At 38.4% G+C, this 144,179-nt stretch overlaps 7 protein-coding genes across 16 annotated transcripts in view; 5 read left to right on the forward strand and 2 right to left on the reverse strand.

Annotated features, from left to right (window-relative positions):
- pkd2 (polycystic kidney disease 2) overlaps nucleotides 1–4,442 on the forward strand; it is a 17,539-nt gene extending 13,097 nt beyond the window's left edge. The window contains 4 exon segments of the mRNA XM_036574972.1: nucleotides 1,472–1,635; nucleotides 1,909–2,056; nucleotides 3,191–3,391; nucleotides 3,393–4,442. Coding sequence (XP_036430865.1) covers nucleotides 1,472–1,635; nucleotides 1,909–2,056; nucleotides 3,191–3,391; nucleotides 3,393–3,419 — 540 coding nt within the window. The 3' untranslated portion in view covers nucleotides 3,420–4,442.
- Nucleotides 4,443–9,647: 5,205 nt separating this feature from the next.
- Nucleotides 9,648–37,084, reverse strand: abcg2d (ATP-binding cassette, sub-family G (WHITE), member 2d). Its single transcript, XM_036573505.1, has 16 exons — nucleotides 36,984–37,084; nucleotides 33,854–34,088; nucleotides 29,892–29,951; nucleotides 29,046–29,160; nucleotides 28,557–28,709; nucleotides 27,339–27,496; nucleotides 26,568–26,719; nucleotides 26,212–26,313; nucleotides 24,790–25,040; nucleotides 18,133–18,215; nucleotides 15,800–15,889; nucleotides 14,664–14,788; nucleotides 14,360–14,514; nucleotides 12,683–12,772; nucleotides 11,055–11,137; nucleotides 9,648–10,053 (listed from the first exon to the last, which is right to left on the reverse strand). The coding sequence occupies exons 2-16, from the start codon at nucleotides 34,063–34,065 to the stop codon at nucleotides 9,906–9,908; spliced, it is 1,977 nt and encodes a 658-aa protein (XP_036429398.1). The 5' UTR covers nucleotides 34,066–34,088; nucleotides 36,984–37,084; the 3' UTR covers nucleotides 9,648–9,905.
- Nucleotides 37,085–41,027: 3,943 nt separating this feature from the next.
- On the reverse strand, nucleotides 41,028–52,545 carry ppm1k (protein phosphatase, Mg2+/Mn2+ dependent, 1K). The gene is made up of 7 exons (XM_036574973.1): nucleotides 52,464–52,545; nucleotides 49,746–50,313; nucleotides 49,000–49,100; nucleotides 45,014–45,179; nucleotides 43,815–43,959; nucleotides 43,591–43,725; nucleotides 41,028–42,802 (listed from the first exon to the last, which is right to left on the reverse strand). Exons 2-7 carry the CDS (start codon nucleotides 50,183–50,185, stop codon nucleotides 42,671–42,673), a joined length of 1,119 nt encoding a protein of 372 aa, XP_036430866.1. The 5' UTR covers nucleotides 50,186–50,313; nucleotides 52,464–52,545; the 3' UTR covers nucleotides 41,028–42,670.
- Nucleotides 52,546–54,213: 1,668 nt separating this feature from the next.
- LOC118811086 (probable E3 ubiquitin-protein ligase HERC4) lies at nucleotides 54,214–98,126 on the forward strand. The gene is made up of 47 exons (XM_036575295.1): nucleotides 54,214–54,514; nucleotides 56,020–56,170; nucleotides 57,571–57,653; nucleotides 58,756–58,983; nucleotides 60,441–60,532; nucleotides 61,969–62,096; nucleotides 62,778–62,929; nucleotides 63,117–63,172; nucleotides 63,915–64,015; nucleotides 64,102–64,161; nucleotides 64,243–64,351; nucleotides 65,507–65,687; nucleotides 67,023–67,174; nucleotides 68,610–68,741; nucleotides 68,980–69,078; nucleotides 69,336–69,506; nucleotides 72,313–72,453; nucleotides 72,564–72,730; nucleotides 72,916–72,982; nucleotides 73,105–73,175; nucleotides 73,964–74,147; nucleotides 74,250–74,352; nucleotides 76,564–76,770; nucleotides 79,168–79,446; nucleotides 79,911–80,022; nucleotides 80,739–80,815; nucleotides 81,573–81,794; nucleotides 83,080–83,171; nucleotides 83,307–83,437; nucleotides 84,258–84,385; nucleotides 86,516–86,589; nucleotides 86,675–86,799; nucleotides 87,455–87,514; nucleotides 87,634–87,739; nucleotides 88,411–88,603; nucleotides 89,469–89,632; nucleotides 89,749–89,823; nucleotides 90,062–90,133; nucleotides 90,216–90,299; nucleotides 90,393–90,491; nucleotides 91,672–91,812; nucleotides 92,655–92,821; nucleotides 92,938–93,001; nucleotides 93,102–93,172; nucleotides 94,686–94,869; nucleotides 96,417–96,519; nucleotides 97,265–98,126. Exons 1-47 carry the CDS (start codon nucleotides 54,286–54,288, stop codon nucleotides 97,474–97,476), a joined length of 6,099 nt encoding a protein of 2,032 aa, XP_036431188.1. The 5' UTR covers nucleotides 54,214–54,285; the 3' UTR covers nucleotides 97,477–98,126.
- A 4,591-nt stretch (nucleotides 98,127–102,717) lies between these two features.
- Nucleotides 102,718–119,261, forward strand: herc5.1 (HECT and RLD domain containing E3 ubiquitin protein ligase 5.1). The gene is made up of 24 exons (XM_036575296.1): nucleotides 102,718–103,003; nucleotides 103,496–103,607; nucleotides 104,128–104,162; nucleotides 104,548–104,769; nucleotides 105,605–105,696; nucleotides 105,865–105,995; nucleotides 107,192–107,319; nucleotides 107,633–107,706; nucleotides 107,792–107,916; nucleotides 108,156–108,215; nucleotides 108,329–108,434; nucleotides 110,345–110,537; nucleotides 110,631–110,794; nucleotides 112,135–112,209; nucleotides 112,373–112,447; nucleotides 112,530–112,613; nucleotides 112,711–112,809; nucleotides 113,887–114,027; nucleotides 114,437–114,603; nucleotides 114,761–114,824; nucleotides 114,925–114,995; nucleotides 115,256–115,439; nucleotides 117,659–117,761; nucleotides 118,093–119,261. Exons 1-24 carry the CDS (start codon nucleotides 102,787–102,789, stop codon nucleotides 118,302–118,304), a joined length of 2,934 nt encoding a protein of 977 aa, XP_036431189.1. The 5' UTR covers nucleotides 102,718–102,786; the 3' UTR covers nucleotides 118,305–119,261.
- A 2,019-nt stretch (nucleotides 119,262–121,280) lies between these two features.
- On the forward strand, nucleotides 121,281–143,455 carry LOC118810873 (probable E3 ubiquitin-protein ligase HERC4). 5 transcript variants are annotated; one of them, XM_036574988.1, is made up of 24 exons: nucleotides 121,281–121,714; nucleotides 124,259–124,376; nucleotides 124,473–124,549; nucleotides 125,718–125,939; nucleotides 126,717–126,808; nucleotides 127,962–128,092; nucleotides 128,292–128,419; nucleotides 129,141–129,208; nucleotides 129,311–129,423; nucleotides 130,512–130,571; nucleotides 130,665–130,767; nucleotides 133,401–133,593; nucleotides 134,028–134,185; nucleotides 135,207–135,281; nucleotides 135,966–136,019; nucleotides 136,105–136,173; nucleotides 136,290–136,427; nucleotides 136,809–136,949; nucleotides 137,033–137,199; nucleotides 137,952–138,015; nucleotides 138,089–138,147; nucleotides 140,058–140,241; nucleotides 140,340–140,439; nucleotides 141,278–143,455. In XM_036574988.1, the coding sequence occupies exons 1-24, from the start codon at nucleotides 121,474–121,476 to the stop codon at nucleotides 141,490–141,492; spliced, it is 2,970 nt and encodes a 989-aa protein (XP_036430881.1). In that variant the 5' UTR covers nucleotides 121,281–121,473; the 3' UTR covers nucleotides 141,493–143,455. The 5 variants fall into 5 exon arrangements, with proteins under 5 accessions (XP_036430881.1, XP_036430882.1, XP_036430883.1 ...); XM_036574991.1 differs by lacking the exons at nucleotides 121,281–121,714; nucleotides 124,259–124,376 and adding exons at nucleotides 124,936–125,024; nucleotides 125,117–125,226; XM_036574989.1 differs by lacking the exon at nucleotides 130,512–130,571 and having other exon boundaries at nucleotides 130,692–130,767.
- Nucleotides 143,456–144,089: 634 nt separating this feature from the next.
- herc3 (HECT and RLD domain containing E3 ubiquitin protein ligase 3) overlaps nucleotides 144,090–144,179 on the forward strand; it is a 43,365-nt gene continuing 43,275 nt past the window's right edge. For all 6 annotated transcript variants that reach the window (XR_005007448.1, XM_036574984.1, XM_036574983.1 and 3 more), the window contains exon 1: nucleotides 144,090–144,179. This exon is cut by the window's right edge and continues 15 nt beyond it. The gene's annotated coding sequence lies outside the window, so the exon portion shown is untranslated.

Consider the following 144,179-nt stretch of genomic DNA (forward strand, 5'->3'; position numbering starts at 1 on the left):
TTCTGATCAAACAAATCAGTAATAAGCACATACTGATCTGAATTGCACATTGAATGAGCTCACGTCCTCGCTCAGAAAAACACAGTGCATCCAACAATAAAGGAAGCCCTGTGCATCTTTGATACGGTGATGGAAAAACAGTAGCATGCAGAAAGTGCCAGTTCTACATGCTGATATGTTTCACTCTTGCCAATGTGGACATGCTGCCATATTGAGTTATACATGAGTTAAATGGGATAACGCAAAATTCTCAGAATGGTTCTCCAGTGAGACTGTATCTGCTTTAGAATGTTTAGCCCAGTTGCCAGTACATTGACTACAAGCCACTTGCCTCCCACCTCATAGTGCAGACCCACTGATATACAGCCCAGCTCTCACTGTCGTATAAACAAACACAGCCTACAGAATTGCCATTGGCTACATAACGTTTTTAGGATGGTAAATGGCTCACATTGATATGTAGATGCCCCTTCTAATTAGTGAATTCAGCTACTTTAACCCCATAAAATCCCAGGCGTAATAAATACTAAGGCTTAATATTCAATAGCTACAGTCTTCAGTGCAAACTGACTGAGTTATTCTTAGGTTATAGGAGTGTGTAATAAAACTTTGGGCCTGCTGGTGGGCCCTGAGCTTTTAAGCATTTAAAGTGCACCCATTGTTGACACAGTTGTTCTGTTATGCACACAAAGCTTGTATAATCCCCATAGAAAAGCATTGCCAACAGAATTGGATGCTCTGGAGCAGCCACACATGAGCCTAAGGTCACTATGCCCAATGCCAGTCGTTGGCTAGAGGGGTTTAAAGCCCCCCCAGCATTGGGCTGGGGAGCAGAACTGCATTCTCTGGAGATGGCGCTCCATCCATACCTTTGGGATGAGTTGAAGTAGAGTTTGTGATCCATATCTAATCATCCAACATCAGTACCTGACCTCACTAATGCTCTTGTGGCTCAGGTAAGTAGAGGCTGTTATTGCAGCAAAGCAGGTCAAACTCCCCAATTCCCCTGATTTCAGAAGAAACATTAGATTAGCAAGTGTCTACAAACTTTTGGACATACCGTGTTCTGTTATCCAGCAGTGGCTCTAGTCGGGAAGACAACACTGCAGAGTTAGTCTGATTGAATGTGCTTGATGCAGCCTGTGAGCTAATTAGAAAGTCATTCATGAGTTGAATGAGGTATATTAGAGCAGGGAAAACTTTAATATCTGCAATGTTTGACACCCCTGTCCTAATCCACTTTGCATGGTTGCTGCCCTTTGGGTTCCATACTGTACTGTGGGAGGAACCATACTGTCAATAGTCTGGTACCTATGTGTAAAATAGCTATTTAACATTTAATCTGAGGATAAGGATGTAGCAATTTATAGTTGTATTGCCCTCAGCACTGAGTTAGATGAACATATACATGCATACACACACACACACACACAGCTGTACAGATGCTCAGTGTCTCTCACACACATGCCAGGAGGACTTGGATCTGGAGCGCAGTTCGCTGCCCAGGCCCCTGAGCGGGCGGAGCTTCTCTCGTAGCCAGGACGACTCGGAAGAGGATGACGACGAGGACAGTGGACACAGCTCCCGTCGCCGTGGCAGCAGTTCTGGGGGCGTGTCTTATGAGGAGTTCCAAGTGTAAGCTTCTCTATATGTCACTTTTAAGCCATGGCAACTAAAAACATTTTACTTTTCCATGAAATGTAACATCTCGTAAAAATATTAAAGAACAATGACAAAATTATTTTAATTAATCTATAATTATTTCCTACAGCTTCAAGTTAACCTCATCACTTACCATTTAGTAATCGTAGCTGGAATGAGCCAAATCTTGTTGAAGAGTTCAACATTTGAATTCTTCCCACAGACAGCTGTGTAACGAACAGTGCTATTTTTTGACTGTGTTGCCAGATTGGTGCGGAGGGTGGATCGTATGGAGCACTCGATTGGTAGTATTGTGTCTAAGATCGACGCAGTCATTGTGAAGCTTGAGGCCATGGAGAGAGCCAAGCTGAAGAGGAGAGAAGTGCTCGGCCGATTGCTGGATGGTGTGATGGAGGTAAGCCTTTAACTATAAAGGTGCTGCCAACCATGTAGATACGAGTGTCATGTCTTCTGCCAGCACTCTAAGAAAAAAGTTACTAGTGTCACTGGGGTGGTACCCTCAAGGGTATGGCTTCAGTACCTTTAGTTAGGGAGCATAAGTGAACCATATTCTGTTGCATTCGTTTTTAAGTTGCATTGACTTGATACACCCTGTCTTTGTATTTTTTTGTTTATTTCAAAACATTAAGTTATGAAAAGGTGAAAATATGACCATTTCCCTTGGAAAAGTGAGTTTAGAACTTTAAGGTACACAGTTGGACCTCAAGACATATCACACTACTTATAGATGTTTTTAGGATACACGATACATATCACAATATTCTAACAGACACGATGCCCTAGCAGTGCCACATTTAAAACTGCCATAGAAAACTCTGAGTACAGTCACTTTTATTTTCATCTTTCACATTCTGCACTGCTCTAAATCCAACTAAACAGGACTAAGTATTCTAATTATCTATTTTAATCAAACAAAGACTTGTTCAGTGTTCTTGATATGCTCTGCACAAGATGCTCAGAAAAGCATATCATATTTCACAATAACCAAATTAATTACAATAACGATAAAATATCAGCATATTGTCCAACTCTTATTAAGGCCATTGTTGTACTTTTGACAGTACATTTTTATTGTTTGTGCCTTGATGAACATAAAGGCACCTCTACAGTGTATTTGTCAGAGTGACAATGTGTTTGTCGGAGAGTCTGGTGCGTTCCTTGATCAACATTAGGGAAGCACCATCTACTTTAGCAGGAAGGGGCTGTTTGACTATGCAAAGTAACCAACTGCAGACCATTGTTTTTGTGTGACGTAGGTGCAGGTGAAATTTTAAAACAGGGCTACAGATAAAACACAAAAACAAGTGTTACGCACTGGCAAAATTAGCAAGAATTCCTTGCTTAGCTTCTAGCCTCTAAATGCTTTATTTACTACGTTGTGGTCATATTCTCTGTTTAGTATTTCTTTACTGACCCCTTTCACTACTTGCTCTCTTTCTCTCCACCTCTTTGACTGTTCTCTCTCCACTCTCTTACTTCCTTTTTTGCCTGCTCTCTTCTTACCTCTCTTTCTCTCTCTCACGGTTAGGATGAGAGGATGGGGAGGGATACGGAGGTGCACAGGGAGCAGATGGAGAAGCTGGTACGAGAGGAGCTCGAGCGCTGGGAGTCAGATGACGCCATCTCTCAGGTCAGCCATCAGCAGGCCACTCCAGTTGGCCCTGGAGCTCAGGCCCGTCCTCGCAGCGCCCGCCCCTCCTCCTCACTGTCCACTGAGGGCCAAGATGCTGGGGGCCAATGGGAGTGGACACTTGTAAGACCACTCCTGCTCATCCCACTGCCATAAGAAGTATTACTAAAGTTCATAATCACATCAGTATTATAGTTTGTATGCTGCAGTTTATTCACATTGTGCACTTCCAGGTTAGGCAGTATCAAAAAAAAAAGGTATGCCAGGATTGTATTTCCAGGATTTGTGCAGGTACAGTTACCTGTTTAACATCGAACTGCAGACGTCTATCTGCAAAATGGACATTGCAGATGTATTATCAAATGAATGAGACTAAGGATTGTATTGAGGATTAGGCAGCACCGGAGCAAATGTGTTTAGGTTTTTTGGTTTTAGGTGCATTACTATGTGGGTCCTCTCTCAAGATACAGCCCCCCCCCCAAAACGTGTTTGGACACTTTAATCATGTAACCGTTGGTAAACTTCTTTAAACTTTAATGACAGTCTTTAGGTTACTTCATAAAATGTTGAACAAAATAATATTTGTTTCAGAAAAACAACATCACAACATCAATATGATGGTTTACTCTGTGTGGAGAAGAATTCTGACCAGACTGCCCTAAGGGTTCTGTAAAGCACAGAGGTGGAAACGTCAAAGTCCAGCACAGTTGGTCATTTAGTTGCTCAAGCACACCTGATTATACTCCTCTGTTGCCAGGTTTAGTGGGTGTCTGTGAGCAGGGGAGCCACCAAACTGCACCAGATACTGACCCTCCAGGACCGGACTTGTGCATTCCTATGTAATGAGATTTTGTTCATTGATGGGGTGATGAGTTCAGGAGAGTACAAAGGCATTTTGGATGCAAACCTACACACTTAAAGAAGACAGTTCTTCAAGAGTTCTTTAATAAAGTCTTTAATAAAATGGTTCTATATAGAACAGTGAACACTCAGAGAACCCTGTGCATGATCAAACAGTTCTTTACATCATGAAATCATTCTTCATATTGATGAAGGTTGTGCTGTCTAAGGTTCTATACAGAACCTTTTTGAAAAGGTTTTCTATATAGCACCAAAAAGGGTTCTTCTATGGTTACAAGCTTAACATTATAACAGTAGCAGAGCCCTTTTTGGTGCTATATAGAACCCTATAAAAAAATTCTATATAAAACCATTTGCAGCACATTCTCTATTAATCTGAAGAACCCTTTCGTTATGCAGAGAACCCTTTAATCATGCAAGATGTTCATGGTTCTGTATAGAAAAATGTTCTTTACTAAAGTTTTACTAAACATTTGATGAACCATCTTTTTTAAGAGTGTACAGAGCAGAATCTGCAAAGAAGTTGCTCAAACAATAATGATCTGTAACACTTTAGCTGCATTTTAAAAGAACACTTTGCCAGAAAGCAAATTACAGTCTTGGAATGGTCTGTTTAAAATAAATGCCATTTTGTGTGGCATTTAGTGTCCCAGCGCAGCAGACTTAATATAGTTTTAATTTTTTTATGGTACAAATGTCCAAATACTTTTTGGGGCCACTTTATGTATAAAGGTTTTTGATGATGCAAAATTCAAGGCCTGAGATAAAGGTGTAATATTTCTTTTAATACACATATATCAGCTATTTTTTAAATGAAGTCATCAAGCAATGAAAGCATCATACAATTTCATGTGGGTGAAATTATTAGATTATTCTCTGTTACTGTGTAGGAGGAGCTGTTACTCCAGACCTGAGCTTAACTTTCCAAACTTACATTTTGAAGAACTGCATGTGATTTTTTTTTTCCAGTGCGGGTCAGGATGGGTGCAGTAAATGAAGATGAGTTATTTTTTTAATCTAGGTTGAACAGAGCCAAGTGGCAGGTGGCAGGTAGCAGGTGGCCAGCCTACAGTGAAGCATAAATGTGCTGTAGGTGTGTGTTAATATGACCAGACAACAAATTACACAACAACAAGCCGAACCCCATGCCATAGTTACGCTTCAGCAAAATCTTGTCAGCAGCCATATTTTTCATTATTTACCTTCAAGACTACAAACGTCTCTCCTTTATTCAATAGTTTAAAAGCGTTTCCACCATTCACTGTCATTATGTATGATTTATGTACGCAAGCCTAAACTCATAGCTTGATATCTTGGATTATTTTCTTTCTTTTTTTTCCTCTGAAAAACAGCCAGCTTCAGAATATTAGCATTTCTGCAGCTTATTACATGTTATTACAAAATGAGAGGAGTGGTAGATATTTATAGCGCTGGATTTGGAAAATAGTATTACAATCGTATTACAATAGTATTACCATCCAGGGCAATTTCTCAAAAACGATGAATAACAGATTTCTTAGTTTTTTTTGCAAAAACTTTTGAGGTCTTATAAGATAAAATGTGCTTACATATAAAGTGTCCTCCACAAATATTGGCACCCCTGATAGACATTGTTTATTGTTTATCATTTTGATCTTTCTTTCAAAATAACAAAATTCTAGCCTTTAAGTACAATAGTAAAAAGAAGAAAACTAAATCTTATGAAATATTTTTCTTAAATCCATGTGCGCCACAATTGCACCCTTCATTTCATATTTTCATTTAATATTTCATCCCAAACAACTTGTAGTTATGTAGGTGGCATGTGATTGTAGTTTGGGAGACGTTTTGACCCCAAGACTTGACTAATGCATGCAGTTCCCTATCTGTGATCCTTGGAGATTCTTTGGCCGCTCTATCCAGCCTCCTCACTGTGCGTGGGGTCAGTATAGACATACGTCCTCTTTCGGGCAGACTCTTAACATCTCCAGTTGCTTTAAACTTCTTAATTATTGCCCCAATAGTAGAAATGGCCATTTTCATCTGTTTAGCTATTTTTCTGTAGCCATTTCCTGATTTGTACAACCATTTGTTGCACATCGCTATTGCATTCTGGTCTTTCTCATAGAGATAAATGATTAAGCTGCATACAAAACCACACAATACTATACTACACATACCACACTAGTAAATGGACTTTTATTGGTGGTGTTCTATTTAGTTTTTACTATTTACTTTGGTAGTTTGCAGTTTTGGATGCAGCCAAAGAGAGTTTGGCCAGTGTGTCACCTCATATTTATATCCCAGTGAAACAGAAAGTCATGGTTGACCATTTTAAGTGTTACTTAAAACTTAAAGACATAAAATAGTGGAAATATACTTCAGTTAGATTTCACTCATAAAAATTTGTAGGGGTGCCACACAGATTTGAGAAAAAATATTTCATGAAAAGATTTCATTTTTTGTCGCTTGATCATTGTGCTTCAAATAAATCTTTGATTTTTGTTAACATTTTTAATAAAAGATCAGAAGGATAAGCAATAAAGAATGATTTTACAACCTGTTTTGCTCATGCTTACTACGGGTGCCAGTATATGTGGAGGGCACTGTACATCATTTTAACTCATTCATATTACTGAAGGCATTTTAAATGGAGCTTTGATGCTGGTACTTTCAATTATTTTACAAGGAGATTTGGCACAGCTTTATGATTTTTAATATATGTAAAGCACAAGTATCTCCTCAGTAGGAAGCTTTCGCTCATATTTCAACTAGAAATGATCTTCTGTTGTAAGTTTGGGTTCGACATCTTTTACTATAGTTGAACGAGTGGCCTGTTCTGTCATGTATGTCTGCACTAGGTGATGTATAACTTGTTTAAATGTATTTTCTTATTTTATACATATTGTAACTTGAAACAAACTTCGATTTGGAGTGCATCTGCTTTCATAGGAAGCTCATGTGAGTTTGACTCGTATAGCTGAATTTGCAAAGCTTTTCTCTGATGTCGGTTTTGCCTCGAAATATGGTACAATGACTTAATTTCTTGACAGTTTTGGGGTATTTCTTTTTCCTTTCATGCTGCTGATGTTCAGTATGCAGTTTTGATACGACATGTTATTATTTGATATTTTGTAGCACCGGCAGTTTATTACATATTTTAAAAAGTGGACAGAACTTGTATCAGCAAACAGCTCTGTAAATTTGGCTCTGTACTGTGCTTTATGGTACTTTGTAGTCCTCTGTATGTTTTAATCAGTATTACTGTTTTAATAAAATTGTTTAAAATGTAATGTATGCAGACTTTCACAGTTTGTGGCATTGCAACATCAAATGGAAGATCCACTAGTCCTTCAAAAATGTTTGTATAGTTTGGTCTTCATGATGTTAAAGTCATTCAGAGTGGTTTGGTGTGAAATACTCTGTTCTAGAGAAACTTAATGACTCATGGTGATAGGAACCAGACGTCCACCTCTAAAAGCTCTCTCTCAGAAAGTTAGTGACATTAAATGGTTATGAATACACTGCTTGATGTCTGGGACATTGTTTTATGACAGTTTTAAGATTACATTTTGGCCAAAACCATATTTTTTTACGAAATCCATTCCTGGCGGATGGGTATGGGCAATGTGTTATTTGGCAAAATAGTCCCAAAAAAAACATAGTTCAGATTTACCACTATTTTATCATTATCAGCATTACATATCGCTGTTGTTGGAAGAAAACCTTGTATCTCCAAAATGGTAAATTTATAGGAGAAGGAAAAAACATACTTTACTTTTAATGTAAGTTAATGGAACCAGAATTTTTTTCCAAGTCGTGTTGGTCCATTTCTTTTGGTCCATTCTTCACGAAATTCACACACAATGTAAAAGGCAGCAGGTATTTTCAAATTATGTCAAAAACTGAAATATGGAGGTACGTGGTTTTCTTCCGACAGCAGCGATATAAAAACATGGTTTAACATAGCAAATATAGACATTGCAACACCTAGTTCCTATCACCACCACTGTAAAGAAATCCGAGTCTGTAAGTTTCTTTAGAATGGAGCATTTCGCATCAAACTACTCTGAATGACTTCGTTTACATCTTTACCATTTAATTCTGAAAAAGTGTAAAAATGTGTGGAAATCCTCTTTAACCAGTTTTATGCACTCATAGTTAATGGATTATGTCTTTCCATGGCATTAGATTGATCTCTGTTAATTCTACGATTGATGTTTGTTGACAGGAGATTAGGCCAGATTAAAACAGATTAGTCAGCTTTAAAGCACAAGATTGAATGGCATCACAAGTTTGGGCTAGATTTTGAGATCCGTGTGGTACTAATCTAATGTTTTATAAAAGACGTCTCGAAGATCTACTTTAAAAAAAACATTGCTGTGATATTCTGAATGTTAACTTTAAGCTACAAATAGCAGAGTGAAAAATTCAAAGTAGATTTTTATAACTTCATCTGATCAGCCATGACAGAAAATGGACAAACAGACTGGTTCCACATTGGTAAAGCAGTTAGACAAGGCTGCATATTATTACCCTACATGTTCAACCTATAAGCTGAACATATAATGACAGAGGACTGGAGGAAGATGATCAAGGATTCAAGATTGGTGGAAGAAACATTAATAACCTTCGATATGCGGATGATACAACACTCATAGCAGAACATCTGGAAGACCTGAAGGCCCTTATAAGGAAGGTTAAAGAACAGAGCGAAAGGACAGGGACTTCAGCTCTTCTCAGTATGAAGAAAAGGCCGGAGCGGGCTGCTAACTTAAACGTAAACTGGAGAAACACTATTCATATGGTTGCCAGCAATCGGAACTGACTTGATGACACTTAATATCTGATTAGCACTGTATGCTCATTGTATCTTCAGGACCTGGTTGTTCATGACTGCACTCGTAAAGTAATTTGCTTTGGATCTGATTAAATGTGACAGTTTACTGCTTAGATTTCACAGATAAAGTTAGATTCAGCAGAGTGTAACATAAACAGTAAATAAATTTCTGAAGTTAAATTGTGGAACTGCAAACATTTGATATGCATGTGATATTTTATTTGACAAGTGTTCGTAAAATACAGTAGTGAATATGATCAAATGTATAAAAAATGAAAAGTATAAACTTACTTATAAATTTAACTATGTACAGTTTTGTTGATTAGACTACAAACAAAAAGCATCACTTAGAATCTACTTTTTGGCACTTTTTCAGGGACTCAGCTGTCCAAAACAGGCACCTCATCAATATACCTGCACAAACATTTAGGACATAAGAAACATAAGTTATAATCAAAGCTTTAGAATTATATTCCAGAAAATATGTTCAATATCTGATGAAAGAAGATAGCTGACCTTAGATTCACAGAAATCGTAACTATTATGGGAACTATTTTCACATTAACATTTGTCCAACTATGAATGCAGTGGACGATGGACGATAGTATCCCTACAAGTACTTGGGTTTGACCAAATGTCAGATAAAACCTCTTTTTTGTTATTAGAATAATAATTATTGTTACAGATTGAAAGTAGGTTGAAACTCTTATACAGAAGCATCTCATTTAATTCATTTTTCGAGGGAAAGAATAACACTGATGATTTTTGCACTCTGGATTGCTTTTGCATCAAGATGTGCAAATATTCTGGAGGAGCTCAGTGCATTTTTTTAGTCCACCCCCAACAAGCTCACCTAACTGGTCCAGCCTAGATCACATGCATAGGGCAATGACTGTCCAGGAGGTCACATTAAAGACACACCAAGCGGAACACTCATGAGAACTTGCGGATGAATCTGAGCTTGATGTAGGCGATGATGAGGAAAAGGATGGTCATAATGATCAGGGCCACGTGGTTCTGCCATAAACCCCAGGTGGAGTAATCGATTCCCTGGGATGTCAGATGCTGTTCGCCTGTACACCTGCACCAAAGAATTATGGATAAGGGTGGGTGATACGGCAGACGTAATATCATGATACTTGAAGACATTTTCACGATGCATTTGTTGTAAAATACATTCAGCGCAAATCGAAATCTGTTTCTTATGATACATAAAATACAGTAGTGAATATGATCTTATATAAAGTTGTTCAGTGTTCTAGAAGTACTGACATCCTCATACAAGTGTACTGTAATGTAATTCATAACCATAATGATAATATATTGTTATATTGCACACCCCTAATTTTCACAGCTACACTACTAAGTCCAAAAGTTTGTAGATATCTACTCAGCCAATGTTTCTTCTGAAATCAGGGGTATTAACAGAGAGATTTTCCTCCTTTGCTGCAGTAACAGCATCTACTCTTCTGGGAAGGCTTTATACTAAAGGTTGGAACATTGCTGTGAGGATTAGATTGCATTAGTGAGGTCAGGTACTGATGTTGGATGATCAGTTCTGGATAACAAACACCACTCCAGCTCATCCCAAAGGTATTGGATGGAGCACCATTACTCCAGAAAACAGTTGCACTGCTCCACAGCCCATTGCTGGGGGGGGGGCTTTACACCCCTCTAGCTGACATCTGGCATTGGGCAGGATGACATTAGGTTCATATGTGACTTCTCCAAAGCAATGCTTTTCTATGCCTGTATCAGCAAGCACTGCATGGCGGTAGTCACTGATTAGAAACGGTGTCCAGATACTTTCTGACACAGTGTACGTGGTCATTAACTGACATAATACAACACCAGATTTAAGCCATGTTCTTCTCTATATACTTCCTAATCAAGACAAAGAAAATATATAAATTATTTTCCATGTGTGGAAAAGGATGACACCAGTAGGTGGCACTAGATCCACATTTTATGTGCAGTGTCAGCAACAGGCAAACTAAACTGACTCTACTGTATTTTAACAGAAGCACCAAACCACCACAGCACACTTTAATCACTGTGCATGTGTGTGTGTGGTCTACGTACGTGATCCCCTGTGTGTAGTTGGCTAGTTCAGCTGTGAGGTTTTTGCAGAAGTTCAGTCCCACAAATTCATTTATCTCCAAAGCCTGTACAAAGAGAACAGACATATCACTCTGCATGCCATAATTGTGACAATCAGAGAACCCTGTCCTGAACTGGCTTCACCCTGTCTCCTCCAATGGCCTGCCTTGTTGTCACATGTATCTATGGCCCCTGTGTTTCTCTGTGTCTGTGTGTTTTCCTGAGCCTTGTCCTGTGTGTTGATGTTCTTTTGTTTAGCCTGGATTCGTAGTCTGGTTTTCCTAGTTCTAATGTTTGGTTTTCTCTGGTTGGCTTGCATGGCATTGTTTGTTAATCCCAATAAAGCATAACACTCACACTTCCTCGCCACTCTATAGACACTCATTGTGCAGCTTGTTGGTAAACCTTGTAGATTTTAGGGACTATAGCTCTTTTCAGCACAATTTGTATAAGCCATCCTCTTGCCTTTTATCAGTGGACTGCTATTACCTGGATTTTATGTTTGTCGAACTAACAGACTGGCTACAGTCAGTAACTGTACACCTACAAAGTGCATCTACAATACTGTCCAAAAGTCAGAGACTACCCTTTATTTCCAGTCAAGAAAAAAAGTTTATTTTTCAGCGTTTGAAATAAAAGCAGCAGCCTCGGCAACTAAATCTAAATCTAAAAACATCTATTTTTTTTACATTTTTTATTACAGATTCCATTCTTTTCAGGAGATTTGCTTTCAGTTTTTCAAAGAAATCTGCAGGGATATTTTCCCACACCGCCAAAGTTCAGTCTTAGCATTTTCTGCTTCTCAAAATCCAAGTGATCCCAAAAACATTCAGTGACGTTGAGGTCTGGACTCTGTGGTCGGTCCACTACTGTGAAAACACCAGCAGCTTCTTTGTTATTCTTTTTTGTCATTTTCTTTTCTCATTAACAGCTTCTTGTCAGCGACACATCCTTTCAGACCCATAGCGCTGAGTTGTCTTCTCACAGTGGAAGGATGGACAGAAACACCTGTGGATTTTTTCAGTTCTGACGCAAGAGAGGAGCTTGATTTTCTCCTATTGCCCAAAAATGAAAGCTTGAGTGCTGTTTATCTGATGGTGACAGTTTTGGATGTTTGCCAGGTTTTGCATGGTTGTTAGGAGCCCCATTTTCTTTGTATTTTTTAAAATAATGCTGTGGAAAGTCCTTTTGTATCATGTATTTTCCTTTAAGTTTCCGCCTTCTTTATGCATGTGGGTTAGCTTATATCTATTCTTCTCAGAAATATCTCCTGAGAAATGAATAACTTGTATTTAGTGGCTGTTTTGACTGGAAATAAAAGAACACAAAATGTTAACTAACTCTCTGTATGTTGCTGAGCTGAGTTTATTTACATACATAAATGGAATTTCACTCATATTTGCATTATATGTGACTGATTAGGTCTTGAGAAGAATATTTTTCAACCTCTGTGGAGCTTCCAAGGCAAAAAAACTCATATCCTAGTTTTGATCCGAAGCAGGCAATCGTATGGCTTTTATCAGGAAATAATTTCAGCTCCTTGGCAGATATGAAAATATGAAGTTGGAAGTGACATTTTCCTTTACATTACAACTAAGAGTGATTCTTACTGTAAGTCCATAGCGTGGGATACTGAAGTACTTGAGCCAGTTGAGCCAGGCCACCACAGTCTCCAGATTCACCAGCAGACCAGAGAAAATCTACAATCGTCAGTTTCTTACAGTTAGACAAACAGTACATCCTCTATAATTGCCTTAATGAAGGACAAATAACAACCTCCATAAGCATGTGGGGTAAAAGAATGCACTATGGTTGTGGTTATGTTTATTGATCTCTAGAATATTCAACATTAATGTGATAATAATAAATATTAAGTGAATTTAAAAACCAGACAGTTATAAAGCTACAAGTTGAGCTACTTTCAAAGCCATTGTAAAATACTCAATATATAATGTGGCAAGTTATTACAAACCATTGTGCTGTTAATGGAATAATCTTGATGCTTATGCTGGTTGGCATAGAACATATCATATCCACCTTTTTCCTAAGCCTCATGATGCTTTGAGTGGCTTATGGACAGAACTACCTACAAAGTGTATATTTATTAAACCCTAACAACATTCTAACATGATAAAAACATGAAGAAAAATGAAAATGTACACAGTCTTTACTACTGTAATGCTTAAGGGTGCAGTGTGCAAGATTTAGAGGGATCTATTAGCAGAAATGGAATATAGTTTACAAAACCATGTTTCAGCACGTGTAACTACAAATTGTTGTGTTTCGTTAGCTTAGAATGAGCCCTTTTATATCTACATAGGGAGCGGGTATTCTTCCAACAAAGGCCGCCATGTTGCGCCACCATGTTTCTACAGTAGCCCAAAATGGACAAATCAAACACTGGCACTAGAGAGCACCGAGGCATAAAACCATAAAGCAATCCAAGTACATAGCAATGCAAAAGTCTGTTAATTCCCTTTTTAAAAAACAAAAAAAAAACTAGTGCTAAGATAATGCTCCTCAAACAGTATGTTAGCTCCAAGCTAGCAGGGTTAGCTCAGCATTATGTTGGATTTTGATATCAACTCTACTTTAAATAGAGACATTTTACGCTTGTAACAGACATGTAAGTAATGTTCTTTACTTTGTATGTCTCCGTTTGTAAGTAAGTCTTTCTCCGGCTGCTTCCACACAAAGTTTGTCTTTTATTATCTGAGCGTTAGCCCGATAGCCTTCTGTTGAGCTGCTCTGCCTACTCTAGTAAAGGCAGAATACTTTCAGTTACAGGCAATATAAAGCGTAAACCACTCTGGGTCTGAAGAGAGTCTGTTAGTATCAACCAGTGATGTTCGACCAGTAATTATTCTGGTTAATCTGGTTGAATTCTGTGCGCACAGATTTCAACAGTAACGACTGGGCTTTTTCCAGCAGTGATTATGAAACTGTGTTCACATGTCCTTTGAAGCTCTGCTTATTAAATTTAATGGGACATAAAATGTAAACAAATAAGCATTTTCTGTGTGCTACACAGAAATAAACACAATTCCCCAACTGCATATTTCGTCCATAATCTTGAAATATAGCGATCATGTGAAAAATAAGGTGGATTAAAAAAAAAAGCAATAAGCAAACGAGACTGTGAAAGAAACAGGGAACAAATTTACACAACAACACTCCTTAATTGTGGTAAAACAACTGTTGCAGCCTCCTTTCCTAGCAGTCATTTTAAATAACAAAAACTAGATCAAAAGTAAGTCTAGTTACACATCTTAACATTTCTAACTTACCATCATAAAGACGAAGGTGATGGTCATGAAGATGTTCGCCACGGCCACCACAGACTGGTCAGCGGAGATGGCCATGGTCATAGCTGTGGCTGTGCATGCCACCAGGGTCACTGTAAACATGAAGATGAAGAATGCTGCTGCCGTCTGCTTAAATCCTACACACACACACACACACACACACACACACACACACAGTGTAAATACATGCAGTAATACTTTAATAAGTAACACGTTTTTGCTTTAGCACTTAAGACTGGCTGGCAGGGTCCAAAAATAAAAGATGTACATCGGCTCCATCGCTTACCAATCATAAAATAGGAGATGCAGGTGAAGAGTACAGCAGGAATTGTGCGCATGGTGATGATGTCAGAGAGGATCTTAGTCAGAAAGTAGACAGAGACTCTGTAGTAGCCGCTGGTGTACTCATGTCTGTATAGAGAGATTTCACACTACTGAGCCTTTCTTAAATCAACAGAAATGAGAATGGCAGCATCCTCTCCTGAACATATAAATGAGGTTCCATCAAAAATCCAAACCAGGAGAAAGAACTAAAACATTAATAAGAATGTTCTCAAATGCAGCTCTCAATTTTAAAACATTGTTCATGTCCATATATAATGAAGTATTATTTTTTCTTAAGTAGGCTATTTGCAGGTTATCCTATGGAGTACATCACCTGTTCTTTACACGTTTGTGAGATAAAAGGTGAGAAAGAAAACGTAAACATTCTTCGTTTTTTGAAGAATAACAATTTTGTTTTTGAAGGGGAACTCAACCAAAATTTCTACATAATTAAATGGGTAAGATGTCAACAATGTCAGAGTGGTTTAGTATGAAATGCTCTGTTCTAGAGAAATTATTCACAGTGGTGGTGACAGGAACCAGACGTCTGCCTCTAAAAGCTCCCTCCCAGAAAGTTATTATATGAAATGGTTATGAATTCACTGCCTGATGTCTGAGACATTGCTTTGCCTGAGTTTGTTTTGTGATGCTTTAGTCCAAATGTATTCATTGATTTGTGGTGGAGGGATACATGAAGGGTGTTCTAAGGCAAAATATTCCCCAAAGAAAACTTTGTACCATCATCAAAATTACATATAAACACTCAGAGGACATGTGTAGGTTCACTGGTGGTTTTGGATAGTAAACAAAATGGCCACATTTGCATTGTAGACATCCTGACTCCTGGTTCCTATCACAACCACTGTAAAGAAATATAAGTTTCTCAACAAACCATTTCACACAAAAAAACAATCCGAATGACTTGTGACTTATGACTGAATGATTTACATATCGACCACTGAATTATGCAGAAATTGAGAAAAATCAGCGGAATCCTCTTTTAAGTCTGAAGTTAAGAACATATTATCATGAATCCAGCCCCGAAGGCCTTTTGCTATTAGCCAACTGACGAATAAAAATAAACTGAGAGATACATACATGAAGAGTTTCCTCTCTGTGATGAAGAGCTCTGCGGCTGAGATAGTGTTGAAACACTGATTGGTTGTGATGAAGAACAGAGCACCAAACCTGCCAGGAGAAAGATATTAGACATGCCTGTCTATCAGTGGTTATGCAGATGTACAACATACCGTACATGCAAAGGACTTTGACTTAACATAATTAGAAAAGCCACCATCGAGTTAAGCAAGTCTTCAGAACCTTTAACCAGGAGCGTGAGAGAACCAAATTAACCGTACCTGAGAACAGAGGCATTATAACGAGACGGTTCACTGCTTCAATATAAATAGGAACTCTCAACATGGCAGCCGTGTTATTAAAAGTCCAGGCTTCAGTAACAAAAGCCAATAAACTTACTGGTCAACTCAAAGCTCAGTAAAAGCATTTAAACTCTGATGAGAGACTGATGAGAATAAACATGTAGCTATTGCCTAGCTATCTTAATAGGCTAACTGCTTGCTTCTTGGTGTCCATGTATGCAAGACATTCATCTAGGTGTTGGAAATGCTGAGAGAACTTGCCCTGAACATGAACACAATACTTATTGTCATAGAATCCCAGGCTTATTACATACTAAAGCTTACTATTCAGTTACTCTAGGGGGATCAATGCAACCTGAGCCATTCTCAGGTTATAGAAGTGGATAATTTTACTTTGGGCCCACCGGTGGGCCCAGGCCATTTAAGGGGGTTAATCACTGCCAAATGCATTTGTGATGTGGTATCACAAATAATGTAATTTACTCTGTTACAGATATTAACTCAAACACAGTTAAACTATTTTAATGTTCAGAGTTCCTACACCCCTGCCTTCTACAACTAACGATAAAGTTATGAAAACTATTATTAATTAATATCATCTTAAAATAATTATTATTCAGGTATTAATCTGTGTCCACATTTTCCCTGCGATTTATGCACTTTGATGTAACAGTGACCCACTTAAACAGGTTTAACATTTATACTGACCTAAATCCATTATTACATTATTAGTGAGTAACAACTATAAATTATTCAGTAACTACTAAAAAATCAATATGTAGGTTACATAGTTATGAGAGTGAGCATTTCAAGTGTAGACCAGCCAACGGGTCCTTAAAACGAAAGGCTACATGGGTTTTTCTCACTTCAGCTCACACATAAGGTCACTCGTTACAGCCTAATGCCATGAAATCCGTCTGCTCAAAGCTGTTCATGCATGACACATAAGAACAGAGCTGGGGAGAATGTCTGAGATGTGCGTTAAACGTACGGTCCAGTGCGCAGGGTGCTGACCCGTAAGAGGCTATGTAAAATAATGTACATAATGTGATGAGGCTTAGGCCAGGCCAGCCACCAAGCACTGTCCACGTGTTATTCTGATTAGAACACCTCAAACAGAGGAGTCCATTCATCTTGGTGCCCTTAGTACTGTGCTGCACTACACAGCTGCTTTCAGCCAGATGCTTGTTAATATTAGGCCAAAGAATAGCATGCAGCGAATATTGTGTTTAAAGCACTATACAAGGGTAGAAATGCTGAATATTGTATATCACTACTGTTGGAACAAAACCTTGCATCTCCATTTTTGTTTTGTTTTTCAGTTTCTGACATAATTTGAAAGTACCTGTTGTCCTTTACATTGTGTGTAAATTTCATGACGAATGGTCCAAAAGAAATGGCCCAAAAATACTTGGGAAAAACTCTGGTTCCATTGACTTACATTAAAAGTAAAGTATGTTTTTCCTTCTCCTGTAAAGTTACCATTTTGGAGATAGAAGGTTTTGTTCAGACAACAGCGATATGCAGAGTTATGATGAAAAATGAACTGAATATGAAGATGTCTGTATAATTCAAGTGCTTTTTCCTAATGGCAGTCTGTTTTATACAGCAAGTTCCCAATCCAGTCACGGAAGTTCAGTCAGGCCTTTTAGTGCATATTTGTGTTTCCCCCCAGTCAAACACATCCTCTACAGAGAACTCACTAAATTTTACTACACACTTTCTATTTATTTACTGCTTAACATACTGGAAAAAATCAAATGCAAAACATAAAATGCTCCATAACTTTTGCATGGGCCAGATATTATGTTTTATTTATTTTATTTTATTTTTTTCATTCCTAATGTGTTATGTATGTTAAAATATGTAAAATAAACAGTAACTGTGCATTAAAATGAAGCGTGTTAGGATGTGTTCACTTTTTTCCACTTAGAACATCAACAAACCTAATTTGACCAGGGGCGCCCACACTTTTGCATCTGACTGCACCTCAATTATGCAGTAACTGTAGGGGATAAAGGTCATTGCTGGTGTGACAGTGACCAAACTCACCTGTTCTGTATTCCACTCTGGTTGTCCTTCACTTTAAAGAAGATGGCACCAACAATGAGGGCCAGGAAGACAGTGACTCCAAGCTGTAAGATGGGTAGAAGGTCAGTGTAAAGGTTTATAATGGAAAGAACTCCTTAATAGAAAACAATTTAGTCAGTTAAACTGATAATTAGCAGTTATTTTGCAACATGATAAAGGTTCCTAAATGGTTCTTGGTTATTCACCTGGTATACGTAATGTAGGTTCTTTAAAGAGGAGTTCCACACATTTTGCAAAATGTCTGCACAATTGAATCAAGATATAAACAGTAAATCATAAAGATTTGATGTGTTTCTCTCCATTCTAGGGAAACTTACAGAGGCAGGACTGTTCACAATGGTGGTGATAGGAACCAGAAGTCTGAAGAATTCAATGCATCTGTCAAAGTTATCTGACAGAAATAGTATGAAATGGCTATGAATGTACTCCTTAATGCCTAAAAATTGTTTTAGAATTGTTTTAAGATAAAATATTGGCTAAAAATGTACAACCCCATTTCCAAAAAAAGTTGGGACGCTGTGCAAAATGTAAATAAAAACATATTGCAATGTTGTGCAAATCATTTAAACCCTATATTTATTGAAATTACTACAAAGACAACATATCAAACTTATATATTTTTTTTAAAAATATCTGCCTATTTTGAATTTGATGCCAACAACATGTTCCAAAAAATTTGGGACGGGGGCAACAAAAGGCTGGTAAAGTTTGTATATGTTTGTGTAATGCTAAAAAAAACACCTGGTGGTTGATTGACAGGGTATAACAAAGCATCCCAGAGAGGCTGAGTCTTTCAGAAGTAAAGACTGGCGGGGGGCTGGTTCACCACTGTGAAAGCCTGCATGGGCAAATAGTGCAACAATTCAAGAATAACAAGACATGATTGTGTAGTGGAAATCACTGCATGGGCTCAAAAACACTTCTGAAAACCACTATCTGTGAATACAGTTCATCGCTGCATCCACAAATGCTAATTAAAACTCAAAGAAAAAACGCAAAGAAGATACCAAATATAAACAGGATCCAGAAATGCTGCCACCTTCTCTGGGCCCGAGCTTATTTAAAATGGACTCAGGGAGAGTGGAAAAGTGTCCTGTGGTCCGACAGTTCAAAAGCTAGTGTTCATGATTGTATAGAGGTGCATTAGTGCACATGGCATGGGTGATGTGCACATCTGTGAAGGCACCATTAATGCAGAACAATATATACACGTTTTGGCAACATATGCTGCCATTCAGAAGACGTCTTTTTCAGGGAAGGCCTTGACTATTTCAGCAAGACAATGCCAAACCACATTCTGCATGTATTACAACAGCATTGCTCTGTATTAAAAGAGTCCGGGCGCTAAACTTACCTGCCTGCAGTCCAGACCTGTCACCACTGAAAACATTTGGCACATTATGAAATGAAAAATATGACAAAGGAGACCCCAAAATGTTGAGCAGCTGAAGTCCTGCATCAAACAAGAACGTGAAAACATTTCACTTTCAAAACTACAGCAATTGGTCCTCCTCGGTTCCCAAATGCTTACAGGGTGTTGTTAAAAGCAGAGTTGATGAAACACAGTGGTAAACGTGCCCCCGTCCCAACTTTTTTGGAATGTGTTGTTGGTATCAAATTCAAAATGGGCATTTTCAAAATCAAAAAAAAACAATAAAATTTCTCAGTTTCAACATTTGAATGTTATCTTTGTAGTATTTTCCTTTAAATATGGTTTACTCAATTTGCATATCATTGCATATTTTTATTTACATTTTGCACAGCGTCCCAACTTTTTCGGAAATGGGGTTGATCAATGTGAGGCATTCTAAGACAAAATAGCCCCAAAGAAAACATTTTTTCAGATTTACCACTATTTTACCATTATTGACACATAAAAACACAGAAGACAAGTGTAGGTTTAATGGTCATTTTGGATAGTTAACACATTTTTTGTGTTGTAGACATCATGACCTCTGGTTCCTATCACCACCACTGTAAAGAAATCTGCTCTTCTATCACTAGCCTTTAGTGAACCATTAGCATTTTTCTTTTCAAACTATCTGGAATGTCCATGTTTTACAAATGTGTGTAACCATAGCAAGCTATCGTCATATTTTATGGGACCTACAGTGTGAGAATTCAGACCAGCAGGTTCCAGTTGAAGTGTGCGAGTATGAGAATGAGGGGGAGAGACAGGGTGAGTTTGGGGCAGTAACCTTCTGAGGACTCATGGATGTTGACAGGTGTCTGCCTGGCATAAAATCCGTTCCCAGGGTGAAAGGCTAAGAAAACATAGCCAATCGGGGCTGAGGAGCCACTCTTCCCTCAATCCCTTTCGCCCTTCCTGTAAAAGCGGCACTCTGGGGCTAAGCCATGCGGTCAGGTGATGGCCTGGCCGGCACTGCCAAACTCCTTCCAGCTTTATCCACCACCACCCCACCCACCTTTTCCCTCCCATTGGCACCTATGATATCAATGCAGTTACTGACCAAAGGAGACGAGAGTAAGGCCACAACAGTCGCTAAATCCGCTTAGCATAGCTGGCCCTCGAGGGATTAGCTTAAATTATTTGGGGCCAATTAGCTGTTAATAATTCTTAAAGTGAGGTTTCTCTGATGGCATTTGGTGGCTAATGAGCATGTAAAGTCTCTGTGAGGAAGACGAGGGAATGTGGATTGGAGGAGGAAACGAGAGCGGACTTAAGATGTGAGGAAAGTCCTCTCATAAGGTCTTTGGCTAGCCACACTATCCCACAGATATATTTCCTTTTTTCCTCTGCTTTTGGAGAAGGATGAAAGAGGTACAACATGTCTCCGTGTTTGGACCCAAACAGAGTAATCCATTCCTCAGAAAAGCTAGGATGGCGACAGCAGGTACTGAAGGCAGCAGGCGGGGTTCCAATAAGTGCGGCCTAAGATGTTGCTCTATGAAAGACCCCATCAGGATGTTTTTCTGCTGCTGAATTACTACTGACACTTAAATGGTAGAGTGGGCATCACACTCAACACTTTCTATACAAGTTAAGATGATATTAACATTAAGATACTTTAGTAAAACTGGGCCCAGATCAACATCGAAAAAGAAGCTCCAGCTACAAACAACAGCCATCCTACAATCTATTGATAAAGACAAAAAAATCAAGATATCACTGATTTTTCTACCAATCCAATATGACAAATGCAAAACATAGTAACTTCAAAAACACTCAAAAATTAGCACTCAGTTTATCTTGACTGGGGTTCAAAACTGTCTAATTTTACTTCAAATATCTTACGTTTTACTTCACTACATTATACGAAATCTGTCGTTCCTTTTGGTTTATGTGTGTAACAGGTCAAAACGAAAGAAGCGCGAAACAGCACACCAATCAGGGTACAGCGCGCACTTTGTTTTGAGCTTGTTTAGACCTGTTGTACATACCTACCCAGTGCAAGCAGACGGTTCAACGTCAGGGCAGCAGTGTAAAATTTTGGGAGTGCCTATTCAACATAAATGATGGAAGAAACACCTGACTCTAACCTAACTTTGTGTAAATAAACCACAATATAGAAATATGTACACATATACAGTTGTGACTGACGTGTCTTCTTTTCTGAATTTATACATACACTATTTCATTTTATAGTAAATTTGTTTTTGCTAGTTTATGTTTATGAACAGAGACCTACAGATGCAATATAATAAAGGAAAACTCATTTGTGAAACTGTGTTTAAACTTTTTATTAAACTTAAACTTGTAACTAAGTTGCAAATAAATCTTAAACTGAAACTTTGCTTGTTTGCAAAAACATATTTCATGGCCACTTGGCTCTACCTAATGGAAATTGTTTGTCTTCAGTGTTTTGTGCTTATGATCATTTTAATAGACATTATTTACAGACTAATTAATGACATTCTATTAAAAAAAGGATTGGTTTACCAAGAGTGACACTGAAGTATTTTCACCTAAAATGAGTTAATGAAGCAAGAGTCATCTTACAAAAATGGTAATAGGACATTAAAGTCATAATTAATCTTTTAGTACTTTTACTTTCGATACTTAAGCACATTTGAAGGCAAATACTTTTGTACTTTTACTCAAGTGGAGGCCTAAAGAGAGGACTTCTACTTTTACTGGAGTAATATTTTACCTTGGGTATCTCTACTTTAACTCAAGTACATGGTTTGTGTACTTCGTCCACCACTGTAATTTAGCATTAAAAGGTGTAACAGTTTCAATGCATTATCAGAATGAAACAGTCCATCAAAACGTAAAACTATAAACCAGGAAGGGTTGTACATGGGGTAAGTCATAACCCTCTTTTTCACCAATGAGAAAGGTGCACTGCCAACAACCTCCTGACCTGCAGTTTTAAAACAGTGAGTGACGGTCAAATGTTCTGTTATGGTCTGGAACATTATTTAAAAAGATGGTTTTTCAAGGGTTCTTTAGTAAAGAAAACAATTCTGTAAAGAACCATGAACACTCCAAAAAAACCTTTGCATGATTAAAGGGTTCTTTGCATCATGAAAGAGTTTCTCAGATTGATGAAGAACGTGCTGTAGTGGTTCTATATAGAAGCTGTTTGAAAAAATTTCTATATCGCACCCAAAAGGGTTCTTCTATTGCTAGAAGCTTAACATTGTAACAATAGGAGAACCCTTTTGGTTGCTATAAGGAATCCTTTTCAAAAAGGTTCTATACAGAACCATCTACAGCATGTTCTGAAGAAGTCTTTCATGATGTAAAGAACCCTTTAATCATGCAAAGGGTTCTTTGAGTGTTCATGGCTCTTTACAGAATAGTTTTCTTTACTAAAGAACCCTTGAAGACCATTTTAAGAGTGAATAATCTAAAACAGGGGTTTCTCTAGTTTAAACACACCTGTAGAAAAAATCTAGCAAGGTCGCGACTGACCAGGATGGGACAGATTGTACTACACAACACAATGTAGGGGATACTGACCTAAGAATACTAGGCCCACTGACATTTCTTACATGTACCCCTACATGTAGGTTAACTTTAAAACTTTAACTGTCAACACGAATGTGACTTTATCTTACATCATCTGAAAGTGTTACACAGTGTCATGTGTTTAGGTTATTAGTATTAGGTGTAGCATAAGTGTTTTTTTTCAGGTGCTGCTCCAAATTTGAGAAAAATAAATGACCAAAATTTTTTTTTTAATCCTTTACAAAAGTACCTTAATAAATTCTTGCATACTCCACTCACTGTTATAACGTATCCCCATAGTTGTTTTGTGAGTAAGGAGTAGATTTCTGCACTATTGCCACTTGTAATAGTCAAATATGGACATCGTGTGTAAAAGGTGTAAAATAGGGTGTAATGATTCTGAAACCAAGACCGAAACCATGATGTAAACGTCTATGGTCTATGTTGTTGGGTTGGAAGATGGAACCGTGAAACTCCCCTAACCCCCAACTTACTGTCACTGCAGCCTTTTGAGCTCTCATTACATTATTAAGGTAACAAAACTCACTTTTTATTTCACAATTAACACCACAACACATCCATCCATCCATCATCTAAACCGCTTATCCTTCTGGGTCGCGGTGGGGTGCTGGAGCCTATCCCAGCTGTCATTGGGCGGAAGGCAGGATACACCCTGGACAGGTCGCCAGTCCATCGCAGGGCAGACAGAAAGACAGACATACACATTCACACCTAGGGGCAATGCAATTTAGTACGTCCAATCGGCCTGACTGCATGTTTTGGGACTGTGGGAGGAAACCGGAGTACCCGGAGGAAACCCACGCAGACACGGGGAGAACAGGCAAACTCCACACAGAAACGACCCTGGTCACCCGGCCGGGAATCGAACCCAGGCCCTTCTTGCTGCGAGGCGACAGCGCTACCCACTGCGCCACCGTGCCACCACCACAGAGTTCAGCCAAGCTGTATACCATTTAGTGCAATACCTGCTCTCATGTAAATACAGCAATCTGTCTTATATATTATGTAAATATGCTAATAGATATACTTCTATTCCTATTTTCTCATATTTTACTCTAATTTATGTTTTTTTTCCATCCATCCATCCATAGAACCAAAAGTGCTATGAGGAGTTTTAGAAGCTAAGACAAACCAAAGCCCTCCCTGTTCTCCAATACGAGGTTTGAAATGAGATTTTTTTGTATTGTTTATAGTGTAGTTGCCTTACTTGCACATGAATACATCACACTGCAGTTTTCTCTTTTGAAATAAAATTTACATTTTCCTCACCCAAGCTAATCTGTGTAGCGTACAATTAGAGCTCTGTAGAAGACAGTAACACATATGATATTGAAAAACAAATTAAAACCTAGAATCAAAAATCACATTGAATCTGAAAATGTATATCAGCTCATCCCCATCGGGTATATTAAGCAATTAAGCTCATCGTTGCTGTCCAAAAAAGTAACTTTACAGGAAAAGGTAAAAAATAGTCCCAACTTTTAATGCAAGTTAATATAAAAAAGATGTATTCCTAGTCATTTTGGAGCATTTCTATTGCTCCAGTCATCAAGACATTTTAAGGATAGCTGGCTGGTTCAAATGGTGTAGAAAATTCAAATTCAAATTCACTTTTTTTTTTTTTGGGACAGCGACAATATGCCAAGCACAATATATGTCAAAGCTCCTAAAGTGTACTTTACCTGTGCAACAGAAGACTGAGGGTTCAGCATCAGGTTGCGGAAAGTTCTTTTCAAAACCCATTTAAACTGATGGCAGAAGCCACTGTTGTAGGTGATGGTGCGAGACTTGGGCCTGACGCTGTACTCTTTGCCCTGGATGATGCGCTGTAGTTCAGCCTTGGTGTCTTGAGCATAGCTGCTGTTCCTGTACTGCTCCACTAGACGCTCTTCAATGCTCTGCCTCGCGTCTCCAGACTCCTCAAACTCTATATCTGAAAATAACAATACCCCACACTTAGTCCTCTACGCCAACTCAATAATCACGTCTACCATAAATATAAACTCTCTGCTGATCTAGGATCAGTTGAAAAAGAGAACCATCTTTTCAAACAAGTCTACAAGATGACTAAAAATCAGAAAACGTCATAAGTACGGTAACTTCAAAAGCTCAAAAAAGAATTGCCACTTCATTACGATTGGGTTTTTAACGGTCATATCTAAGTCAAGATGTAATAAGTTGATAAGTATGGGCTGCCGTTCAGGATTCTGTAGCCATGTTCTTCTGTAGCAGGTATGTTTTGTATGTTTCAAGTTTAGACATCCCTGATCAGATGAAATATTTAGTTGATTCTCAGTGAAAATAAGTTAACACATCCTCTACGAAGAACACATTAAATATAACATTTTTCTGCAAATTTTAGTTCACAATTTCTATTTGTTTGCTAAGTTTAACATACTGGAAAAACTAAAATATAAAATGTGCCATAACTTTTGCACAGGCCACATTTTATGTTTTTTTTTTCCCCCTATATGTTAAATACAGCAAATAAATAGTAATTTAGCATTAAATTGTGCAGAAGCGTATTCTCTGTAGAGTCCATGTGTCAAACACAAGGCCTGTCACACAATCCTATCTGGCCTGCAAAATTATTTTCATTTTCTATTAATATTGGCCCATTTCAACATGCATTGCACTACAATGCCAGGCATGCACTTCAATGCAAGGTGTGCTCCGGCCCTCCTCCCCCAACAACAATCTATGGGGGAGCGGCTACACCACGAAAAGAAAAGACGCCAGGTAGCTAGGTCAAGCAAATAGGCAGGTTTAAAAGATGTGTTTCCAGGGGACATTTAAAGAGGTTTGACGGTTATCTGTAGCTAATGTAGTCTATTGTTTTATATAAAACAATTTGTTTTTATTTGAAATTATTTTTGAATGGTTCAGTGCCTATTTTGCTGTTGCAGTTTTGGCATGTTTTGAATAAACAATGTCCAGTTCAGGTTGTGGCAAAATGAAATAAAAACGTAGCTGGCCCACAGATTTGTTGACATTATTTTAACATGGCCCTTAAATCCTTGTGCCAGCATGGTGTTCTTTTTTAGGAATCATTAAGAGAGGGCAAATTGCTTTGAGCTAATTGTTAGGTAACTGTAAACAAATACCTTCGGCATTCTGCAACTTGGCCATAGTAACAGCCACAGAGTCTCCATTAATCACATCCAGGAAGAAATCCGCTGGGTTATTATGGGCTTCACAGGCATAACCTGGGACATCATATCAAAATCAAACATTATAAACTTGGGAGAGGCTTGGAAGTCAACTGTTTGCAAATGGTTCACTTTCACCTCAGAGATACTCAAGTGACATTTGTTGTCTAGTGTTACTTAAAACTCACTCATATAAAAATGAAGGCAAGCAATATCAAAATATGAAAAAAAATGTAATTCTGAATAATTTAATGTTTCTCATGAGCTATCGTTGTGGTGTGTTTGTGCTTCTGTGTACATGTACTAAGTACCGATGTTGGCAAAGTAGTCCAGAGCCTTCCGGGCCGGCCCATGGTAAACCTGTTTGCCGCTGACCAGCAGTGTGAGGCTGTCAAAGAGCCGGTAGATGGAGTAGCGTGGCTGGTGGATGGACATGATAATAGTACGCCCATTATTGCCCATTCTAAAGAGAAGGAAAAGGAAAAGAAACCAGTAACTACTTAGCTAACCAAATCTCTATACCATGTGCAATCAAATGGATAAGATTATGTGCTTTTTTACAACTGAGAGCCAAATTCTTGTCTGCACAATTATAGTTTACAGTGGAAATATGCAGTACAGGGGGTCACCATTGTAACTGGGAAATAAAACTGAGGGAGAAAAGTGGTCAAATTAAATTTTTTTTTATTGAAAATAAGTGAAAAAGTTAACACATTTTCTGCTAATTTTAGTGCATAATTTCGGATTCTCAGTTGCCGAGCTTAACTCATATTATATAAATGTACGTTTTGTGCCTTATGTGACAATCCGTTTAGAATATACTAGCTCCTTTTATGAATAGTTCAGTAGGTTGCTTGCCTGTCCAGACTGGTTGGGGCAGTTGTGTCAAACTGGGTTCCTTCTGGGACACAGCTCCACAGAGATAAACAATGTCATTATTTAAATACTATAATTCAACTCCAGAAGGCCTTAACATTTGCTGATGAGCGTGTTTAATTAGGCTGAAAGACAAAGTCTGCAGAGCTGTGGGCTGGAGGGAACCCAGTTTAACCCTACTGGGTTAGAAGAAGCAGTTTGCTGACCGTTTAAGTAGATGCAGCACAGAGTTGGCTGTGCTTGCATCCAGGCCGGTGGTTGGCTCATCCAAGAACAGCACAGACGGGTCAATGATCAGCTCCATACCGATGTTTGTTCTCTTCCGCTCTCCTCCAGAGACTCCCCGAATCAGCTGAGTTCCCACCTGAACAACCAAAAGATATCACCATGTGAGGATGTGTAATAATAAAACATTTCTTTACTAATATTATTTAATGGTATTTTTGTTTCTGATTGCTGTTGAATATTCAAGGCAGTAGTTAATAGTTTGATATTACATAAGTACATTCTGCAGGGTATTCTACATATTCAGCCTTCATAACTCTAGTAATGTAAGTTCCAGCACCCTGGTTGTAAACAGCAGGTAGCAGAGAGCTTTTGTACATTGATGGAATTCAATATCATTACTAGCACAGTTTTTTGTGAGAAGTTTCCAAAACTGGAGTTCAAAAAAATTAATAGAAGAGAAAATGACATTCACCAACCACCTGTAACACTTTCAGATCTCAAAATAAAAACAAAACACAAAAGTTGTTTCTGTCCATCCTTCCACTGTGAGAAGACAACTCAACACTATGGGTCTGAAAGGATGTGTAGCTGTCAAGAAGCTGTTACTGAGAAAACAAAGAAGTTGCTGGTGTTCTCCGAACAATGAACTGACCACAACAGACCTAAGCATCAATGAATGTATTTGGGATTACTTGGATGGTGAGAAGCAGAAAATGTAACAAACGTCTAAGACTGAAATTTGGAGGTGTGGAAAAATATTTCCCTGCAGATTTCTCTCAAAAAGAATGGGAGCTGTAATAAAGGCAAAGGTTGGACACAATATATACTGAAAAAATGTTATTATATTTAGTCATTCAGGCTTCTGTTAAATGTATGTTTTAGTGCTGAAAAAATTAATAACAATGAATAACACTAAGATCATTTTCACTAAAAAATTGAATAAATGAAAGACTGTCTCTGACCACTTTCACAGAACTGTAGATGTACATACTGGCGCTACACATTGATATGACTTTGTGAAGTGGCACACCCTCTTATGTTCTGCCTATTTTGAGTCATGACCACACATTTTCACTCTTTTCAGTAGTGTCATGGTGCACAGCCAGATAAACATGTCACTAATAAGGTACCTAAATTCGACACGTCCTCATACACCTTCCTAAACCGCAGTTTAATCCTTATGTGCGTGTGCGTACCCGTGCATCGGCCACTTTGCTGAGGCCCAGCTCAGCGATGAGGTGGTTAACTCTGGCCTCCTTCTCCTTCTGGCTCACGGAGGAGGAGAGACGCAGCGCAGCTGAGAAACACAGATTCTCCCTTACTGTCAGAGTACCCATCACCACATCATCCTGAACACACACACAAACATACATTGCACTCAATACAATACAATGCAACGGACACTTTAGGAGACACCCTCTTATGCAGGAAACTATGCTGGACTGTGGCCATTCATGATCAGTGCTGCCCATCCCTGGGGTAGATGGTGGCTGACAAACTGTGCAGGGCTACAGACTGTAATTATACACCTGTATAGTGGATCTAAAGTATGTGGAGCTCATAAAGTAGCCAGTGAGTGGAAGCACCAAGTAAGAAGTAAAGTAAAAGTGGATTGTGAGATGTTCAGCCTATTTAACCTATTAAACTAGGACAAAGTCATAGAAAAGTGTTGTGCATCACTGTACCTGTACAACGTAGCCAGAAAGACATTTGAAATTGGGTGGTTGTGAAGCACCATCGATCAGGACTTCACCAGACAGACCTGAGGGGTCCTTCCTGGCTGCAAGCACGTCCAGAAACCTGACAAAGACACATCAACAATAACAACTATACAGTGGAATGATATTTTCCAGTGGTTTCTAAAGGGGCTTTTTATTGGGGGTGGGGGTTCCAATTTCCTCCCCAGTTTAGTCACAACCAATTGCACCCACTAGTTAGGACTCCCCCAATCACATACCACCAGTGCTAGGAGGGCGAAGGTAAACACCAGCTTCCTTCGAGTCATGTGACGCCAGCCACCAAACTGCCACTAACAGCTGAACGCACTTGGAAGAGAGCGCTAACCGCCAGTTCTGTTGCGTCAGCTAACATAAAGGGTCTTTTTATAAACATAGCAAGAGGATAATAAACTCCAGGACAAATTTGTCCAAATCTAGATCGTCTATTTAGCTACAATATTAAAACCCAAGGCTATTCAATTCAATTCGAATTTGATCAGACAGTAGAAAGCAAAAACTCCAAAAGTATGAGGAAGAAACCTGGAGAGGAACCAAGACTCCTCTCAAGGCTTCAACCTCATCCGTCCTCCTTGGTCAGCACCGCATAGCAAAACAACAACACAGCAATAAGAGTTATAAGAATTATGAACAAATATACAAAGTGAATCCGGCAATAAAAAGAAGGAAATTAACCAATGAGAAATGAGAAGTCTATAGGGGTTATCCAAAAAGACCAGAATGTGAATTACATCTGTTGGACTTGAGGTAAATATACCTCAAGTCAAAAAAGCAGAGGTTTGAAAATGTACTCACGAAGACTTGCCGCTTCCTGTAGGGCCTAAAATAGCATTTAGCCCAGGTCTCATGATTCCACTGTGAAAAGAGGGGACAAAAACAGACCATTGTTGTTTCTCTCATTCTGAGAGGAATCTCTCAAATTGTGTTCCATCAAAAACACTTCAAATGCTGACAACCTGCATTATTATTTTCTGGTTGCTTCAACAGAGTAGAGGGCATTCCTGAGACCACTGAGTAAGGGACAACTGAATTTTATCAGCTGGCGGGGCACATAAGCCCAAATAAAAGTTACAAAATCAAAACATCTTAGAGGTGGAAGAAGTTAAATGCTGAGAATGACACCTTGGCTTGACTTGATTTTAAATTGGCAAAAAAAAAAAAAAATCCCTCAAAAGTAGCCAATCAGGTGCCTGAAGTTTGTTCATTTAGTTTGTCCCACTGATGGTTTTGGACAGTATGAAATGAACTGTTTCACATCAAACCACTTTGAATGACTTTGTTTACATCTTAACTGAAATTTTTAAAATTCCCCTTAAAGTAATCACAAATAGATGTACTTATGTGGTTTCTGGCACTGTGTATGAAATATATGTCTATAAGTCTATAATACTAGGAAAAAGTTTATAAATTTGCATTTAATTTTGATTGTAACTGGATGAATCTAGAGTAAACCAAAACAGGTCCTCTAGCCCTTCAGCACAGCCACACACATTTAGATAAAATCACCTCATACAGTTTTGTTTTGTTCCACATTCCACAGTGTAAACACATTATCCAACAGCTGCACCAGGCCAGAGCAGTCATGGCTCTTCACCTACTTGTTTTAGGTGTGTAAAGACTGTATGGAATCTGTCCTGGTGAGTCAGGATGCCAAGTCACGCACAGCTCTCAGAGTAAAGGAGAGCCAATGAGAGAATTCACTGAGCCCTGCTGCATTCCATTGGTTCCTGCATATTAGTCTATTTTGAGTGTTATTACATGCAACACGCCTCATTCAACCCATTAGCTGCAGTAATAAGGCAAATGATGTGTTGGGTGAGGTTTGCTGTGCACAAGAGCCCATATTTATCATATTCTCATAGTAAGAATGCTGATCCTGGATCAGTTTATGATCTTTTACATCACACTCTATAGGACTACATTCACTGTTGAGACACTGGGGCAGATTTACTAAGGCAGGCGCTGGTTGCCAACAATCTGCAGACAAGTTGTACTGATAGGGGTGCAAACACATGAGCAGCATGATGTAATCACCTGTTTGGCTTACATGCTTTTGTTTTTTAAAAAAAGCCTGTTTCCACCAGATAAGAGAAGAACATTCTGTTCATCCATCTGTTTCAGGTTGACTTGTTAGGTTGAAAATATGTATGAATAACTCATTTTCTCAAGATCTTGACTTAGTAGGACAAAATAATGATAAATGATGAAACTCGCTGAGAAAGTAAGTGATTATTTGAACATCAAATTGAGAAATTAAAACAGAATTTTGACAGAATACGGCTGGAATTTGAGGAAGCAAGCAATTATTTTTTACTTTCTGGGCGGATGAGCTGAACAAGGATTGCAGTGCTTTTAATTAGGGATGCACTGATAACACTTTTTCCCTTTCGATACTGATACATGCTCGTTAGGTATTGGCTGATACCGATACTACTCTAACTAGCTTATTAGTCCTGATATCACTCATGATTTCCCCCGTCTTTAAATCCTCCTGGTCTTTCTGACCATTTTCACTTAAAGGCTTTACTTTTCAAATCAGAATTTTAATGTAATTTATTTGGTTGTGATCTGCTAACAGTAACTATACAGATAACATAAACATCTGGCTTCAAAAAGGTATGATCAAACTTTTGACTTGCACTCTATATAAATCCTATACTTCAGTCTGAATGAAAATGAGAGCTGAACCCTGAATCCTATAAGAAAGATGAACTGTGGCATGGAACTGCATTTAATTGTATCCTGGCAGCCTATGCTGTCCTGTATCAGGAGAGATTATATGCAGGAAACCATGCCTAATATCAAATAATTAACACTACTGACGGAAGGTCCAAAAACGTGTGTGAAATTGCACATTCGCCCCTGGGAAATGTCAAGTGTGTTTAACGCTATTTCAGAAAATAATAGGGATTTGCAAAAGTCTTGCGTCACAATTTCTTAACTTTGCTAAGTTTTTATCATTTTTGAACTGAATATGTTCTTTTAATCCTCAGTGCCTTTTTAAAGATTTATAAGCTTTATGAAAGTATATGTTAAAGGGGAATTCCACTAATGTTTCAAAATTTCAGCATAATTCAATCGCTGAGATGTAAACAAAATCTTTCAGTGAGGTTTCATCCGAAATGGTTAATTGCAGAGAAACTAACTCTGACAGGAACCAGGAACAGTGTCTACAACACAAATATTTTATTTACTATTTTACTCAACCAGTGAACCTTTACATGTCTTCTGAGTTTGTATATGTAATGCTGATTATGGTAAAATAGTGGTAAATCTGAAAAAATACATTTCTACTGGGGACTATTTTGCCTTAGAACGCCCTTCATGTACCTCTCCACCAGGCATGGATTTTAAAAAGTTGCACTAGAACAGAGCACTTCACATCAAACTGCTCTTAACTGTTCAATTATTCAAGAGTAATTATGCATTAAAATCAGTAAGAGTTTGGTTATAAGCAAAATTGATGGATATTACAAACATAAATCTTCATGCACATGGGTAATAAAGCAATAAGCATTATAAGTTACAATGGTTTTAACATGGTGAAAGGGGTGTTATTAGGCAAGGTGGAGTAAAAATGCAGCTATAATCAATAAACCATTTTATTTATTATTAAAACATCCAATAAACAAGCATAACGAATGAAAAATATAATGATAATGACGCCTAAGAGCTCTTTCCATAGAAAACAGGGATATGTTAATAACACATCTCTTACACACTTTATATATCACAAAGCATGAAAATACAAATATTCAATATATTTGAACACAACCTTTAAAGTGTCTAAGCCACAGTGACCCTATTTGGAAACAATGCTCCCTTTGTACAAAATGTTTTTTTTTTGTTTGTTTTTTGTTTTTTTCTTGAAGAAATTAAGCTAACAATGACGTTATAATAGAGACTAGAGTCTGAGACCTCTAGTGAAAATACTCCTACTTCAATTTTTTTCAAATTTAATGCATGTTTTTCACCACAATTTACATAACATTGCAAAACAATTTGAATGAAATGTAGAATCTTTAAAATTTTCATGAATGTCAGAATTCCTTTTTTTGGAAATTCCCGTTTTTGGTGGTATGTCCCTCTTTTTCTTTAATAACAGCATACACTCGAGCTAGCAAAAAAAAAAAAATCATACCTTTTTGTACAGAGGCCTTTAATATGAATAGTGATCTAGAAAGAGTGAATCTTGAAATTCATAACTTTTCATAACTGTCATAACTTTTACAATTTTAAAACTTAAAGTTTTAAAATCTGTTGTCTCAGACTTGTGGAGCCCACTGTATGTTAAACTGGTCTATGTAAAGGATTGCTATTAACAAAGAGTGTGAAGGCTTTAAAATACCATGAGCAAGAGAACAGCACTGCACACCAATGGAACATTTGGGGAAAAAACTTTCTACATTTCAGTAAATACGCTGTGTTGGATTAGCTGCTGCCAAACTGACTTAACTTGATCAACAACTAAATTCAGAATGCTACAGATTTTGAAAGTGATGAGTGTAGTTATAATTCGGACGAACATCTAACAGATAACATAACTTTGATACAAACATTAAATTTGGGGTTTCTATTATTTTGTTACAAAAATCAATAACTACTAATAGAATTTGAAAAATGTCTTCTTAGGTATGGATATTAATAAATTAACTATAAAACATTTTTGAAACTTCCACACTTTTTTCACACATTTATAAACAACTTTTGACATAAACAAGCATCAGGTCTGGATTAAGTGACAAGCAGAAACTCACTTGAGGTCCTGCAGGATGTCTTTTGTGAGGACCTTCCTCTTACAGACCGGCCCGCTCTTCATCTTCACGCTGTACTGGATGTTGTGGAAGCTGACGGTGGCTCCATGTTTCTGTTTGGTGGTCTCCGTTGTGATGACCACTGACCCTACTGTCCCGTTTTGGCCCATCTCTTCCATCATTTCAATGTTGCCATGATTCACTCGGCCTTCCATCTTCTGAGGATGAGGCTTTGACCCTGTGTGCATGAAGACTAATGGGTACGATACACAACCACTCAGACTAGACCAATACGTCAGTACATAATAACCATATTACACGAGGAAAAGCACTGACAGCAACCGTGACTGAATTATTTATCTCTATATTTTTGTCAACAACAAAACACTGGGTACATTCATGAATCACAATGCTGAACTAGCTACTGCACAACAGACATAAAAGCTGATGTTGGTCATTTGAAGTGGAGCCATCAGAGAGATGCTTTGTTTGTGTGCCTAGGATGTATTTCTTTGATGACTCAAGGCAAAATATGAACCCACTGAACTTCATCCTATTACAGTGGAGCTGCTTTGTGCCCTTCAATTGCAAATATAGGCAGAGGCATGCTTTCCATTCTGGACTTCTGCTAGATCAAAAATTTGGAGCGAGCTCCAGTCGCAATGGCCTATTCAATTAGGGGAATTCAAAAAAGGAGCATCATGAGATGTCCCACACTAGGACAGAGGCTGAGAGTGTGTGATGAAATGCCAAAATTACATTCAGTACAAAGTGTATAACGTTAAGATAAAAAATCACATAGACAAGCCATAGAAGTTTAATTTAGGCTGAACTACCTACAGCAGTGGTCTCCAACCCTGGTCCTGGAGATCTACCTTCCTGCAGAGTCTAGTTCTAACCACAATTTGCCACACCTGCTCCAGCTACTCAACCTCTTCCCAAGTCCCTGATTGGTTGGTTCAGATGTATTAGAATAAGTAAGGGGCGGGGCTTATCGGAGACAGGTTAAAACTAATCTCTGCAGGAAGGTAGCTCTGCAGGACCAGGGTTGGAGACAACTGCTCCACAGGTTATACGTGAGTCATTGGTAATGATCAGAAAGCAGATAGCACTGTATAAAGGAATGTGATGAGGGAAAAGGCTGACCTTGCTTTAGCACAAACATATTCCACGGATGGAATCTGGCCTATAGCACATGCATGTATTCAGCTGTAAAAAGTGATGTAAATGGTAGCATGATGAACAATTATAGCCATTGCATAGCCTACTTCATAATGTGGCTCACAGAGCAGCACCCAGCATGCACTCACTCACCTGTTTGCTCTGCAAAATTAGCCTATGACAGCAAGATATGTTAATAGTTAAATTCAGATTCATCAGACTCTTAAAACTAATTGGTAGAATAACTTTGTCTAATAACTGCTTTATTGATGATGGCTGATATTCTCACTTTCCATAACTGAGGTGGCCAGAAGGATGGCTATGCTTACTGTTGACCCTGGATGACCCTGGCCACCCCAGCCAGCCCTTCGCTATGCCTCTGGACACAGCCGAGCTGCCCACCACCATGATGTTGTTTTAACTACACTGTAAAAAATGGCTCGTCAGATCAACCTAAAAAAGTACTTCATGTGGTAACAAGTAAATTAACTAGTTTTATTAAACATAAATAAATACTTTGAATGAACGACTTTCAGTATATTTTTTTTAGTGGAATACAACTAGTTCAATCACTTGTTACTACATGAAGTCATTTTTTTAGGCTCATCTGATGAGCCATTTTTTACAGTGTATGTTATTTAGAGATAAAACATAACCTGTTATACACTCCATTTAATCAATGACCCAAAACCACAGCCGCACAGCTCCACAAGAAAAGCAGCTATTTTATTTGTTGTTTTTTTCACGGTTCGACTTCCAATGTAGAAATGTTGAAGGCTTTGCGACTCAATGTGATATTACATTTCAACACCTGCTTGCTGTTCGGACATGGTTTGAGGTAGTTGTTAGCTAGTTAAAGCAGCTTAATGTGAGACTTTGTAAGGCTTTTTTTGTTAAATGTAAAAGAAGTAGCATTATTGCATCAGGAGAAAAAAAACATGCTAAAACATGATAAGCATGCGCTGCTGCGAGCCTGTAAATCCTGAAATGGTAATTTAAGTGTCGGGTCAGATTTGGTAAGAGTTTTTCAGACCACGTCATACATCATTACATATTATCATCACATGCACAGGCTCAAAAAGAAGGTCCGGCTCGACGTTTAGGTCTCAAATGCCAATCATTACACTGATGAAGATATGATGACAACAGTAGATCATTCACTCACATCCTTCATGTCCTTCATGAGGTTTTGACTGAGTTCTCTTTCAATACTTTCTCAAAGTGCTCACAGTCATCAGATTCATCCACTCACTGAGATCCAAAACAAAACGTTCTTTTGTGCATTGTGTTAAATTAGCCATTTCCAGCAGAGAGGTCTCAAAATCCCCAAATCTTGCATAGTGCAGCTTTAATTCAGCAGTGCATTTACATTGTCCACTTTCACTTATTTGAGTACACAGAAATTGTCCTGCCTAATCGATTAAAGTGGACAGTAAGCATTTAATTTTTTTTTACAGATAAGAGTACTGTGCAACAGCTCCATGAGGCCCTGTTTATTCTGGGCTCTCACACCAGCTAAAATTAAAAATCTTATAAGAATTAAGAGTGGGTTTTCTCCACAGATAGAGGTTCTCTGGTGGCACATATATTGTGCAGCTTATTAAAAAGCACCTAATCATTTGATTTATTTTCACTTTTTAATTATTACACCCCAAAAAAAACTTCAATGAAAAACATAACCAAGTATGCACTGCATTTCAATGTATTCTACACATTGTACTGGATTTCATTTGAAATCATAACACTTCACAGAGAGCAAAACCATGCAAAGATGCTGAAAGGTGATAAAAGCATGTTTGAATTAAAAAGGTGGAACCATGGATGTTGCATTAAAATGTTACGTCAAAATGGAAAAGTAAAAGAAAATGCCCAAGTTATTAATGGCTCCTAAAATATTTGGCCTATGCCTGCCTACTACAACTAACTAACCATGTGTATAGTACCAAAAATTGTAAAGACAGTGAAGACTCACCTTTCCCCTTATTATGATTTTTGACCGCTGCTTTGAGGCCACTTCCTCTTTCCTCCAGGGTTTTGAAGTTAACACAGACTCCTCCAGCACTGATGCTTTTATAGAGGAATCAGCACTGGATAACATGCAGTGGGAGGGCAGAGTGCACATGCAAATAGCATCCAAGATTACACAAGGTAGTGAACCGGCTATGCAACATCTGTTAGATCGCTTAAAGCATCTAAATGACAGAAATACCACCACTCCACAAAGTCTACAATGGTGAACTGAACTGTCCTCAGAAAAAGCAACTGCTTTGAATGATGTGGGTCTGATGCCACTATTTATAGCCATGTCTTAATGGTGCGGGAGGATTCTGGTGAATTTATAAGTAATGGGAAGAGGCATACTGTCATATATTTCTTGTGAATACAACGCCATCTACAGAATCCATTTCTTCCATCCACTATAATAGTGCACCTTTTTAGTGTTGACTGCCATGATATATTAGTTAATGTCAATTTCAATGTCAGATATCATTTAATGTCAATTTCTTTGGCACAATTCTGTTCATTCTTTCATATCACATATATTGACCAGCAGATGACCCAGGATGTCTGGAAGTCACAGCCACATTTTAAAACTTACGTTGAGAGATTAGTGACAAAAGAAACCAGTGTATAAATTCTTGAATTGATAATTCTTGGATTTTTTCACCTAAAAATCAATTAGCTGTCTTACACGGCAGCACCAATCAAGAAGACAAAAGATCAACATCTGTACTCTCAGTATCTAATTCACTTAGTAATGACCATGCCCTTATTGCTTTGCGTGTGTGAGAGTCCATTGGCGTGGTTGACTCTCTGCCTACTGTAAATAAAGGCAGGTTAGACGGGAGGTAGAGCAAGTGTAAATAAAGGTCATGAGGAAGTATGATCATATGATTCATTCATTTTCAAAACACCAGGACAGGTGGTTATGAAACAGATATTCATTGAACCCTTTTATAACTGATTTTTCCCAAATATAAACCTAATTTAAAACAAGGTGTTGCTCTGTAAAATGACACAGCAGATTATTCAACATTTTGAGCATGTGCTGATTTAAAACACAGTGTTTGAGAGTCACAGCTGGAGGCTCTGGTCAGCTTATGGTATAAATGAAAATCCAGCTGCATATAAACCTTAAACATGGTATGTGCTCCTTTACGATTGAGGCCCGAACCTCCTCGGTGATCATCAGTTACATTCTGCAGCAGCCCCCCCTGCTGGACTCAAACAGTAATGCACAATATTGTTGTATCTAACGTCAAAGAACTGACACCGGCTGCAGCAGCTGTACTAAGTTTAAACATAGGCTAGTTAATGTGGGTGTTTACTATGTTCAGGTTTACACATAACTAAATCAAACTGGGTTGTGCCACACAAACTTGTCTTTATGTTGAGCTTAGTAAAATATGCACCTGCACCTAAGCAGATGTAAGCGGTAATGAAACCAACCAGAAACACAAAGGACAAAGATCAAAACTATGAAAGAACAAACGTCTTCAAATGAAATAAAATAAAAGCAAAAACATATACATTAATAAATAAATGGGAGATAAACACATAATACATCTATGCATTTATGTATTTCTACATTTATACAGGGTGTCCCAAAAAAAATGACATCATTTCGTAGTCTAATAACAGCCAATTCTCCATCAAATGATCTCAAATTGTAACAAAATGTGTAAAAACTAACCAAGTTTTTTTTTTCAGGTTGAAGAATGGCGTCCACTAGAAATGAAAAGGCATTTTGTGTGTTAGAATATGCTCGAACACAGTCAAACAAGAGTGTGCAGTGTGCACTTTCGAGAAAATTCAATAAACTGCACCAACTGGAAAGCAGATTTGGACATGGCACAAAAACTTCAAAGAGGAAGGCTGTCTGTGCAGGGCAAAGGGATCTGGACGACCACCAGTATTGGAAGATATTACATTTGTGAAGCTGCGAAATCGGTTATAAAATCGACATCCCTCTGAATTTCTTGTTTGAATTTTGATAAATAAATCTTGTATTGTTCAACATGAAGGCTATTTAATTTCGTTTGCCAGGACATGTAGTTACTCAGATACTCACATCTCAAATGATGTCCATTTTTTTTGGGACACCCTGTATATTGTGCACTTCATCCTTCAGTGCGCTAATGAGGTAGATTACCTACACCCTGCGGGCAGTGGATTCGATTACTCCTGCCTTATTTTCCTGAAACACGTGAAACAGCTCATTGGCTGTTCGTGCTCACTGACGTCATGAACGTACATGAGGCGCCATTTTAAACTCCTGTAACTGGAGTTCGAAAGCTCTTCAAAATACAGCAGTGCTGAAATGTTTTATGCTCTTCTGTGTTCAGGAAATAATTGTATTATTTATAAAAATTATTTATTAATTTTTATATGAAAAATGTTTAAGCTATGATTTTGCTCAAATGCTCCCTATCAACCCATTCATTTTGGGTTAGGGAGGGAGCGCCCTCTAGTGTTTGAGAAACCCGGAAGACATTAGAGTGGTAATCCTCCTCTCTAAAGGTTCTCTGTTAATATGGCTGAGCAAATTCATAGTTTTTAAGTGCTTAAACAATTTTATATAGAAGAACTGATTCAATTCCTGAACACAGAACAGCATAACACAGCACTCAGTAGCAGTAATGCTAGTGTTCTGCTGCCCAAAACCTGTTTGCTGTAGAAAAAAGGAAAAATACAGTTGAGTTTTCTTTGCTTTTTTTGTGAAATACATCCATCTACGTTCTAAAATCAAAGGAAAGTTCTGGGCGAGTGATAAGAGCCTATTTTAACTTTTTGTTTTTAGCCGTTGACCTTCATTTACTCCATATATTAAGAACTCGCTTGCGGGCGCCCCCTGACATTTTGGTGTCCTGTTTTTGATTTAATGGGGGAAATAAGAAGAGGCCAGGCTCCTCATAAACCGACTCTGGCTAGGCTTTGGCACAAAACAACCCCCCCTATAAAAATGTTTAATTTAGAATCCAGGACTGAATAACTCGTAATCTGTAATTGTAACCAGTATAGAATATAAATTACTGAATTATTCTTCTTTTTGCTATGTTAAAGCTTAACTCAGTAGTACAATATGGAAGTAGCTAAAGTCAGCTAGCCTTCATGCAGAGAAATCAAATATACAATATTTCCCCCGTAATTGTTGTCCCTGAGGCATGACATCCCTGCTGATGGTTTTGTTAATGGGAATTGGCTGAAAGATACCATTAGAGACCGCTAGTTTCCTGTAGGACAACTTTAGATCCCTTCAGGAAACCATCAAATGCAACTATAATCAGTCCCAGAACACCTGTTAACCCATTAAAATCCTTTAGACTGTGATATCAACCCATCAGGAAAACACAAATACCATTACTGACTACTGGACACCACCAACTTCTAATGGTTTCTGTGATTTTTTTTTCCAGCAGGGATGTCTGGAGTCTGAAATTTGCATTTGCCATCGACTATGTTTAGGATCTTTCAGTGAAACCTTAATTTAAACTAATGAAAATGGTAAAAGCACAAAGCAATAAGAAAAATGATTCTACAAACCTGTTTCTGCTCAAGCTTTATTTCACAAAAACACATTTCTGTAGTATAATGACTTCAGGTGAAGGAAATATATCACAGTCAACAAAAGAAAACAAATCATGCATCAGTGGAGAAGCAGAAGTATTCCATTTACATTCTTCATAAAATGTTCACATTGATTTCAGAGCTAGCATGAGGCCCAGAATCATACACAGTTTCACATATTTCTTGGTTTGAGACACTCAAGCTCATAAAAGGGCTTGACCATTATCAAAACATAAAAGGGAATAAATTAGAGCAGGACAAACACAAACTGTACAAAAAGGACTCTCCAGCTTCGGCACATCTCATTTCACCAGATACCAGACTTTGGGTTTCAAGAGGAAAAAAAGAAAAGAGCAGGAAAGGAAAACAAATGTCTGAAATAACACAAAACGCTGCTCAGCAGTCCTTATTAACAGCAATTTCTAAAAAAAAAATTCCAGAAACACGTAAAAAAGACTCATCTTTGAATACACCTCGAGTTGAGATGCTCACATTCCAAGGTCACATATTTCTGGCTCCTAAAGCTGACTACAGTACAGAAAAGGTATTATGGAAGCGTTTTAGATCCAAAATCTGCTATCATGTTCACACGAGAGGGTCCCAATCTGGAAGAAATGCCTCCTTTTTAAAGTCTCATACACTTTAATAAAGGCTGATACACTTCTACAACTATACAACAGTGTGTATATACATATATATATAACAGGTATTTCTCTGGTACATCAAAATATATAAATATGATTATTTACAAAACATGTAATACAAAACCATACCTGTTCCAAATGCACTTGAGGGGACCATTGCATACAAGCCCAACAAAGCTTAACATCTGTGTATTACTAATGAGCGAGCTCAAGTCATAGCGTCTTGTTCCTAGAAGTCCACGGTAATGTCCCGAACCATAATCACTGTGCTTGCGTAACAAAAGGAGACCATTAAGACAAAAGGCACTAGATGAGCAGATCAGTTCACTAAACATAACAGTGGTCCACAGGAAATAAAGAGGTTCAGACTGGTTTTCCAAAAGCATTGCAGCAGAAAGGTCCTGGTAGGATGGCACAGGGAGAATTGCTTTGAACAGTCAGGATGACCTCAGTGCTATCATGCATTGGACAAGCCAAGTTATCATCAGCTGCCCCCAGGTAAGTGCAATACTAGAGTGTTTGTTCATATTTAAGGAGTAAGTTAAGGATGGATGCAAGTAAAATACCACAATCAAACTAAATACAGTGCACACATATTTGATGCTTGTTGTACCTACAGAAGTCAAAAGACAATTTGCTGAACTGTCAAGCAAAGAAAGCCAACCAAAATTCATGTACATTTGGCCAGAGATGGGAAAATGTATCCAAGTACAGTGCAGGACTAAACCATCCCTCAACACATCATTAAAGCATTATTATCAGAGAAACATCCTCATCAGTTTTATGTAGGAGCAATAGTCTGGGATGTTTCAGATGTTAAATTAAGTGAGCAGTGTTTGAAGTCATTGAAATACTAGACATCCAAAGAAATGGGTGTCTAAAGTGGACCATCAGTATTAAAAGTGCTATCATTTTTATCCATTTTATAACAGAAACCTCAATTTGACCCACTGAATGTGCTTGAAATTGCTGAAAGAAACAACAACTTATCTACAACTGTGTTCAAGTCACAATTCTAAAATACATAGAATTAAAAAGTGTTCTGAGGTAAAACTGAGGCAACCATTTATACAGCAAAGTACAATGAACCGCCTGTTTGCCAAAAAACATGGCCTTGTTCAACCATGGCTGCAGCAGTACCGGCTAGTGTGCAGGTTTTAGGAAGTGCTGTTTTCCCTCACGAAAGCAGTTCATTTGTGCCCCAATGCACATTAACAGAATGTATATAATGCCAATGAGACCTGATGCAGTACAACAGCAAGTCATTTTGCTGTTTCTCAACAGACCTATGTCTCCAAATGATTGGTTTTGGGGATGAATGCTGGATGCGTTTCTTTTTCCTGTTCCCTTAACACCATGGACTGAAAGTATTGCACATTAGTCGGATCCGACTAGGATCGCCCTCCCACCTGGCCCACTCATTTGTCTTTTTCTTCCTATTCGGCCCCTACGCCCAGCGGCCACTGGACACGAAGCTGCGGCTGAAGGAGAATCTGACATCAGAGCTTTTCTCTTTGCCCCACGCACCAAATGGCACCACAATGATCGTGCTGTTGTCCTCAGCTCCATACTGCAGGGCCTGAGAGAGACAGAGAATCTGTTAGATGTTGAAGAATAGAGCTTTCTATACAAATGGTGTGGGGAAATTCAATGTGTGTGAATAAAACATCACATCTTCTTAGTGCTTTCCAAATTACAAAAAAATACTGTTGATAATCTATTTGTATAAGAGAGTACTACATGTAACTGGCTCAGAGGTCAATCCATGTAATACTGCAAAGGTGCATAATTTTAGGCTTGCAGATGCTTTAAAAGTGTGCATGGTCTTGATTTTTGCCTTAAAATTAGTGGTATGGAAAAATGCATTTGGTAAGTCATTACATTTGAACTACTGATGCTCTCTACAACATTTCAGGGATTATTCCTTGATTAAGGTCTGCTAACACAGAGAATACAGTGATGAATGTTCGATAAAATAAAAAAATAACCACATTATAGCAGCAGCTTTGGCCCTCCACAAATACATAAGGCATTTATTTTTCCTATCACAATACTAATACTGAGTATTAGTCTTAATAAAGGTGTAATTGAAAACTTACATAATGCCTACATTTCATGTGCATATCTCCATTCTTGGCAAAGTCTACCATAAAATAATTTATACAAATGAAAAGAGCATGTCAACATATACATATATTCATATACATATTAACATATATTCAATGTCACACATATACACAGCTATGAATAACACATAACTGTGAATAATAGAGCTATTTTTAATGCTTCCTCCCCACACTGACATCAACCTACAATACATGATATTAACCAGAGCTTAAATGGGTCGACCCCCCTAAACCACTGCACCTGTTCAGAGAGCCGCTGTGCTGCCTCTTTGGGGTCGTGGCACTGGTTGATGACATCACAGATCTCCTGGCTGTTCATGATGAAGTTGATGCCATCCGTGGTCAGGGCGAGAAAGGAGTCATGGACGTGATGCAGCTGGACAGAGCAGCATAAACTGGCGTAACTGATGAACATCACTAAAGCCTAGTACAGCTGTATAAAACAAGCACAGAGAGGCTACTCACTGTCATGCGTTTGGTCTCCGGCTCTGCGATGACCCCTGCATTTTTGAGGTCGAAATCTCCGATGCTCCGTGTCATGGCCAATCTGCCGTTGACGTGAGGCTGACCCAGGCTGTTCCAGGTCACATAGCCCCCACTTTTACGAATCCTGTAAAACATGGATAAGCAGGGAGAAGTTATACAAAGAAGTTCTACAAGTCTGGACAGAAAGTTTGTGGCCTGCACTTCACAGATCATAAGTTTCATCCACTGAATTAAAGCTGCCCAACAGCATTTATGTCCTCAGCGGAGAAAACGCAGCAAAGAACATTTGAATGTAAAATAACATATAGTAAAATAGCAAAGGCCAGGAAAAAGACAACTGTCTCAGCAGCTCAGGGCTATCTATAACTGTGTAGACACTACAGCATTCTGCTTTAACCCTCTATTGCATAAATTATTACTTACACATGATAAAAATGCTTTAACGTATTTTGGTTATTTAAAATTGCTTAAATAATGGAAATATTTGAAAAATAAAGATTTATTTCTAAAAATTAAGTGGGGTATTTGGTAAATTGTTGCCATATGGCAAATCGTACCAAAGCACCATAAAATCTAATTATTCTCTAAAAACATCCTTTTATTGAAAACAAGAACAAACAAACTCACCGTATACTTAGTGAAATGTATGACCCAGTATTTACAAATATTGGAAACACAATTTCAATTGGTATTTTGAATGTATTGTAATAACTATCATAATACGAATTCCTGGTCATATGAAGTCATGAAGTGTTTGTCCTTTCAAAGTAAAATATCCTTTTTTCACAATTAAATAGGAAAACAGATTTTATATTACTGCTTTTTATAACATTGAGATGAAGTAATTGTTGCCGTATGGCAACATCATGCATCCTGGAGTGCACAGTAGTGTCTTCCTTCTCCAACACACCCATGTCAACTTGGGAAGGGCTTTTAATTAGCTGTTTAGTTGGATCAGGTGTGGTAGAACAACTTGTTGGAAAACAACAAAATACACAGAGACCAGAACAGCTCAGTATTTTCCAGCCTTATTCCATAGTCCACCTGCACTGCAGAGTTTCATACTGTGTATTATGAAAATGTAATCATGTATCCTGATGTTACATTTCTGCCACACCCCCACCCTTAGCTGTAATAGACTCCGAATGTGCTTTGTGGAGCCACTAGCCACCCCTCACCTCTCTTTCTCGTCCTTTCTCTCTGGAGTGTGGTCCACTGTGAGCTTTACAGCTTTGCCCTTCCGGCAGAGCATGGCCCGGCTGTCCCCCACACTGGCCACCACCAGCTCAAAGCCGTCTCTCAGCAAAGCCACTGTAGCAGTGGTGCCCGAACTTAGCACCGAGGCTGCAAAGCACCAGAGAGAAGGCCAATGCGTTACAGCAGTCAAGGATAATACAAATCACACTGTGCTGAGGGGGATTCATAATGTATATTTTGCCATGCATAAACTATTGCAGTGCACACATACACACCAACACAACATACAAAGAATATCACACATCAGTGTTTCTAGACAAAGCAGTAATTATTTCAAGAACACAGACTGTATTTACACTCTTTATGGGATACTTTCTCTCACACATACAGACACACAGCTTCGCTGTACTCCAAAGAATGATGAAGAAGGAGAGGTGGTGTTGATTCTTTGGGAAATTTCCAAAAGAGAGGATGATCAAGAATAGTCGAGAAAAACATGCAGGGAAAAACAGTATTTTGGGGGCCTAGTGATGAGAGAGTGAATGAAGAAAAAGAGTATGAACAAAAATACAAGCATGCCAAACCGCAAATGAACAGGAAAAGGGCCTGGGGGAAAATGCCAGCTGCCCAAGGAGTCAGAACTAGCAGAAATGGAAAAATTACCACACAGCAAGGAAACAGTTTAAGCATTAAACAGGTAAAAAGCCACTGCTTTTACAGCCTCAAAGAACCTTCAGAAAGGTTTTTCCATACTTGCATTATTTTTCTAACAAATTTGGCAGTAGTTTACACTGCATATTTTGTCAGCTGAGCAAAATGATAGCAAGAAACCACTTCATATTGTGTTCTTTATTTACTTTTGGGGACAGTGCCGTTGCATCAATAGTAAAGTACTGAGGTGCAGAAAGACCATTTATTGAGGCTTAGTAATGACATTTACCTCAACAAAGAAACAAGAAAACTCATAAAAATTAAAAATAAGAAAGCTACCTTGTCGAGCATTCTCAGTACCATCTCCGTACCATCCAGATATAAAAGTAATTCTCTAAATTAATTTTGTTGCTGTGGCACATGGACAGGAAAACTTGTTCACAACTTTTGTCGACATGAGTGATCTAACCGTTTAGTAAGCATGTGTGAAGGAACAGGAGGTAGCTAGAGAGAGGAGAGAGAGATTTAGAAAGAAAGGGTGAGAAAGTTAAGGAACCTTCCAGAAGTCCACGCAGGGACCCGCTGGACAGATCTAGCCCCTCTCCTTCCAAAAAGGTAGCGCAGAGCTGCCGCATTTATCGGTTCTTAGCTGGGTCCGCAGCTGTCATAGATAACACGCACACACACACAGGGCAAGATTGTACATTGAACGCACCAGGACCCATGAATGGGCCACACAGTAAAAGAGTGACATGGCTGGTGTCAAATTTATCTAAGCTTTGTTTGGAACTACAGAGCTTCTAATTCTGTAGGTCTACAAGTTTCAGTTTTTTGCTCAAAGCTTGGTCTTTCACTGTGGATATACACTATTTATTAATCACTGCACTGGTAAATAAAGGGTTACAGCCAGGGAAAATTATGTGAACCCAAATACAGAACTAAGACAATCTCGGCTTAGGCATGACCATGCAGATTTAAAGATACAGTACTGTGCAAAAGTCTACTTTTCAGCAGTAAATGTGTTCTTGCCTGTAAAACACACTAGCACAGCTGATTCTAGCACTTGCAAACCTGATTTAAAAGGACAGCCTCATTCTGACAATGTATCAAGAATGCAGGAGGAGCTAATGAAAGGCATGTTTACAGGGAAGCACTGAGTAATGTTTGCTTATTTGAGCCCAAGCTGTGTCTGTTGTTATCTGGCAGCTACTAAGTATCAACAGCAGGGAACAAGATAGCTAAGATAGCTGTGTAAAATGTAAATAAAAACAGAATGCAATGATTTGCAAATTTCATAGACCCATATTTTATTCACAATAGAACACAGAACACAAATCAGATGTTGAAAGTGAGACATTTTGCCATTTCATGAAAAACATTAACTCATTTAGAACTTGATGGCAGCAACGCATCTCAAAAAAGCTGGGACAGGGCCGTGTCTACAATTGTGTAGCATCCCCTCTTCTTTTAACATCAGTCTGTAAATGTCTGGGAAATGAGGAGACCAATTGCTGGAGTTTTGGGAGAGGAATGTTTTCCCATTCTTTTCTGATGTAGGATTCTAGCTGCTCAACAGTTCTGGGTCTTCTTTGCCAGATTTTTCATTTCATGATGCATCAAATGTTCTCTATTAGTGAAAGGTCTGGACTGCAGGCAGACCAGTTCAGCACCCAGACTCTTCTTCTGCGAAGCCATGCTGTTGTGATGGATGCAGTATGCGGTTTAGCATTGTCTTGCTGAAATATGCAAGGCCTTCCCTGAAAGAGACGCTGTCTGGATGGGAGCATATGTTGTTCTAAAACCTCTATATACTGTTCAGCATTGATAGTGCCTTTCCAGATGTGTAAGCTGCCCACGCCATAGGCACTAATGCAACCCCATACCATTAGACATGCAGGCTTTTGAACTGTGCACTGATAACAAGCTGGATGGTCCCTCACCTTTTGAGTCCGCAGGACACGGCATCCGTGGTTTCCAAAAAGAAATTCAAATTTTGATTCATCCGACCACAGAACAGTTTTCCATTTTGCCTCAGTCCATTTAAATGAGCTTTGGCCCAGAGAAGACGGCGGCGTTCCTGGATCGGGTTGACATATGGCTTCTTCTTTGCACAGCAAACTGTGTTCACAGACAATGATTTCTGGAAGTGTTCCTGAGCCCATGCAGTGATTTCCAGTACAGGATCATGCCTGTTTTCAGTGCAGTGCTGCCTAAGGGCCCGAAGATCAGGAGCATCCAATATTTACCATTGGCCTTGTCCCTTGTGTACAGGGATTTCTCCAGAATCTCTGAATCTTTTGATGATATTATGTACTCTAGATAGTGGGACATCTAAAGTTTTCGCAATTTTACATTTTTCTGAAATTCTTCCACAATTTTTAGACAGTTTTTTGCTGATTGGTGAACCTTTGCCCATCTTTGCTTCTGAGAGACTCTGCCTCTCTAAAATGCTCCTCCAGCTGTTTTTTATGAGTACCACCTACTTTTCGAGCCTTTTGTTGCCCCTGTCCCAACTTTTTTAAGATGCACTTCTGCCATCAAGTTCTACATGAGTTAATGTTTTTCATGAAATGGTAAAATGTCTCACTTTCAGCATCTGATATGTGCTGCATGTTCTATTGTGAATAAAATATGGGTCTATGTGATTTGCAAAACACTGCATTCTGTTTTTATTTACATTTATTTACATTTTACACAGCGTCCCAACTTTTTTGGAATTGGGGTTGTAGTTAAGACACTCCAATAGAGTTTATTAACATAATAAACTCACTAATTACTGTTTATTTATTTATTTATTGGTATTTATTCTAGTGTTAGTGGGTTTTTTGGAACAATTAATGGCTTTACATATAATTGTCTCAGATGCCCAAGACTTTTAACCAGTACTGTATATTTTTATGATTTTACTTATGTGCATTAAAAAAAGGATTTTGAAATAAGGTAATTTAAATCTAAATTAACTATAGTTAACAGCAATAAGGCAGATTTAACCCAATAAAAAGGTCAGCCAGAACATTTCACTCAGCAGAATTACAGGCAGTGGCTGAACAGATTCAGCTATATCAGTAACACAAAAGCTGATAACACCTAAAAGTGATATTATTTGGGGTCACAGAATTTCTCTTGGCATAGCGTCTGAGAAATCTACAGTACAGCTAAATGGAGATGACAAACCACTATGACACTGTGTGAGGTCTGTTTTCATAGCACAGTAACCTAGTTAGCAAACTAACCACACCAACCTCTCACCCTGACAAAAGCCCCCCACACTCCCCACCCCACCTCGCCTACTAAAGTCTACAACGAGGGAACCTACCATCTGCAGTGAAGTGAAGGTGCCTTGCTAACGCTTTGTCCACATTGAGAAACGCTTTTGTCAGGACCAGCTCCAAGTTGTCCTCCTCTGCCACAAGATCTCTACAACACATTCATTAAAATCAGTACCAAGAATCCAGTGCAGGGCTACAGAATAGAACTCTCATATATATATGAGAGTATATATATAACTCTTATACATATTTTAAAGAACTTGGTTTGATAAGCTGGAACAGACAGTAAGAAGCAGAAGTGCCTCATTGAAAAAATACTATCGAAAACTATGGATACACAATTTTTTCCAACATTTTACATATTGCACTGCACTAAATCCAATTAAACATGACTAATTGTGCTCTCTTTTTGCAGTTGTTCTGCGTATTGACAGTTTCTAAGACATGCTCAGAAAAGTATATTGTGATGTAATGTGATTGCCCACCTCTAAACACCAAAAATACTTTGAGATGTGCTTTGAAATATAAGGCATTCTGCATATTATATATATAAACACAGCTTCTCAACTTTCTAATACTCATTTAAAATCTGTGAAGCTGTACAGGACTACCATGTTAGAATCATTTTATACATGTATCTAAAATCAAGTTGGCTTAATATTATTAAAAAATAATGATCCCAAACTTTGGAACAGTAGTGTATGGCAAAATAATTATGTTGTCAACATTAGCTCTGCCAACAGACCTCTTATTCCACAGTAAGCACATTCATTACCACAAAAAAACCACTTACTTAATATGCTGCTCCATGTATTTGTGGCAAAAGTCAGCAGCCTCTGCTCCCCCGTGCCCATCAAACACAGCAAAATACAGGATGCTGTCGGTCAACTGCGATAGCTGGTAGCGGTCCTCGTTCTCTTTGCGCTGGCCGATCTGTGAGGCGTACCCCACCTTGGACAAGCTGACTTTGGGGATGGGTTTTCCGTACCGGATGCTGGGAGGGAGCAGGATGGGCTCATCTATGCGGTTGTCCCAAATTCCAAAAGAGTCCCAGGTGGTGGGGCGGCCGCTGCTGTCCGGGTCAAAGCGGGAGTTGCTGGAGCGAGTTTCCGACGGGCTGTGGACCATTCGCCTCGGGTCGTCCTGCACTGCCCGGGTGGTCTTCAGCACGACCCTGCGGCACATCCGGGACCCGCCATGCGTGGCCAGTCGCACAAGCATGGCCACTGACATAGCTCACCGACCGCGGAGTACTGAACAGCTGATCCAAACTAATTCCCTTAAACACACCTCGGACCAGACAAATCCAGGCGCGACAGCAGCAAGTAGGTCACAGCCTCTCAAAATAAGCCAGGAGCGCCCTGAAAAAGAAAAGCACCACCACATGAATGAGCTACCAAATCACAAACAAATGCTTTTGTAGCAAAGGAGAGAGCAGAACTTTGAATTTCTGAAAGACATATGATTGCTTAGATGTACAGCTGATCTAAAGGAACAGCACGTACAACAGTGTGTCAATAATAAACATGGCATAGTGCAGGCCCCTGCTCCAGTCTTGTAATCTCCATGAACTGCACAGTTTCGTGTCCTACGTGCCTGAATCAGGTGTGTTAGAGCTGGAAAACACAAAACTGTGCAGTGCTGGTGGGCTACAGGAGTGATGGTGGGAAACACTGGGCTACATGTTAAGTATTCTTTTGCTCCTTTTCCTGGAGTTCAACAGTCCTGCTCATAGTGATATGGCATAAATATAACATCACAATACCTTAAAACATTTTCACCATATACAGTGTCACAATATTTTGTATGCATTACATTTTTTCATAGGCCCAGACACAATGCACCGGTAGGGCCTATTTTTAATTAAACATGCTGTCAGTTAGAGTTACAATATCCACATCACGCTTAGAAAAGCTTGGTGCAATTTGTCATAAGAATATCATGTCGTCACAGTATCATCATATCGTTCACCCTTACCTGCTCGGTTCAGTATTTCCCTGCTATCGCACACCCATTTCACCTTCATGAAGGACTTGATAATGAGCTAAATCAAGCGTGTTAGAGCAGGTAAAGCAAGACAGGTGAACTAAAGGGTGGGGAGTTTATTTCTCAAAGCTAGTTATCTCAGAAAACTGGACAACGTGAACCAAAAATAAAGGACAGTCCAATAAGCTTAATAATAAAGTCTTTAGCTTTCCTCTTATTGGACAGGCTTGACTTTTGGCTAGAGTTTTCCAGCTAAATGGAGATTGGTTTGAAAAAGTAAACCCACCTTTCTGCCACATTTTCCTAACCCTGTCCCATATACTTGAAGGGGAATTCCACTGATTTTTCAAAAATTCTGTATAATTCAGTAGTTGAGATATAATCAAAGTCATTCCGAGTTCATTTGCAGAGAAACTTACTGACTCAGATTTCTTTATAGTGGTGGTAATAGACACACTGCAATGTAAACACAGCCATTTTATTTACTACCGAAAAGCAGCAGTGAACCTATATGTACTGCGCTTTTAATGTAATGTTGATGATGGGAAAATTATCATAGATCTAAATAAAACAAGTTTTCTTTGGGGACTATTATATCATAACCAGCATCATCATTTCATAGAATGACTATCTGTGAGGGAGCTTTTAGAGGTGGACGTCTGGTTCCTATCACCACCACTCTGAACAATTCCGACTCTATAACGGAGCATTTTACACCAAACCACTATGAATGATTTTGTTGACATGTCAATCATTTAATTATGCAGAAATTTGTGAAAAATCGGTAGAGTTCCCCTTTAATGTCTCCCTGCTCTTAGCCCTTCTTTAAGGGGTCGGGATTGATCTTAGTAGTTAAGTCAGAAGTGTTAAAGGGGGGAAAAGCACTAAAATGTCCACTGAAGGTGAACTACAAGGCTGTAGATGCGAATCCTGAGCCAAACAGGCAAATTAGTCAGCACCGCCCCTCACATAACAGGCAGCCTGTAGCTGCAGCGTCAACAGGGCACCGCCTTCCATTTACATTCACATTCATTTGAGCGCTGATCCTTCAACTCTAAACACAGGTGATACTGTCAGAAAAAAACAGCATAATAAAAGACGATGTAAATCACGTTAGACGTGAACTACAGCTAAAGTCCGTCTCTGTGTCTGTATCTCAGACATGAAAACAGAGATTAGGTAACTGACTGGTACACAAGCATGACGCAACACTCCAGCTACGTACGCTGGTTCTCCAAAATACCACAGCACCAGTTTCCCTCATTAACCCTGCAACATTACAATATAATATTCTTAACAAAGGAACTATAATTTGCAATGCAGAAGCGGTTTGGATTGGAAAAATCCTCCCATTCACCCCATTCAGCCACCGCCTCCCTGCAAAATGGCCGAGCTCTTTCATTTACCTTTTTAAATCTAAAAATTACGCCGTTGGCTCTTGTGTTGGTGTACATGTGTAGGCGTGCACACACAAGCACATTTCTCACAACCATTAACTTCCATGCTTTAAAAAAATCAAACTTACCTTCGCTTCTTACGGATTTTCGTTTTTAATCTAAATGGCGATGAAAGACCTCCGGCGGTTGTATGCCAGCGCTAACCCCGCCCACGGAGGATTAACCAACGCCTCTCCGCCAATCACATCACTAGAATGAGATGTGACAGCCAGTTAGAACTCGCACAGTCCTTTCAATACGCTGATTGGCGCTTAATTTTTGATTGTCATACATTTTACCCAATCAGTTTTCGAATCTGGACGCACCTCCGTTCACGTAAACAATTGGCATCGAACTGCATGTTAAATAACGTGATCGCTCCGGCCAGCTGTACAGCGTGCTGCAAGCTTACGAAACTTTCTGAGACATGTGCAAAACAGCGTTAAATCTGATATATAGTTTAGATTCATATATATCTTCAATAACATCAAGGCTTATAACTGTCCTTTATATATTTTACGTATTACGTCATGGTATTTTTATTGTCTAAAAGGTGCTTCGCTGTAGCCTTAATCTGCACACTGCAGTGTTTCTCTGCTTCTTTCTCCACTTTCCCTGAAAAATAAATGAATTTAAATATATATTTTTTATTATTTTTTATTTATTTATTTAACATGTCACTGTTCTGTAAGACATCTCTAATACTTTATCATATACTCTTCCGCAAACCCTAAAATGAGTAAATTTTAAAACTACTTTTATATGCTTTTATATATGCTATGAACTGACGTCATACACCCATCAACCATAGCATTAAAACCACCTCCTTGTTTCTACGCTCATTGTCCATTTTATCAGCTCCACTTACTATATAGGTGCACTTTGTAGCTCTACAATTACAGACTGTAGTCCATCTGTTTCTCTGTATACTTTGTTAGCCCCCTTTCACCCTGTTCTTCAATGGTCAGAACCCCCGCAGGACCACCACAGAGCAGGTATTATTTGGGTGGTAGATCATTCTCAGCTCTGCAGTGACACTAACGTGGTGGTGTGTTAGTGTGGATCAGACACAGCAGTGCTGCTGGAGTTTTTAAACACTGTGTCCACTCACTGTCCACTCTATTAGACACTCCTACCTTGTTGGTCCACCTTGTAGATGTAAAGTCAGAAACAATAAGTCATCTGCTGCTCCACAGTTTGTGTTGGTCATCTTCCAGTCCTTCATCTGTGATCACAGGACGCTGTTGGCTGGATATTTTTGATTGGTGGACTACTGTCAGTCCAGCAGTGACACTGAGGTGTTTAAAAACTCCAGCGGCACTGCTGTGTCTGATCCACTCACACCAGCACAACACACACTAACATACCATCACCACGTCACTGTCACTGCTGAGAATGTCCCACCACTCAAATAATACCTGCTCTGTGGCGGTCCTGTGGGGGTCCTGACCATTGATGAACGGGGTAAAAGTGGCTAATAAAGTATGCAGAGAAACAGATGGACTGTGGAACTACAGAGTGCACCTATATAGTAAGCGAACCTGAAAAAAAGGACAATAAGTGTAGAAACAAGGATGTTATGGCTGATGGGTGTAAATGTGCTGCTGCAGTGCTTAACTCAGTCCTTGGTTACGGAAGAAACGTGTCTACAAATGTTTTGGATATCTAGTGTGCTGCCAAATTTTGATTTATTATATTTAAATTTAGTTGAGCTGTAAGAATTTTACACAGTAAAACCTGTTCAAAACGCCACCTAAACACTGTGTAAAATATAGCGTTGCACGCTAAAGCAGCTACATCACAGCTGAGGTAGTGTCAGGTAGTGGCCAGCAGGGAGGTGTCGTGCGCTGGAGCTCTTCGTCGGATCTCCTCTCCAGCTCCTGTCAGCTCAGTCTCAGCAGCGCTCTCAGGATGTTCTGCTGGGGAGACGCGTCCAGAGGTCAGCTCCTCTCACCCGGAGCTGAGGGCAGCTTTCTCACCACCCCGACCTTGGTGAATGCGTTTGGTGAACAGATAGTGAGTGTGTCGTGTGGAGAGCAGCACACTGTGTTTGTGAGTGAAGGTGGCCGAGTTTTCACCTGTGGACGGAACTCTAAAGGACAGCTGGGCAGAGCGAAGAGCAAAGAGACTAAAGTACCAGGTAGAGCTTCACTTTCAGCTCTCAGCTGTTTCTGCGCTTTATTAGGGTTTTTCAGTGATGATGACAGATAAATCAGTCTGGCTCTACTCGCCCTGAGAGACAGTGAGAGACTGGAAAGGGAACAAGGTGGAAAGTGTTTTTTTCTCTCATTTTCTCCTCAGTGTTGAGTCGTGTGCGCCAACATTTTCATTAATCATGTGAGGCGCATCTTATTTGTTTATTTATTTATGTGTTTGTTCTATTCTTGCGAAACGCTGCCGTTTCAGTTTCGTTTCTGCAGCCGCTCTGGTGAAACTTTGGCTCTGATCCACATCAGCTGGAAGACGGGCTTTAACCACAGCTTTAGCTTCGACATCTTACACAGCTGTAATACATCTGCATAATGACTGTTATAACCATATATAACCAGTACTTCATCATATTATATCATATAAACTCTCATAGATGTATCACTATATTATATGTAATATCATTTATAATCACAGCTTTAAGGTTCTGATATAAATGTGAATGTCTTCTTTAGCGATGTGTTGTAATTAATAAAGTACATGCTTAAATCTCTCTACACTCTTTCTCTGTTCTCTCTCTCTTCCCCTTTTTCTCTCTGACTCCGTCGCTCTTTTTCTCTCTACACTCTCTGTCTCTTTCTATCTTTGTTCTGTCTCTTCCCCCTTTTTCGCTCTTTCTTTTTTCTCTGTACTCTCTTTCTCTCTGTTTTCTCTCTCTGCCTCTCCCCATCCCTCTATCTTTCTTTTCCCTTTCTCTCTCCCTCCCTATCTCTCTCTCCCTCCCTATCTCTCTCTGTCTCTCTCTGTCTCTCTGTCCTCTTTCTCCTCTCTTTCTGTCTTTGTCTCTCTGTCCCACTTCCTCCCCCCTCTCTCTTTCTCTCTCTCTCTCTCTTTCTCTCTATATTCCTTTTCTCTCTGTTCTCTCTCTCCTCTCTCTACACTCTCTCTGTTCTCTCTCTTCCCCCTTTTTCATTCTTTTGTCTCTTTACATTCTCTTTCTCTCTGTTCTCTCGTCCCTCTCTTTCTCTACCCTCTCTTTCTCTCTGTTTCTCTCTCTTTCTCTACCCTCTCTTTCTCTCTGTTTCTCTCTCTGTCTCTCCCCTCCCTATCTCTCTCTCTGTCTCTCTCTCTGTCCCTCTGTCCTCTTTCTCCTCTCTTTCTGTCTTTGTCCCCCTCTCTCTCTCTCTCTCTATAATCTTTTTCTCTCTGTTCTCTCTCTAATGTCTCTACACTCTCTCTCTCTCTTCCCCCTTTTTCGCTCTTTGTCTCTCCACATCTCTCTCCCCATCTGTTTCTTTCTTATCTCTTTCTTTCTCCCTCTTGTGTCTTCTCTCTCTTCCTCCTCTTGGTCTCTCTGCCCCCAACTCTCTCTGTGTCATTCCCCCCTCTCTCTTTCTCTTTTTGTGTCTCTCTCTCCCCTTCCTCTTTCTCTCTTCTCTCACTCTCTCTCTCTCTCTCTCTCTCTCTCTCTCTCTCTCTCTCTCTCTCTCTCTGTAGTGATTGAAGGTCTGGGGGGAGTAGCCTCTGTGGCCTGTGGTCAGGAGCACAGTTTGGCCTTGTGTGACTCGGGTCAGGTGTTCTCCTGGGGAGGAGGTGGAGAAGGTCAGCTGGGCGTCAGCAGTCCGGTGGCAAAATCTACTAAACCAGGGTAAAGACAGACTACAGCAATGAGCATTAAAGTAGCTGAATTCAGTAATTAGAATGGGGGTTGGATACTTATTGACAGTGTAAGTACAGAAAGCTGTAACTGGAGCGTTTGAAGGTTTAGTGAAAATGAACCTTAACTGTGAGTCACAGGTACAGTGTAGATACGTGACTGAGCATTGATGTATTCCAGCAGTAGCAGGATTAATGAAAGTACTTTAATTGTAGCGACTTCATGTACATTTCTATGTAAAACTCTGAGCACACTGGTTTTGTTGATTTTCTAAGTGAATATAAGTTAATAATCCTGTACAAGGAACTTAAATATGACATTTTTCTGCCATAGTTTAGTGCACAGTTTCTATTTACTTGCTGTGCTTAACATATTGGAAAAAAAAATATATATAAAGTATAGAATGTGCTATGACTTATGCACAGGAGACAATTTATGTTTGATTTTTTTCCCCAATATGTTAATTTCAGCAAATAATGAGTAATTATTCATTAAATTGTGCAGAAGTGTGTTTCCTTTAGAGGATGTGTTAACCTGTTTTCAGTTAGAACATCAACAAAACATGTAATTTGACCAGAGGGGCACAAACGTCTGAACACGACTAAAACTTGTTTGTGATTTCAGTAAGGTGGGCAATGTAATGATCTTCTAGGCAAACTGTGGATATCGTCAATACTTAAAGAACATGTTCACGTATTGTGTATCGCAAAATGTTTCTAATGTCAGTAATGTTTTTGCCCACACTTACTAGAGGCTGTACTGTGTAATCCTCTACTCTCGCCTGGCAGGCAGTTCTGTAAGGCCATAGACACTCTGGCTCTCAGGGGGTGATGTCCTAGCCTTCACAGTACAGTATCTCAGGAGATGACCCTGAGCCCTTAGCGTAACTCCCTTTGAAAGATTAGAAAAGTTTGAATGCCTCTTCTCTTTCTCAGAGTCTGATTCTTGCTTTCACCGTGTAAAAAACATCCTTTCTGGAGCTCCAGAAAGAGTGACAAAAGGTGTAGATGCTATTCTGAAACTATGAAAAGTTACACTCATTCCTTCATATAGACAGCAGGGAAAACATTAGGAGCGTAGAGCAGGGGTGCACAACTCCAGTCCTGGAGGGCCAGTGTCCAGCGTAGCTTGGAGGTTTCCCTACTCAAACACACCCACTAAAACTGACAATTAACAGATAAGTGCAATCAGGTGTGTTTGAACAGGTAAATCACCAAACTGTGCTGGACACCGGCCCTCCAGGACCGAAGTTGTGCACCCCTGGTGTAGAGAGATAAAAGGAGGACCTACATGAAAATGAACCAGTGGTGTAAATTCTTTATTTTTTGCCATATTATTTATGTTATTATTCCTTTTTTCCTTATCTTTCCTAACATATCTGCTTTTTCCAGACCTGTTCATGTACCATCGCCTTTACCAATACCAGTAGTACAGATTGCTTGTGGAAATTTCCATTCTCTGGCCCTAACCAAAGGTAAGTCTGGTTGTGGGACAACATAACCAATAACCTTCTTTAAAGAGGTTGTATCATAGAAAAAGAATTTTGATTGCTTTTTGGACATAAACGTTTTGTACTATATAAACATGCATCTTTGTATGTTTTTAGTGTCATTTGCAAAAGTATGGGTGCCTCTGGTCAAATTCTGTTGATTTTCTAAGTGAAAATACATTTGGCTTGTGCAGAACTTATGGCACATTGTATATTTTATATTTTATTCTTCCCAATAAACTCAACAGATAATAGAAAGTATGCAATACAACTTGCTGAAAAACACATTTGTTTAAGTTTCTTCCCTGAAAAGGAGGTGTTGATTTATTCTCACTTAAAAAGCAAAACATGCAATTTGACCAGGGGTGTTCAGACTTTTACAACTGTATATGATCAATAAAGATATATACAGATAAACAGTGGTGGTGTTTTAAAATGTACTCCTTACTCTCAACAAACAGCCTATTTTGAATTTATCATGGTTGTGATGTCACAACCATAGACACATTTATGTATGACTGTCAATTCAGCCTACAGCATTTTAGCCCCATCCGTTCATGTTGAACACTGCAGAGTTAAAAGAGTGGAAGATGTGAAGGAAAAAATGACTAAACATTGTACTGTTCCTGATTGTCGGGAAGTAAATGTATCACTGCAGCCTTTATAAAGATCCAGATATCATAAAAGGGTGGCAGAAGTTTATTGTTTCCTATGTCCCCAGGGATTTCAGTCTGATTTGTTTGTTCTGTACTTTCCAGCCTGGACTGCTTTTTGAATGAGGCAAAACAGAGCACAGCCAATCAGAACAGAGGACATTTAAATATATTAATATTAAAGGCACAGAAACAATAACAGTCTGTCTAATTCTAGGGGACAAAGATAAGTTGAAAATGGTCATCTAAAAATGAATTACAACTGGTTTTGTAGCATAAAAACCACACTAACTTTAGACTTTAGAAAAAAATAGATATAAAAACAGTAGAATATCATTACATCAAATGTAATAAAGGGTGTAATAAAGGTGTGATATGCCAGCATACATAGAATAAGCAACAATGATGAAAGAAACACAACTTTCTCTTTTAAGGAGGCGAGGTGTATGCTTGGGGCCAGAATAGCTATGGTCAGCTGGGTCTGGGGAAAGCTGTGGCCCTGCAGGCCATCCCTGCCCTGGTGCAAGCTCTCACTGGAGTGCCAGTCATTCAGATCTCTGCAGGAGGAGCCCACACTCTTGCCCTCACCAGCTCAGCACAAGTCTTCTGCTGTGGGGCAAACAGTGCTGGACAGCTGGGCCTCAAAAGGACTGATGATAAAGGTGCTGTGCTTTTGTTACATTCCACCTGATATAAATACAGAACATTGCACTCATTTTGGTAACTGCTTTACTTATTACATCACACACAGGGTGTGAACCAAGTAATTAGTCTGTTAGCAGCTGTCGGAAGGATCTTTGCAGACCCATTTGCCTATTTGTCTGTGTTTTTGCAAAACTTAGGTCCAGTCCCATTTATTAATTTTACCATTTTTACCCCTAAACCCCTGTTTTCGAGAGTCACCTTGCCCTTTGGAACTGAGTTTCAAGGGGGAGTGTATGAACTATTTCTCTATGAAATGGGACCCTCAAATAAAAAAGAACATCACTTCATTAACAGGCTACTAGTGGTGCTCTGTAGGCGACGCTGCCAGTCTACAGTGACAGCAAAGAAGGGTAAAGTTCAGCAACCTCATCATATGCCTTCAAAGAGGGGGCAATTATTTATTATCACCCACCTCTAATTCTTCAGTGATATGAAGCTGAAGTCGCTATTCGCCAGCTTCTTGTTCAGATTTTCTCGTTCCAATTTAAATGGATCAGCAGTTCTGATGCCTGAGGCGCCAGAATGAAACTGTTGCACCATTTAAGGTGGAACGGGAAATTTAGCTAGCTAGCTAGCTCCCGAGGCATTAGCATACTACAAGCGATTTTTTTAGGCTTGTTATGAAGAAAAGGACCATAATACATTGAAACGACATTAAACTAAGATAATAAAGTGATTATTGTATTTTTTCATGTTGAAAATTCTCACATTTGTGGGTTTCTTTGGTCGCTTGCACAGCCATCTTGCTGGTATTTCTCATTTTCTCATAATACTCTGTTGGAGTGAGCCTCTGAAAAACCTCCGTTTAGAGGGCCATGTAGCCCTAACACTTCACCCTACCCCTCTATCTCAACTAAAATTGGTACACCCTACGCCTAGACATGAACACGCAAAACAAAGGGGTTGGGATAAGTGGAAGGGGTAAGGGGTGAAATGGGATTGGGCCTTAGGAGAGAAATACAGCACTTTCCCAGAGCTGTTAACAGGACTAATTACTCTGTTCCTGCATGGTCCCTGTAGAAATAGTGCAAAATGTTTAGTTTATCTAATCAGACTTTCATTAAATTATTTCAAGTGCTGCTGATGGAATTTAACAAATCTATACAATGACTGGAGTGCAGTAGGAATCAAAATGGTGTTCTTCCAACTGTGTTCTTCTAAACAACATATTAAAAACTTTAAAGCAATGAATTCTTGTTAGATTTTGCTGTATTTGTGTTTCTTCATACTGAATCTAATGGTGATGAGCTGGGATGACCCAGTTGCTAACAATTGCAAATCATATTTTGACAACCAACTGGGTGCTATTAGCTTTTATCCATCAGTCACATTAGCACATTTGTACAGCTTTTATTTTTTAATATTTTCTTTTAAGTCTTCTAACATAGCGTTTTTTGTTTTTTTTTTGTGCTAGGCCGCTTTACAATCTGTGCTATTCCTGCTTTGAGGTCCTTGCCCATCGCTTCCATCAGCTGTGGAGCAGCACACACTGCTGTCCTCACTAAGGTACTGTTTTACTCCTCGTTCATCTCGTTTCAGTCTTTTTACTGATGTAGCAAAACAGAATTGTGAAGTACACAAAGCAATATTCAAAAAACTCTCCTTATATTTACATATTAAGCAGATGCCTATATTTGTGTGGTAGATAAAAATGTTCAAAACGTATTTCATCCTCATATAGTTAACAAATGCTTTTATAAAGGAACAACAGTGGCAGGTAAATCTAACTTTAGGAGTCTCTAATCAGTGACTGTTACTGGCATATTATAGTGGTGGTTCTGATTATTGGTTCTGCTCTGCTCCTGTGTAAAGGGCAAGCATGTTAGCCATGGCGCTGTCTGACCGTTTCAATGAAAAGCCCCATTCACTAGAATCCTTGCCACCCGTTTCAGTATTGGTTTTAACAGCCCTAAGAGTCGTTCCAGTGCTTTATCAGCTCAAATGAGGTGTGTTAGATGAGCCCTCAGTGGGCTGAGGGAACACATCTTAGCCAGAAATCATTGTGGTCTGACGTATTTCCCTTTTCAAACCAAAATGGCAGATTCATAATCTTCATATTCTGATTCATAACATTCAATCTGCTAGGCTTTTCATTGCAGACTACATCATCTGTTGTACATGACTGCTAATACAACTTCATTTACTCTGCTAGCTTGCTAGTTAGCATGCTAAGGGCCACATGGCCAACAAAAACAAGAAGAAAGGCGGTGCATGACAGCTCTAAGTTTATAGCCAGAAAAAGCAGTTATTCCCAAATTTTAAATACATAATGTTCAAACTTTTTGTTGTTAAAATGTTTTATATTGCAAAGTTTGCATGGATAGCGGATTAGCTCGCTGAGGCTAACCTGCTGAGTGCTCTTCCCCTCCTTCCACTATGCTGTGAATAGCTACTTGTGTAAAGTAAGTGTGGCACATATCTGAGTGGTGAGTTGAAGCGGGTGAGCGCATGTTTAAAAAGGTATTGAAGGAAACGGTGCTCTCTTGTGGATTAGGACTAAAGTAATCCAGGTTGTTGGTCTTAATCAATGGACTTGATAAAACATGTTCAAAATATTAGTAATTCAGTTAAATTATTGATCATTGGGCCTCTGTGTATCAATACCGTTTTTAAATCCAAAATATTGCAATATTATACTGGATCGATTTTTTTTGTCCCACCCCTAGAGGGCATGGAAGAAAGGTGCTAAATGATCTGATATTTTGTCAGTGCTAGCCTTTAAAATGAAACAACACCTTCCTTTAGTGTCTTCTCAATTTTAATATAGTTATACACTTATACAATAATATACACTTAATAAGTGCTGTATACTAAATATAATACACTGTACAGCTTTTGTGTATGTTCCACACATTTTTTGTACTTTGTTGTAGTTTTCACATGTATACATTCTACATCACCCCCTCATCATACAGTTCCTGAAAACGTGTTATTCTATTTAGGGTGGAGAGGTTTATACCTTTGGAGATGGAACACATGGTCAGCTTGGACACAACTCTACTAGTAGGGAGCTTCTGCCTAGGAAGGTGGAAGGTATTGATGGACAAGCTAAGCAAGTAACCTGTGGAAGGTAATCACCTACTGATGTATGTATAAAATGTATGAAGTATTTTTCTCTTTAAAAATTTAACACAATGGAGTGATGCACTGAGACCTGGACAACAGAGGGTAAACACATTCTGTGTGTATTAAGTGTGAGTTCACAGCAAAAAAAAAATGTATATATATGTATAATATATATATATATATATATATGCCCTGTGATAGACTGGTGTCCAGGGTGTATCCTGCCTTCCGCCCAAGGAAAGCTGGGATAGGCTCTAGCACCCCACCGCGACCTAGAAGGATAAGCGGTTTAGATGATGTATATAACAAATTTATTTATATATATATATATATATATATATATATATGTATATATATAGGTTAAAATAAATCAAAACAATAGATAAAATAAATAAATGCAAAAAAAGCATTTTGTCAGTTGTAAGCTTGAGTAAAAGGGAATGTCTTAAGTTGTTGTTTAAAAATGTCCACCGAGCCTCTCTAATACTTTTTGGTACACTGTTTGGGTGCATAGTAGACAAAGGCTGCTTTCCCAAATTTGTTTTGGGGGACTATTACACTTCTGAGTAAAGGGTTTATTAGAGAGGACATTACTTGGTGATCTGTGTGCAGTTTGATCTGTGTAGCCTCTTATATTCTCTTAGTCAAATCTAACTAATTGATTAATCAATCTGTACTGTTACAGCCATCACACTCTGGTTCTGATGCCGTCGGGTGTCCTCTTTGCATTTGGGCAAGGGGTCAATGGTCAGCTGGGCAACGGCAGCACAGAGAACAGCCTGAGACCTGTAAGACTGGAGGGATCCTGGAACAGTTCAGGGGCGGAGAGACAGAGAGGTACAGGAGCTCTCCATCCCCTCAGCATTAATATACAGTTGTTTACAAAAGTTTGGTACATTTTAGATTTGATGTTTTTTTTTGTTCATTTTGTTAAACTCAGCAGACAAACAGTATTGTGCACTAAATTTGTTAAAATACTTTTAAAGAAAACAATAATCATTTCTTATCTTTGAATTAAAATTAGAAGTGAGGATCTCCTCAGGCTGGAATTCCAACTTCCTTTTCTTTCCCCCTCCCAAGGTAAATATATGCTTCAGAAATGCTTAAAGGGGAACTCCATCAATTTTGCAAAATGAATTAATCATTTAATGGTTTAGATGTAAACAAAGTCATTCAGATTAGTTCGGTGTGAAATGTGCCTTTCTAGAGAAATTTACAGAGTCAAAATTGTTCATCATTGTAGTACTAGGAACCAGACATCATTATGTCTGCACTACAAATATCACCATTTTATCTGCTATCCCAAATGGCCAGTGAACTTACATGTGTCTTAAGTTTTTATATGTCATGCTGATTATGGTAAAACAGTGCTGAATTGAAAAAAATACATTTTAGGCCAAAACTTTATAACAGAAGTGCTTTACTGTGCTTTGTACTGCTGCAATAGAAGAATTTCCCTCTGGGATTAATAAAGCATTCTATCTATCTATCAAAATACTCACAAAACAATGTCTCAGGTATCAAGCCATGCATTCATACTCATTTTGTATAATAACTTAATGAGATGTAGCTTTCAGTCATTAAACCCGCCGGATGTCTGGTTCCTAGTACTGTATTGGTGAACAATTCTCACTCTGTAAATTTCTTTGGAAAGGCGCATTTCACACCAAACCACTCTAAATGATTTTGTTCACATCTAAACCATTGAATTATTAAGTAATTTTGGAAAATCGGTGGAGTTCCCCTTTAAAACAGCTATATTGTAAACACTCAAACATGATTTAATGATGAAAATAAAATGACACTTTTTCTTTTTGTGAAGAAATCTGTTCTTGGTGAGCCGATTGGAAAACTAGACGACGCCCGAGTGCAGAGATGGGTTTCGGTGTTAGAGAGAGACAGATACACTGAGGAAGCTAAAAGGTAGGACGAATCTGGAATCTTGCTTCTAGCTTTCAAATGGACCAGCAGATCTAACCAAACTGGGGAACATGTCTGATTTTTCACAGGGAGGTGGGCTTGACTTTTTCTACAAGTTCAAGTCTTGTCGCTTGTTTCATGAAGGACAAGTAAGTCTGTCCACCTGAACATTTTGGAAGTTTTGTTACTTGTGTCGTCTTTATTTTCACCAAATATTTCTCTGCCTGTAGTGGAGCTGTTCGAAGGAATTCTCCAGGCACTATAGCGGTTGATTTGGATGCTGCCAGTCAGACCTTTGACAAGATCCTGAAGATTCCTTGGATCAAGAAGGCAGTTGAGGTATAAAACATGCACAAGTAAAGTGTATGAAAATCTACATCTTATCTAGTGTTATTATAGAAATCGTCAGATTTTTTACTGTGAAATGTATAAAAAGTTCTTGTATATAGGCAGTTATTGATCATGCGTGATTTTCTAAAACACTGGAGTAGAATGACCATCATGAGATGGTAACGGAAGTGAAGATGGCATTAGTGAGTGTCTTAACACATTAGGTCAGGGGTGTCAAACTCAACCAGTAAAAGAGCCATTTTAAAAAATCTCATCAAATCCATGGGCCAGAGGAAAATCTTTTCTCTGACATCTTTTCTTTGCTGCAAGTTTGTTCATTCTGAGCTGCTGAGCTGACATTAGGTGTTTATGTTGGTTGAACTGCAGCTAAAACACAGCTAGTGTGTTTGGTGATATGACTAGTGTGGAATTGCGCAGAATTGTGTAGAACTGAGGTCTAACCTCTGTCCCATAGACTGTTATTGGGGTGGGAAATTTGGAGCACATTGCGTTGCAGTGCTTGCTGGGGACTGAAGTGCAGCACTTTGTGAAACAGGCTAATATTAATAGAAAAAACAACTTTTGCAGGCCAGATGGGATTGTGTGATGGGCCTGATCTGGCCCGCGAGCCTGGTGTTTGACACATGGGCATTAGGTGGTCAGGACCTGCAGATATGTCCAGGCTTCCATTCCTCACTTAATAGCTATAACTTACAAATAACTCCAGTTTGCATTGTTTTCTATGTATTTATGGGACAACAGAATGTAGATGGTAAGAAGGCTGGGAATCTAAGGGGTTAAAGAAATTGTTCAGCAAAAAATAATATTCAAGCAACCTCCCCCATAACACAAACACAGTCATTCAACCAGGACATGTTTGGTTTATAATGTTTTCTTTTTTAGTTTTGCACTAGAGTTATAAGGCTGATGTAAATAACAAGTAATGGAAATTTTTCTCACCCAAAATATTTTAGGTGACATAGCCCTGCTCCAAATGTGGCTGGTTGACTATGTTTGGGGTAGAGGGTGAAACTGATTTTTGCTGAATCATTCCTTTAATCCCAAATACGTTTGCGCAGCTGGGGACAAATTAGTAACAGTTCTACTTATATGTTAACTGTGGTGCCATAATATTTTGTGTTACATACTGTAATTTTGCTCCAGGTTAACATCCATCCGCTTGTGCACAACCTTTGGCTTGCTGCACCGGTGATGAAGTGCCCAGAGATCTTCCTGCTTCTACCCACCTGCTCTATTCTTCACGAAGACCGGAATGTCATTGAACTGGTGCTGCCATTAGCAGTAGCCATAACAGCGCTTAATGATTCTGCCATGAAAACCTTGAGTAAGATCAGATGGACATTACGAAACACACATTCTGGCTATCATCTTTTAAATATATACACTACTGATCAAAAGTTTGGAATTTCTTGTCGTATTAATCATTTTCTAAATTTATATTCAATATATATGTTTTGTTGATGTTTTGTTTTTCTAAGCCACATATCCTTCCAGCTCCTGGGGAAATGATGAAAAATATAGTGTAATTATCTACAGCCATATGCAAGAAGGTTATTCTATTTATTTCTTTTTAAGAAACATATTTGACATATTGGAAAAAAAACTAACTACAAAATGTGCCTCAGCCTTTGCACAGGGCACATTTTATTTTATTTTTTTAATATTTACAATTCAGCAAATAGATAGTAATTGTGTATTAATTGTGCAGAAGTGTGTGGAGGATGTGTTTACTTCTTTTCACTTAGAAAATCAACAAAACATGTAATTTGCGACCAAACAACTTTATTTAGAAAAACTTTTGCCTCCGCTTTTGGTCACCACTTTTGAAGCGAGAGGCATTCTGATATTAACTTTATTTTAACTTCATTCTCAATGTTTTACAGCTTTGTCAGCAATTAAAAAAATCTACAGCTCTGTGCATCATTCTGTAATCATCTACAAAGTCTTATTATTTCAGGTTTTAGCTTTCTAAGAAGATGAAACCTGTGAAGTTTCAGGGCTAGAAAATTAGAGCATTGATTCCAAACCTTTAATTGGTAGTGCACATGTGCATACGCCTCTGTTAATAATGATAACGAGACAAATGTATAAACACTCACTGTCCACTTTATTACATACATCTAACTTACTGCTCAAAATTATGCATAGACACAGAACAAAGAATCAGTGCTACTTGTAGTGTTGTCACATAGGTGGACTTTATGGCCCAGAGGCCCTTAACAAGTATCTGGGAAAGGGAATTCCATCAGTTTTTCAAAGTTTCCACATAATTAAATGGTTAAGATGTAAATAGAGTCATTCAGGGTGGTCTGATGTGAAACATTGTGGAGAAAATATACCTGGCATAATTGTTCACAGTGTTCATTGCTAATTGGTTTAGCAATGAACAGCTTTATCTGGCATTTTTAGGTTTGAAAAGGAAAGTTCTGGTGTCGACACTTGTATTCACTTAATCCCTAAACTTCTGAGTGTTCATCTAAAAAAGTTCATTTTGAACAATAAATTAATGTAACACCCCTTAAGATGACATCAGGGACTCCCCCAAGGGGAAACAGCAGGGCCAAAAGGACAAGAGCATGTTAAATCCAGTATTAAAACAAGCTGTAAGTTACAGTGATTGAGTGTATGTTTTAATGTTTAATGGTTATTGTCTCTGCAGAGGATTACTGGTCCTCCATGGAAGCCCCTATGATGTCCAAGCATATTTGCATGTGGAAATGTGCACTTGCCTTCCTCCTGAAGGCCAATGTGTGGTTATCATTTATCCCAGGAGTGAAAGCTGTGCTGGAAGTCCTCAAGTATCTATACAAGGTCAGTGTGTCCCGTTATTATTAGCATCTTTCAAATCGTCATTCATTGTAACTTAACAGCAGAAGGAGAAAGCGTTCTTAATTTCCAATATAAGTTAATGTAACAATTTTATTCTAATAATTTTGAAACATTTCTTTTGGCCTGTTTATCATGGAATTCTGACATAGTTTGATTGGAAGCTGGCATTCTAAAATCATTTAAAAAATGAAAAACATTGCATGGCAGAACAGGATAAAGTGGTAACTGGTTGTACATGTCATGGAGGATGATGATCATCCCTCCACAAGCGGTCTGACCTCACTGTGATCATTTTTCCCATTTTGGTGCACATGTATGTCCATCTGTTTCTCTGCATACTTTGTTAGCCCCCTTTTACCTTGTTCTTCAGTGGTCAGGACCCCCATGGACCCTCACAGAGCAGGTACTATTTGGGTGGTGGATCATTCTCAGCACTGCAGTAACATTGACGTGGTGGTGGTGCATTAGTGTGTGTTGCACTGGTCTGAGTGGATCAGACACAGCAGTGCTGCTGGAGTTTTTCAACAGTGTCCACTCACTGTCCAATCTATTAGACACTCCTACCTTATCAGTCCACCTTGTAGATGTAAAGTCAGAGATGATAGCTCATCTGCTGCTGCACAGTTTGTGTTGGTCATCCTCTAGTCCTTCATCAGTGGTCACAGGATGCTGTTGGCTGGATATTTTTGGTTGGTGGACTATTCTCAGTCCAGCAGTGACACTGAGGTGTTTAAAAACTCCAGCAGCACTGCTGTGTCTGATCCACTCAGAGCAGCACAACACACACTAACACACCACCACCACGTCAGTGTTACTGCAGTGCTGAGAATGATCCACCACCCAAATAGTACCTGCTCTGTGAGGGTCCATGGGGGTCCTGACCACTGAAGAACAGGGTAAAAGGGGGCTAAAAAAGTATGCAGAGAAACAGATGGACTACAGTCTGTAATAGTAGAACTACAAAGTGCACCTATATAGTAAGTGGAGCTGATAAAATGGACAATGAGCGTAGAAACAAGGAGGTGGTCATAACGTTATGCCTGATCAGTGTAAAGGGCTATGATGTATCCGATGTCATTTTAACTTGCATAATATTGTATAGGGCTGCACACTTCGAACATAAAATGCAAAGCTGTTGGATATCGTGAAGATGATCCTAGAAACAATAAATTATGATTAAAATAGAGCGTCTGTGACTGAATGCGCAATGTGTGTTGCTTAAACAATAAGTATGGTTTATCATGCAGCCCTAGTATTGTATTTGATCTACATGGTCCTACACATTTGATGAAATTGATAAAAAAAATTGATAAAAGCCTTTGGTTCTAGCTTTAATAGTTTGGATACTACAAACTACTACAACTACTTGGAAACTACAGTAGTAGATGAAGACTGATTTCATGTATTCGTTTCAAAGAGCAACAAAAGGGTGGCGAGATCCAGGAAAGTTCCCCTCAATGAGTTCTACATAGAGGAGATCGGCATGTCACCTCTGTTACTCCAACAGGATGTTACGCTGTGGCGGCAGCTTAAATGGGGGCAGGTTCAGGTAAGGCACGATCAGATTGAACAAAAATTAATTTTACGATACAAAGCACCTCATGGACCTGGCTTGTCACTCACTCACTCACTCACTCACTCACTCATGTTTAGCAGGCTGAAAAGTCCTCATAAGAGGACAGTCAAAAATGCTTCATAAGCGCAGAGTTTCACATTAATGACCATGTCCTTGTTTTATAACCTTATTTATGTCTTATACTCCTCATATATTTATTTATGTTTGAGAGGAAGTGGATGCTCTGCCACCTGTTTTCTGCCGTTACCCGTTTCTTCTGGATCTGCAGAGCAAGATAAACATTTTTAACTACGATGCTGCCATAACAAAGGTATTCCTGTTGTTGTTATGCAGTTAATATTGTGCATTTGTTATCACACTCACTACAGAGAAGTAGACATTTGATGAGTTTAGGCATAATTTCATCAAATTTGAACAGTTTCTCAAAAGCACTGTAGTGTTCAAATCATCCTGACAACTGAACATTGATATATTTTATTTTGCCTGTAGGCCTAACATAAGATAATCTATGTGCTGCATGCCTTTTTGAAAGCCCTTTGAAAAATAACAGAACTACATGTGTTTCAGATGACCCACTCCTTCATTCATGGCCAAGTGTCGGCTGGGCTGCTTCAGGATTTGTACACACAGGCCCCGACGCCTGTCATCCTGCTTAGACTGAGACGCACTGCTCTGCTGGAGGACGCGTTCCGACAGCTCTCCTATGCTGACCATGACAACTTCAAAAAGGAGCTATTGGTGGGCACTCCTTTCTCAATCCATCTAACGAGATTAAAGCAGTATTTCCCTGATGAATGCTAATACAGGTGTCTGTTATCACAAGTGCATCCAGGAACATGAGGTCTGTTCATTATTAGCAAAGCTAGAATTTTGGTGACAGTTAGTGTTTTCATTAGCCAAGAAAATGTGGAACTGGTGGTTGATGTAGCATAGTGCCTTACAAAAACAGTATACAATATACTATAAAATTCACTTTATTAAGTAAACTCAAGTAAATTTCAAGTATGTTTCCCAAGTATACTTTATGTAATAAGTTCACTAATATCAATGTACTGCTAATATACTCATAAGTGTACCATTTCAGTATTTCTCTGGACTACATTGGCCCACCTTTTAGATTTTGAAAGTATCATTTAAGTTTTCTTTAGGTGTGAGAGTAGTTAACTTTGAGTACACATCTAGTTTACATGTAAGATTTATTTTGTACCTCAACTATACTGTGAACTATACTAAAAGTGAACTTTCAGGTATACTCTTTACTAGATATATATCTCTAGCCCACTTTTTGGCTCATGAAAATACACTTTTAAGTATGCTCTCAGTACATTACTAGTGGAATCCCTTAAAATCTCAGACTTATTACATACTAAGATGAATACTCAGTAACTACAAGGACTCCAATGCAAACTGGCTATTCTCAGGTTATAGAAGTGTGTAGTAAAACTTTGGGCTCGCTGATGGGCCCTGGCAGTTTAAAAGATAGTAGTTTTTATACTGCAAGTATACTTGTAAGTTTTCTTTATAATATTTATAGTTTACTATTTATATATTATTTTTGCACTTTAAATATGCTACTAGATTTCTACTTAGGTATTATTTTTATACTTGAAATATACCTTTAACTATACTTTGAGTAGATTTGAAGTTAACTAATAAGAACACTGCCAGTGGACTACAAACTTCATTTTCTTTATAAATTAAATTTTTCAAACAAATTAAATTTGGCTTTTAATGCCAAAACATAAGAACATAACATCTCAAACTGACATTTTAGGTCAGTATTAAACAAAACAAACACACAGTATGAACTAGGGGTTGCATGACTTTAAATTTGCATGACTTTAAATTTGACGATTTTGTAAAGTTGACAGGTATGTCGAGTCGACATTGACTAATCACTGATGAAGCATGAATAAAACCACAGGAGAAGGGAACGCTTTGCAACAAGCAAATTAAAAAATATGTGAAGCCAACCTGGACAGGCCAGTCGACTGTGAAGTGCCTTTTTCAGAGAGCCTGGGATTGCATTGCTTGCCCTCAGGGAATCGAAGGTACAAACGCCAGAATCTGGCAACTTTGTGTCCGACTTAGGTGCACCCTACGCAGCCTTGCCGAGACACTTGCCCACGGTGGAGGTCCAGCAAGCCCGAGAAATTGAGAGCACGGTAACTCGGCGGAAAAAAGAGTAACTTACTTCGGACTTTACAGGATTGTAGGACCTTATGCCCCCTCTCCAATGACACGTGACTTTATATTGTAGTCTTTGGAATTCTGGAGATAACAATGTTCAATATCCGATTCTGAAGCACTTTAGACCTGCAGAGAAATGTTAGAATGAAGCCAAACTCCACAGGGTAATAGAGCATGACATGCCCTGGAGTGCATTGTTAGCCATCAGGAAACCGGAGATACGGACCCTGAAATCACCAGGCTCCTCACCTGTCGTCTTCTCTGGGGTGTCCATGTTGTTGGTGTCATACTCACATGATCAGGGACTAGTGGACATTAAGCAGTAAAGTCAACTACTAGACTAGTCTGTGCAACCTCTACAATGAACACAGTCTTTAGTGAAAGTTGATACTAGAATTTGTGTCATGCAGCCTCTCCGAAATCAGTCCCACAAACAGGTTGTACTTCTCTACAATTTACATAAAAGATCATGTTCAGCTCCACCCATGTACTGTTTACTCTAAACTATTCCACCCCAAACTACCAGCCAAGTATACTTAAAACTTTATGTAGAAGGTGAGAAAACTTAGTTATGCTTTTCTTAAGTATATCTCAATCGAAAGATTAAGTACAAGTGAAGGCCAAATGTACTTAGACTTTTCTGTATACTTGTCAGTATAAGCACAGTATACTATAATAGTATAATTTTATTTAGTATATCTCTGAGAAGTACATACAAGTAACTGTGTTTTGTAAGGGGTGGCTAATATCACTGCCCTCCATGCAGCAGAGTAAAGAGTGTATAAACAATATTTTATGTAAAAGACTGTCAGAAAAGTTAAGAGATACTTTTGTGGTTAATAGCAGTTAGAAGACCTCCAGTGAGAACTGTGGTAAGGTGGACTTGTTAACTAGGCCTGTCAAAATGATTAGATAATCGCTTAATCGCTGTTATTTGAGATGATTGCAATTATTTAAGCTGACTGCTTAAATACATGTAAGACATTAGATTTCAGGCCGCAAATAAAATGAATTGGGTATATACAACTAAAACGAAGCAGTAAATTCATTCACTGAAACATCATGCAGGTATGAAAACAAAACTATATATATTTGTGTGATTATGTGGGCACAGCAGTGTGCAGGCAGTATCGAATGGACAGTGCAGCCAGTGTTGGCTACTAAGAAAACATAGCTAGCAAGTAAGGTGGCTAATCGGCCAATTTGGCCACTTCAGGCTTGTATTTTTAATATTTGCAAACAACCGGAAAAGATGAATGTAATCATTAGTTGCTGTTATTTATATGACAGTTAATTGTCAGCTAAAATGTAATGATCATAATAGCCCCAGCTGTAACTTCCATGCTCCTTGTAGGTGGAATTTGTTGAAGATTCCAAACAGACAGCTGTCAACAAAAGAGATTTCTTCCTCCACGCCTTCAATGAGCTTTTAGCTCCGGAGTCAGAGATGTTCATGTACAACGACACCCAAACAATGATTTGGTTCCCATCCCAGGTACAAAGTCCAGTATTCCATAATTAAAGCACAGTTTGTTCCGAATCCTCAGTAATGGCCGTTGGTAAGCGGATGCATGACTGATGACTCACTCTGAATCTCTCTTCCAGCCCAAGGTGGAATCAAAGCAGTACTTTCTGTTAGGGATCCTCTGTGGCCTAGCACTGAATAACAGCAACATAGTGCACATGCCCTTCCCTCTGGCCATGTTTAAGAAGCTGGTTAACGTGAAGCCCACCCTGGATGACATGATTGAGTTCAGGCCTACAGTTGGAAAGTAAGAGAATCAAACTTTACTATGAAATCATTACTTGTTGCATTTGACGTTGCATTTGAACTTTTTATGCGTGTCTAAAAGGGTTGAAACACTAAGTGGAAATATCTGATGGTGATATTGTAGATTTTATTGCAGTCAGTGGGAAGTTAGTGGACTGGCTTCATCTCTCTGGTTGTGTTTTTCAGGAGTTTGAGATGTCTTCTGTACGACTACACTGATGATGTCATTGAGAATATGGACACCACCTTCTGTGTATGAGACATTTCAGTCAACTTAATTAAAAGGGCAGTCTAACCAACCGATATTTATAGACTTCTGTATGATGTATCTAGTAATGTATAAATAAACCTGACGTATTTTCCTCTGGATTGCAGGTGCACTGGGAGGGAGTCAATGTAGAGCTGGATCCTCAGGAAAAAGGAAAACCTGTGACAAGTGCTAATAAGTAAGAAGCAGTGGCACATTTACATCACGTGTTTCTTTTCATTAGTATATAAATAACTTTTATATAACTAAATGATGTATTAATAACCAGCCGAGACATGTTCATTGTCCAAATTTTGCTACTTTATTAGTGATGAGGCAATGAGGCTAACATTGCAAACAAACACTAGGAGTCAATAGTCACCCAAATCTTTTCTGTAAATACAAACTGAACTTCTCTCAACACACTCACACCTCAACCAGGTGTTCATTAAGGTTGTGCATGATCTGAAGCATATATTTTTGAATAGGAACAACAAAAAAAGGGAATATAATCTAGATTCTGTAGAGAGAGGTGGAATTTGGCACGTTTGTTTTTCAAAATCGATGCCTGCATTGTTCAGCTGCACAGTGAAGTTTTGTAGCTCACAGTTTGTCACAAACCACATTGACAAGGCTGCACCACCATAATGAAGACCAGGATGTGAATTCAGCATGTTGAAAGAGGTTTTGGGGATGTATTTATGGAAAACAGTTAGGTGACTACTGACTTCGAGTGTTTGTTAGCAACATTAGCCTCCCAGCTACAGCACTAAACTAAAAAAGCATTTGTACAGAAATCTGGGGTAAGTGGAAAATTGTGTGCATTTGATTTTTCCCCTAACTATTGCTTTAATGTACTGTATATCTGGTCAACTTCAGTGTTGTGTTCAGAAACTGACCAGTGATGAACGGCATAGAGGTTTACTGGCAAATTGTTCATCAACAGGTGGGCTACAGTTTCCTTTGCCTTTGTGTTTATTTCAACAGAAAGGAGTTTGTGGATGCCTATGTGGATTACGCCATGAACAAGTCAGTGGAGCGAGTATTTGAGGAGTTCAGGAGGGGTTTCTACAAAGTGTGTGACCGAGACGTGGTGGAGTTCTTCCAACCAGAGGAGCTGAGAGGAGTGATGGTGGGCACAGAAGAGTATGACTGGGATGTTTTCCGACAGGTCAGAAATACTTACATGGTCTCCTTTGATTTGTTTATACAATACAATATATAGGAGCATGTTATGGTAGCACACTCAGTGTGAAACTATTGTTGAATTTAGAACACGGTTTATGACGGACAGTTCCACGTGAGACACCCCACTATTGTCACCTTTTGGGAGGTGTTTGAGGAGCTGACAGATGAACAGAAGAAAGCCTTTCTCTGTGAGTCCACCTATTTGGTCTTTTAGTGTTTGAGTAGCTCTGTATTGCAGTCATCATCGGCATCATAAGCATAAATTGTGAGTATATGGACTATCAATGTGTACACTATGTGTCCAAAAGTATCCAGACATCACTTCTCATTAGTGAATTGACTTGTGGCTGAATGCAATCAAATCTTCCAAGCAATGTTCCAACAAGCAATGAAACAATGTATCCAAAAAGCAATGACTTATTTCTCTCCTATACAAAATATACACAGAAAAAATAATGAGTTTGCTTGATTGAAATGTATACATAATGTCTGCATCAAATCAATGGTTTGGCAAAAAATCAAATGGACACAATTCTTAATTCCCTTAGATGTAATGAATTAGCCAAGACTTATTTGATGTCGAAATTTTACTTCTTTACTTTAGCACTAGATCTACAATGCTAATGCTGATAACACTAGCAGTCAATAGTCACCCAAATCTTTTCCCATAAATACACCCCTAAAACTCCTTCCAATCTGCTCAAACTGCATCTAGATCTTCATTAAGGTTGCACAGACTTGTCGATGTGATTTAGGGCACAGTATGACTTACTGTGAGCTACAAAAATGAATAAAACTTCACCATCTAGCTGAACCCTCTGTGAAGCCACTTTAGACAATATCTTAGCCATGTTTCTGAGGTGCCCTGCCCATCGTATGCACGAACATCACGCAGGTATTTGGGCTACACAGAGTTCACGATTTCTATTGTTTTATTTTGTCAGTAAATGGTCTTGACTTTCAAACTGAAGATGTATGTTTATACATACAAACAAGAGAAATTGTGAATGGCAGCTCTTCTACTGCCCTGTTGTGGCTCCACAGCAGAATTAGATTTTTAGGTAAAAATAATCCTCTTTTGCACTAAGATAAAGCTCTGCTAATCATTCTAACACAGTTTAACAATAAATGGTCTTAAACACTGTAGTGAAAGTAGCCTATAACTGCTAATTCGCCAACCTTTAACTCTGTTGGCATGCAGACTGCTGATCACCACAGCATCACAAGAGAGAGAGAGATTTAAGGCGAACATCGATAATTTGGAGCCAAACTGACTTATCTGCATTTATAATCACTCCAGCTGGTTTCCTGATACGTTTAATCTGCAACAAGAAACTGTAAAACACTAAAAAGAGGCTGAAGTCAGCTTCTAGTTCAAATTTTCCAGTTCCATCTTAAATGGTGCAGCAGTAACATTCTGCCGCCTCAGACACCATTTAAGGTGGAATGGCAAAAAAGTTAGAAGAAGAAGCTGACGAATAAAAAGCTGACCTTAGGCTCGCAAAAAGTCGAAAATTGAAAGACATTTTACAAGAAATTATTCTGCTTTTCCTGGTGGAGATGCGACAGCTGAGCTAAAGCTTGAAGCAGAGCAAAGTAAGTCTGCGTTTTCGTTTATATTTGTACTAGTACATACTGAGACATATTTACAGCCAAGATAGTAAAATGGACATAAAAAGTTGTGGCTCCCAGGGTGGTTTGATTTTTGTTGAAAGGACAAAATGGCTTTTCTTAACGTTTGGGTTGCCGACCCCTGGGCTATGCAGTGACGTTGTGTGCATTTTTATAGTTTAAAGTAAGTCATATGGTGCCCTAAACCATATCAACTAGTCTGTGATCATTTGCTAGCAATACTAGTCTCATAGCTTTAGTGCTAAAGAAGCAAAATTATGTCATTTCAATTTTTTCCCGAACCATTCCGTTAATACATCAACACAATTTTGTCCTTAGGTTTACCTACTTAATTTTAATTAATTAAGTTACCCTTTATTAATCCACAATGGGTAAATTCACCTCTGCATTTAACCCATCTGTGCAGTGAAACACCCACACACACGCTAGTGAACGCTCACACACTAGGGGGCAGTGAGCACACTTGCCCAGAGCGGTGGGCAGCCCTATCCACGGCGCCCATGGAGCAGCTGGGGGTTAGGTGCCTTGCTCAAGGGCACTTCAGTCATGTCCTGTCAGCTCAGGGGATCGAACTGTCCACCTTCCGGTCATAAGGCTGGTTCCCTGACCTCCAGTCTTGGGCCATTCACATGGAAATCATGTGCACACACTCAATCTGCTTTTTCAGTGTATTGAAAAGCACCTAAATGACTTACCTGATCTTCTAGGTTGATTCTTCAAAGCCCTTTCAAACACGCTCAATTCTTTTCTTTGTTTCCTTTTCTCAGTGTTTTTGACGGGCTGTGATCGTGTACCCATCCTTGGAATGGAGCAGGTTAAAATGGTTGTGTCTGTCCTGCCCAACTCCACCCAGGACCACCTGCCAGAGTCACTCACCTGTCACTGCATCCTCATGATCCCACAGTATAACAGCAAGCAGCGGCTGCAGTCCAAGCTTATTGAAGCCTTAAAGCACAACAGAGGCTTTTGGAGAGAATAGACAGGATTTGGATAAACAGAGTTGGATCAGTGCAGAAATAGATGTCTAGAAATGTTCTTACTGTTTTGTGCTGTTATAAAACGTTTCATTGCTTAACAGTCTGTGATTATTCTATCGGGCTGCTTGTTGGTGAATTTTAGATGTTTCATTATCTCTCTCACACTTTTTTGCTTGTCACAATCTCAAATATTTCATATATTGAAAGTATTAGCCCCTCAAAGGTCTGTATGTGAGTTCATATATATATATATATATATATATATATATATATATATATTACATATTGGTTTCATAGTTACCAAATAATTTACAATTGTTACTAAATACTAAATATTAAGATACTAACTGCTTAATAAAGCTGAATTTTAAAGGGGTACAAGTAATCAATGGGCACACTAAAATAACATAATAAACTGGCTCTTCTTTCCTGTCTGCACATTTTTTGTCTTAAGAATCTGTTTCTCACAACCTCACATTACAACATCACAGCCACAATGACTGGAGACAGTCATTTCACATTCTCTAATTCAAACCAAAACTGTGTAATGCTGAACGAAGAATTATTTTCGTTTCCACACAGCTGTGTTGTTTACACTCCACACTGCATGAGCTGCGATGAACAACATACACAGAAAATATCCTTAATGATGAATCAACACTTAGTGTTCATTTGTGCCCAGTAGGTCTTGAATAACACTGTAACAAATGCATTTCAGTCTAACACTGTAGGTGTTCATTCTATATTTTCAGTCCAGCATTGTAGGAGTTAATAAAACACTTCCAGTCTAACACTATAGAAGTTAATTCTATACTTTCAGTCTAACACTGTAGGTGTTAATTCTATACTTTCAGTCTAACACTGTAGGTGTTAATTCTATACTTTCAGTCTAACACTGTAGGTGTTAATTCTATACTTTCAGTCCAACACTGTAGGTGTTAATTCTATACTTCCAGTCCAACACTGTAGGTGTTAATTCTATACTTTCAGTCTAACACTGTAGGTGTTAATTCTGTACTTTCAGTCTAATACTGTAGGTGTTAATTCTATACTTTCAGTCTAATACTGTAGGTGTTAATTCTATACTTTCAGTCCAACACTGTAGCTGTTAATTCTATACTTTCAGTCCAACACTGTAGGTGTTTATTCTATACTTTCAGTCCAACACTGTAGGTGTTAATTCTGTACTTCCAGTCCAACACTGTAGGTGTTAATTCTATACTTTCAGTCTAACACTGTAGGTGTTAATTCTGTACTTTCAGTCTAATACTGTAGGTGTTAATTCTGTACTTTCAGTCTAACACTGTAGGTGTTAATTCTATACTTTCAGTCTAACACTGTAGGTGTTAATTCTATACTTTTAGTCCAACACTGTAGGTGTTAATTCTATACTTCCAGTCCAACACTGTAGGTGTTAATTCTATACTTTCAGTCTAACACTGTAGGTGTTAATTCTGTACTTCCAGTCCAACACTGTAGGTGTTAATTCTATACTTTCAGTCTAACACTGTAGGTGTTAATTCTGTACTTTCAGTCTAACTGTAGGTGTTAATTCTATACTTTCAGTCTAACTGTAGGTGTTAATTCAACACATTCAGTCTAACACTAAGTGTTAATTCTGTGCTTTCAGTCTAACACTGTATGTGTTCATTCAACAATTTCAGTCTGTCCTTGCTTCATATTTTATCTATAAAAAATGAATGTAAAAGATCCTGTTAGATGTTCATCTCAGCTGTAATTATACAAAATGTCATCACTTTTAAACCAATCAGAACAAGCTCAGTGGCTTTGTTCCTGATCATACTACATTTAATTGTTGGACATGAACCAGGAACTTTGGGTTTCTTAGATAAACTATGTAGGTGTTCAGTCAACACTAGCTGTTTATTCAGCACTTCTGGTGTTGCTGGTTCAGTGTCCATGATGTTCATGAAAGATTGTTAATTTAAAACTGAAGTTCATTATAGAATCGAGGTGTTTTAGTTCATCGCTGTAGCTGTTTACTCAGTAGTGTGTGTGTGTGTGTGTGTGTGTGTGTGTGTGTGTGTGTGTGTGTTTGGACTAGGTTTATGTCACGTTGCGGGGACCTTTTTTCCTTGTGGGGACCTACGTGGGGTACTCACCACGTAAATCATTAAATCTAAGGTGGGGGTAAGGTTTGGGTTAGGGTTAAGGTTAGGGTTAGGGTTAGGCTAGTAGTAGTTCTGTTTAAGGTTTGGGTACGTCTCCTGGAAACGAATGAAAGTCAATGTAATGTCCCCACAATTCACAGAAACAAACGCGCGTGTGTGTGTGTGTGGGTGTTGCTGCGTAAGAGCTGCTCACACTGTAACTCTCGGTTTCGTTTTCCAGTCAGCTCGCGCGCCTAAACGTCACAGCAGCAGCCCTAATAAGACGAGCCCGGCGCGCGAGCCTCAGAGCGCTGCAGACTCGATCTACAGAACTTTCACGCGGAGATGTTCTGCTACTGGGGAGATGATGTCAGAGCGGGCTTTGGGCTGGTCAAGCCTGACGGAGTGAAGAAGACCACTTCGGGTGTTTTCTTCTGTTCTCCAAAATCCAGAATCAAGCAGCTCGCGCCCGGGAAAGGGCTGGTGGGCTTCGTGCGCGGAGAGGGGAATGTGTCCGTCATCAGAGTGCCCCCTGCGGGCGGACTGCAGTGCGGCAGGCTGAGTATGTCTGAGGCACACACTTAAGAAAGTTGGCTATCCAAGGTTTTTTGGTAAAGGCGATGGTTCTATGTAGAACCCTGAATTCTGTATAGAACCATTTGCATGCTTAAATGTTCTTTGCAGTGTGAAATAGTCCTTCAGATTGATGGTGAATGTGTTGTATATGGTTCAATACAGAACCTTTTGAAAATGGTTCTACATAGCACCAAAAAGGGTTCTTCTGTTGTTACGAAGCTTGTAACTATACAAATACATTCAAACACACAACACATTCTAAATCAATATGAAGAACCATTTAAGCATGCAGATACTATATAGCATTCATGGATCTAAATAGAACCATTTCCTTTCCTAAAGAACCCTTGAAGAACCATCTTTTTAAAGTGCGCAGGACAGTGGAGTGGACATGGAGCACTGAGTGAATGAAGCTGAATCTCACTGTCAGCCTTTCTGTCTTTATCTCAGAGAATCTGGAGCTGAAAGACAAGATCAGACTGATGAGCTGCGGAGAAGCTCAAGCAGTTCTTCTCACATATGCAGGCAGAACGTTTTGGATGGACAAGTATAACCACTGCAGGTATGTCTGTGTTATAAAACTATTAATACTAATAAAACAAATGATATTAATACTACTGCTAATCATACACTCATAAAAAAGATGGTTCTTCAAGGGTTCTTTAGTAAAGACAGTGTTTCTATATATAACCATGAACTCAAAGAACTATTTGCATGCTTAAATGGTTCTCTGCATGGTCCTAAATAGAACTACATAGGACCATGCGCTCCATATAGAACCATTTCATGCTTAAATGGTTCTCTGCATGGTGAAATGCTTCTTCAGGGTCATGGTTCTATATACAACCTGTTTGAAAATGGTTCTAAATAGGTTCTGCTATTGTTACAATGTCAAGCTTGCAACAATAAAAGAATGCTTTTTGGTGCTAGAACCATTTTCAAAAAGGTTTTATATAGATCCATCAACCTTTAGAAGCATTTCACCATGCAGAGAACCATTTAAGCATGAAATGGTTCTATATAGAATGCATGGTCCTATGTAGTTCTATTTAGGACGGCCTTTACTAAAGAACCCCTGAAGAACCATCCTTTTTAAGTGGGTAATTATAGCAATAGTGTAATAGTATTTCATTAAAACAACTAGAATGATGAACCATTTATAGTCAAATGTAGAATAAAAGTGATTTTTTTTTAAACTATTGATGGGGTAAAAACATGTTTGTGTTCTTGTAATGATTAACATATATTAATATTCCAAATTATATATATGATTCACAGACCCGTCAAGGAGCTCTCCAGTTGGAATGTAATTCAGGTTGTTTGTGGCGACCAGCACTGCATGGCACTAACCCAGGGTATTTATATCATTGTTCTGATTAAATGTTAAGACTGCATTGCAGCTGAAAAGCTATTTAGCTTCAGATGCTGAGATGCTGAGATGCTGCTGAAGACTTAAGAGATTAAATAGTTCTGGCCTTGTTCTCTCACTAAACAAACATACACCTGGTTCAAAGCTCAGCAGCTGGTATTACAAAGATAACTTTACTTCGCTTGTCAGTGAGTTGATTGAGGCCTGTAGTGATAAAGCTAAGATAAGCACACTTCTAAATTCTACACTGTAAAAACTATCACAGTAAAATTTCCGTAAATGATTGGCTGCAAATGGTGTTACTTTCACAGTACCATATTAACAGTAAAAACAGTAAAATAGTAACTGTAAACTGTAACTTAACAGTCACTTAAACTGCTGTGATGTAGCTGTTATTCTGCTGTATACTTAAAGTAATTAGCTGTAATTGAAATACAGTAATATCCTGTATTTTTACATAACAACTGTAAAAGTAATGCAAATCAGTAGCCGGCAATTTACTGTAAATTTACATATGATACATTTGCTTATGGCAATACCAATAAACAATTAACATTTAAACACCAAAACCTGAATCATTAAAATAAAAAACACTTCAAATATGTTTTATTAAAATGTTTACACCTTTTTAACTGCCCTGTTCCATAATGCTGTGTGATACAGCAGTGTAACAGTGTACAAAGTAGTGTTTTCATGTTACATCATGTTTCATGTTAGTGTTTTCATGGTTTTTCTTCTCTCAGATGGTCAGCTGTTCACGTGGGGTCAGAACTCCAGTGGTCAGCTGGGTTTGGGGAAAGGTGAGCCCAGCTTTCTGTCTCCTCAGCCCCTCAAGTCTCTGTGTGGGATCCCGCTGGCCCAGATCAGTGCCGGGGGAGACCACAGCTTCGCCCTTTCTCTCTCTGGATCTGTGTTCGGATGGGGCAGGAACAGCGCTGGACAGCTGGGCCTGGGGGACACTGAGGGTGGGGCATGTCTTTTTCAGTTTTGTTTAAAACTAACTAAAAACTTTTAACTAAAACAAACGCACTGCTTTCGTTGATTCAGGTGAACATAAAGTGCGCATATTACGAAATTTTTTAATTAAGAAATTACGTATAAACACTTGAACCATATATTCATACATGGAAACTAAGCTGCAAAAACAGCCTGTTTTTTAATTCTTTGTTTCTGTGATGTCATACGGAGCCCTCCTGGTGACATCCCATATCAATAAAAATAATGCGTGGCCACGCCTTTTTAACACGTTTGAATCAGATTCTAAGACGTGGTAATGAGATAATTAAGTTGTGGCCACGACTTAGTAAGGCATGGGAATGAGATCATGCCTTACTAAGTCATGGCCACGCATTAGGATCTCGTTCCCATGCCTTACAAGGACGTGGCCACAACCTAATTATCTTGTTCCCATACCTTACTAAGTCGTGGACATGAATTATTTTTATTCATACAGAACGTCACCAGCGGGGCTCTGTAATGTCACAAGAACCAACTCATTTACATACATACATCCATTCAGCCTAGGCAGTTTAGCCCCGCCCACTCATATTAAAGTTGTATGGAGTGTTTCAGCTCTGAGTGCTGTTTAAATAAGACATACAGAGCAGCCAATCAGAACAGAGCTCATTTATCTTATATCAGCCTTAAAGACACAGTAACTAAAACTAGAACAACCTATTTAATTCTAAGGGACAAAGAGAGGTGAGAAAATGATCTTGGAAAAAATGAATTATGACCATTTTGGTACATAAAAGCACACAGGACCTCAGTGAAAACAATACAAAAGAAGCAAAAAGGTAGAGCCTGGACGCTCTCATTCCCAAGTGTCCCAGCTGTACGTCTTACTGCTGGTTTTGACACAGTGGCTAAGGCACACACACGTAATTAATGAAAGCATAACTAGTTCAGAGAACATCAAATGAATCTCTAATAATCCCATTATCTGCCTGCTATGAGCCTTGAAGGCTGCAGACCACATAATGTAAGAAGAAGAGAAAATATGTAATTTGCAATGTGTTATTTTTAGAGATCTGAATATTTAGATTTCAGTCAGGAAGTGAGCTTAAACATGCCATAGTTTAACTATCTATAGTCTTTTACTATACTGTACATTGTCTTCCTATTCTCAGTTTGATGCATATTTTACAGCCTTGGCGTTCATAACTGGTAGAACATACTGTTATAAATGAAGGCCACACTTCATATGTGTTTAAAACTATTCAATGATGACTATTCGACTTCTTCCCACAGACAGATACATTCCAGCCTGTGTGAATAACCTGAGCTTCAAGAAAACAGCCTTCATCTCATGTGGAGAGGAGCACACTGCCACTTTGTCAAAGGTATCACAACTGAAAATGAGTGTAATTTAACTACATACTGCACACTGTTTACCACACTGATATAATGTCTAAATAAAGTAACAGTTAATTGTTGAGAAACAATTGCAATATGATGCTTTTGTTATTTTTCTTCAGGGAGGAACTGTTTTCACATTTGGATTGGGTCGTTATGGCCAGCTCGGACATAACTCGTTCAGAGATGAACACCGACCTAGAGTGGTGGGTGCACTCTGGGGGTCAGAGGTGTCCCAGATCACCTGTGGAAGGTAGATTTGATTTGTGTATATGGTCTTATACAAAAAATTTGAACACCCCCAGTCAAATGACGTTGTTTGTAACCCCTTAAATGGCCATGGCCCACTGATAAGCCCAAATTTTAATTATAGACTTCTATAGCCTAAGAATAGCTCAGCCAGTTTGCACTGAAGTCCCTGAATAATAATCCTTAGTATGTAATAAGCCTTTATGAGATTTTATGGGGTTAACACATCCTCCACAGGGATCAAATTTAAATATGACATTTTTCGGCAAATGTCAATGCACAGTTTCCATTTCTTTGCTCGGTTTAACATATTGAGAAAAAAAAACATTAAATATAAAATTGTGCCGTAACTTTTGCACCACGTTTTATTTTTTCCAGTACTTTAAATGTTAAGTAAAAGTAATTGTGCATTAAAATGTGCAGAAGTGTGTCCTCTGTAGAGGATGTGTAACTTATTTTGATCAACAGAACATCACTAGGGATGCCCAAACTTTTGCATATGACTGTTTGCCTAAATATGCAAACTGCTGTCGAGTTTAGAGCAGTGGTGTCCAAAAGGGCTACTTTCCTGCAGAGTTTAGGTCCAGCCTGTATCCAATAAGCTGCCCCGCCCCTTACTTAACTCTAGTACATCTGATCCAGCCAATCAGGTTAATTAGCGGGAGCAGGTGTGACAAACTGTGATTGGAACTAGGCTCTGCAGGAGGGTAGATCTCCAGGACCAGGGTTGTAGACCACTGGTTTAGAATAACACATTCAGCCCATGAGACAAACAGACTGCACTGCAGGTCATTCCTGTTAACTTTTCATTACATGAATTTAAGGTATCACACTTTGGCACTGGTTGGATCATCAAAAACGATCTACTTGTTTGGATGTGGAGAGCAGGGACAGCTGGGAAATGGACAGAGAACCAATCAGTGTGTGCCACTTCCTGTACACCTGCCAGCAGGTAATTAACAGTTCTTATAGTTTTTTTACTATCGCTAAGAAGCAATTTTAGTGCCAAACTCTTCACACCTGACTCTGCAGAAACATGCAGATTTTCATGCCCAAATTGCTCTGTAGCTGTAACAACAATGCAAAACAGATCAAAATAAATTGATTCCATTAATACATCAACACTAGCATTCTTACAAAAGAAATATTATATCAGTCAGAGCACGCTCCCCTGAAAAACACTGACAGCTGTTGGCATTGAAGGGGAACTCCACTGATTTTCAAAAATTCTTTGGAATTAAATGGCTGAGATGTAAACAACATCATTCAGAGTGGTTTGGTGTGAAATGCTTTGTTCTAGGGAAACTTGCAGAATCAGAATTCTTTACAGTGGTGGTGATGGGAACCAGGCATCTGAAGAGTTTAGTGCCTCTAAAGCTCCCTCACAGAAAGTTATTACATGAAATGGTTACATATGTGCTGCCTGATGGCTGAGACACTGTTTTATGATTTACCAAAATACTCTAAACTGAATGTCAAATTACAGTTTTAAAGACATTCGTAAAATCTGACAAAAATCGTGATAACGTAACATAAATAGTGTGTGGTGTTTGGTTTAATAACAGTCATTCTATTGAATTCACAGGTATGTTACACTTGAAAAACATCTTAGGGTTACAATGTATTTATATTTTAAAATAAATCAAAAAGTTATTTTAACAATTACACCTTCTTGAGCCTCAATTTAGCAATATTGGTTTTTAAATCAACTACATTGAATTCCAAGCACCACAGAAGTGCTTGTCCTCACAGTCATGTGTAAAGGGTGAGGTTTTCTGCAGTTTTAACTACAATAATCTATACATGACTATGAAATGTATAATTTAAATGACGTAAGGAAAACAAATGCCAAATAAATATTATAAAATATATAATGAAAATTGTGGTCCCCAGGATTTGTGTCACTGGTGTTACTGCATAACAAAAAATCTCTTATTTTGAAATAAAAATCACACTGATGACATCACTTGACTACCTTTTACCTATTTTCTGAGGATCTATGATGAAAAGCACATGGTAAGTCCACTGTGTCTTTTCAGTTATCAGACATTTTCTCATTTAGCTCATGATTTCAAATGAAGCTTTTAGTTGAAGTCACTGGTGTGACCTACTTTATTCTTAGGTAATTGTGATAAAATAGATAAAATATGACTCTAATGGATAGATGAAAAAGTGGACCGTAGAATGACCCACCACACAGAAAATGTGCTTTTTTTGGGTTGTTCTGCCTACTGCATTTGCACAGATCTCCACAAGGGGGGGGGGGGGGGGTATTTTCTCGCTTGCACCGTAACCAGCAAGCTGATTGGCTCTTTTTAGTGAAGGGTGGGACTTTCTATTTACACACAGTCAGCAGTTTGTCTGTTTAACCAGTATCATTTCGGGGCTTTCATTGGTGGCAAGGAAAAAACTGGTCCAGAGTGCTGTTGTGCTGACTGTGTGGAGAGTTTTATAAAATAGAATTCAGTACTGAAAATGCTTATTAGCAGTCTCTGGGGCAGTACCCCTCTTGTCACCGGGGTGGGGCCCTCAAGGGTAGATCTCAGTACCTTTATTCAGGGAACATAATTGTACCATAATCCATTGAAATTATATTTTCTAAGTTGTACTGACTCCACACACCCCGTCTCGTCTCCAGTCTTTTTATTTTATTGTTCTGTTTTAAAACATCAGGTTATGAAAAGGTACAAATATGTACTTTTCACGTCAAAAAACTTATTTAAGATACACAATTGAACCTTAAAACCACTGTTGTACCTTTGAGGGAACATTTACATTGTTTGTACCTTGATGAACAAAAAATGTACCTGCACAGAACCTTTATTTCTAACAGTGGAACAGCCTAGAGCAGCTGATCTTAAGACCTCGAGGACCTGCGAGAGCAATGACGTTTTAGTAACTCTGCAATATAAGAGGGTGTGGCTCTGTTGAGAGCTTTAAAAATAAATAAAAGAATAAAAGGAGGCTGAAAGCAGAGTAATATGTTCTCTTTCCTTAGCAGCCATGAGCAATCATGTAGCTATAAAAAACTGTTTGAAATGCTGCAAGTAAGATATTAACAAGTGCTGTTTTTTATGTGCAGATGCAAATCACGACCAATCAGTTGAGCAGATCGTTGCTGGTGGGAACCTTTCCTTCGTCTTGTGCTCTCGGCAGGTAAGACGTGGTATTATTGCATAAACTTCTAACAAATTAAAGCTTGCATATTGACTGGAGGGTCTGTTTGGAATTCTGTGTCTAGGAAGCTGATAATAGCTCAGTGCACCCGGAATCGAACCGAGGGAGAGGGATTTTAACGTTGGGGGACCGAATGATTGACAGATGGATATCTGAGTGTGACTCAAATCAGTGGAGGACGATCAAGAAGTGAGTGTTTAAGCGAAACTATAGATGCTCACATGCATCACATTCACCTCTACAGTGCATCAGCTGCATGTTTACAAGTGACAATGTTTTTGTTTGTACAATGATAATTATAAGACACAGATCATCTTAATAGGCCCTTCTTTCCTGACCATCCTGACCCTAAAACAGATGACGTTATGAGCAGAATATTGTTATTAAAAGTAAGACAGTTGTGTGCAAACGTTTGGGTGCCACCGGATTAATTACATGCTTTGTTGGAAGTAAAAATAATTTACACGTTCTCTACAGAGAGCACGCTTCTGCTCATTTAAATGCACATAATTTGATATGTTGGAAAAAAAATAAAGCATAAAAATGTCCTTTGCAAAAGTTAAGGCACATTTTATGCTGTATGTTTTATTTTTTTCAGTATGTTAAACTCAAATAAACATAAATTATGTACTAAAATCTGCAGAAAAATGTCATATTTTGGATTTGTTCCATGTAAAGTAACTCAAATGTGATAACTTATCACTTAAAGCATTTCATTAGCTGGGGTGGGGGGGGGGCAATTTTGCTTATGACTGTTCATCAGTATAGCAATTGAATTAAAGTACTATGTGAATTGATTGTGATTTATGACAGTGTATTGATTTGTTTTTCTGTTTTCAACTAGAGAAATTAAAAGACTGTTCTCATCTGCTGCATGTTTGAATGCGAGCTTCATTAAGAAAAGGTACCTCAGCCATAATTAATACAACATGGTTAAAACTTTAAATCCAAAAACTGGTTAAATGCTACTCCAACTCTGCAGTTTCACTGATTTCATCTGTGTGTATCTCTGTTTCTGTGTAGTTGTGATGGACATTATCAAACTTCTACAAGCTTCTCTGGTTTGGATATGGAATCAGTGAGAGCTGCTGTTGAGCGGTTAGCTCAGAAAGAGAAGGTGCTGTTGGAGGTAAAGCAGCCCAAAGTTCATAAAAAAAACACTCCTGCAAGAAAATGTTTCTGGAGGAACAATTTAGAAGTTTACCGGCTTGCACATGTTCTATATCAGTATATAGGTCTGGTTAGCTAATTGTGATCAGGGGTGCAAAAAGTTGAATCATTGTACTATTGTAGCATTCGGCCAATGCTTAACTTTCCTGTTATCCTCAAATTTACTAACAACTTTTACTTTTGAGGCCAATTTGACCCCAGCAATTTTAGTTTCCGGGAAATATCAAAGTTATGGTGAGAATTATGTTTTCCCCTTCCCAATGTCCTGTGAACTATCAGTGGTTTTTGCGCTACTACAGGTGAGGTTATGTTAGTTTAGGGCCCTAAAGCAGACTTTTTTGTGGATTATAAATATGCATGTTATAGTGAACTCAATATCATCCAAAACAACCAAAAGAAATTTGTGTTAAATGTTGATATTTCTTGTTTTATACAGCTAAAACGTCCTGGGCTCAAACTGACCCCAAAGAACCCCGATGTGTACAGGACGTTGAAAATATATCATGTTAATTTTATGTTTAACCAGCAGCTCTGAGATTACTAACCTTGATTTTGTATAATAAACACTGGCCTGCCAGTTTTAGCAGTTTCTGACCGAGGCTTTAGTGTCTTATGGTGTGTTTGCTTCAGGTAGGGAAGACTGTGGAAAAGGATCTGCTCCCCTCTGTGGGCTCCACTGCTGTTGGTGCTGAAGCTCTGAGAGTTTACCTCATCCTGCCTGAAATCCTCAGAGTGCTGAACAAACCTCTGCATGAGACAAAACTCACTGCTGAATTGGCTTCTGCCATCTTAAAGCTGAACCCTCCTATGCTCCAGGCTTTGGGTAAGCTCTCACCTTGACATGACATTACGTCCTAAGGCAGGGTTTCTCAGCCTCTGGGCAGTAGACCACAAGTTGGCTGGAAAATAGGTCAATACTGAGGGGGTGCTGGTGGTCTGTAGAGGGCTGTCGATGGCACTTTGTAATAAAAATCAGTGAAAAAATGGTTGACATTATAATATAATATAATATAATATAATAATAAACTATATTAATAAATACCCTAAAACAACAGCTTTGTCTATTTTTCGCTCCTTGCTTTTAGAAACAAATGCACTCCACAGATATTTCAGTCGTTGCAACCATTCGGCCTGATTTCTGATATAAAACAAGCTTATGTTTGCCTTATTTGTTGACATTTTATGCTTAGTGATAAATGTTGCATAGTGGGGGGTTAGGCACCCAAATAATTTCCCAAAAATGGAATTTTAAAGCAAAAAAGTTTCATTTTTCTGTGGGCCTTCATACTTTCTAATGACAAATAGGGCCTTGAGGTGGAAAAGGTTGTGAACTCCTCCATAAAGGTTCTGTAATGAGTAGATGTGGTAGTAACTAGTTACATTTACATAAGTTAATGTGCTTAAGTAAAATATTAATGGATATGCACTCTCCTGAGTATTTTCAAATCATGATACTTTTACTTCTCCTCAAGTATATTAGTGAGTAAAGTAATCTCCTTTTACTCAGTTACATTTTTGCCATTCGTGTTTAGTTACCAATTCCATTTTGTGTTTAAATTTAAATTGTTTTACCCAACTATCAGTACTTTTACTAGCATAAATTTAGGGTTTTTCCACCCACCTCTGGTACTGAGTGAAGCTGGAGACACACTGTAGACATATGGATCCCTATTTTGCTGTCTTTTCAGTGAACTACTGGTCTGATCTCTCTGACGACTTCCTTAAACCCTTCGTGGAGCTCTTTCACAAACCATCTGCACACTTGATATCTCAGAGGACATTTAACAGACAAGCAGAATCCTCGGACAAACATCTACAGAACCTTGTGCACATCTTACAGATGCTCTACAAGGTGAATGTATTGTGATGGAATATGAGAAAGATGAATGTAAAGTGTTAAGGTTGTGAAAAGCTTTGAAACTCTTTAACATTTATTTTAAATGAACTTGTCTCATTTTTGTTCTGTAGGCGTCCTGCAGCGGCAAAAGAAAAATCACATCTGGAGATTTTTTCATCTATGAGATCAACTTTCTGTTTGAAATAGTGAGATTTTTATCTAAATCTTTGCAATTCAGGCATGCAAATGTTGCAGTTCATAGTTGGCTAAATTAGCCTCTGTTAATATTATTGTATCTGTACTTGTTCATTCAGTGATCTACAAGTTTCTATTCATATGATATTGTGTTCAACAGCCTGTTCACCATTAAGATTGTATAAATGCTACTGTTGAGCATGTAGGGCAGCATATATCTAATGGCTGGATGTTTTTCTTTAACCACAGTTGCAAACTGTTAATATGGAGCTGAATTGGTTGCCTGACCCTGTAGCGCTCGCAAATAAACAGTATCTAGAGGTGGGTATCCTACACATTCAACTGAAATATGATATTTCAGATCAAATATGAATCATTGACACATTCATTTCCATTGTTGCAGTGTACCCTGGCCCTTCTGAACTCCACTCCTTGCATCTTTAACCTGGAAGCTAAATGCAACCTTCTAAAATTGAGACAAGTGAGGGTATGTAGCCTTTGTTTGTATGTTTACTATCCTCTCTGGTGTGATCCTACATTATCTTACTAATGTTCTCCTTTGGAAATACTGTAATTATAGACTTGCTTCAGGCTGGTGTTGAGACGCAATGAGCTCCTGGAGGACTGTTTCGCTCAGCTGAGAACTGCTAATGAGTTCGCTCTGAAAGGTCGGCTGCAGGTACGGCCAGGAAAATGCAAATGAACTGAACTGAATGCAAATCCGTTTACACTTTATATTTTACACTTTACATCTGACGTAGATCTACAAAGTACAGCTGAAATTGAGCTTACTCAAAAAAAAACAAAAAAAACAGTGGGCTTCGTTCACCAAAATCTTCCCAAGATTTTTCTTGAATTTGTTCTTGAGGAAGGTCCTAAGAAAAAATCTTCGTCAGATTCATGACGTGGTCTTAAACCGCAGACTTGTTCTCACCTTTGTGCTCTTGAGTGTGTGTAGATTCTGTTCTTACCTAAGAACAAATCCCAAATTAGAAATCACTGGTGAATGTCAGCATATTCGAGACATCTGCGTAAGTGGATTTTAAGAAGAAATTTCTACTTAAGAACGGTTGGTGAATGAGGCCCAGTGAGTGTGGTTGTCTCCTTATAAGCTGGAATTTAGAGATTTTACTCTATTCCGACCCACAGATTAGTCATTGCCAGCTACTACCCACAAGCTACACCTCCTCCTATCAAACAGTATATCCAGAACAGGTGGAGGGGTGGGAGTAAGTGCTTCCTTGTCTGAGATTTTTGACCACCGAAAACTGAGGCGTTGCTGGGATTTGAACTCATGATCTCCTGTCTTCCATTCATAGACAATGCTTTCTGCTTGAGTATGAGGAATAATTCAAGTACAGGTCATCATGCTCTGAGCAAACTTATCCTCTATATTTATTCCTGGACACAGAAATTTAAATAACTTAGTGGCTTTTGAGTGACGCAACTGTGTAACTGCTTGATCATCAAGAGATCATGGGGTTGAATCCCACTGACACCACAGCCCTCCAGGGTCAGGAATCTGAGAGGAGTAGCACTCAAACCATCCTCCTTCCAGGCTGGGGACTCTGTGTGGTAAAGGGGAGTCGTAGCCTGTAGGTGGAAACTGACTAAATTGGGGGGAGATACTGAGTAAAGATCCCAAAAATGTAAGCAATTTTACCTTATAAGGAGGCAAACACATTGACTGTGGTTAAATATGTGATGCAGTACTAAAAAGCTGAGTGCCAAACTAAACTAGCACTAAACTAAAACTATGCAGAAGGTTGACTTAAAATTTCACAATGATCTGACTTTCAATTTTTTGCAGTGTAGTTGAAGCATCATACAGTGCATGTGTTTTTCTCATTAATGCACAGGTGGTGTACTCTGAGAAGTTTGAACAAACAGACGTTAATAAAAGAGACTTCTTTCTCAATGCATTTCGCACTTTGTTGGAACCACAATCCAAAATGTTCATGTACAACGACACAAAAACACTGATCTGGTTTCCTGCTGAGGTAAGTCAAGCACATGATTTTGAATGATTAACACACTCAGCATCTCAGCATCCACTTTATTAGGAACACCTGCCTTGTAGGTCCACTCACTGAACTTCATCTACCAGATAGGTCCCCTATGTAGGTGTACATTGACAGACTGTACACTGTAAAAAGTGGCTCGTCAGATCTACTTAAAAAATTACTTAATGTGGTAACAAGTAAAATAACTAGTTTTATTCAACCTAAATAAGTACTTTGAATAAATGATTAATTCAATCAAAGTAATTTTTAAGTTGAATAAAACTGGTTCAATTGCTTGTTACCACATGAAGTCATTTTTTTAAGTAGATCTGATGAGCCACTTTTTACAGTGTAGCCTGACCGTTGCTGGACAGTTTATCAGCTCCCTTCCATCCATTTCCACTGCCCTAAATGGTCCCACCATGAGTGGCTCTGTGGACAGAAACTGACCATTGATGAAGCACTAGAGGATGACTGACGCAAACTGTGCATCAACAGATGGGCCGCAGTCTCTAATTGCTCTAGAGGATGTGTAATTATTTTCACTTGAAAAAAGCAAAACATAATTTGACTGGGGCGCCCAAACTTTTGCATACAAGTCTCATGTTGTAGACATGACATAGAATTAGCTAGTGGACTAAACTGTCATATCTCATGTTCTTTTATTTATCATTTATTAATTCTTCAGTTGACATATTATTAAAATTATGTTCCACTTGTATTGCTTATTACAGTTTTTGTGCCTGGTTACTTTTTTATCTATGTTATGAAGAAAGCAAACAGTATTAAAGAGTGATATTTAGACCTCTAATCTGTACCTTGACCTTTGTTCCTTACAGCCCAGTTTACAGGAGGAGCGCTACTTTCTGTTTGGATGCCTGTGTGGTCTGGCCTTTTACAACAACAGTGTAGTGAACCTGCCCTTTCCGTTAGCCCTGTTCAAGAAGCTTGCTGATGTCCAGCCTTCCCTGGAGGATCTGACTGAGCTTTGTCCTGTTCTTGGAAGGTAAGAACTTTGATATCAGAGTAATCTCGAGCCTCAACATCATTCTCTCAGCCTTTTATAGCTCAGAACACTCAATTACCTGTATCTGTAATGCTAATTAAATGTTCTATAATTAGGAGCTTGCAGTACATACTGGACTACAGGGATGAAGATGTTGATTGCATGGACATGAGTTTCACAGTAAGTGTTTGGTAGTGTGTATGAAAGATTTAAAACAGCTGCGAGAAGTTTCCTACAATATTTAGTTTTTATTCTAATATTTTCCTTTTAACGTATTTAGATCATATGGGACAACAAGGAGGTCGAACTGGATCCAAATGAGCCTGGGAAAGTCGTCACAAGCTCAAACAAGTTAGTTAAACATTCAGACAATGCTTAAAACTATACAAATATATGTAACTTATGTATATGTAACTTATGTAAGGCCACTATTTATTCATTTTTGTTGCATTACTGCCTTTAGCTCCTGCCTACTGGCTTTTATGATAAGTGAGTGAGGGGTAAACAGGTTTCCTGTAGGTCTGTACGATTAAATCATATTTTAATTGTTATCGCGATATGAGTTTCTGCGATAAACACATCCTTAGAGCGGTGATGACAAATTACTTCATACACACAGCACCAGAGAGACATCACTACATTACAAATTGTCAGAAGCTTAATCAGTACTTCTCTGAACTAGGAGTGAACCCTGCTCTCCTACAAAGGAGGCGAGTAACTTAACCATTCGGCTGAACAACCAATCACAAAACACACATGCACAGCTCAAAAACCCTCCATCCTGAACTGCAAGCATGTAAAAATGCATCAAACATTAGGATTGTTCTCACACCCTGCATTGGGTTTTAAATGTGTGAGGCAATAATGGCTACTGTCACAACAAACGTTTGATAACATTTATTTTTGAAACAAAAATAAATAAATAATGTATGTATCTGTTTCTGTGTGGCTGTCTAAAAATAAATATATATTTCATTGTTTCGTAGCCTTTATAGAAAAAGCTGTTGAGATAATCCTGATTGTTTTCTAGCTTTTCAGTGCACAAAAATGTGCTTGCAGTTCTGATGTAAGCAGTTGTCAATTTTTCATTTCCTTCAGTATTTCATTTCTTTTTATGTTGCAGAATGGTAAAATTGTGCTTTTATAATTTTCATATTTTATTATTTGCTTAAAGGAGAAGTTATTTAGATTTCTGTTCACACAACAAAAACGTCTATACTTTACATCCTCTCAGAGGCACACGGCTTTAATAATAATTTATCCCTTCTTATATCGTCATCATGATGTTCGACACCATTGTCAAACATCACATTTTATGTCAATGAGTGCGTTTACATGCACTTAATAATCCAATAACTGCAGGAAATCAGATTTTGTCAGTAATCCGATCAATGTGTTTACATGCTTGGATAATCAGATAATGGGGAACACTGCTTGCTTATTTCCGGTACTGCGGTCCGTTTTTGCACATTTCTAGACCTTACTCAGATCTAAGAGATTGGAGTATGCTGTTTATGTGACCATTTGAATAATCAACTGCAGAAATCCGATTATGATCGGATTATTGAGTGCATGTAAACACACTCAATGTTAGTTTTCTGTCCATTTACTAGAAGTGCGGAAATGCATCAAAATTAGTATCTACTATCAACTGCATGCTAGAGAAACAACAGATAGAGAGGTAGAAAAACTAAATTTGTTCATTTTTATTTACGTCTCTACAAGTATCGATTTTACATTCAGGGAATACAGAGTCTGTAATAGTGCATATTAAATACAAACATGCAGAAAGTAAACTGATATCCTTTGTAAACAAAACGGCACTATACTTTTAACTACATGTTGGCTGTTATCTGTGCTTCAGAAAGGAGTTTGTAGAGGCCTATGTGGATTACGCCATGAACAAGTCAGTGGAGCGAGTGTTTGAGGAGTTCAGGAGGGGCTTCTACAAAGTGTGTGACCGTGACGTGGTGGAGTTCTTCCAGCCCGAGGAGCTTAGAGGAGTGATGGTGGGCACAGAGGAATACGATTGGAGTGCACTCAAAAAGGTGGGATCTCCTACAGTGTACTACTTTTGTAGTGCTTGAGTCCGGCCTAGTCTTGGCCTCAACATCATTTGGACATGGTCTTGTCTCAGTCTCTGTGTAAAGCGGACTCAGAAATTGGAAACTGGAAGCTGAACTTTTCTATCGTTATCAACAAAACCTTAAAACAGAATAAAACAGTCCAAATTAAATCTGCACTCAGATTGGCTAACAGGGAAAACAACTGCTCTTCTCGTTCAATATCCAATCAATGAACAGGTTTATTTTGTATAGTCTAACGTTAAGATCAGCAGGGAGTTCTCTTTCACAGAGAAACTGACAGAGAAGAATTGGAGAGAATCCCAAAGTCCAAGAGGACCTCAGGCTATATTTACTGTCAAGCACTAAGTCAGGGGTCAGCAACCCATATGTTAAGAAGAGCCATTTTGTCCTTTCAACAAAAATTAAACCACCCTGGGAGCCACAACATTTTATGTCCATTTTACCATCTTGGTGGTAAATATGTCTCAGAATATGCTAATGTACTAGTATATATAAAAATATATAATATTAACAAAAACCCAGACGTACTTTGCTCTACTTTAAGCTTTAGCCACTTTTCTCGCATCTCCAGCAGGAAACTTTTAGCAGAACGGTTTCTTGTAAAATGTCTCTCAACATTTGACTTGTTATGAGGCTGAAGTCAGCTTTTCGTTCGCCAGTTTCTTGTTTAAATTTTCTCGTTCCGCCTTAAAATGTGCCTGAGGCGCTAGAACTGCTGCACTATTTAAGTTGGAATGGGAAAATTCGAACAAGAAGCTGGCGAACACGAAGCTGACCTCAGGCTCGTGACTTTTTAGTGTTTGTCTGTTTCTTGTTGCAGATTAAATTTGTCAGGAAACCAACCGGAGTGATTATAAACACAAATAAGTCCATTCGACTCCAAATTATCGATGTTTGTCTTAAATCTTTCTCTTTGCCTTTTCATTAGCTGCTAGCTAGGCAAGATTCTTGTCTGTGTTGCTGTGGTGATCAGCAGTCTGTGTGCCAACCTTTAGGGTTAAAGGGTGAATTAGCTGTTGTACATTAACTCCAGCATTTAAGACCATTTATTGCTAAAACTGCGTTGAACGATCAGCAAAGCTTTATTTTACTGCAAAGGAGGATTTTTTATTTTTACCTACAAATCTAGTTCTGCTGTGGAGCCTCAACAGAGCAGTAAAAAGCTGCATGTTGCCGACCCCTGCACTAAGGAAAGGGTTTGAACACCTCTGTAAATTGTGAAAATTTGTTTATGCTTTTTATTAAGGGCTCTTTTTGCAACATAACAAGAACACTCTCACACACACACATCTTCTAAGCCACTTATCCTTCTGGGTCTCGGGGCTGGAACGAGTAATGAGAACAAATGAATTTTATGTGTTTTAGAGTAAGAGTATGATGTAACATAATGAAAAAGCGAATGGATCTGAATGCTGTCTAAATGGACTGTATGAACTGCACATGACTATTCTTTAAAAACAATACAGATGTACATTTGTATGTTTTCTCTATTTCTTTGTGTTGGATAGAATGCAACTTATGAAGAATTGTTCCATGCAAAACACCCAACTATTGTCTCACTCTGGAAAGTGTTTGATGGACTGTCAGAAAAGGACAAGAAAGCCTTCCTCTGTGAGTCATTTATCTCATTCTACAAACAGAGATTTGCATTTCGCACTGCTTCCTTAGTGGTAGTTTCTATCCACAGAGCCACTCTTCTGGATATCTTTGAGACAGTGGATCACTTTCAAACCTAGCAGAGACGCTGATGCATGTAAAAACACTGCTGTGTCTGATATAATCATACCAGCCCCACACGCTACCATGTCAGTGTCACTGTTGTGCTGAGAATGATTCTCCACCCAAATATTATCGGGACCACTTTACTGTAGGGTGCTGTTCATAAGGCTCTATGACGCCTACATAAGCTTGTCATGAGAACTGACATAATCCTACATAAATGTTCAGAAATGCTTATGCCAATATGCGCCATTCGCTATAAAACTTATATTTGCTGGTTTAGATCAAAGTTAACTAAAGTAGCCTTTATGACAGATGCTGCCTATTGGAATAAGCTTTTATAAACATTTATGTAGAGTTCTGTAGGTTGTCAAGACAAGCTTATGTAGGTGTCATGTAGCCTTATGAACAGCACCCTACAGTAAGGTCTTACCATAATGTCTAATCAATAGCGATCCTGTGGTCAGAAATTGACCTAATAAACAACTCCCATTCATTGATGGTGAATAAGATGGAAGGCTAAACAAGATTTTAAAGACTTCATGAAAAACATGCAGTATTTTAAACATTCTCCAAACATATAAAAGCCAAACATGTAAAAGCACAACTTTTGTTTTGCATCCTTTTTGCTTTACAGTGTTTTTGACGGGGTTCGACCGAGTGCCGATTCTGGGTATGAATCAAGTGAAGATGAGGGTGCGCCCCCTATTAAACTCTACTGAAGACCACCTGCCTCAAGCCCTTACCTGTCATTCCCTGCTGGAGCTCCCCATGTACCAAACCAAGCAAACTCTCAAAGCTAAACTCATGGAGGCCCTACACCACAAGAGGGGCTTCTGGGAGGAATAAAATTTGTCATTAATACACACTGGGCTTTTACCACATTACCTTGGTAATGGTTTTTAATGGTGATGGCTTTCATCTGAAATCAGGGAACTCACATTAAACACTGCGCATATCTGGAAGAATGGAGAAAATATGGTTAGGGAAACATGGTTGTTTGTTTTAACTGTTGAGCGAGAGGTGTATATTTACAGTGGTGCTTGATAGTTTGTGAACTCTTTAGAATTTTCTATATTTCTGCCTAAAATTAGATTTTCCTCAATAAATAAATGACCAAGTCCAATATTTTCAATCAAAATTATGCAGAAATAGAAAACTCTAAAGTGTTTACAAACTTTCAAGCACCACTGTAAGCATTAAATTTATATTGCTTTAAACCCATTCCTGCACTCATGAATCCCTGCACTGGTGAATAAGATGGAAGAAGGCTTATTTTCGGGCGGCACGGTGGCGCAGTGGGTAGCGCTGTCGCCTCACAACAAGAAGGGCCTGGGTTCGATTCCCAGCCGGTCGACCAGGGTAATTTCTGTGTGGAGTTTGCATGTTCTCCCCGTGTCTGCGTGGGTTTCCTCCGGGTACTCCGGTTTCCTCCCACAGTCCAAAGACATGCAGTCAGGCCAATTGGAAATGCTGAATTGCCCCTAGGTGTGAATGTGTGTGTGATTGTATATGTATGTCTGTCTGCCCTGCGATGGACTGGCGACCTGTCCAGGGTGTGTCCTGCCTTCCGCCCGGTGGCAGCTGGGATGGGCTCCAGCACCCCGCCGCGACCCAGAAGGATAGGCGGTTTGGATGATGTATGTATGTAAGGCTTATTTTCAGGCACAGTACACTCAGCGGCAGAGTCAAAACTCCATTGTTTTTGTAGATTATAGTTTTAACCTTGTAAACTGTAGGCTTATTTTCAATGATCTATCATAAGCCTTACTTTTTTATACAGTACCTATACAGTTCTGTAGTTATGCGAGTAAGAAATTGAAGTGTGGACCCACATACAGGCCGTTTAAAGTGTTAAGGAGATATGAAAGCCAGGCTTAGTCAGGCTATCTTTGGCCTTTGTATGATGACCAGTGCCCATCTGCCAAATACCAGACTTGGGTACATAATCAGGATACAAAAAAGTTCCACTATTCTGTAACAGTTACAGAAAACAGATTAGAGATCATAAAAAGGGTAGACAGCAGGATTAAACTCTCTCTTACAAAGCACTCCTGGTGATTTTCTGGCCTGTGCTCATCTCTACGAACTAAATCTTCAGTTAGTGAATAGGGGTAGACAAGGGGGGCACGAAATTACAGAGGAAGCACAATCTTCACCCAATGAATGGCTTATATTGATGATATTAGGGTAACAGGCTAACCTGCTTAGCATTTGCACATTCTTATTACACTAAACACCAGACTTTCCTTGTACATTAAATTTTGAGAGGTTAAAAAGTTTTATTTATTTAGTTACGTATTTATTTTTAGCATATATAATATAGGTAGTTATCCTTTGGGGTAAGAGGTTTCCCCAGACATGGGGCAAAAGGCCCCTTTTAGCATACTGGCCCAAGAATATTAATACAGACACAATGTTTACTGGAGTTTCATTGACTAGCTAGCTTTAGCATTATATGCTAGCTATAGCAACCATTAACTAGAATTAAGAAGCGATTTTAACCGTCTTGTTGGAGATGAGTTTGTATGTGACTTAACTTTACGTGGAGTTTGTTTTATTATGTGCATTAATCATGTACAGTAACCAATTATGTTTTTAATACTTTGTTTAATTTACTATTGTTATTATTGTTGGTATAAGAATGAAAAATATGTGGCAATAATAAAAGGCTAATATAATTATGTAAATTAATATAATCACAATAAATAGTAAATAAAACTGACACTTTGTGTTTCTGTTTTACTGTTTTCTGACTTTGTCTTAGCTTATTAATATGGTGTAGAATCGGTAAGATGTAAACTGAGAGAGGCCTGAATCAAAAATTGAATAATAATCAAACTCATAAATGCAAACACTAGGAATAATTTGACATACACACCAGTCAGCTACAGCATTAAAAAGGCCTGCTTGGTTCTATAGTCATTGTGCATTTTCCCAGTTGTTTTTACTGATATAGGTGCACTTTGTAGTTCTACAATTACAGACTGTAGTCCATCTGTTTCTCTGCATACTTTGTTAGCCCCCTTTCACCCTGTTCTTCAGTGGTCAGGACCCCACAGGACCACCACAGAGCAGGTATTATTTGAGTGGTGGATCATTCTGCGTGGTTTGTGTTGGTCATCTTCTAGTCCTTCATCAGTGGTGTTGGCTGGATATTTTTGGTTGGTGGATCATTCTCAGTCCAGCAATGACACTGAGGTGTTTAAAAACTCCAGCAGCACTGCTGTGTCTGATCTACTCATACCAGCACAGCACACACTAACATGCCACCACCACGTCAGTGTCACTGCAGTGCTGAGAATGATCCACCCCAAATTATACCTGCTCTGTGGTGGTCCTGTGGGGGTCCTGACCATTGAAGAATAGGGTGAAAGGGGGCTAACAAAGTATGCAGAGAAACATTCTGCAATTGTAAAACTACAAATATGGTAAGTGGAGCTGATAAAATGGACAATACGTGTAGAAACAATGAGGTGGCTTTAATGTTATGGCTGATCAGTGTAAATCATATATTCTGTGAAACACAGATGACAAACTAATGCACTGTTTGTCAGAAGGGCTTCTTATCCAAGAGCCTCCTACTGGGGAAAGATACCCCCTTTGTCTGGATCTGAAAGGATGTGTAGCTCTAAAGAATTGCTAAGACTGAACTTTGGAGGTGTGGAAAAATATTCCTGCAGACTTCTTTGAAAACTGAAATGAAATCTCACAATAAAAGGCTGATGTCATATAATATGTAAATAATACTCACAATAAATAATTAAGGAATTAAATTGACATTTCAAGTGTTTCTATTTCACTTTTTTGTCATATGTAATTAATACGAAATGGAGTCTTTAAGATATAAATTGATAGAGGCTTCAATAAAATATATATATATATATATATATATATATATATATATATATATATATCATCTTGGAGATGTTAAATTCACATACAGAAACGGTTTAGCTTTACAGGGAAAGGAGGTTGGGCCTCATTCACCAATGTCTTCCTATATTTTTTCTTAAAATTGTTTTTTGAGAAAGGTCCTAAAAAAGTCAATGTCAGATTCCTGATGTGTTCTTAACCCACAGAAATGTTCGCACATTTGTGCTGTGTGTAGATTCTGTTCTTATCCAAGAACAAATCCCATTAAGAAAACATTGGTAAATGTCAGATTCTTCGTAAAAACTGTGTAAGTGGGTTCCAAGAAGAAAGTTCCTCTTAAGAACGGTTGATGAATGAGGTCCGTTGTTCTTAAGGGAGGGGCATTTTTCCCTCATTTCATCCTGCTGTTTATTTATGATCATTTAGACTTGAATGAACACTACAACATACACATATTCAACTGTAAAATGAAAATAACATGATAAATGATTTTATCTTGATAATTAACTCATATAGCTTACAGAGCAGCACTGCTGAAGGGACCCAGCACACATTCACTCACGTGTTTGCTGAGTAAATTAGCCTATCACATCAAAATATGTTTTTTTATTAAATGCATCATATTCCTATAGCTGATTCATATCTACCCTGCTGGCAGATTGATGCTTTATTAAAGGTGCAGTGTGAAAGATTTAGTGGCATCTACTGGTGAGGTTGCAGATTGCAACCAACTGAGTTCCTCCCCTCACCCCTCCCTGTCTAAGCGTGTAGCAGAACCTACGGTGGCCATCAGGTAGACTGGTACGCTACATAAGGGCAACTTCGGCAATACTCTGAAAGCATTTGTCCCTCATCAGTGATTTCCATCTAGAAAAGGCCAAACTAGTGTTCATCATCGCCTGTCTATATAGTGTCTCTGTCATCAGCTGTCCCGATTTCATTCTGCTTCTTCTTGTTTTTGCTTTTTTGACGAGGAGGATTCACTCTCATTTGCTTTTTCTGGTGCTAAATAATAAGTATGATCCTCCATTTGTCAAAATTTGGGTTCTCAAACTTCTAACAACACAAAATGGTTAGCAACCACTGATTCTTCTTCTTCTGTCTTCCAACTGGTGCTACAGCACCACCAGATTCAAGCTGCCACTTGTATGTAAATATGCGAAAAGCACCCTCTACACTCTTAAAAAGATGGTTCTTTAAGGGTTCTTAAGTAAAGATGATGGTTCTATACAGAACCATGAACACTTAAAGAACCCTTTGCATTATTAAAGGGTTCTTTACATTGTGGAATTGTTCTATAGATGAATGCAAAATGTACTGTATATGGTTCTATATAGAACCTTTTTGAAAAGCGTTCTATAAAGCACCAAAAATGATTATTCTATTGTTACAAGCTTGACATTGTAACAATAGCAGAATGCTTCAGAACCCTTTTTAGTGCTATGAATGACCCTTTTCAAAAAGGATTTATATAGAACCATATACAGCACATTCTCCATCAATCTGAAGAACCATTTCATGCTGCATTGTGCAAAGGGTTCTTTGAGTGTTCATTGTTCTATATAGAAGCATTTTCTTTACTAAAGAACCCTTGAAGAACCATCTTTTTTTAAGAGCGTAAAGTCCGTGTTTGGTTTGTCCTTTTTGAGCTACTGCAGAAACTGGAAGAGAACCCACTTTCTGTGCAGATTTGAAGGGCTCATTATAAGCTGATGAAAACACAACGATCTGTAGTTGCAGGTTATATTACATTATTTTATACACTAATAAAAACATGGTTTAAATCTGGTTCTTCAAGGGTTCTTTAGTCATTTTTGTTAATAGATCCCCCCAAATCTTACACACTGCACCTTTAATGGTGGCTGACTGATGATTACTGACTGCTGGAGTGTCCAGAGCTAATCATCCAACATCAGTGCCTGACCTCACTAATGCTCTTGTGGTTGAATGCAGTCAAATCCTCACACCAATGTTCTATCAGTGTAAAGCCTTCCTAGAAGAGTAGAGGCTGTTACTGCAACAAACGAAGACAAACTTTCTATTAAGACCCCTGATTTGAGAAGAAACGCTGGATGAGCAGGTGTCTACAAACTTTTGGACATCTAATGTGGATGTGTGCTCAGATGGGGGATTTTTCTAATTGCTGGTAACCATCGGTTTCGTTTTCCTGTCAGCTCGCGCGCCTATTCGTCACAGCAGCAGCAGCAGCAGCCCTAGTAACAGGAGCCCGGCGCGCGAGCCTCAGAGCGCTGCAGACTGAATCTACAGAACTTTCACGCGGAGATGTTCTGCTACTGGGGAGATGATGTCAGAGCGGGCTTTGGGCTGGTCAAGCCTGACGGAGTGAAGAAGACCACTTCGGGTGTTTTCTTCTGTTCTCCAAAATCCAGAATCAAGCAGCTCGCGCCCGGAAAGGGGCTGGCGGGCTTCGTGCGCGGAGAGGGGAATGTGTCCGTTATCAGAGTGCCCCCTGCTGGCGGACTGCAGTGCGGCAGGCTGAGTATGTCTGAGGCACACACTTAAAAAAGTTGGCTATTCAAGGGTTTTTAGTAAAGGCGATGGTTCTATGTAGAACCCTGAGTTCTGTATAGAACCATTTGCATGCTTAAATGTTCTTTGCAGTGTGAAATAGTTCTTCATATTAATGGTAAATGTGTTGTATATGGTTCAATACAGAACCTTTTGAAAATGGTTCTACATAGCACCAAAAATGGTTCTTCTGTTGTTACGATGTCAAGCTTGTAACTATACACATATATTCAAACACACAACACATTCTAAATCAATATGAAGAACGGTTTAAACCACGAAAAGCACATTTAAGCATGCAAATGGTTCTATATAGAACTCATGGTTCTAAATAGAATCAATCTCTTTACTAAAGACCCCTTGAAGAACCATCTTTTTAAAGTGAGCAGGACAGTGGAGTGGACATGGAGCACTGAGTGAATGAAGCTGAATCTCACTGTCAGCCTTTCTGTCTTTATCTCAGAGAATCTGGAGCTGAAAGACAAGATCAGACTGATGAGCTGCGGAGAAGCTCAAGCAGTTCTTCTCACATATGCAGGCAGAACGTTTTGGATGGACAAATATAACCAGTGCAGGTATGTCTCTATATTATTATTATTATTATTATTATTATTATTAATAATAATAATAATAATATAATCTCTACTCCTCTTCTTCATCATCATCTCTTCTTCTTCTTCTTCTTCTTCTTCTTATTATTATTATATTAGACATTAAATGAGAATTAAATATAATAAATATAACCATTTGAAGAAACAATGAATTTTAAAAAATATTATACAATGTAGTATGCAGTACTGTGAAAAAGTCAGAGACCGCCCTTTTGTTAATGTAATTATATGTATATAGTGTGTGTTTGTGTGTGTGTGTGTGTTAATACATTTTGTTATAGGTAAATATTTTGGAATGAAAAAATAAATGTTTAAACATGCGTGCAAGGAGTGTTTTATTGTTTAGCTTTATTGTGATATTATATGTAATATTACTACATATAATACTATCACAAATATTTTTCATGGTAATAATACTTTATATTATTACTGTTTTCACAGCCCCCTCAAAGAGCTCTCCGGTAGGAATGTAATTCATGGCTGTATGTGGAGACCAGCACTGCATGGCACTAACCCACGGTAAGCACATCACTGTTCAGTGTAAACTGCAGAATAAAGTCATCTAATGTCCAACATTGCTTAAACATTCATGCTTGTGAAGACACTGTTCAGACCTCATTATCTGATTCATGTGAGAAGCCGCTATCTGATTCATTCTTGGGCCAAAGCACAGCCACGCATACTGCAGGGCTAACTTTCATTTCCCTGTAGGTGATCTGATAGAGGCCTGTGGTGTTAGATTACAGCTGACAAACATAAGACACATATCTGGACATGCCAGTTTTGTTTTGTTTCTCATGCCTGAGTTTGAAATACCCTGTTGTGTTGACATTAAGAAGACTCTGGATTTAAGCTGGTGGCATTGGGATATGATGGAATTATGTTTCTTTTTGTCCTCTCTCAGATGGTCAGTTGTTCACATGGGGTCAGAACTCCAGTGGTCAGCTGGGTTTGGGGAAAGGTGAGCCCAGCTTTCTGTCTCCTCAGCCCCTCAAGTCTCTGTGTGGGATCCCGCTGGCTCAGATCAGCGCTGGGGGAGACCACAGCTTCGCCCTTTCTCTCTCTGGATCTGTGTTCGGATGGGGCAGGAACAGCGCTGGACAGCTGGGCCTGGGGGACACTGAAGGTGGGGCATATATATGCACCTACAATGTATCCACACTCATTGTCCACTTTATCAGCTCCACTTACCACATAGGTGTAAGTGTAGTTCTGATGTAGTCTGAAGTCCTCTGCATATTTTGAAGAACAGGACCACCACAGAGCAGGTATTATTTGGGTGGTAGATCATTCTCAGCACTGCAGTGACACTGACATGGTGATGGTGTATTATTGTGTGCTGTGCTGGTATGAGTAGATCAGACACAGCAGTGCCGCTGGAGTTTTAAACACCTCAGTGTCACTGCTGGACTGAGAATAGCCCACCAACCAAAAATTTTCAGACATCCTGTGACCACTGATGAAGGATTAGAGGATGACCAACACAAACTGTGCAGCAAGCAAGCTGTCATCTCTGACTTTACATCTACAAGGTGGACCAACAAGATAGGAGTGTCTAATGGAGTGGACAGCGAGTGGACACAGTGTTCAAAAGCACAGCTGTGTCTGATCCACTCGTACCAGCACAACACACCCTCACTACCACCACATCAGTGTCACTGCAGTGCTGAGAATGAGCCACGACCCAAATAGTGCCCGCTCTGTGGTGGTCCTGTCAGGGTCCTGACCATTGAAGAACAGAGTAAAAGGGGCCAATAAAGTATGCAGAGAAACAGATGGACTACAGTCTGTAATTGTAGTATGATAATTGGACCTGATAAAATAGATGAAGAATATAGAAGCGAGGTAGGTAAACTTAATGAAGTGGCCAGTCAGTGTATCTGCATATATTAATTAGAGATCTTACTCTCTAAGACGCTTGATGCAGTACTGCTTTAGCACTATTTGACTTCCTCCCACAGACAGATACATTCCAGCCTGTGTGAATAACCTGAGCTTCAAGAAAACAGTCTTCATCTCATGTGGAGAGGAGCACACTGCCACTTTGTCAAAGGTATCACAACTGAAAATGAGTATAATTTAACTACATACTGCACATTGTTAACCACACTGATATAATGTCTGATGAAGTGTCATCTATTTTCTATTTTTTGTTTAGTGCAAGTTACATTTAATTGTTGAGAAACCGTTGCTGTATGATGCTTTTATTATTTTTCCTCAGGGAGGAACTGTTTTCACTTTTGGATCGGGTCGTTATGGGCAGCTTGGACATAACTCCTTCAGAGATGAACACCGACCTAGAGTGGTGGGTGAACTCTGGGGGTCAAAGGTGTCCCAGATCACCTGTGGAAGGTAGATTTGATTTGCTTACATATACACTACTATTCAAAAGTTTGGAATCACTTGCCTTGTTAGCAAATCTTGTTTTTTTTATATACAACAATAACTTTAGTAAGTATCTAAATATTGCAAACTATTTGTCAGTAGTTATTTAGATGTTTTGTTCAACATTAACATTTCTCATCGCTGGAACTAAGGGGCCCAAACCCCTGAAAAAACAGCCCCAGACCATTATTCCAACTCCACCAAACTTAACTGCCAGCCTTATTCATTCAGGTAGCATTTTCATGGCATCTGTCAAAGCCATATTTGTTCATCAGACAGCCAGATAGTGAAGTGTGATTCATCACTCCAAAGAACACATTTCCACTGCTCCAGAGTCCAGTTTTGGCATGCTTTACACCACTCCAGCCAACACTTGGTTTTGCGCATAGTGACGTTGCTTCCAGAGGCAGTTTGGAACTCTGTAGTTGGTGATGCAACAGAGAATAGGCGATTTATACATGCTTCGGCACTTGGCGGCCCCACTGCGTGGTCTACCGCTTTGTGGCTGAGCTGTTGTTGCTCCTATACTCATCCATTCCACAGTAATAGCATTTACAGAAATTTCACAAACTTACTTGTGGCAAAGGTGACATCCTACGACAGTGTCATGTTTAAAGTCACAGATTCTAATGCCAGTGTTTGTCTATGGAGATTGTATGGCTGTATGCTTGATTTGTACCCCTGTTAGCAATGAGTATGGCTGAAACATCTGAACCCAATAAATAGGAGGGGTGTCCACATACTTTTGGCCATATAGTGTATGTCTTATGCATACATGTATGTCTCATTTTTATATTGATAAGTCTTATCTACATATTTGCACCAAGAGAGCTAAGAAATTGATCTAGAATTGATTCTAAATGTGGCCTTTGCATCAGAAGTCTGTTGTTTCTTAAGATCAGGAGCAGCAAAGAGTAAAGTAGGCCTTCATGAGTTTGGAAAATCAGTACTCCTATTTAGTTATATTTAGTTATAAGGTTATATTCACTTTTCGAGGTAACTTTGCTACCCTGAAATGAGATTGTGATTCTTGTCTGCCTCATTCATATACGATTAAACAAAAGCTGATATTTTGCCATTGAATCTCAAAGTCACTGTCCAGTTACTTACAGAGTGTACTGTGAAGCTTGAGAGTTCACTTATTATCTGCCCATGAATTTAAGACATCACACTCTGGCGCTGGTTGAATCATCAAAAACAATCTATTCATTTGGATGTGGAGAACAGGGACAGCTGGGAAATGGACAGCGAACCAATCAGTGTGTGCCACTTCCTGTACACCTGCCACCAGGTAATTACCAACCTCTTAGTAGGACACTCTGTAAAGATAAAGATGAGATATCATCTCTAACTTTACATCTACAAGGTGGACCAGCAAGGTCGGTGTGTCTAATCGAATGGACAGTGAGTGGACACAGTGTTTAACAACTACAGCAGTACTGCTGTGTCTGATCCAACATACCAACACAACACATGCTAACATGAAGCTCCTACATCAGCATCACGGCAGTGCTAGTTAGAATTTACAGTATACAGTGTATACAGTTAACAGTTTATACCTTGCAAGCTCAGAATTAACAAATGATGCCATGTTTAATGTGCAGAGACGAATCATGACAAATCAGTTGAGCAGATCGTTGCTGGTGGGAACCTTTCCTTCGTCTTGTGCTCTCAGCAGGTAAGATGTGGTATTATTGCTCAAACTATTAACAAATGAAAGCTTGCATATTGACTGGAGGGTCTGTTTGGAATTCTGTCCCTAGGAAGCTGATAATAGCTCAGTGCACCCGGAATCGAACCGAGGGAGAGGGATTTTAATGTTAGGGGACCAAATGATTGACAGATGGATATCTGAGTGTGACTCAAATCAGTGGAGGATGATCAAGAAGTGAGTGTTTACGTGAAATTGATTTGAAGACATTCACATTATTAATTAAATGATAAAAAACATATCTCCATTACATACATATTTCCTGACCATACTGACCCAAAAAACAATTACATAGCAAATATCAAGTGAACATTAGCCGACATTATGAGCAGAACTGAACTGATGTGTTACTTGACAGATTCGCTTATTGTGATTTATGACAGTGTATTGATTTGTTTTTTATTTTTAACATTTAGAGAAATTAAAACAGTGTTCTCATCTGCTGAATGTCTGAATGGGAGCTTCATTAAGAAAAGGTACTTCAGCCATAATTAATACAACACGGTTAAAACCTTAAATCCAAAAACTGGTTAAATGCTACTGAAAGTGTGCAGTTATTTCATGTGTGTGCATCTCTGTTTCTACGTAGTTGTGATGGACATTATCAAACTTCTACAAGCTTCTCTGGTTTGGATATGGAATCAGTGAGAACTGCTTTTGAGCGGTTAGCTCAGAAGGAAAAGGTGTTGTTGGAGGTAAAGCAGCCCCAAAACACTCAAGACTCACAATGTAATGTGTTGGAAGCCAAAGGAGATGAGAAGGCAGGATGCAAGTGCAAGCTAACAGGTTTATTGTTGTCCATGGAGAAAGTAGCAAAGAAAGAACCAGAAACAAAAGAAAAGCAAAACAAGGAAAGCACTAAAGAAATGAAAAGAACCACCAAAAGCAAAGGACAGAGAACAAAATACATACTACTCAAACTATGAATCAGTAAAACACACTACAAACAATGCGAAGTAAAGAACAAACCAAGGGCAATAAACAGACTAAGAACACATGAGAAACACCTGGGACTAACAAGAGGGCAGGGCTACAGACTACACATGGGTGGGACAGATGACTGCGGAGGAGACAGACCTAAACAACAAAAGCAGATGTAATCAGAAGTATATGGACCACGACACATGAGGGAAGATAAAGGCACACACAGACAGAAACAAGGAAAAACAAAGAAGGACAACACAGGATGTTACACACAAAAACACTTAAAGAAATTAAGAAGCAATTCAGGACTTTTCAACTTGCTCTTGTTCCATGTTACTGTACTGGCATTGTTCTTCAAAGCTAACAGCTAAGTGTAAGTGCTGTGTAAATGTTTACATCAAGAACTCAACCTTCTTGCAGGGATTGATTACTGACCAGGCAAGTGGGGCCAGTGCCCAGTCCCTGTCCTCAGTACCTGTCTGAAAAAGTTTTTAAGAACTCTGGTTTAAGAGTGTGGCAAAGTACATCATAATATACATGATCAAAGGTATAGTTGAAAAAATGCTAAAATGGCAACAAAGAATATCAATATCAGCCCTTAGTTTACAAACAGAAAGTATGATATACATGTTTCATTATTGATCAGGCTTTAATGTCTTTAATGTTTGATATAGGTAGAAAAGTGGCAGCAATTACTATAGTCTCTTTCAGCAGTCCCAGTGGTTACCTAGTGGTCAGTCCACTGGCAGAATGGATTGCACCTAGAAATTGTTAAGTAACATAATCAAATACAATAATTTTCCATGTCCAGATTATTGTCTCTCTGCGTGTGAAATGCATGGTGTTGAGCTGCTAGCGAGCGATGAGGAGGAAAGAGCAGGAGTGGGAACCCCTTAAGAGGGTGAGAACAACTCAGACAAGATGGCTGCATTGAGATACAAACATACTGATTTCAAAAAACAGTGTACAACCGCCACAATTGTAACGAGTCAGACAGGTGCAGTTAAAACGTGAAAAAGAGGCTTTAGTAGTTTGTCCAAAATCCACAATTGAGGTCAAAAAACAGGCGAAGGTCAAAACCAAAATGAGCGAACAATATACAAGCATAACAAAAATAAATCCAGGCAACCAAAGTCCAAAAAGGGTCACAGGCAAAAAGAACAGTCTAAAATACAAACAATGAGTCAGATGCACAAAAGTAGATCAGAACAAAGACAAGAACACTCAGTAGCTCTACGAAAGTGGCAATACCTCAAAACTAGCCTAGCCTACAGTCCGGGCTTATTAACTAACTGGATCTAGTGACATGATAGAATAAACAGGCGAAACACATCAATAGTCAGGGGAAGCTGATCTTTGGTAGGTGGACCCAGGTGACCTTGACGTCACATGTTCATCCAGAGGGTTCTGGGAGTTGGAGTTCTGAGAGTCATGGCTGGAGGGATGCGTGACAACAATAACAAATAGCATTCGTCCATGTTAAAAATTAATAATAATAATTTTTCACTTGCAAAGATGAAAATCCAGTTTTTGTGAATCCAGTGCAATATTACTGGAACATTATTATTGTTATCAACAATTTTGGAGAAAAATAATCTAAGGGACCTCCAAAACAGGCAAAGAACTTTCATTTCATGATTACTGTAAAACAGGATTGATATTTTGTGGTGCTTTTCTTCAGATAGAGAAGATTGTGGAGAAGGATCTGCTCCCCTCTTTGGGCTGCACTGCTCTTGGTGCTGAAGCTCTGAGAGTTTACCTCATCCTGCCCGAGCTCCTCAGAGTGCTGAACAAAGATCTGCATGAAACAAAACTAACTGCTGAATTGGCCTCTGCCATCTTAAAGCTGCAACCTTGCATGCTCCAGGTTTTGGGTAAGTGCTATTAGGATGTTATATCCTTCAAACTTCTGTGGTGAGTGAAGAAGGAGATACACTGTGTGGTTTCACATTTTGGTATGTTTTCAGAGAACTACTGGTCTGAGCTCCCTGATGACTTCTTTAAACCCTTGGTGGAGCTGTTCCACAAACCCTCTGTATACTTCATATCGAAGATGGCGTTTGACCAACGACAAAAAATGTATTTCAGGTTTCTGAAGAAATGTGTGCGAGTCCTGCAGATGCTCTATAAGGTGAATCATAGTCGACATTAATGTCAAACTCCATTGTCATTCCTTCTCACCATGGGTGTGTTAAATGAGGAACAAAACAGTAGTTAATTTTAGACTCTGTTCTACATTTAACACAACAAAAGCAGCAGATAAGAAGATTAGACATTATGCACTGTGCTCCCCGGACAAAAAACTAGTCAGGCACCTGCAGATGGTGATTCACGAGGATGATCGGGCTATAAATACTTACGGGGGTGAGTGATGGGATTCATAGATTGAGAAAAGGTGATACAGTGCAGTAAATGTCTTGTTCGATGTGTGGAAAATGGGTCGCAAAGCAGATGTTAATGATTGGCAAAAAGGAATGATTGCATTTGGGTGTGCCAAAGGCTATCAAAACGCACGGTCATACGGGTCTACCAGCAGTGGCAAAAATCCCAGTCTACAGAAAATTCTGATCAGAATTGGACAGGGACCGCCGGCGTGTTTCATGGCTTGTGAATAAAAATCGCTTCACTTCCAGGCAAGTCCTTCACAACCAATTTCTGAAAGAACTCTCTGCAGGGAACTGCATGCCATCAACATATGGAGCAGAGTGGCACGCAAGAGGCCTTTGTTCACTTCTGCTCATGAAGTTGCCCGGTTACAGTGGGCAAGGAGACACAAAAATTGGACTGTTCATGACTGGAAACGTATTATCTGGTTAGATGAATCTCGTTTCTTTCTGTTTGTGAATAATGCTAGGCTTCATGTTCATCATTGAGCTCAGGAAGCCTGCAATGAGGACTGCGTGATGGAGGCTCTGTGATGTTCTGGGGGTGTTTTAATTACACGAAAATGGGTCTTTTGGTTGACAGTAAATCTGAATCATACTGCCTATATTGAGCTACTGGACAACCAGGTTTTGCCTTTTTATCTTACCGAGGAACATTACCTTCCTACCCCTGTATTCCAAGAATTCTTCACAGGGCTGCAAATGTGACTGATTGGCATGATGAACATTCATGAGCATTCACACATCTGAAGTGGCCCGCGAAATCCCCAGATTTGAATCCTCTTGAAAATCTGTAGGGACTGCCTGGAACAACGAGTAAGATGCCAAGGAAGGCATCCACGAAATCTGGCCGAACTGTGCAATTCTTTGATGCAAGAGTGGCTGAACATGGATGTCACCTACACCCAGAAACCAAATTGTTATTCGTGCTCATTGAGGTATTACACGCTATTAGGTGCACTTCAGTCACAGGTGACTAATTGTTTGTCCGGTGTTCTTACGAGATGAATTCATGATCTTTAAATTGCAAAAGGTTAATATATCATTTTACTTTATTTGACTTGTTTGACTCATTTTTACTCTACAGGCGTTCTGTAAAAGCCAAAGAGAAATGGCATCCAGGGACTTCATTATCTATGAGGTCAATGATCTGCTTGAGTTGGTGAGAATGTTGCATTTATATTTTGTAATGGTTTTGCTGGTACTGTATTTGTGCTTGTTCATTCAGTTATGGCATGAAGTTAGTAAGTCTGTCCACTATTGTGAACATCATGGGTCGTAATTCTGGAAACGTCTAATGGTTGTATGTTTTTCTTTAACCACAGTTGGAAGCTCTTACTCAGGACTTGCTTTATATGAGTGATTGGTTTTTAGTGTTAAAAGAAAAAAGGCATCTAGAGGTGGGTGTTCTATGCATTTAAGAGCAACCTGAATTTGAATATGTTAGATCACAATTTTGAGCACTGTAACCTTAATTTGCAGCACATCCTGCAAATTCTGAACTCCAGTCCTTGCATCTTTAACCTGGAGGCCAAATGCAGCCGTCTAAAACTGAGAAAAGTTAGGGTATGTTTCGTTCTCTGTGAATTTACTGTCTTATCTCAGATGACCCTGCATTACCTTACTAATGTTCTCCTTTGGTATACCAATGCCGTAACTGTAGGAGGTCTTCAGGCTGGAGTTGAGACGCACTGCGCTCCTGGAGGACTGTTTCAGTCAATTGAGAGCTGCTGATGAGAGCGCTCTGAAAGGTTGGCTCCAGGTACGGCCAGCTCATCCAAATACATCAAACTGGATGCAAACATTTCATGTACTGTGTATGTTCACGTCACTTAGAAGTACTTTTCCACTCGTTGACGGCCATTTAAAACCAGTTCTGTTCAACTGTCTTTACAGTCTGATCCAGAGGTATAGGACAAATTTATTGTTATTTTACTAGTCTACCACAGCATATAGGAGTTGATACCCAATAAATATTGCATGTGAGCCCAAAACACAGATTTTCAGCTGGATCTGTCATTTTTAATGCTCGATTGCAAGTCCTTTGCAGTCAATGACTACCTGAAGTCTGGAACTCATAGACATCACCAGGTGCTGGGTTTCTTCCCAAGTGACGCTCTGTCAGGAGTTTACTGCAGTTGTCTTCAGTCCCTGCTATTTCTTAGGGTGTTTCAGTTTTGCCTTCAGTAAGTGAAATGCATGCTTGATTAGATTGAGGTCAGTTGATTGACTTCCCTATTAAAGAACATCCCACTTGTTTGCCTTAAAGATGTTGTGCTAGAACTATAGAGGCTTTTTTATGTCAAACTCTAATCTGGTCTTGCCGTTTTTGAGGCTTACCAATGGTTTACATCTTGTGAAAAACCTTCTGTATTTAGTCTGGTAAAGTATTTTCTTGACTGTTACCTTTGACACAGGTAGGCTGACCTCCTGGACAGTGTTCTTGATCTGACCAACTGTTGTAAAGGGGTTTGTTCTTCACTAGGGAAAGAGATCTTCTGAGCCACACTAGACCTTTTATCTACTTATGTGACATAAGGAGGGAATAACACACACCCAGTCAGGGAACAGCTGAGCAGCCAAATGTCCAATTACTTTTGATGTCAACTCTGTGCTGTGGTAGACAGCTAAAATAACAATATCCGAATATTTATAGCCCTGGCTGTAGTTCAATTACTTACAGGTTAATAGGTTAATAGTTTAAACAAATAGATTAGTCAGACATTGCAGCCAGATTTGTTGATCCAAGTTTATTCTCAAACCTGAAGTTAAAGTTCTCAGGGACGTATTTCACTTGAAGTAATATACAATGCAATGTGTTTTTGTGGTCAATAAACAGGTGGTGTACTCTGAGAAGTATGAAAAGACAGACGTTAATAAGAGAGACTTCTTTCTCAATGCATTTCGCACTTTGTTGGAACCAGAATCCAAAATGTTCATGTACAACGACACAAAAACACTGATCTGGTTTCCTGCTGAGGTAAGACAAAGACATGATTTTGAATGATTAACAAACTCAGCATCTCAGCATCCACTTTATTAGAAACACCTGCCTTGTAGGTCCACTCACTGGCCACTTTATGAGCTCCATCCGCCTTTAAATAAATGGACAGCTACAGACTGTAGCCCATCTGTTGCTTTATCAGCAACCATCTACTCCATTCATCATTGACCACTTTCTGACCACTGGATTGCTGTTGATTAGATATTATTTGGGTGGTGGGTCATCCTCAGCACAGCAATGGCACTAACATTATGTTCCACTTGTACTGCTTATTATAGTTTGTGTACCTGGTTAAATTTTGCCCACTGTATTATGAAGGTGGCAAAGAGTATTATGACTTGATATTGAGATCTCTGGTCTGTGCTTTGATCTCTGTTCCTTACAGCCCAGTTTACAGGAGGAGCGCTACTTTCTGTTTGGATGCCTGTGTGGTCTGGCCTTTAACAACAACAGTGTAGTGAACCTGCCCTTTCCTTTAGCCCTGTTCAAGAAGCTTGCTGATGTCCAGCCTTCCCTGGAGGATCTGACTGAGTTTAGTCCTGTTCTTGGAAGGTAAGAACTTTGATACCAAAGTAATGTAGACCCTCATTATCATTCTCTCAGCCGTTTCTTTGTCCTCCTTGTGTTCTCTCAGTATTGATGTTTTCTGTTGTATGTGCCTTGCAAGCAGAACTGTGTGTTCAATACTTATTTTATGTTCTGTAATTAGGAGCTTGCAGTACATCCTGGACTACAGGGATGAAGATGTTGATTGCATGGACATGAGTTTCACAGTGAGTCTTTCGTAGTGTGTACGAAAGGTTTGAAATAGCTGCGAAAAGTTTCCTACAATATTTAGTTTTTATGCTAATATTTTCCTTTTAACATATTTAGATCATTTGGGAGGACAAGGAGGTCGAACTGGATCCAAATGAGCCTGGGAAAGTCGTCACAAGCTCAAACAAGTTTGTTAATTGTTTTGAAAACGCGTACAATTTTCGGTTTAAAAAAGTAATTATTTTTAAAAAGTACTACTTACGCTTTCATTTTTACTGCCTTTAGCAGCAACTCACTGGCTTCTGTTATAAGTGTGTTTTGAGTTTCCATTTCCAAAAGGGAAAAGCATAAAAAATATTGTCTGCGGTTATTTGCCCATGCATTACTGATGCAACAGACAGAAGCTGAAGTATTTCTTTATCATTGTTGGCTGTTATCTGTGTTTCAGAAAGGAGTTTGTGGACACCTATGTGGATTACGCCATGAACAAGTCAGTGGAGCGAGTGTTTGAGGAGTTCAGGAGGGGCTTCTACAAAGTGTGTGACCGAGACATGGTGGAGTTCTTCCAGCCCGAGGAGCTGAGAGGAGTGATGGTGGGCACAGAAGAATATGACTGGAGTACACTCAAAAAGGTGGGGTCTCCTCCAAAGTACCTCCACATTACAGCAATGAGAAGACTTTGAAGAGTTTGATCCAGTGCTGTGTTTCTAAATGTTGAGGTTCTGCAATACTGAGTAGTGACGGTACCTAAAAAAGTGATTCACCCAAAAAAAAATGGAAGACGTAATAAAGGCAAAGTCACTTTCAGACACACTGAATACTGATTTGTACAACCCCAATTCCAAAAAAGTTGGGACACTGTGTAAAGTGTAAATAAATGTAAATAAAAACAGAATGCAGTGTTTTGTAAATTTCATAGACCCATATTTTATTCACAGTAGAACATAGAAAACATATCAGATGTTGAAAGTGTGACATTTTACCATTTCATGAAAAACATTAACTCATTTAGAACTTGATGGCAGCAACGCATCTCAAAAAAGCTGGGACAGGGCCGTGTCTACAATTGTGTAGCATCCCCTCTTCTTTTAACATCAGTCTGTGAACGTCTGGGAAATGAGGAGACCAATTGCTGGAGTTTTGGGAGAGAAATGTCCCATTCTTGTCAGATGTAGGATTCTAGCTGTTCAACAGTCCTGGGTCTTCTTTGTCGGATTTTTCCTTTCATGGTGCGCCAAATGCTTTCTATTGGTGAAAGGTCTGGACAGCAGGCAGGCCAGTTCAGCACCGGACTCTTCTTCTGTGAAGCCATGCTGTTGTGATGGATGCAGTATGTGGTTTATTGTCTTGCTGAAATATGCAAGGCCTTCCCTGAAAGAGACACTGAATGGGAGCATATGTTGTTCTAAAACCTCTATATACTGTTCAGCATTGATAGTGCCTTTCCAGATATGTAAGCTGCCCACGCCATAGACACTTATGTAACCCCATACTATCAAAGATGCAGGCTTTTGAACTGTGTGCGGATAACAAGCCAGATGGTCCCTCTTCTCTTGAGTCAGCAGGACTCGGCATCCGTGATTTAAAAAAAAAAACTTCAAATTTTGATTCATTTGACCACAGAACAGTTTTCCATTTTGTCTCAGTCCATTTTAAATGAGCTTTGGCTCAGAGAACATGGCGGCGTTCCTGGATCGGGTTGACATATGGCTTCTTCTTTGCATGATACAGGTTTAACTTGCATTTGTGGATTGTGCAGCGAGCTGTGTTCACAGACAATGATTTCTGGAAGTGTTCCTGAGCCCATGCAGTGATTTCCAGTACAGAATCACACCCGTTTTCAATGCAATGCCGTCTGAAGGCCCAGAGATCATGAGCATCTAATATTGACCGTCATCCTTGTGCCTTGCATAGAGGGATTTCTCCAGATTCTCTGAATCTTTTGATTATATTATATACTGTAGATGGTGAGATATACAAAGTCTTTGCAATTTTACATAGAAGAACATTTTCCTGAAATTGTCATGTGAGTTAGTTGCAAACTGCTCCTCCAGCTGTTTTTTATTAGTACCACTTTTCCTGCCTTTTGTTGCCCCTGTCCCAACTTTTTTGAGATGCGTTGCTGCCAACAAGTTCTTAATGAGTTAAATGTGTTTTTCATGAACTGGTAAAATGTCTCACTTTCAACATCTGATATGTTTTCTATGTTCTATTATGAATGAAATATGGGTCTATGAGATTTGTAAATCATTGCTTTCTGTTTTTATTTACATTTATTTACATTTTACACAGCGTCCCAACTTTTTTGGAATTGGTGTTGTAATATACATAAATAATTGTATTTATTTCATATTATGTAGTTGTTGTGATTGATGATGTCTGTGTAATTTTTTGTTAAATATATGTTTTCTGCTCTTTTCCTGATGCTGAAAAATGAATAAATTGTAATGAGTGGTTGTTTTGGACCCACCTTTGCGCAGTACTGTATATTTACTGATGCATACATTTAACCCATTTCTGCCCAAGGACTAAAAGCACAACAAGAAAATGAAAATTGGATGCTGTAGTCAAACAATTTAACCAATTTGCATTTTAATATCAGATTTGTGCCCAGTTAAGCTCTAAGAACTGCTGTCATAAAGAAAATTTAAAAATTAAAAAAGTTGGGCAGAAATTGGTTAATAAGTGATTAAGGTATGGGATTCTCCAAAATAGATCCAATCTGGGAGGTGATGGATTCTGACTTGTTCTGGTGGACCAGCTCTTTGATATATGAACCACACATTGCTATTCTTTAACCATAACAGAGAAAATATACAAACGTATATCTATGTTTCTTTATGTCAAACAGAACACACATTATAAAGGAGAGTTCCATTCAAGACACCCAACTATTATTTCTTTCTGGGAAGTGTTTGATGAACTGTCAGACAAGGACAAGAAAGCCTTCCTCTGTGAGTCATTTCTCTCATTCTACAAACAGAAATTTGAGTTCGTGGTCAGTTTCTGACCATAGAGCCACTCTTTGTTGCATATTTTTGGGTGGAGGCCCACTCTCAACCTAGCAATGATACTGACGTGTGAAAAAACTCCAGCAATATCTAATCAACAGTGGTCTTGTGGTCAGAAACTGACCAATAACCAACTTTCCATTCAATGGTGGAAGACAAACCGAGATTTTCAAATATAGCATGAATAAAGTCAGTAATCTGTTACATGTATCCATCCATGTGAGCACTACAACATCCATACTTATAAAAGCACTGCATTCTTTTTGTTTTACAGTGTTCTTGACTGGCTTCGATCGAGTGCCTTTTCTGGGTATGGACCAAGTGAGGATGAGGGTTTGCCCCCTGTATATGTCCACCGAAGACCACCTGCCTGAGGCTCTTACCTGCCATTCCCTCCTGCAGCTGCCCATGTACCAAACCAAGGAAACACTAAGAGCTAAACTCATAAAGGCCCTACACCACAAGAGGGGCTTCTGGGAGGAATAAATGGACTTATCAAGTGTCTTAACAAATGCTGTATGACATATCATTTGTCCTTGCTCTCTATATGTGAATATTAGCTTTGTTTACACCTCAGCTTTGAATTTTATGATTATATAGCCTAATTACATAGTATCTTTCTCTGACAATCTAATCTGTAATCAGAGAAATGTGGCTAATGAAATACATTAAATAACTTTGGTTATAACTTTTGATTTGTATGTAACCATAAAAGCATTTAGGAACTCTTATGAATCATGACATAATTTTATGTATGTTCTATTGTTTAAAACAATCACAGAATTAGAGCTTTAAATTGTTTTCTTAAAGCCAGAGTATGGCAGCTGGGCAAACAAGCAAACACACACTATGCTCTCTTCCCATTCTCTTAAATTAATATGGTTTGTCAGCTCTTTTTATGGACATTCTAACTACAACCAACATTATAATGTTCATATTTCTTCATGTTTGTCCAGTCAGTGTATTTTGGCCCTTAAAGGGGAATTCCAATGATTTTTCAAATTTTCTGCATAATTAATGTAATCAAAGTCATTTAGAGTGGTTTGATCAAAATGTTTTTATGTGGTTCTGTTCACTGTGCCTCTAGAAACAGCCTGATGTTGTGTAATATACAATCACAAGTCACTTTACTAGAAACCCCTACATTATAGATTTACATTTCTGGTTACAGTTAGACACTGTAGCCTGTTGTTACACTGTTTGGGTTAGCCCACATCAAGGGGTTCAGCAATGGTCATATCCTGACCACTGAACCACTCAAGGCTGGTTCTTTGTGGGATGATGGGCCAATTTGAATCTTGCAGTGATACTGACGTAGTGGTTTTTCAACATGTACCGAAAGCTAATTGGTAAAAAACAATTACCTTTGAGCAGGCATTGTAAAACTATAACACCCATGATGCTTTGCAAAAGCATCTTCCTAGAGAGCAAGTTTGAGAGGAAGATTTTTCTCAAAATAACCTGTGCAACTAATAAACAGATGGTGTTCCTATGGAGCTGCTAAGGTGACATGGTGATTATTTTTTCCTCAGTTCTAGTAATTTGTGGTCTCAGTATATTAATTTGTGGCCTTAATATGGTAATTTGTGGCCTCAATATAGGAATTTGTGGCATCAATTTATTATTTTGAGGCCTCAAAATATTAATTTGTGGCCTCAATATATTAATTTGTGGCCTCAATATATATTCATTGATGGCCTCAGTATGGTCTTTTGTGGTCTTAATTATTTTGTGGCCTCAATATACTAATTTGTGTCCTCAAAATATATATTTGTGACCATAGTATAATTATTTGTGGCCTCAACATTAATTTGTGACCTTAAAATATTAATTAATGGCCCCAATGAAATAAGCTGTGGTCTCAGTATAGTAATTTGTGGCCTCACTATATTAATTTGTGGCCTCAATGTAGTAACTCATGGCCTCAAAATATTAATTTGTGGCCTCAATATATTAATTCATGGCCTCAGTATAGTCGTTTGTGGCCTTAAATATTTTGTCGCCTCAATATATTAATTTGTGTCCTCAATATATTAGTTTATTATAGTTATTTGTCGCCTCAACATTAATTTGTGGCCTTAAAATATGAATTAGTGGCGTCAATGTAATAAGTTGTAGGCTGTAATTTGTGGCCTCAATGTAGTAACTCATGGCCTCATAATATTAATTTGTGGCCTCAATATAGTGAATGGTGGCCTCAATATTGTAGCATAGTCATAGTGCTTTATTAACCAGCTGCTGTTTTCTGTAACAGTAACTCCAGCCTCACTATGTCTGACATTCTCAGTCATCAGCGTTAGACTGACTCTTAGTTCTTCCTGATCTACACCTTTAAAATGGTGATTTTGGGCTGTCCCACCTCACTGACATTGAACTTCCCTATGAAATATATTCATGAAAGACTTCCAGTAATGCCATTATTACGATGTTATTGTAATAACATTTAATGTTTTCTAAATAATTATTTTTCTGTATGGTGAACAGAGCTCATGTAGAGTCTGAAATTTTCTTTCAAGATCAATAAAGTGCCTATCTATCTATCTATCTATCATATCTATCTATCTATCTATCTATCTATCTATCTATCTATCGATTTATCGATCTATCTATCTATCTAAAGCACTAAAGAAAAAAAGTACATTTTAAAAAGTTTACTTAAAGGTGAATTCCACCAATTTTTCAACATTCCTGAATAATTCAGTTGTTGTGATGTAAACAGATTCATTTAGAGTGGTTTGATGTGAAATGATTCATTGTGGAGAAACTTACAGACTCTGATTTCTTTACAGTGCTGGTGATGGGAACCAGGAGTCCCAAAGACTACAACACAAATATAGCCATTTTATTTACTATCCAAAACCATCGGTGAACCTGCACATGTCGTCTGAGTTTTTATAATGTTGAAAATGGTAAAATAGTCATAAATCTGAGAAAAATAAGTTTTCTTTGAGGGCATTTTTGCCTTACAACAGCCTGCATGTATCCCTCTGTCATGGTTATATGAAAATAAATGGATTAAAATACGTTTTAAGCCAAAACTTTATCACAAACCTATCATAAAACAGTGTGTCAGACACCAGGCAGTGTACATCTAACCATTTCATATAATAACTTTCTGTGTGGGAGCTTTTAGAGGCATTAACCTCTTCAGACGTCTGGTTCCCATCACCACCACCACCGTAAACAATTCTGACTCGGCAAGTTTCTCTAGAACAGAGGATTTCAAATCAAACCACTCTGAAGCACTTTACATCTCACCCGTTTAATTATGCAGAATTTTTGAAAAGGCGGTGGAGTTCTCCTTTATACTGCCAGAATCCCTGAGCTATACACGCAGTTGAGGTTAATGAGCGTGTTAATCAAATAAAATGACGAAAGCCTTTCGATACGTCATCATTTCATTTAAAAAAAGACGAAACTGTGTGTTTCCTGGACCTGAGTGTGTGTTTCGCTTTTGTTTCGCTCTGTTTAGGGCAGAGTTTCGTTTTCCAGCTGCGCGGTCAGCTCAGCTCTCACTGCCGCTGCGCTCAGAGCAGCCGTTAGTTTACGACAGCGAGTTTAGCTGACGAGTTTAGTTGACGAGTTTAGTTTAGCTGACGAGTTTAGTTGACGAGTTTAGTTCGCGACGCTTCTGGAGCTTTTCTTTACTTCACACATGTTTTATTGGGGTGAACTGACCTCGCTGGACTGTGCTGGTGTTGGTTTGAGCTGTGGGGATGGTTTTAAACACATCCTCGGCTCTCAGAGACTCTCCGAGCTGTCTGTCAAGCGCAGCCTGCTGGCGTTTCTCACTGCAGACGGAAAGGTGACTGTGGTTTTACTGAATGGACAGAGTGAAGAAGGACAGAACAAAACACAGACGAGTAGAGGAGGAAAAGCGCCGAGTCCGTACAAGCGTGAGTGTGAATCGAGGACCACTTATTTTTATTATTATTATTCTTTTTAGGGGTCCAAGCACTGACGAAGTGCTGGTGTTCCATTATTTTGGTTAGAGTTCTGTCGTTTTACTATTATTCTTTTTCCTGCATAATAATGCATCGCATAGGCCAAATTTGTTCACAGATGTTTGCATTTTTTTTGCATTTTTCAGTGCTTGAGATGTAAACAAAGTTGTTTATAGTGATTTGAATGACTTGAATGGCCATTTCGGTGTAGTGAAACAGAAAAACATTGTAGAGAAACAGTGTTTCCTGTACAGTGGTGGTGATACCAGGAGTCAAGGTCTATAACACACATATAGCCATTTTATTTGTCCATCCAAAATCATCAGTTAGCCTATACGTGTTTTTATGTGTAATGCTGATAATGGTAAAATAGTGAAAAACATAATGTCTTTGGGGACTATTTTGCTTTACAGTGCCCCACATGTATCTTTCCACCCTTCATGAGGTTAAAGATAAGTGTGCTTTAGGCCAAAACTTTATCTCAAAACTGTACGATAAAACAATATTTCAGGCTGCAGGCAGCATGTTCACAATACATACATAATACCAGGGGTGGGATATGGCAAACATATTATATCACAATACTTCTAGACATTGTTATGATACACAATATGCAATACGATATTTTATTTTTCTGAGATTACTATTATAAAAATAATAAACCTGCTACAATGATTTTAATTCAGATTTACAAACTGCACTGCACTAAATCCAGTTAAAGAGGCCTAATTATGCTGACTTTATAATAATGAATAGTTCTGTAAGTACAGATGATATCCACAGTATGCTTAGAAATGCGTATTATCAAATAATTTAGCACAATAATGATAAAACATCACCATATTGCTCACCCCTACATAATACATTTCCTTTGGGTACTATGAATTAGAATGCCCTAGTGCCTCTCCACCATGAGAAGAGTTTAAAAGGCTAAAATTATATCTCAAAACTATCATAAAACAATGTCTCAGATATCAGGCAGCATAACTGTAAATATTGTAAGCAATAACTTTCTGTGAGGGAGCTGTCAGATGCATTAAACACTTCAGATGTCCCTCTACATTTCTAAACAGGCAGTCTTGTTGAGTTTTAGTTGAAAAAAGTATAAAAAGTATAACAGCAGTGTTGAAATATTTCATGTTGTTCTGCATGGAGAAAATGACTGCATTAGTCTGTATAAATAGAATTAATCATTCACAAATGTAATTTTTCACAAAAGCTCCTTAGGCCACCATTCATTTTGGACTCGATCAGGAGCGCCCTCTAGTGTCTGTAAAACATGGAAGACATTACTAAGTGGAGGTTCTTCTCACCAGACGTTATCTGGTGGGGACTAAGAGTTTGGACCGCGAGGACTGGTGGTCCATATATATACATTTTAATATCCTTGGTCAAAGGTCAGATTACACGTTTTGTTGATTTTCTAATTTTCTAAAACATGCATAAAAAGTACTGAAAAATATATACATATATATGCACACACACATACACACACACACACACACACACACTATATGAATAAATGTTTTGTTCGATGGGGTTGAGGTCAGGGATCTCTGTGGGCCAGTCAAGTTCTTTCACACTAAACTCACCCAGCCAGGCCTTTATGGACCTTGCTTTGTGCACTGGGGCTCAATCATGCTGAGACCGAAAAGAGTCTTCCCCAAACTGTTCCCACATAGTTGGAAGCATACAAATTGTCTAAAATGTCTTGGTCTGCTGAAGCATTAAGATTCCCCTCACTCAAACTAAGGAGTCTAGGCCAACCCCTGAAAAACAACCCCGTAGCATTATCCCTCCTCCACCAAACTTTACAGTTGGCACAATGCAGTTGGGTAATGTTCTCCTGGCATTCGCCCAAACCCAAAATTTGCCTTGGCATTGTGCATCTTAGGCTTGTGTGCAGCTTCTCGGCCATGGAAACTCATTTCGTGAAGCTCCTAATGTGCAGTTCTTTTGCTGATGTTGCTTCCAGAGGCAATTTGGAACTCTTTAGTGACTGATTCAGCAGAGGATAGGCACTGTATGCTTCTGCATTCGGCGGCCCCACTCTGTGAGTTTGTGTGATCTCCCGCTTTGTGGTTGAGCTGTTGTTGCTCCTAGATGCTTCCATCTGCAATAATAGCACATACAGTTGCCGGGGCAGATCTAGCAGCACAGAAATTTCACAAACTGACTTGTGGCGAAGGTGGCATCCTATGACAGTGGCATGTTAAAGTCACTGAGCTCATCAGTATGACCCATTTTACAGCCAGTGTTTATCTATCGAGCCTGGAAGGCTATGTGCTTAATCCACCTGTTAGCACACCTGGTGTGGCTAAAACACCTGAATTCAGTAATTAGGAGGGGTGTCCCAATACTTTTGTCTGTTTTGTTATTTATGCAGCTACTTTCTGTTAACAAGATAACTGTTAATAATTGTTAAGGTCAGTAGCATAAGTAGTATAATGAGCAAAAGGTACATCAACAATACAAATAGTTTCCTGTTTTTTCCAGGATTTAATATAACATTGAAAGAGCAAATTCACTCTCTCAGTAGTGGAAAGCACCATGTGGTGCTTGTGACACAGGCAGGGATGGTGTGGGAGTGGAGTGAGCAGTCCACCATAACCAGGTAAGTCTAACTACCAAGTACCGTGGTACATACTAGACTGTGAGATCTCTTTTTTCTGGCTATACCATGATGCATATCCTCTTTTTGCATGTGTAGGCCCTTCAAAAGCTTGACTAACAAAAAGATTGCACAAGTTGCATGTGGAGATGATCACTCAGTTGTGCTAACTAGAGGTAAAGTGAAGTTTATATTGATAAACATGCCATTTTGATGTGTCCTACTGAACAGATCATTTTTGTTCTTATGATATTGTAGCTGTTTATTTGCTTGTCATCATGCATTACAAACTTAATTCCAAAAACGTTGGGGCAGTATGTGAAATGCTAATAAAACAGACTGCAGTGATTTTTTTCTATATGAACTTCATTGTTTTTTGTAACTGTATGCTGATATGCTTGATACCTGCAGCACATTCCGAAAAAGTTGGATCAGAAAGCATGTTTACCACTGTGTTACATCACTGATCCTTTTAACAACACTTTAGAATCACAAATAATGACAAAAAGCCATCATTGATGTATTTTGAGCTTAAAATGACATGTGTTTAAATGGGCGACAGTTCTGGACTGCACCCGCACTCTCTCTTTACCCAGCCATGCTGTTGTAACTTGCAGAATGTGGCTTGTTGAAAAAGATGACATCTAAAAGGTAGTATATGTTGCTCCAAAATGTGTTCAGATTAAATAGTGCTTTGACAGATGTGCAAGTTATCCACTAATTCCTCTTTCATATCATGACAGACCCTGACTTTTGAACTTTATGCTGGTAACAATCTGGATGGTCCTTTTCTTCTTTGGCCTGGAGAACCTGCATATATGGGTGCAGCAACAGACAGTCATTATTGACAACGGTTTGTTAAAGTATTCTGAAGCTCATGTGTGATATCCATCGCAGACATATGCCAGTTTGTAATGTTTATGGTTTTTTAATGTGCTGTATGAGAAATCAAAGGCCACAGGCATTCGGTTGTGGCTTTCAGTCTTGTCCTTTTCTCTGAATTCCCTGAATGTTTTGATGACAGTATACACCGTAGTGTACATATCATCTTTTATATCCAGGCATGATTGCATCACCAACATGTTTTATGAACATTTCACAATGCTTCTTGTCTGAAATTACATCTGTCAGAACTTTTTTGGGATGTGTTGCAGGCATCAATTTCAGAATGAACATATATTTACGAAAAACAATGAAGTTGATAAAATAAAGCATTAAAAATCTGGGTAGTTTTCAAAGTGGATTTATAAATCACTGCTTTTAGTTTTCATTTGCATTTTCCCTGCTGTCCCTACTTTTTTGAAATTGGTTTTGTAATTAACAGCACTTCATATTTTCTCTTAGATGGTCAACTGTTCACGTGGGGTCAAAACTCCAGTGGTCAGCTGGGTTTGGGGAAAGATAAGCCTAGCTCTTTGTCTCCTCAGCCCCTCAAGTCTCTGGGTGGGATCCCGCTGGCTCAGATCAGCGCCGGGGGAGGCCACAGCTTCGCCCTTTCTCTCTCTGGATCTGTGTTCGGATGGGGCAGGAACAGCGCCGGACAGCTGGGCCTGGGGGACAGGGAAGGTATTGACTTCACTATGGTACTCCTGTGGTGATTTATAGGGGTGTAAAAATGCAACGGGGCTATGTCTGATGGTACATCTATGAGAAGGTAAAAATTCAACAGCAAAATATAATATTACAAAATATAACAATAGCACAATATTCATAGTCAAGGAAGGCAGAGATCAGCACATCGGCAGGTATTGATGATACAGGTAGGCGTAATCAAAACAGATTTCGAAACGTCTCAGAATATTTGAGACACTGCAAATGAGGCTTGGTATTAAAACTTTTTAAAGCATCATTTCCTTTATGCTTTCAATAATTTCCAGTTATTACATACAGTTGAAAGAAAGTTTGAACACCTCCTGGTTACATTTTTCTGACATTATAATGCACAATTTCTGTTTATTTGCTAAGTTAACATATCAAAAAAAACAAAACATTAAATATAAGAATAATAATAAGGTTTGCATTGGCCACATTTTATGTTTTGTTTTTTTCCACTGTGTAAAATTCAGCAAATAAACAGTAATTAAAATGCATTAAAATGTGTGTTCACTGTTGAGGGATGCCCAAACATTTGCACTCAACTAAATGTGCTTGTTTCTGTACCTACTAGAGATATAAAAAAATATATAAGCCTAGATCCTGCATGAATCTAGAAGAAAAAGGCCTAAAAAGTGATACGGCGGGCAAAAATCTGTGCACTTGACAGTCGGTGTTGAGTCCTGGATTTTACCTGATCTGGCAGCCATGTGGATCCACATATTACTAAGTTCACTGTGTCTTTCACAGATAGGTATGTTCCTGTCTGTGTGAAGAGCTTGAACCAGAAGAAGACAGTGTTCATCTCGTGTGGAGAGGACCATACTGCTGTTCTAACAAAGGTTGGTTCAGATGTTTCCAGTGCAGTCAATGAAAACCGCCAGGCAGCTTAACCCCTTAAAATCCCGGGCTTATTACATACTAAGGCATATTATTCAGTTACTACAGGGACTTCAGTGAAAACTGGCTGAGCTGTTTTTAGGTTATAGAAGTGTGTAATAAAATCTTTCAATTTTAGCAATTGTAGCGTTGTTATAAATTATGATATTTGCAACCAAGTTATTGGGGTCCGATTGCTTTGGAGTGTTGTTTATGTACTGAATCCTGCATCACAGGTCTTACAGGATTGAATCTACTTATTCATACACATAATGCTGCCAATTCTCACACATGGGCTATAAGACTCTCTCTTTTAGGTCTAATCTCACATTACAATTGACAATTTTTCATGGGTTTTTAATCTCTCCTCTAATGGCTGACTGCTGAATCTGAATGCTGTAGAGTAGAGATTGGCAATATTATGATTTAGTATCATTATCATGCATCATGAATTATGTCACAATACTCTTTTCTGAGCATAACGTGGATATCGTCAGCCCTTAAAGAGTACTGACTTACTACGTTTCATTACAAAGTGAGCATAATTAGGCCTGTTTAATTGGATATAGTGCAGTGCAGTTTGTAAAACACTGAATAAAAATCATTGTAGTTGTAGGTTTATTATTATTACCATTATTACAATTGCTGTTATTGTTTTTTTTAATATGTGGCACTATTTGTTCTATTTTGTCTGTTCCAGCTTATTAAATAAAAAAATGTTAAAATATCGTGATGCATATGTTTTGTGAAAATGTGAAGTATTGTGATATTATATTTTTGCCATATTGCCCACATCTATCTTTAAATTTCCTATTACTGCTTAGCACTTTAGCTTCACTCTGGACTCAATTACCTAAACTATTTTCTTTACTCTCTGTAATTGGACTGTATTCCCCCCCTCATTAGAGTAGGTTGACCAGTTCAGGGGAGAGCTAACAACACATTTTCAATGCTGAACAAGTACAGAACTTCCTAGCTTTTAGTCTTTGTTCCTCTGAAGGCTTAAACAATGTAACTCTTCATCAAGTCACCTGTGACAGAACATTATTTTATAGGTAAGCAAAGCCAAACATATTTTTTCCACATTATATTTTACTTATATATTTACATTTTTAGGGAGGTCTGTTGTTCACATTCGGGTTGGGATGTTACGGGCAGCTCGGGCATAATTCACTCAGAGATGAACATCGACCTCGTCTGCTGGGTGGACTCTGGGGGTCAAAAGTGTCCCAAATAGCCTGTGGACGGTAAATAACTGCACCAAAGTGCTGCCGCCTTAAGATAGTATGTCCTGGAATACTTATTATTGCTTATTCTGCTACTCTGGGAAATTAAATTAAAGATGCTGATGTTAAATATTTAAGTTGAGCATCATCCAGATACAGAGGGTGGTAGCATTGTCATACAGAACTAGTTGAAATGTGTAATTGTTCTTTTGAATTCAAGACATCACACACTGGCACTGGTTGGATCATCAAAAACGATCTACTCATTTGGATGTGGAGAGCAAGGACAGCTGGGAAATGGACAGCAAACCAATCAGTGTGTGCCATTGCCTGTATGCCTGCCAGCAGGTTTGTGCAGTAATAAATTATCTTTAGAAATGAAGCGAGTGTATTTACTGCAGTGAAGAAGTGTTTATCATTTTACAGTTGTATGCAAAAGCTTGGTCACCCCTGGCCAAATGGCATATTTTGTTCCTTTTTGAAGTAAAAAGAAGTAACACAACCTCTGCAAGTATTTTTTTAAAATATAGTATGTTGCTGGTGATTTTATTGCATGGTTATTTTACATCTAATTCACTAAAAACAAAGAGATAAAGATAAAATAGTAATTGTAGGATGTCCAAACATTTGGACTCACTGCTACGTCAGTACACCCCCTTATAGACATATTACATATATAGTGCTGCAGCACTTTTCATATACCAGTGCTAGGAAGGTCTCTCCTGCCTCAACTGAATCCTTAGCTTTGAGAGTTTTAAAAATATTACGATTTTATGCATTCAAAATCTGTTCAAAGCTGTGTTTGCTAGTCATGTACTGACTAGAGATTTCGAGTTATGCTCAAAATAAGCTAAAATTGACACCACTGAAACAATCACTACTGAAACATTTGGCAAAGTTTCATTAGTGTTATGATTGTTTTATTAGTGACGAAATTAATGTTTCAATCATTTGCATTAATAAAGTAGACATACCAGCCAGTTAAAAGGCTGAAATATGTTTTGAACTCTGACTTTATTCTGATTCAGTAGTATGACCCATATAACCACATTGTAATGTTGTTAAACAGAATGCAGCCCTAATCAGACAGTGGAGAAAATTATGGCTGGAGGAAATCTTTCTGTTGCCTGTTTCCAGGTGAGCAAGAGTCCTCAGTGATGTCTTTTTTTCTCTTATAGTTTATAGATCTACATAGATTGTTTTTTTTTTCAACTGTGGTAAATGTTCTGTGTATCTAAGGATGGTGAGATCTCAGCAGGTTCATGCAAAGAGATGTCAGTATTGGATGATGGAATTATTGACAGATGGATTTTAGACTGCGAGAAAGCAAAAGCGTGGAACAAAGTGAAAAGGTATACGTAAATGCATCATAGCACTTGCACACTTTTCTAGACCAGTGTTTCTCAACTCTGGTCCCGGAGGCTCACTGTCCCGCACATTTTAAGGCTTTTCCTGCTTTAACACAGCCACTTTAGCTTGACTGGGCTGTTAATGAGATATTGGTTGGATCAGGTCTGTTGGGAGCAGGGAAAACACTAAGAAGTACAGGGCAGTGGGCCTCCAGTACCAGCATTGAGAAACACTGTTTTAGACCACACAGAATTCTTTTACTGTGAATGTGGACTCAGGTTGGCCATCATGAGTGTGAACGTTACAGAAGAGGCCAATTCTGAGTCAGTACCAACTCCAGTCATTAGTTTTGTGTCAGGGAAAATAAAATTTGAAGAAGGGGATCAGTAGGAGATCATATTTCCTACAGAGTGTCAGAGTGGGACGTTTAGGCTAGAACATCTGGGTGAATATTGCTAACACAGAGAGTTAGGAACTCGCTTTTATATTTCATCCAAAAGTCCATAGCTTTTACTGTAAGGAACCCCATAACTATACTGGGCAAGGTTGACTTGCCCATGCTAGACTAACCAACAGCACAGTAAAGTTTTTCCCTTGAGGCCTCGTGTCGGATAGTCAAACCTGCTTTATTTCAGTGCAATGGCAGTGTTAACCTAAATGGCACTCTGTTATCTGATGGTAACAAAAAAAATGCAGTTCCCAAGAGTCACTGACATTATGTTCTCCATCAGAGAGACACTATTATACACCCACACACACCTTAGCTGCCTTTGACATTTCTCACGAGCATCTAAATTGGCTAAAGGAGATATTTACCTCTGCATAAGGCAGGAGAAAGTCAAAGGAACTTAAGTCTCTTCAAATCATGTGTATAACCATCAGTTAAGCGTGATGGATGATAATTGCATGTTTAGGAATATATAACAACATCAGGAGCGGGTACTTTGTTTTTGATTGAAAGCATCACTAATCATGCTTTTTTCCTGATGCTAAAAAATTAATAAGATGTATGTAATGGTCATTTTGACTGGAAATGTTTCACTTTGCATAAGACCAATTATCCAGCTTGTTAGTTTCTCTGTCTTAATAGTGAAATCAAGAAAATGTTCTCATCAGCATCGTGTATCAATGGCAGCTTCATTGACAAAAGGTATAAATGGATTTTGTGACTCTTTTCAGAATTTGTGTTCGTGATTGTTTCAGCGTATTAATCTCTGATATTGTTCACTTGTATCATTAACAGTGATAAACATTATAAAATGTCCGAAAGGCATTCTGGTCTGGATTTGTCTTTGGCTCGTCTTGCTTTTGAGAAGCTGGCCCAAAAGCAGAAGATTCTACTGGAGGTACAGCTCTGTTGATAACATGCTATAGACTGAATTTTATTTCAGTAGTAGAGACATGATTTTAAGTTGACCTTTTACTATGAGACTCTAGACATCATTTTAGCTTGACTTGTGACTATGAGACTATAGACATAATTTTAGGTTGACTTGTGACTATAAGACTATAGCAACATTTATGTTGACTTGTGACTGAGACTCTAGATGTCATTTTGAGTCGACTTCTGACTATGAGACTATAGACATCATTTTAAGTTGACTCGTGACTGAGACTCTAGACGTCATTTTGAGTCGACTTGTGACTGTGAGACTGTAGACGTCATTTTGAGTCGACTTGTGACTGAGACTATAGACGCCATTTTAAGTTGACTTGTGACTGAGACTCTAGACGTCATTTTGAGTCGACTTGTGACTGTGAGACTATAGACGTCATTTTGAGTCGACTTGTGACTGAGACTATAGACGTCATTTTGAGTTGACTTGTGACTGTGAGACTATAGACGTCATTTTGAGTTGACTAGTGACTGTGAGACTATAGACGTCATTTTAAGTCGACTTGTGACTGAGACTATAGACGTCATTTTGAGTTGACTTGTGACTGTGAGACTATAGACGTCATTTTAAGTCGACTTGTGACTGAGACTATAGACGTCATTTTGAGTCGACTTGTGACTGTGAGACTATAGACGTCATTTTAAGTCGACTTGTGACTGAGACTATAGATGTCATTTTGAGTCGACTTGTGACTGTGAGACTATAGACGTCATTTTGAGTTGACTTGTGACTGAGACTCTAGACGTCATTTTGAGTCGACTTGTGACTGTGAGACTATAGACGTCATTTTAAGTCGACTTGTGACTGAGACTATAGACGTCATTTTGAGTTGACTTGTGACTGTGAGACTATAGACGTCATTTTGAGTTGACTTGTGACTGTGAGACTATAGACGTCATTTTAAGTCGACTTGTGACTGAGACTATAGACGTCATTTTGAGTTGACTTGTGACTGTGAGACTATAGACGTCATTTTAAGTCGACTTGTGACTGAGACTATAGACGTCATTTTGAGTTGACTTGTGACTGTGAGACTATAGACGTCATTTTAAGTCGACTTGTGACTGAGACTATAGACGTCATTTTGAGTTGACTAGTGACTGTGAGACTATAGACGTCATTTTAAGTCGACTTGTGACTGAGACTATAGACGTCATTTTGAGTTGACTTGTGACTGTGAGACTATAGACGTCATTTTAAGTCGACTTGTGACTGAGACTATAGACGTCATTTTGAGTTGACTTGTGACTGTGAGACTATAGACGTCATTTTGAGTTGACTTGTGACTGTGAGACTATAGACGTCATTTTAAGTTGACGAGACTGTGAGACTATAGACGTCATTTTGAGTCGACTTGTGACTGAGACTATAGACATAATTTTGAGTTGACTTGTGACTGTGAGACTATAGACGACATTTTAAGTTGACGAGACTGTGAGACTATAGACGTCATTTTGAGTCGACTTGTGACTGAGACTATAGACATAATTTTGAGTTGACTTGTGACTGTGAGACTATAGACGTCATTTTGAGTTGACTTGTGACTGAGACTATAGACATAATTTTGAGTTGACTTGTGACTGTGAGACTATAGACGTCATTTTGAGTTGACTTGTGACTGTGAGACTATAGACGTCATTTTGAGTTGATTTGTGACTGAGACTATAGACCTCATTTTGAGTTGACTTGTGACTGTGAGACTATAGACGTCATTTTGAGTTGACTTGTGACTGTGAGACTATAGACGTCATTTTGAGTTGACTTGTGACTGAGACTATAGACATAATTTTGAGTTGACTTGTGACTGTGAGACTATAGACGTCATTTTGAGTTGACTTGTGACTGAGACTATAGACGTCATTTTGAGTTGACTTGTGACTGTGAGACTATAGACGTCATTTTGAGTTGACTTGTGACTGAGACTATAGACGTCATTTTGAGTTGACTTGTGACTGTGAGACTATAGACGTCATTTTGAGTTGACTTGTGACTGAGACTATAGACGTCATTTTGAGTTGACTTGTGACTGAGACTATAGACATAATTTTGAGTTGACTTGTGACTGTGAGACTATAGACGTCATTTTGAGTTGACTTGTGACTGAGACTATAGACGTCATTTTGAGTTGACTTGTGACTGTGAGACTATAGACGTCATTTTGAGTTGACTTGTGACTGAGACTATAGACGTCATTTTGAGTTGATTTGTGACTGTGAGACTATAGACATCATTTTGAGTTGATTTGTGACTGAGACTATAGACGTCATTTTGAGTTGACTTGTGACTGTGAGACTATAGACGTCATTTTGAGTTGACTTGTGACTGAGACTATAGACGTCATTTTGAGTTGACTTGTGACTGAGACTATAGACATAATTTTGAGTTGACTTGTGACTGTGAGACTATAGACGTCATTTTGAGTTGACTTGTGACTGTGAGACTATAGACGTCATTTTGAGTTGACTTGTGACTGTGAGACTATAGACGTCATTTTAAGTTGACTTATGACTGAGACTATAGACGTCATTTTAAGTTGACTTATGACTATGAGGCTGAAATCAGGGGTTGAATTTTCCTCTCAGGTGGAAAGTGTAGTGAAGCAGAATCTGCTCTGGTCTCTGGGCTCCACTGCTGCTGGTGTCGAAGCTCTGAGAGTTTACCTCATCCTGCCCGAGCTCCTCAGAGTGCTGATCAAACAGCAGCGTGGAAGGCAGCTCGCTGTAGAGCTGGCTTCTGCCATTTTACACCTGGATCAGGAGTCACTGAGTGTCTTAAGTAGGTCCCCATTTAGAGACCTTGATGTTTATGACATATGTGTTTTTTACAAACATTCAATAGAGATATAAAGTAAAAATATTCTCAGATTCCGTTGAAACATTCTTTAAGAATGTTCTACTCTGAACACCGTGTTGAATTACTTAAAATGTGAACATCATTTCAGCATAAATCACAACACAGTTATTGGCCAAAGTATCTAGTAATGTAATAAATATTACATCAGTGTGGAAATTATCTATACATTTCAATCGAATAAATTTAATGCATCATTTTTGTATTGTGTGTAATGAATGTAACAGCATTGCTACAAGCTTATTTATTCACTTTATGTATGTATGGGTGTATCTATGCATGTATATATAATTTACATGATCTTTTAAACAGCAGTTTAAAAAAGTTGCACATGCTCTTGTCTTGTAAAATGTCCTCAGGAAGCCTGTGGACCACACTGCCCTATTACTACTACAGAACGCTGGTGAAGGTGTTTCACTCTGTATCGGCACACTTCATCACCCAGATGACAACTAGGATATGCAACCGCTGGGATGAAGCATCATTTCCTCTAAAGGTTCTGCACGAACTGTATGATGTGAGGATTAAAGATTTCATTCATCTTTTCCTCTTATCACTCCCTTCATTCTCACCCTCTTCCACAGACACACTCACACACCTCCTGTTAGACAGACTTTTCTTTTTTTACATAAACATCTATTCATATAACGGTCTTTATCAGATTATTATTATTATTATTATTATTATTATTATTATTATTATTATCCAATACTTTAATGTTATCAGATTATTATTATCTGATACAATTTTTTGCTATTATCAGATTATTATCATCATCTAATGATTTAATGCTGTTATTATTATTATTATTATTATTATTATCTAATTATTTACTGCCTTTTCAGATTAATCTAATCTAATGATTCCATGTTGTTATCAGATTATTGTCTAATTCTTTCGTGTTCTTAAAAAATAATCAAATTATTTAATGCTATTATCCAATTATTATCATCATCTAATGATTAAATGCTATTATCAGATTATTATCATTATCTAATGATTTAATGCTGTTATCATTATTATTATTATTATTATTATTATTATTATTTACTGTCTTTTCAGATTAATCTAGTCTAATAATTTCATGTTGTTATCAGATTATTGTCTAATTATTTCATGTTATCAAGATATTATCTAATTATTTAATGCTATTATTTGATTATTATCATTATCTAATGATTTACTGCTGTTATCAGATTATTATTATAACAATCTAATGATTCTGCCATTTGCAGATTTGGTTAATCTTATCTAATAATTTCATGTTGTTACCAGATTATTGTCTAATTATTTTGTGTTATCAAGATATTATCTATCGTATTATCTATCAGCATTTTATTGCTGTTATTAGATTATTACTATCTGACAATTTAATGTCAATATCTGATTAATATTGTCTTATTAATTATCTAATGTGTTAATGTTACATTCATCTTATTATTTTCTAGTGATATCAGTCATTATTGGATTATTAGTGTGATTAAATGTCATTGTCATTGCAATATTTGGGCATTTTAAAGTTTTATACTTTCATGCAGATTAATAGCAGGAGAGCCACACGGTTGATGGATGATTATTTCTACGTTAAAGAGCTCTCTGAGTTCTTTTGTTCGGTAAGTACTGAAATAATTCAACAGCAATTAATATTCACATACATACTGGTGAAAGTGTAACATTCAGGCAGCTGCAAAGAGAAAATTAAGACTTACACTATAAATGTTTTAAATGTTTTCTTTTCTGTAACACATTTTAAACTCGTCCCAGTGTTTAGTTGTTCCTAATGTTCCTAACACCAGTGTTTATAATGTAAATGATTATTGATTAGTGTTTTTCTTTTATTATCATTATTATTATTTTGTAGTTGATGATATAGTTTAGATTTCCATAGTTTGCTCTCAACAAACACTGTGACTTGTTTAAACAGGGCTATAGAACAGCCAACAGCTTGTCTGTGGAATAAAACTATAAAAATGTTAAATGGCACAGTTGTTTTTAAATCAGAATGTTTAGCCTTTTTCAGGTGTAGATTATAGATTTTACATAGGCAGGTTTAAGATGTCTATGCATCCAGGCCTCCAGTGTCCAGACATCTATTCATCATTTCATAATTTGAAAAAACTTACTAAAAATGTAACAATAAGTCAGGATGTGGACATACAAAAGAATTTAAGCCAGTAACTGAACTAAAATTAGAATACAAAATCGACTGTCAGTGATATGTGACATGCCTACGACTGCTGAAGGTTTGTTGTGCTGTATGCGCCGTATTTATTTTACTGTGTTTTGCATTTAAACAGATTCCATATTTCTTCAGTGATCAGCAAAAATGTCTAGTTTTCCAGAACTTTATGGTATTCAGTCTTGATTCGTTTGCATATTGCATATTACATTTCCTGTTTTGTAATGTTAAATGATTTATTTATTTATTTGCTTTAGAAAAATGTGGACTCTCTTTGTTGTTACCCTTTCATTGTTGACATGAGGTCTAAATGCATTCTTTTCAGAGTAAGTAGACTCACTCAGTCAGACGCCGCAGAGGCTGTATTCAAATCCACTCCATCAGTCATAATTAATCTTTAGTGTATTAATGTGTCGTTTTATTTATTATTTTGTGTCTCAAGTTTTTGCTGGAAAGACAAAAGAATGTGGATCCTCCACTCGCCTGTGAAAACTCACTGTGTGTGAGGAGAGAAATGGTGCTGGCAGATACTCTGACACACCTGAGAACAAATCCTCCTGACTTCTCCCTCCCATTAAAGGTCTGTAACAGTTTGTTGTTTGTGTTATTAAAGGAATTAAACTTAGGTAAAATTAACTAAAATGAATTTATCAATCAGTCGATCAGTTAAACAGTATATCAATCAATCAATCTATCTGTCTGTCTATCTGTCTACCTATCCATCTGTCTGTCTGTCTATCTGTCCATCGGTCTGTCTATCTATTTATCTATCTATCTATCTATGTATCTATCTATCTATCTATCTATCTATCTATCTATCTATCTGTCTGTCCGTCTATCTATCTATCTATCTATCTATCTATCTATCTATCTATCTGTCTGTCTGTCCGTCTATCTGCCTGCCTATCTATCTATCTATCTATCTATCTATCTATCTATCTATCGTTGTCTCTTTTTAAAGGTGAAGTTTTTACTGGAGGATGGGTTTGATGCTGGAGGTTTGCGTACAGAATTCTTCAGACTGCTCAGTCAGGATATAAGAAAAGCCTCCGGCGTGATTCGAGCATCTGAAGACTCAGGACTCTTCTGGTTCTCTGCTGATGTGAGTCTACAGTCAATATGTGACTTTTCTCAGAATGATTGCTCTTGTATGGCAAATGAATAGAAATATACCGTCTGTTGTAGACCTCTGGTACCAGCGATGAGTTTTACTACCTTGGCGTCATCTGTGGAATGGCCTTGTATAATCACTGTCATCTAAACATCGGCTTCCCGTTGGCACTGTTCAAGAAGCTACTGTGCCTGAGTCCCACTCTCAGTGACCTGGAGGAGCTGTCCCCAGCGGAGGCCAGGTTCAGATCCATTGTCTGTTCACCCCTTAAACCCTCACTACCATGAATATTCAGTAGCTGCTGTGAAACTAATGTGTGTTTTGTAGTTATGAGAGTGAGGAACTAAATGTGAGGACTGACATATATATTGGCGTAATAGCAGTTACTAAATGATTTATAGTAGTCTATTATATAGTTTATTATATAGTTATACAGTTTATATCATTTTTAATAGTTATTGAATGATATACAGCAGTTCTTGAATGATTTATAGTAGTTATTGAATATTTTAGTAGTTACTAAACAATTTATAGTAGTTACTAAATGATTTACAGCAGTAACTGAATGATATGTAGCGGTTACAGAATGATTTGTAGTAGTTACAGAATAATATATAGTAGTTACTGAATGATTTGTAGTAGTTATAGAATAATATATAGTAGTTACTGAATGATTTGTAGTTATTGCGCAATATATATTAGTTACTGATTAATATATTGTAGTTACTGAATAATTTAAAGCAGTTACTCAACAATAAGTCTAGTATTCAAATGGTAATGTTAAAAAGACTTTACAAACCAAGTCATCTTGTTTTTACCCTAGTATCTTGTATGTTACTTTATTTTTGTGTTGTCAACAACTATGAGCATCTTTGGGTTATTAAAAGGCCCTATATGGATCTATAGAAATTCTTCTTCTTCGTCTTCTTTGTATTATTATTATTATTTTCATTTTTATTTTTTTTAAGTTTATTGTTTTTGTTGCTTCCTCAGGTCTCTGAGAAATGTACTGATGGAAGATGAGGAAGTTGAGGAGATTCTTTGTTTGGATTTCACAGTAAGAAATCATTATGTTTATTACTGTACATTTAGGTTTTGAAGTATATGTATGTGAGTATAGTTTCTTTCAGATACAGGGCAAAGAGCTCATTCCGAATGGAAGGGAAATCCCTGTCACCAAAGTCAACAGGTATGGTTTCTTTGTTGTTTTTTACTTATCCCTCACACACAGCAATCTATACACATAATGATGTTCATGAAAAACAGGCTCATTTGCATTAAACTGTGTCTGACACTGAAGGGAGATGTCTCAATGTCTTGCCGCCTGTGCTGTCTCATAATCAGTGCCTTAGAAGGCAGAGACATGATGAAGGTACCTGCAACCAAAACGCATTTGAGATGTGCTTCGAAGGCAGTGATGCATCATGTCGTTGCCAACATAGACACTTCACTGCTAGTCGTTAACATTAGACGTCAGCATCTTTTACTCAGAGAAAAAGTCTTTTAAGAAGTCTAGCATGCTGAATGTTTTATAACCAAAATAAAAAAGTATTGTATTTGTACACAAACTGCTCTCCTCATAATACATTTATCAAGAAAATAGACTTCAGATTTTCAGAATTAATTCAAGAAAAGACCAAGGATCAGACTCAAAGCTTTACAAAGAGAGACTAATAAATGTGGCCTAGCTTTACCAAATTTTAGGTTATATTTTTGGTTCTTTCAACTTCGCTCATTTAGCACTTGCTTGAAAGTTGACTCCCAGATTGTGGTGGCAAATATCAGTGCATCCACATCGGCTACAGGATTTACTGTTCACCAGTATTTCTAAAAAGGATCAAAAGTTTAAATTCAATGCCATAGTGGCAAAATGTGTGGGGAGACATCTGTAAATATATGGGTGGTCCATTGAAGTTCTCAGCAGAATCTACAATCTGGAACAATGACTTTTTACAAACAAGAGGCAAACCAAGGCATGGTCAGACCAAGGAGTACATAAATTTGGTGATACTTTCAATGATCAAGGTCATTTACAGTCATTTCAGATTTAAAATAATCGTGTAATCTTCCTGGTTACTTTTATTTTCTGTACTTATAACTGAGAAGTGCATTATGGGGTTATGGAATTCAATGGAACCTCAACGTTAACCAGTACCCATTAATGGATTGTTTCATGTCAAAACACAGGGAATCGTTTCATTTACATATATAATAGATTACTTGCTTATTCAGCTCATAAGGTCTCCACCAATTATGAAGAATATTATAGAATATTTATATACAGCCTCAACAGCTACCAGGAAATCCATTCTTCAATCCTAGTTTGAGGCAGCAGGCCTACTTAAAAGAATCTGATACACAGATTTTAAAAACACAGTGTTATTAGAGATTAACAAAGTCAACTCTAGAATGATTAGAGACTGGACAGATATTTTTGATAGGCTTCCAGTATTAACAATAAAACAAAAAGAAGTGAGATTATGCTATAATTTTGATGATAGGGATGTAGCATAACCTTGGACAAAATTGTGTTGATATGTTTTCAAATATGCTCCACTGACTGATCATTTTTGCCTTAATTTGACTGTTTAGGTCATCATAACCTCTTCTTCTCATATATTTTAGATTTTTTTAACCCATTAAATGTACACTTCTGTAACCAAACAATAGCTCAGCCAGTTTGCATTGCAGTCTCTGTAGTTACTGAATCTGCAGTTACTGGGATTTTAGGTGGTTAATATTATTATTTTACCCCCCCCCACACTTTATGGCAGGCCCTGGCAATGTACATAGTTCTGTAATGTTCATTGTTTAATGCAGATAAAATAAATAAAAACTATTGGTCACTTTCTCTTCCACTGTGTCAGTGTTGATGTTTTTTCCTAACCAGATCGGCGCTGACACAAAACATTATGGGATATGAAATGCAGTGAAGGATACATTTATGCTGCCTTTCTAAATGGCCAAATGGAGGAATCTCAGCAAGCAGAACGTTTCATTCGGATATGACTCAGTGCCTCCCATGCCTCAGAATACTGTATGAGTAGGCAGCATTTATCACGTTTTTGACACAGCCTCTGTTTATTCATTCTTTTGCAGGCAGAAATATGTGGACTTGTATGTTGACTTTTTTCTTAACAAGTCAGTGGAGTATCAGTTCAAGGAATTTGCGAGAGGATTTTCTTGTGGAAACTGCTCCGACTTCTGGAGGATTTTTCTGCCTGAAGAACTCAGGCTTCAACTCTACGGCACATCTCAATATGAGTGGGAAGAACTCCGAAGGGTAAAACACAAACTGTTTTGATAGTCTGTGCTATTTTGCTTAATTATGTTATTTTGATTGAACAGTAGATTTTTTTTTGCATGTCATATTTCCCTCAGATTGCCACTTATGAACACTGTGGACCCTTGGATGAACTGGTTCAGAATTTCTGGACTGTTTTCTGTGAGCTGTCTGAAGAACATAAGAAGAAGTTTCTGAGTAAGTTAAAGAGTTTGATAAAAGTAAAACAAATATCATTTTTTATTATTTTTATTTATTATTTATGTGATCAAGTTACTCTGATGATATTTATGTATATATAAATATATATATATATATATATATATATATATATATACACACACACACACACAAACGTATATCATTGCTCACCAAATAGAACCAATAGAAATGCTCCATAATTGCTCCGAAAATTGTCTGTAAATGTACTATTTTCTTTGGTGATATGAAATAATGGAAATATATATAAAGAAAATTAACATGAAATAAAATATTGGTAATACAAAATATAACACAAATTAGGCTATTATCGCTACTATGTTAGCATTCCAATTAGTTTTTATTGGATATTATAGTTTCTATTGTTCAGTAGTTTGGAATCACTTGTCAAATGAATAATTGTCATTTATAAGTTACAGTGTAGTTTGAAATGTCATTAACTAGAAACCAAAACATAAACTAATGGTTTGTTCACAACTTAAAGCATTTTGGGAACTATGCTCTTATAACTTCCTACAAATAGTTTGAAACTTACAGAATGTTTGTATGATATTTTACATGTACCTGCAACAAAACTGAGTTTATATTATTAAACAGTGATTCCAAATGCTTGTACGATAGTGTAGGCAACAAAAGATGTACAGGTAAGAAGGTAAGCTTTTCAGATCTATCGTAATTGTTGTGCACAAATCTGGTCTATGCAAAATGTTTCATTAGAATTGTATTTCCCTTAATTTAAACTAGAATGTATAATGTGGAGTATAGAGTATTAGGAGGCTGGCTGAGCGTCCCTGAGATTTTTATTTTTTTTTTACAGTTTTCATGTATGCAACAGACCGCTTGCCTGTGGGGGGCCTCTCTCAACTACGCCTGATACTTGTGAGATGTGACTATGAAAATGCAGACGAGCGTTTCCCAGTGGCTCAGACCTGCTTCGGCACACTGCATCTTCCAAACTACAGCAACATCCAGATACTTCGAGACAGACTAATTCACGCCATCACCTGTTGCGAGGTTTTTGGGAAGGCATAGAAAGTCATTTGATCTGTTCGGTCAGGTGTTAGTGGAGATATGAGATGTCTTTTAACAGACTAAGAGTAAAAACCTATCATGGTCCATGAACCTAGGTGATTGTGTATCAAGATTACAGAGGTCATAGAGGACTACTGTGTAAATAACCTCAGTTTTTATTTGTTGATATTCACTGGATGTTACAAATTATGTTTGGTTGTTAATATCTTTTTTTTTAATATATTAAAGGGGCATTCTGGCCTAAAACTAGCATTGCTATGTTATTTGTTGTTAGAGCAGTATTAGATCCCCTGCCTAGTTAGATAGAATTCACAATTTTAAATATTTTCAGGTTTTGAAAATACTTTCAGTGTTCTCTCACTACAGTACCCAGCATGCATTAAGCAAATACATCATTGCACATCCCTGTGGTGTCAACCAATCCTGACTGCTAGCATAACAACTGATCTGTAGGCTGATTAATGCAACTGTGCTAGCATTACTGTAACTCTTACTTCTGTTGTCAAACAAGACACAAAATGGACACTTGGGACAAGAATTTCACCCACAGAAAATGAGCCAAATATCTAGAGAGCCAGGTAGCTACCTTGCTAACTTGCTAACAATGATGATTTGAACGCAGTTACTAAAATTATACAGCTGCAAAAAGATATTTGGCTTCCCAGCAGTAACATTAGCTGCCTGGCTTCTTTCCGCATTCGACAACTGGTGAGAAAAAAATTTTAACAGTCCGTCCCCAAAAAATGACCCCTTAGCAGATGCAGTGTTTCGAAGGTTTCTCCCACCTTCAAGAAACATTATCAGAAAGGGGGGGTTAGTCTTTAAAATAGATAATCAATCCAAAAGATTGGATTGTAAAAACACTTCAAATGCTTAAAAAAGTAATAATAATAATAATCATAATAGTAAATGTAATAGTTAATAAATATCAATAAACGCTTAAATTTTCAACAATATAATAACTTAATAAATAACAAATGAAATAGGGATAAAATGATCAGTTAATGAAATAAATAAAGGAATATAAGATGTAAAACAATAACTTGCCACTAGTTAAGAAGTAAAAGTTGATAATAAAGGTGGCAATAAAATACATATTATATTATAACGAGGTCCGATATGTATTTCGTGTTCAACCAACCACTTTATGCCTCCTTCAACCACTTTATGCCTCCTTATATCTACACTTTATCAGCTCCACTTACCATTTAGGAGCAGCATCTGTTTCTACTTTGTTAGCCAACAGGACCATCAAAGAGCAGGTATTATTCTGGATGGTGGATCATTCTCAGCAACGTATTAGTGGCATTTTAGTGTGTGTTGCAGTGGTACATGTGGATCAGACACCGCAGTGATGCTGGTGAGCAAATTATTCTCTATGATGCTGGTTGTATGACTCTTAGCCCTGCTAGAAAAACCAGCACAGAGCAGCATGGCTGGTCACCACCAGAACCAGAATATGCTGTGTTTTGATGCTGCAACTAGCAGGACCATGCTAGGATGACCGGTTAAGCCAGAACCAGACCAGCATAAACCAGCATGAAATGCTTGCTGGTCTTTGTTGTTGTTTTCAGCAAGGAGACAACCACAGGTCATCTAATCATATGAAGGCCACAGCCACGAAGACAAGACAGAGTTGTTTTTCTTCAACAGTACAGTAGAGAATACTTTTTATTACAGGATAAATATATTTCCGTGTTGTACTTCAACAAATATTCATTTTAACATTTAAACACCTTTTTAAAAATGCAATACATTTTTGACATTACAAGAATGAATTTAGCTCAGGAAGAGTTTCACTTTCTCACATTATTCTTCCCCAACCTACATAAGTCAGCTGGGTTGTGGAAGAGTCCCCTGGCAAAAAACAAACAAATAAGCAAAACTAACAAAACAAAAAAATTACTAATGGGGTTCTACATGCTGGTGCTTCGCATCAGTGGCACATTGTGTCCATGTTTAATAAGGCAGAGTGGATGTAATGCTCTGCATTGAAGGTTATTTTGATAAGTGTGATATGATTTATTTTCCCCTCGCTGAGACAGGAACCTCACATTTTAGGTCTCCAGCAAACATGCATTAGATCTAATGTAACTATGCATGCATTCTGTTTCTTGAACCGATGCTGTGAGCATCCTGTTTACTTTTTAATCATAACATGAATGTTTAATAATAATTAAAAGCACAAGTTCATGTAAATAATGCATGGAAAAAAGATAAATAAAATATCGTTTTCAAAGATGAAAAGGGCTAATGCAGCTAGTCTTATTCCTCATGTGTTTTGCAGCAGACATTAAATATGTTTTAACAATAACAACAATAAATCATGCATCAAAACGTTCAAAATGTATGCATGTGAAGTGAAAATGCTTGAAATGTTTCATGAGAAATGTGAAACGGGTTTTAAATGATAAGATAACAAAAGCATTGATGAATGATAAATGTCAATGTTGAAAGTGTTTCATTAATAATCATAATCTTCATAAAGAATGAATTAAAATATGCAAAATTATGCGGGCAAATCCCACCCACACGGCGCAGTGATTGGTCGGTTGCGCTCTGCACAACATAAGCACGTGGTCGGTGACGCCCACCAATAATCTGAAGCTGAACTTCCTCCTTATTGTGGGCAAAACAGCACAGCGAAAAGAGAAAATAGCGAAAGGAGGAGAAAAGAGGAGAAGGAT

Source organism: Colossoma macropomum, unplaced genomic scaffold (genome assembly GCF_904425465.1).
Source record: "Colossoma macropomum unplaced genomic scaffold, Colossoma_macropomum, whole genome shotgun sequence".
Lineage (NCBI taxonomy): Eukaryota > Metazoa > Chordata > Actinopteri > Characiformes > Serrasalmidae > Colossoma > Colossoma macropomum.

Excerpts from the sequence above, each read along its gene's own strand:
- LOC118811086 (XM_036575295.1), top strand. The coding sequence starts at position 54,286 with ATGTTCTGCTGGGGAGACGCGTCCAGAGGTCAGCTCCTCTCACCCGGA. Across the intron at positions 69,507-72,312 it reads ACTTCAAAAAGGAGCTATTG|GTGGAATTTGTTGAAGATTC; the intron begins GTGGGCACTCCT and ends TGCTCCTTGTAG. Across the intron at positions 93,173-94,685 it reads GTCGTCACAAGCTCAAACAA|AAAGGAGTTTGTAGAGGCCT; the intron begins GTTAGTTAAACA and ends TCTGTGCTTCAG.
- LOC118810873 (XM_036574988.1), top strand. The coding sequence starts at position 121,474 with ATGTTTTATTGGGGTGAACTGACCTCGCTGGACTGTGCTGGTGTTGGT. Across the intron at positions 129,424-130,511 it reads GCGTGGAACAAAGTGAAAAG|TGAAATCAAGAAAATGTTCT; the intron begins GTATACGTAAAT and ends CTGTCTTAATAG. Across the intron at positions 136,428-136,808 it reads ACTTCTCCCTCCCATTAAAG|GTGAAGTTTTTACTGGAGGA; the intron begins GTCTGTAACAGT and ends CTCTTTTTAAAG.
- ppm1k (XM_036574973.1), bottom strand. The coding sequence starts at position 50,185 with ATGTCAGTGGCCATGCTTGTGCGACTGGCCACGCATGGCGGGTCCCGG. Across the intron at positions 45,180-48,999 it reads CCTTCACTTCACTGCAGATG|CCTCGGTGCTAAGTTCGGGC; the intron begins GTAGGTTCCCTC and ends GGTGCTTTGCAG. Across the intron at positions 43,726-43,814 it reads CGGAGACCAAACGCATGACA|CTGCATCACGTCCATGACTC; the intron begins GTGAGTAGCCTC and ends TGCTCTGTCCAG.
- abcg2d (XM_036573505.1), bottom strand. The coding sequence starts at position 34,065 with ATGGAAGGCCGAGTGAATCATGGCAACATTGAAATGATGGAAGAGATG. Across the intron at positions 29,952-33,853 it reads GACATCCTGCAGGACCTCAA|TGGAATCATGAGACCTGGGC; the intron begins GTGAGTTTCTGC and ends CTCTTTTCACAG. Across the intron at positions 18,216-24,789 it reads CTCAGTCTTCTGTTGCACAG|CTTGGAGTCACTGTCTTCCT; the intron begins GTAAAGTACACT and ends CCCATCTTACAG.
- herc5.1 (XM_036575296.1), top strand. The coding sequence starts at position 102,787 with ATGTTCTGCTACTGGGGAGATGATGTCAGAGCGGGCTTTGGGCTGGTC. Across the intron at positions 107,320-107,632 it reads TCCTGTACACCTGCCACCAG|AGACGAATCATGACAAATCA; the intron begins GTAATTACCAAC and ends TTTAATGTGCAG. Across the intron at positions 114,996-115,255 it reads GTCGTCACAAGCTCAAACAA|AAAGGAGTTTGTGGACACCT; the intron begins GTTTGTTAATTG and ends TCTGTGTTTCAG.